The sequence below is a fragment of the Tripterygium wilfordii genome, chromosome 14 (genome assembly GCF_013401445.1).
Source record: "Tripterygium wilfordii isolate XIE 37 chromosome 14, ASM1340144v1, whole genome shotgun sequence".
Lineage (NCBI taxonomy): Eukaryota > Viridiplantae > Streptophyta > Magnoliopsida > Celastrales > Celastraceae > Tripterygium > Tripterygium wilfordii.
The window spans coordinates 4,981,489-5,117,771 of record NC_052245.1 but is presented as its reverse complement, the minus strand read 5'-3'; the positions used below and the strand labels follow the sequence as shown (position 1 = coordinate 5,117,771).

Below are 136,283 nucleotides of genomic sequence, written 5' to 3'. Positions count from 1 at the left end.
AGTAATAATTGAAAATTGATCCACAAATGTTGTCGATAATTTTTTTATATTTGTGAAAGTGGATTATCGGGCCTTTTTACAAGGACTCTATTATGACTATCAAAGGATAAGTTATGGGTCTTTAAAATACAATACTAATAATTTACAAGATTAACCTAAGCTCATTTATTGGGCTAAGTGATGGGTCTCTAAAATAGATACTAATAATTTACAATGCTAGACTATGCCCATTTATTGGGTTTAGTTATGGGTCTTTAAAATACAATACTAGGAGCATCCAAAGATGTAGCATAGACAAAATTTGTAGATGTTTTCAAGTGTTATTTTTCCCCTATTGTGTGCATGTAGTGCTTAACTTATCAAAAAAGTAACATTTCAAGTATTTGAAATACCTTCTATTGTACCCATTGTGAGCATCTAGCACCCCATTTATAGAAAAGTATTATCTCAAGTACTCCAAAACCATCTCATTGTGGATGCTCTAATAATTTACAAGACTAGACTAAAACCCATTTATTTATTGGACCCTTTAAAATTTTTTATGGGGTTATATAGCCCATTTAGCATTCAGGAAAATAGCCCAATTTTTATAAATAGGTATATGAAAAAAAAATTGTAGGGTCAATTGACCCCACTCATTTTGCCTTGGGTCCACCCCTGTCTAGATGCTAAGTTGGATACTCACTCTCCCCAAACTAAAGAGGTTATGGGTTCGAGTGGGGGATGTGAGATATTTTGCTGAAATAAATCCATGAGGGGAATGTAGGAATGCCCGTAGTGGTATCCCAGAGCGGACAATACCTAGATGCAGAAAGTGTATCCAAGCATCGTGACTTCGGCTATATAACCTATTTTTTAGGGGCAATTGCCAATAAGGACACAATTGGAAAGACATGTTCCAATAAGGACAATAAAAAAAATTTATTAATAAGGATAAGGCTCATTGAATTACCTATATGTCCCTCTTCATTTAAAAAATTATAAACTATTCATTGGACGCTTTTCATATCTATATTTCTCTATGCATGACATCATTGGTTTTGATTTTCTTTTCTTAAATGAAATTTCAAAACAATTTATCTCTCAAAATACATGACATATTTTGAAAAAAATTTATATATATTCTACATCAGTGTGAAAAACTCTTTCAAATAATATCCAAAGAGATGAAAAAATCTCGCATATAAATTTAGTGCAAATATAAAAAATATTTATTTACAAAGAATATAATTTATCTGCAATGTATATAATTTATCTGCAATACATAAAAACTATTTATCTACAGAGCATATAATTTATCTACCTAATATATAATTTATCTATAGTGCATAAAATTTATTTATCAATAATGTATAAATTTATTTGCGGTGTAAATTTAGTACAGATAAATTTCAATATATACTAATCATAACAAAACCACAACAGATAATGCAAATAAATTTAGTGCAAATAAATTCGTGTATATACGATTCACAGTCCGCGCAAACTTTGAGTCTCAATTTGACATCTAAAATATTTGAATCTTCAAAAATGTACTAGACACAATTATTTGGGATGAGCACTATATGCACTCCACGTTTTACTAAGTACACCTCAAAATCTCATGAAAATGTCAAGTCTTAAAACACCCCAATGTCCCTACCATTTTTAGCCTCAAATCTTCTCCTCCTTCCATGAAACCCTACAAACCCACTCATCAACCAGGGGAAGCCACACTTTGCGGACTTCAATCGAGGTTCAGCTCTTTGAGACTAGCGAGTGAGCCAATCGAGGAGGGAATCTTATCAGATTGAGGTTCGAAAGCGAGTCATGAATTGAACTGGAGAAGTAATTGTTGGATAAATCCAGAGTTTGTAAGAAAGGCAAGTTCAATGAAGCACGAACCGACTTGACCTGCATAACCTGCCTGGTCAAGAGCGAGTTCGATCACGCGACTTGATCTAGCCCCCACATTATTTACTTGAACCCATACATGAATCACCCAATGAAGAGATTGTCACACAGGTCTACACCGAAGCACGAGCTGGGACTCACTGAGTTGAGCTCCACCAATGTGCTCAAAAGTATGTGGAAAGTTTTGAAGAAAGAGGAGATGAAGAGGTTAGTTACAAAAGGCATGAAGAAGAAGAGAAGGAAGAGCAAGGATCAGAGAGAGAAGAGAGAAACCTAAATGGAAAAAGAAGAGGAGGCAGAGTTGTAGATTTAAGGTTTGAAAAAAGGGGTGCAGATTGAGTTTTTAGAAAACCCTGAGAATAAGGTATATTCAGTAATGTTATGTTTTTAACTGTGGTGCTTTAAGATTTTAGTGTATTTAGTAAAATTTGATGTGCATATAATGTTCACCTTATTTAGGTCTTAGAGTTTTGTTTCGAAGCTTTATAAATTGTTTCAATCAGAGCTCAAACGAGTAAATTATGACTGTTCGAACACACTACTGTTAGAAATACAACTCCAATGCGTAACTTTTGAGTCTTGATTTGACCTATAAAATGTTTGAATATTTAAAAATATATTAGACATAATTCTATGGATCTTTGAGTCTTCTTTAAAACTGAGTCTTCTTTAAAACACCATAAAAATAATCTCAATTGGAGCTCAAACAAATGAGTTATGGTTGTCCAAACACATTGACGTCGAACACACTGATGTCAAAAATATAGCTCCGATACGCAACCTTTGAGCCTCGATTTGATCTTTAAAATATTTGAACCTCCAAAAATATATTAGACACAATCTATAGGTTTTTGAATCTTCTTTTTTGAATGCCATAAATTGTCTCAATCGAAACTCAAACGAGCGAGTTATGACTCTCCAATCACATTAATGTCAAAAAAATTTTAATTGTTGAAATTTAGAAACAAAGCAAGGACTGATAGTAGTATGGTCAGTAAAAAAGATATGTTAAGTAATCTTTCATTGATGAAATAAATCTTGTCCACTTATAAACCTTATTGCTAATTAATCATATTTTTAAAAATTATAAAATTCTTTTTAGGACAAAAAAATAATTATCATCATTAATTCTTTTGAATTCTATTCATACCAAATTCGTACATGAAATTTTCATATAGTTACGTGACAAACTACTTGCTCTTTTATGCACTAGACAAGAGATATATCATTTCTGGCTGTTGGGGATACAAGTGTTTGAGTTATAGATGATGTATGTGTTCAATTGTGCCAGGACTTGATATTAGTCCAAAGATTTTGATATGGGGTTGCACCAAATCTGACCTGTCACCAAACGAGTTGTGTGCAGTATGAGAATACAAAGCTGCTGGTTTGAGGTTGCCTTCTAAGAAAATGACTTAAAATTTGATTGGTCTTAAGCAGAAAAATGAGACGATGGAATACTAAGATCGAAATGAAAGAACTTCTATTGAAATGAGATGAAAAACAACACATTACTATAATGTATCATGAATTTCATCAACTGGGAATACATCGTGGAATGTATTGAGCCGTGTTTTATAAGTTAAAATAGAAACATAGTCGCGAAGGTTACAACCACAGATGCTTGAAAAGAAAATGGCTAATCTAAGAACTAGTTGGCCTGAGCCATGCTAATTGTAAAGATAAGTGATCTGAGTCATTGCCTAAGACAGTATTGTGGTCTTCATATCATGTTTCCCTAGCACTTCCTTGACATTTTCTATCATGGGAGATCGTGGGGAACAATCTTTTTGCTGGTTACTTGAATTGCTAGGTCAAAACTCTTTATAACCACAACTTTCTCATGGTAATGGGCATCATGGTGAGAATGGTAACGCCTCCATCTCTAAGGTCACGTCCTCTTTTATTCTCCTCTGAAAGTCTTGATTATTATTCTACGCGATTGAAAAATGCAGGAGAGGTCAGCCTGGCTATATTATCAATTTAAGAAATTAAAAATGACATTTTCAAAATATACTTTTAATTCAAGAGAGTAAATTTTCAAATATCTCAAAACTTACTGTTCAAGACCGTAGAAATTTCAAGTACATAGAGTAAAGGTTAGTCATAGACTAATCCCTTACTAGGCTTAGTCGTAACTAACCTCAAGTCACATTTCATAGTATGGGTTAGTCATAACCTAAGCTCATACTAGGTCTAGCCTCAACTAGTCTTGAATCAATCAATTGTCTGAGTTGGTATAAAACCACTCATTTGGCTCAATCATCCCCTCAATCAGGCCAAGGTTGGGGGTAACTATGTGCACAAGCTAAATTATATTATTCCACGTATCCATTCTTCAAGTTCTCAACAATGCAACAACAGTACATGAATAGTTTTCAAAAACAACATTAAACCAACACAATATTCCTTTTTTAATGGAAAACAATCACTTTTCATACTTCATACACAAAATTATTTCCCAAATCATATTTCACCAAAATTTCAACCTTTCAATATCACTATTCACGAGTAAAGATATTTTCTTATCATTACTCATTTTCAACTATCAAAAATAATCCATAGATACATATCTCACAAACGATAATTTTTCTTTCGTAAACAATTCTTCATAAAATCAAATTCGCAAACATAGAATCAAAAGAATTTTTCATATAATTTTATAAGACATTTTATAAAAACTCAATAAAAAAATTTAGTATGTTATAGCACAAGGGTGTCTCACCTTATAGCGTCTACTAAATCCTTAAGCATGTGCTTTCCCTTTACGTTTATCGAATACCAAATCGAGACCTTCGTCCACTTACCCTATTTAATTAAATAAAATAAATATATCACAAACAACCTTAAGCCATTAATCAACACCAAACATAATCCATACAAATTGTACTAATCACCAAGTAACTCATCTCACCAACTCATGCTCTCACCCGAAACACCAACTTGTTTAAAAATAAGCTTACCATCTCATACCATCATCAGACTAACCGAAACAAGAAAGATAATGTAACACGTACAATCTACCTTCTCACCACCCTTAACAATTTAAAACAAGGCATATTTTATTTAGACCTACACACACTCGATCATTATTTTGTCTCTGTGAATTTCGTCCACCTATTTACTTAACTCAAACTTCATTCAATTAATTTTATATTAAAACAAACGTGTATTCAAGCTATCAAAGATTGCATGCATATATATATATATATATATATATGAAAATTCTCAAGTGAGGGATCCCTCACTTTATTTAAAATAAGGGATCCATCTAACACCATTCATTATGTGTAAGTGTGGTCCCCACACGTGATGGGATCCACGCATGAATGGTGTTAGATGGATCCCGCACTTTAAATAAAGTGTGGGATCCCGCACTTGAGAATCCCTCTATATATATATATATATATATATATATATATATATGAGTTGATTTCATGCAATTTATTAGCTCTAGTCTAAGCATATACACTATGGTCCAAAATGTATGTAAGATGGGTCATTATGAACGAAAATCAATTTCCATCACAGACACCCCACCATCAACACATATTCATTAACCTTTACTAAGAATATCATAAAGTATACCCTCTCGTGAACCAACAAGACTATACTATAGTTTGCTCATATCAACCTACGTAGAAATCACAACATGTTTACTTAGCTCCAATTATTAGAGAAGCTTACTAGAAATCAGTCCTTGAACAAAAGCTTGATCCAGGTCGATCTAATACCTCACTACTGAACAAGATAATGCCAGCAGCTCCTGAACTCAACCATTGCAAAACAAATCTTAGTTCTTGCAAAATAAATATTAAGTCACAATGTAGTACATATAGCAACTCCTATTTACACATGACACATAGCCATTGATCAACAATTTTTGGAATGTTACACCTAGTCCTTGGTATACTCTTGAGTATTGAATTCTTTATCTTCCTTTGATTACGTTGTTAGAGTTGGTTGCGAAATTTTGTGATTCTTGTACTCTTTCCTATGAATGGGTCTTTGGTGTTTCCCTTGGAATTTGTAAATCTCTCAATTGTTCATCAACTCTAATTGTTCTCTCCTTTTCTATATGGTATTGGAGCAAGTGTAATTGCTGTCATTCTTCCCTCTAGCCACCACCAAATTGACCACAAATGCCAATACCAACTAAGCAACATCCAATATTACTATTCACATCAGTAATGAACCAAATAACACACTAATCACCATCAAATATTTCTGCCCAAGTTCCACTCAAACACACTTTACCAACAACTATGTATCATGTAATTTTCAGTTTCACACCCTCTTGTTGGCTATATTGATGGATCAAAACCTTGTCCAACTTCTACTATCACTCAAAATAACACTACCACACCGAGTCCAGCTCACTTTTGATGGGTTCGACAAGACCAATTGATTTTCAATGCTCTTGTTGGTTCTCTTTTTTCCATCATTATCGCATTCATTGCTTGAGCCAAAACCTCACAAGAAGCATGAAAAATCCTAAAAAACCCCTACGCAAGCCATCTTGAGTACGCATCAAACAAGTGAAAAGCCATCTTAAAAATCTCATCATAGAATCTCAAAGTCTTATTGATTTTCTTCAAACTGTTAGAGCTCGTTCTAATGAGCTTTTCATTTTTGGAGCACCAATTGATGAAGATGATATGACGAAGAAAATCATCGATGTGCCATTCAAGCTTGAGACACCTCGATCACATTTGATGAACTTCATACACAGACTTTTGAATTTTGAAGTATCTCCTCAAGGAATGAAATGAGAGCCATCCCACTTTCTTGCTTCTACCAATCCAGTGAACCGCTTCAATACAGGTTGGTGCCCATCGCCTAACTTTGACAACAATAACATACGCTAGCAAACATCAAGTGATATAGGAAATCTACCCCCAAGCCGACCAACTCCGACTTTGGTGACATTATGATTAGAGATGGCCCGGGTCTTCCCATCACTCATACTAGTTCCACTTTTATTAAAACTTTGACCTTTACTTTTATCTTAAACAATTTTTTTGTGCAAATATCGTGTAAAAGAACTTGTTATAAATTTCTCAATTTTATACCTCAAATAATGTTTCCATTGATTTCTTATCATCTTCTTTTCTTGTGAACGAACTTTTCATGAGACAATTCTTTTGAAGAGCAAAACTAAGGATGGAGTATATTAGTGGTCAGTGTCTTCCCCTCTAATTGCTTTTTCTAGTGTCAAAACATCTTCATTCGAGTAGAATCATAGACTCAGACATCATGTCTTTTCTATTTTAAAACATATTGTTTTCAGTAATCACTTAGATTTGTCATCTGATTTTTTTTATGTAACGCATGTTACTATAATAAAAGTTATAAATAATCATTTTCAACCTCTACTCTTGTTTCTTTTTGCCCACTTGAAAGTATGAACTTCACTCGATTATTTCGCATAACTTTAAATACTATGTTATCTTTGTAAATCACTTCATCAAATATATTTGATTTTATACTCTCAAACAAAAATCTGGGGTGAAAGAGGTAGTTAAAGCCATCATAAGAAATCAAAATATCCATACATTGCACTATGATAATGACGATGAATATTTGGCTCTAGTTAATTTTTTATATATGGTCTCTTATATATCACTACTTCACCCTATACACCATGATACAATGAGTATTCTGAAAAAACATCTCCATATTGTTGAAATTGGACTCTCATGCTTCCATCCATTTAAAATTCTGGTCTCAAACTTTTGTCATTGTCATTTATTTAATCAATCATATGCTCCACTTCTACGCTCAATCTATCCTCCCCGTATAAAATATTTTTAGTTCTCCCCTAAATTATTCCAAGCTTTGGATCTTTGGTTGTCTATGTTATCTTTGGTTACGATCATATTCCTCACACAAACTTGACTCTTGATCCAAACTGATGTCTATTTTTGCTTGTGTTTTTGGTTTAAATTAATGTTTTATTTATCGAAATGAGATCATGTTATGCATAAATTCTACTTTTTGTGCTTTTCAGCTCTTTTTCGCAACTGCCCAATAGTTGCTCGACCTGTGCTCAATAGCTGTCCAATCCCAACTGCTCAACAGACGCTCAAGCATAGGAAAGTCTAGATTGGCCAACGACTGACGCTTAACAGACACTCAACAGTTGCTCAAGACATGCTCGACAAAATAAAAAATCCGAGAATTAGAAATTTGACTTATTTTAGGAGTTTCCTTTGAGGTTTACGTGCTTTTTTGGGTATACTCTTACTCAAAGGGCATATCTACGTCTTGATACCTCTACATAAAAAATCTTTGTCTTTCTTCATGTCAAGTTTAATGAATCAGTATTTTCCCTTGAGACTTTTCTCACACGACCCTCATGTCAAATATCTCATCTCTTGGACACTTGGGTTCCTCCTATCAGCACCATTTGGTCAACTTCACCTTCAGGATTGTCACTCACTCCTCCATTTGATGTGCAGCCCCATCAGAAGCCTTTGTGCAATGCTCCTACTCTGGTTGAATCTTGCCCTCCAGCCAACTCATCCTAGCTACCCAAACCTCTAGCCCTTTAATGGCTCAATCCATCTCTGAACCTCCATCTACTTCTGCACAAACCACCAACCAACCAACCTCTCGGCCCTCCCCCACTATGACCACTCGAGCCAAAAATAATATCCACAAACTTGTCCATAAATTAAATCTCTCCACCCAATTATCACAAAACTCTGCTCTTTAACCAACAACAGCAACCCAAGCCCTCAAAGATCCAAAATGGCATCGGACCATGTCTGAAGAATATGATGCTCTTGTTCAAAATGGAACATGGGAACTAGTACCATCTATTTCTAGTACTAATATTGTTGATTGTAAGTGGATTTTTCGTACTGAACGTAATTCTGATGGTTCCAATGAAAAGTTTGTCGCAACCGGGGTCACGACGCGGACCGGCGATGGAAGGATGAAAAATGTTTAGAGTCGCCACCAATTGATTTAAGTGCAATTGGACACTAAAAAAAATGGTCTACGAACCAGAGAATAGGTAAGGGGGTCTATTGAGTGTGGGGAAGGTGTTAGACACCCCACAACTCCCTAAAAGGTTACCTAGATTGATCTATGTGTTTTTTCTTGAAAAGTTGATTGTCCAATATAAATGATATTTTGATTTGAAAAGATAACATAATTAAAGCATAGGCAGGAGCTGAATGTCATCAAGTCCTCCTCCTAATGAACTTTAATTTAGGAATCTAGTAAATTAATTTATCTTTGTGTTTAGAAATACAAATGACACTTTGATTTGAAAAGATAACATAATTAAAGCCTATGCAGGAGCTGAATGTCATCAAGTCCTCCTCCTAATGAACTTTAATTTAGGTATCTAATAAATTAAATTACCATTTACATTTTGTTTAAATAAGGATAGCACAATTAAAGTTTAGGCAGGAGCTGAATGTCATCAAGTCCTCCTCCTAATGAACTTTAATTTGGGTATCTAATAAATTAATTTATCATTTGTTTTTCGTGTAAATAAAGATAACACAATTAAAGTCTAGGCAGGAGCTGAATGTCATCAAGTCCTCCTCCTAATTGACTTTAATGTAATATCCATTAATTTGTTTATGAAAAGTTGGTAAAGACGCGGTTATTGAATTGACGGATTTGTGGAAAATACTATGCATACAATTCTAATATACATTCTAAACATGCATCCTAAACTAATAACCCCTAACATGCATACTAATCAATTTAAATATGCATAAATATAAATTACACTACTCTACACTACATTTCCATTATTTTCACTACCCTATTACATATTTGCCTTTACAAAGATATATACAAATAAAAACAAGATAAAAATATATACAAGATAAAAAGATATATAAAAATACAAATACAAATATAGCCACAGAGCCTGGTCCATTACTCAAGCCCAATCCAATCTTCAAATGAACTCTCCGGCCCCAAACGAAGTCAAGTCCGGCCCAAGTGGGATCAAACCCGGTCCAAGCTCAACATCAAATACAAGGAAGAAATGATCAAAATTAGACGCTCAAATGTAATCAAGATCCAAATTAAATCAAAACCACATTATGAGATTCACATATATATATTATATACAAAAAATTTATGTCACCTATAAACATATCTGCAAATCCAATCTGGACCAAACAAAATGAAATCCACATTTTTAACCGGACATAGCTCCTGGATAGTTTCTCTTTCACGAAATCAGTTCATCAGTCATCAACATTTCAGTATAATTTCATCAAGACTAAATATCAAAGCTAGATATCACAACCAGATGTGAAAACAAAAACTAGATCTCCACACAATGAGCGAACAAGGATGTCGAAGCCAAATATTAACACAAAGAGCAAACAGATCTCCAAGCCAAGAACATAAAAACCAGATATGCTTCAAAGAAATAGAACCGGAAAGATGGACCCAAAGAGATACAGAAGTAGCAGCAAAGAAATGGAACCAAAGAAATAGAAATAAAGAATGATATAAATGTGTGTAGATTATTACTCTTGCAGAGAAGTGGAACTGAAGAGAACGAAACCCTTTTCTTCTTTGGTCTTTCGGAGCACCTTGACTTTTCTTTTTGTTCTCCTCTGGTTCTCCTCTGGTTCTCCTCTCCCTTTTCTTCTCCTTTTTCTCCACTAATCCTCGGTGGCTTCCCTTCTTCTCTATTTCCAATCACCCAAAAACCGTTGTCTTTTCTTTCCTCTTTTTGTTCAACTATTTCTCTTTTTGCTCCCTTTCTCTCCTAATTGTGCGGCTTTTTTCTTCAATTGTGTCGCCTCCTATTGCTTTTTCTCTCCCAACCTCTAAAGCCCTTTTTTGCTCCTTTTGTTATACCACTCCCCCTTTGTGCGGCGACTCTCACCTCATCTTTAACTTGGATTTTATTTTAAATGTCAACATTGCCCTTTAAACCCTATTTTCCTCTCCTTTGTTAAAAACCCTCAAGTTATCTTTTCCCTACTTTTGTGAAACCCTAATAAAGGAACCACCTTTTCCTCTTAAGGTTTTTCTTTTGTTTTATTATGTATTTAATTCTCCTATTTTTTAGATATTTTATAGGGTTTAGATCTTTTGGGTTTAGGTTTGAATTTTTATGGGCTTACGGTCCAAGAGGTGGGCTTTAGGATTTTTGTATGCCTATGGGTCCAAGAAACAAGTTTTGAATTTTTTGTAAGCATGTGGGCCTATGAAACGGGCTCTTGAATTTTGAATTTCTGCATTATTATTATTCTTCTTCTTTCTTTCTTTCTTTCTTTCTTTTTTTTTTTTTTTTTTTTTGGCCGGACGAAAACCGGGTACTACAGCTGCCCCCCTTTGTATGTCTTTTATGAAATAAAAGGCAAACAAAGGTGTAGTCAACCGAGTTTCGTACGGGAACTGAAATGCGCGGGATCACTGTGGCCATTCCCGGCTTGGCCAAATGTTTGTGCAAGAAAATAAAGGGTATGGGATCGCAAGGCCATTCCCGGCTTGGCCAAATGTTTGTGCAAGAAAAATAATGAGCACGGGATCACAAGGCCATTCTCGGCTTGGCCAAATGTTTGTTCAGAAAAATAAAGGGCACGGGATCACAAGGCCATTCCCGGCTTGGCCAAATGGTTGTGCAGAAAAATAAAGGGCACGGGATCACAAGGCCATTCCCGGCTTGGCCAGATGTTTGTGCAAGAAAATAAAGGGCACGGGATCACAAGGCCATTCCCGGCTTGGCCACATGTTTGTGCAGAAAAATAAAGGGCACGGGATCACAAGGCCATTCCCGGCTTGGCCAAATGTTGGTGCAGAAAAATAAAGGGCACGGGATCACAAGGCCATTCCCGGCTTGGCCAAATGTTTGTGCAAGAAAAAAAGGGGCACGGGATCACAAGGCCATTCCCGGCTTGGCCAACAAGAAAGGAAAGTGCATGGGATCACTACAACCATTCCCAGCTTGGCTGACAAGAAAAGAAAGTGCATGGGATCACTACAGCCATTCCCAGCTTGGCTGATGAAAAGAAAGTGCATGGGATCACTACGGCCATTCCCAGCTTGGCCAAAAACATTTGTTTGAATTTATGCAAGAAAATATCCATGAGTGTATGAATGCATGAAGAAAATTGTATTTTCTTTTATTTTTCTCATTTTGAAAATTTGATTTTGGTTAATTGTCGTAAGCACCATCACCCCTATCATCCTGCAATCATCCATCATGAGAAGACTGCATCTTTTGCCTCCATCCCATCTTGAATCTGCCATGTTACAATTATTCTTGTATCTTTCATTCTTGTTTTGTCTTGTCTGGTCTTTCCATCGATTTACTGTTCACATTTGATTTCCCCCTTTCATCCTACAATCATCCATCATGAGAAAACTGCATCTTTTGATTCCATCCTATCTTCAATCTACCATGTTAGGCTTATTCTTGTATCTTTCATTCTCTTTTTGTCCGATCTTTCCATCGATTTACTGCTCACATCTGATTTCCACCAAATCTGACATACCTTTAATGCCAAGCACAATCTCTCCGGCTCCAAAATCTCTCTGACCCCACTATGCCTTTTAACGCCAGTTAATTTCTTTTAGCTCTCTTAGAGTTAAGAACACCACAATCTCTTCGGCTCCACCATGCCTTTTAGCTCCATTTAATTTCTTTTAGCTCCTTTACAGTCATGAAGACCAAAATCTCACAGGTTCCTGCTAAGAACAATGTCCTAATGCACTTGTCATGATTCCTTTATTACTTTACTCCATTTTAAATAAATTCAACAGCATGGCGATGCTTGTACTATATAAGAATTTTACGCAAGCAATCAGAATTTTGATGAAAACAATCAATGAATTAGGAACTCAGAAATGAATGACCTCAGAGCATTTTATTTAGAATAGATAGATAATAGGAGAGACTGACCAAGTATATATATGATTCAAGAGGGTTAGAAATAAAGGAAATAGCAGAAATCTTTACAGGATATAAAATGAGATAACTTTGATTCCGCACAAAACTGCCCTAGTTTTGTGTGCACCCCCATTGCAATTATTGAATCTGACTATTTTCATATGAAGTTTCTCCCCCACAAATTCATCATGGATACCACTGATCATAACCAGTTCAACTATGCATAGTCTTGCTATCTGTATTTCCCCATATTCTTCTCGAATCCTCATAATGGCCTCTGTCAATTCTCATTAATTGCTTTCTCCACCCCTTTCTGATATCAACGTTACTTGAACCTCGTAGGAAGGGTTTTCACTATAGTAGAGACGTTTCTTTTTTCCCTAATTTTTGCCTGAAGGGCCCACGAGGGGTTTTCATTCCAGCGGGATTTTTATGGCTCTAATTTTTGCCTAGACCGCCCTTTCGGGTTTTCAATCTAGCGAGCTTTTTTACTCTAATTTTTGCCTAGATCGCCCTTGCGGGTTTTCAATCTAGCGAGTTTTTTTTTTTTTTTTTTTGCTATGGGTAATACTTTTTGATGGCGTCTGCATTCACCGGATTAGGCAATTCCTCTCCATCCATTCTTGTCAAAATTAATGCTCCTCCTTCAAAAGCTTTTTTCACCACATATGGTCCCTCATAATTCGGTGTCCACTTCCCTCGGTGATCCTTTTGAGGTGGCAAAATCATCTTCAACACTAACTCTCCCCCCTGAAACTGCGAGGCCGAACTTTCTTATTATGTGCTTTCATCAATCTTCTTTGATACAATTGCCCTTTACAAATTGCTTGTAATCTTCGTTCTTCAATCAAATTCAACTGTTCATATCGCATTCGAGTCCATTCTGATTCTTCCAATCCTGCCTCCAGAACTACTCGAAGGGATGGAATCTCCACTTCGATAGGCAAAACTGCTTCCATACCATACACCAAGGAGAAAGGAGTCTCCCCGGTAGATGTGCGTATTGATGTTCGATAACCATATAAAGCAAAAGAGAGCTTTTCATGCCAATCTTTGTAATTCTCTGTCATCTTCCCGATGATCTTCTTGATATTCTTATTCGCCGCTTCGACAGCCCCATTCATCTTTGGACGGTATGGAGTTGAATTATGGTGACTAATTTTGAACTGGTCATAAAAATCCTTCACCATTTTGCTATTGAAATTCGTGCCATTATCAGTGATAATTCTTTCTAGGACTCCATATCGACAAACAATCTCTTTTCTCAAGAACCGAACAACCACACTACTCGTCACATTAGAATACGAAGCAGCCTCCACCCATTTAGTAAAATAATCAATAGCAACCAAAATGAAACGATGCCCATTAGAAGCCTTCGGCTCAATTGGACCGATGACATCTAATCCCCACATCGAGAAAGGCCATGGTGATGTCAACACATGTAATGGATTAACGGGAACATGTGTCCTGTCTGCATAAATCTGGCATTTGTGGCATCTGTTTGCATAACTTATGCAATCCCTCTCCATGGTTAACCAATAATACCCTGCACGTATAATCTTCCGTGCCATTGCATATCCACTGGAATGAGTCCCACATATTCCTTCATGAATTTCTTCCATAATTAGTTCAGCCTCCGCCATATCAACACAACGTAGGAAAACTATCCCATCATTCCTTTTATAAAGAACATTTCCACTCAAGAAGAAAGATCCCGCCAATCTCCTGATGGTGCGCTTATCATTCTCTGATGCCCCTGATGGATATTCTTTCTTTTCCATGTACTGTTGGATATCATGATACCACGGTCTACCATCAAGCTCTCCCTCCAAATTTGAACAGTAACCTCGAACTTCTTGTTTCTCAATTTTAATTAGCTGCACTTCCCCTTTTGGGTCTACATCAAACATTGCTGCCAAAGTTGCCAAAGCATCTGCTATTTGATTTTCTTCCCTGGGGATATGATCAAACTCAACCCGATCAAAAAACTTGACTAACTTTTTGATATGTTGGTAATATGGAATGAGCTTGTCATTTTTAGTTTCCCACTCATCGTTCAATTGCCTAATCACCAACTGTGAGTCACCATAGACCTGTAGCCTCCTAATCCCCATATCAATAGCAACTTGAATTCCCATCGTACATGCTTCATACTCAGCCACATTGTTAGTACATTCGAAATACAACTTAGCTGTAAACGGGATAATATTCTCATCAGGTGATATTAACACTGCACCAATTCCGCATCCCATGATATTAGAAGCCCCATCGAACAACATAGTCCATTTTGCCAAATCCTTCTGATTCCCCTCTTCTATCGACACAGTCATGACATCAATATCTGGAAACTTCAAATCCATAGACTGAGTATCATCAATTGTTCCATCTGCCAAATAATCTGCTATTGCACCCCCTTTGATTGCCTTCTGCGTGACATACAAAATATCATATTCTGATAACATCATTTGCCATTTAGCTATCCTCCCTGAAAGAGAAGGTTTCTCAAAAATGTATTTGATAGGATCCATCCTGGAAATCAACCACGTCGTATGATAAAGCATATATTGTCTAAGCCGGTGTGCAGCCCAAACCAAAGAGCAACACGTTTTCTCTAACATCGAATAATTTGCTTCACAACTAGTAAACTTCTTGCTTAAGTAATAAATGGCATGCTCTATCCTTCCTGATGAATCATGTTGTCCAAGCACACATCCCATCGAACTATCTGAGACAGTCAAATAGAGGATAAGCGGTCTGCCAGCCACAAGAGGCATCAACACTGGAGGACTTTTCAAGTATTGCTTGATCTTTTCGAATGCTATCTGACAATCTTCGTTCCAGTCAGTAGAGTTACTCTTACGCAATAATTTAAAGATAGGTTCACAAGTAGCCGTCAACTGTGAAATGAATCTGGCAATGTAATTCAACCTTCCCAAGAAACCCCTAACTTCCTTTTCTGTCCGAGGGGGTGGCATCTCCAAGATCGCCTTCACTTTATCAGGATCTACCTCAATTCCTTTCCTGCTTACAATGAAACCTAGCAACTTCCCCGAGGTTGCCCCAAATGTGCACTTAGCTGGATTCAACTTCAATTGATGCCTCCTTAATCGATCAAACAACTTCTGGAGATTCACAATATGATCTTCACCTTCTTTGGATTTTGTTATCACATCATCGACATATACTTCAACTTCTCTATGCATCATGTCATGAAACAAAGTGACCATGGCTCGTTGATAAGTAGCACCGGCATTCTTCAGACCAAACGGCATGACTTTATAACAAAAAGTTCCCCATAATGTAATAAAAGTCGTTTTCTCACGATCCTCTGGTGCCATCTTGATCTGATTGTAACCCGAAAATTCATCCATAAAAGAGAAAGTTGAATGTCTAGCTGTATTATCCACTAGAACATCAATATGGGGAAGTGGAAAATTATCCTTCGAGCTTACACGATTGAGATCTCTATAATCGACACACATCCGCACTTTTCCATCCTTCTTGGGAACAGGTACAATATTTGCCACCCATTCAGGGTATCTAGCCACTGCTAAAAAACCAGCATCAAACTGCTTCTTCACTTCATCTCTTATCTTCAAAAGCATATCTGCTTTCAATCTCCTTAGCTTTTGTTTCACTGGGGTACATTCTGGAATCAATGGCAACTTGTGAACAACAATACTTGTATCAAGACCGGGCATGTCCTGATAACACCATGCAAAGACATCCTGGTAATTATGCAATAAATCTATCAACTTCTTCTTGTTTTCTCCTTCTAAGGCAGCTCCTACCTTAACCTCCTTTTTCTCCGTTTCAGTTCCCAAATTAACAACTTCAGTTATCTCTTGGTGCGGCTTTATTAGTTTCTCTTCTTGATTGACTTGTCTTAACATTTCAGGTAAAATCTCAATTTCTTCCTCTATTTCATAGTCAGATTCAACATTGCTAATGGGTGCATCAAAATCTGGTTCATTAAGTTCGTCATCTTCGTTATCATCATTTTCAATCCTGTGAAAGAAATGAATAAAAATGGTTTTGAGAATGGAGAACAAAAACTCAAATGGGAATGAAGAAACATGAATATGGATGACTGTCAAAAGACTTTCATTTCATGGAAAAGGGAATATGTACAAAGATTGAACATGCAATCGCCATACTATAAGATTTATTGAAAGCAAAGTAAAGCGTGCTCATTACAAAAGACCCAAACGAAGGCCGTGAGCTGGGCCCACGATGGTAGTGCACTCGGGATTACTCTTACAGGTTCTTGAGAGATACTGGGAGCTCTAGACTGGTCCAGTTGCCTAATTTGAAATTTGAAGGACGCGAGATGACAAAGCAAGGTCTAGCAGTCGCACTCTGTTCCTCTTCCACCACAGCTACTTGGAACTCTTCAAACTGAACACATATATTTGCCAAAATTGCCCCAGTTTTATCTATCGAGTTTCCAAATGGCAGTTTTCCAAAAACTGCCCCAGTATCAGCCAAATTTATCTTGTTCTGCATCCCTCCATACACAAAACTGTCATAAAGCCAAGGAATCGGTTCCTTTTCAGCTTCCAGCTCCTTTCCTTCCAGACGAGCAAACCTCTTCGCCTGCTTTTCTGCTTGTGCACGGTTCCTGTCAACCCTAGTTGGCTTATAACTCAAACCCCAACGTTCTGGATGTTTCACCATTTCTACTGGCTTCTTAATTCCTTGTCGATTCTTACCAAGTCCTTCTCCCGGGCGAAACCCCTTTTTCAACATAAATTTTGCTACATTCTTCGTAACCTTGGATACTTGTGGCTTTAAGGGAGAAAGTCCTTCCTTCACATAGCTAGCACTAGCAATTTCAAAAGATTGGAATGAACTCTCAATCCCTTCTGTTGGAGCATCAATAGGAGAATTATTAGACAAACTAGCAACCATCCATTCTGACTGGCCCTTTACTATATAAACCCTTCCATCATGAACAAACTTGAGCATCTGATGCAATGATGAGGGAACGGCTCCTGCAGTGTGAATCCAAGGTCGTCCCAACAGGCAACTGTAGGTTGGTGAGATATCCATTACCACAAATGGTACATTGAAAGTTACGCTTGCAACCTGTAAAGGTATTTCAATTTCTCCCATAATCTCTCTACGTGTTCCATCGAATGCCCTTACCACCATAGGCACTGGTCTTAAATAAGATCTGTCAATCGGTAGCTTTTCAAAAGTCTCCTTTGGTAAAATATTGAGCGATGACCCATTATCCACTAAAATACTTGCTAATTCCTTTCCACGACACATGGCTGAAATATGCAAAGCTTTGTTGTGCCCCATCCCTTCAGGCGGAATATCATCCTCAGTAAAAGACAACAAATGGGACGCCAACACATTTCCCACAATGCCATTAAAAGAGTCTGTAGGAATCTTGTCTGATACATACGCCTGATTTAACATTCTCATCAAGACTTGTCGATGCGGTTCAGAACTCATTATCAACTCCAAGATCGAAATCTTTGCAGGGGTTTTCTTCAATTGATCCACTATCATGTACTCACTCTGTCGAATAATTTTCAGGAACTCCTGGACTTCCACATCAGTTACAACTTTCTTTTTCTCCTCTGGGCGTACAAAAAGACCTTCTGCTGGAATAGAACCTGATCCTTCAACTTCAGGTATTGCTTTCCCTTTTCTTTTACGTTCAGCTTCAAGATCCACTACCGGATTCTCTTCTGGCTCATTTCTCATGTAACATCTCCCACTCCGGGTAACTCCACTAACACCAGAAATATTATCTATCATTTCTCCTTGCTTTCCTCTAACTTCAGCCTCATAATTCCATGGCACAGCCTTGTCATTCTTGTACAAAGGATCTATCGTTGGTTTGAGTGGCCCAACTGGTGGCGCATCTTCCACATAATAATGCAAGACAAATTGTGGAGCGTGATTCGGCCTAGGCCCTTGATAATATCCTCCTATGACACTGACTTCATTTAATTGGCCTTTCACCTCAAACTTTATTATCTTCAAATCCATCAACTCTTGTACCTTCTCCTGAAAGCCACAACAATTCTCAATAGCATGTCCCCTTTGTCCTCTATGGAACTCACAAGTCTTCACGTCATCAAAAAGTCCACGTTGAATGGGCGTATCCAATGCCACTTCCTCAACTAATCCTTCTTGCCTCAACACCATAAACAACTGGCCCAACGGCATTGCAATCTCTGATACCCATCTTTTTGTAGCACAAAATTCTTCAATGGCATTCACCCCCTCCTTCTCATGATTAGGCAATGGATTGTTGTTGACATTCGGTTTATTGATTGCACTAAGATCCAACCATTTCGCTTCAATCATCCCCTGGACTATCCTTTTGAATTGTAAACAACCTTCAGTTGAGTGCCCGGGTGTACCTCCATGATATAAGCATGTGGCATTAGGATCAAACCAATGGGGATATGGAGGTTGATGGACCCGTCCCGGAACAGGAGCCACTGCTCCTTGCGCTTGAAGTTTCGTGAAACATTCAGCATAGGTTATGGGCAAAGGATCGAAATGCTCAACGGGTCTTCTGGGTCTTTGGTTTTGGAAATTTGGACGAGGGTTTTGGTAAGTGTTTGGGTTTTGAAAATTTTGGTAAGTGTTTGGGTTTTGGAAGTTTTGGTAAGTGTTTGGGTTTTGCGAGTATTGATTGGGTGATGGTGCATTGAATCGGGGTGGATAAGGATTTTGGGTGTGGTTATGATTATAGTAGGCTCCTGGGCTTGACATCTTCGGGGCATTGCTTCTAGTGCGATAATCTGAAGTAGGTGCACCATAAACAACAGGATTTGAATCAAAATTCACAGAATGCACTTCAGCCTTCTTGCCTTTACTTGTTTAGCTGGGTCTGATTTATCAAGGGTGGGATAATGCAGAGTACCTCTCTTCATACATTGTTCAACTCGTTCTCCTGCCTGTATCATATCAGCTAAGTTATTATGGCCACCTCCCGCCAAATTGGAAGTATAAGGCTCCTGGAGAGCATCAATGAAAGCGTTCAACAAATCCTTTTCTGAAAGGGGTGGAATTATCTGGGCTGCCAAATCCCTCCATCGATGGGCAAATTCCCTAAAGCATTCCCCACTCTTCATTGTTGTGTTCTGCAGATCGTAAATGGTAGGGATCTTCTCTTCATTATGCTTATACTGCTTCATAAACATTTCAGCCAAATCCTCCCACGAGGCTACTGACAAAGGATTAAGGGTATTGAACCACCTTTGAGCTGCCCCAGTCAGACTATCTTGGAAATAATGCATCAACACTTTCTCATCGCTTGCATATGGCTGCATGCGCCGACAATACATCGTTAAATGATCCAAAGGGACTCCAGTGCCATCAAACAAATTGAATTTTGGTAGTACAAAGTCATGTGGAACATTCAAATTCTTCACCAAGCACAAATTGGCTGGGTTCAGCATCCCTACAGCATTGAAACCCTCCATGGCTCTTAATCTCTTCTCCAACTTCTTGATAGCATCCATTGAGCTACTTTCTTCATACTGAACTCCCTTAGTCACTACTCCGCCAATAAAAGTTCCCGCAGTATCAGCACCGATTGGGAAGGGATTGTTCTGCATATGAGGATCAACTTGATGAATGTAAGCTGGATTCTGAGTCGTTGCCTGTTGAGAAACATATTGATGCTGGTGCAAACCAGGCAAAGATTGGTTACGCGCAGGAGTGAACCCAGGTGGGTAAACTGGTACTTCTTGGTGCAAATGATTCTCAGGAACCTCTGGTGTTTCAGAATTTTCAGCTACTCCCTTTCCTTTCATTAGCAGCGCCATATTCTTCATCAATAAGGCCATCTGTTCTTTCAATTCAGCTATATCCTGATTCTGACTATGCTCACCCATTTCCTGCTCCATATTCTCAATAATTCTTGATTGTAGGCGAGTCTGATAGGGGTGTCGATGGTGCTTCTTGGACGCTATGATTATTTATGATTTTCTGTGCATTTTGAAAAAAAAATGAGATTAGTCCTCATTTATTTTATTCTAAGAACATGCATGCATGTGGTTATTATTTGTGCAAATCCTAAGTACTCCTTACAATTAACAAGATGATTTTAAAAAAAAAAAAAAAAAATTTGATCTATTATATGTGCAATAGTTATGTATATGAAAGGTATATATGTACATGTATGGATGATTAAGGAGTATGCAAGCATATATGGACATGTATGGATAATTAACAAGCATACACATGGGTACAACCTAGGTTAACATATACATGACAAGTGTATGAACATATGCGGTCTAATAAATGTGTATATACAAGTGTAATCTAATTGATGCATCAAGTACATATGAATATGTAAATAAGGGATAAAGGTAAATGGTATATAAATGTACAAGAATATAACATAATATAAGTATGTGAAATAAATAGTTAGGGATAGGAATGCCCCCTTTGTTCCTAAAATGGGTAATACCACCTAAAAATGTCTGAAGGTTTAGAACCATGGCTACGGTTTATCTTTGGTGCACAGGGTGGTTTGACTAACTAATCGCGAGGTCTCTGGATCAGGTGGCTTTTGCTCCATTGGATCACAAAAGCCCATCCCTTAATGTCATAAGAGGACGTCAATCCAGGAAGGTGTCTTCCTCCACCCATACAGGGAAGTGAATCGCATGAAAGTGGTAGGTCAACCTTCATTAATCACTAAGTAACCCGGGTATAGGGTTATGTGTGTGCAGTGATAAGTGGATGTGTGTGCGGGGGCATACAAACCAATATCCCTAACATTTAAATCTCACAAGGCCCATATCTGATGAAGAAATCTACAACATTGAACAAATTCATCAAATTCTTCAAATTTAATATACAAATACAAATAGGAACTAACATAAAAACTATACAAGAAAAGCACCAAAATCAACCATACAGGCTCAACCCCTTTGGTATAAAAACCAATGTCCCCAGCAGAGTCGCCAGTTGTCGCAACCGGGGTCACGACGCGGACCGGCGGTGGAAGGATGAAAAATGTTTAGAGTCGCCACCAATTGATTTAAGTGCAATTGGACACTAAAAAAAATGGTCTACGAACCAGAGAATAGGTAAGGGGGTCTATTGAGTGTGGGGAAGGTGTTAGGCACCCCACAACTCCCTAAAAGGTTACCTAGATTGATCTATGTGCTTTTTCTTGAAAAGTTGATTGTCCAATATAAATGATATTTTGATTTGAAAAGATAACATAATTAAAGCATAGGCAGGAGCTGAATGTCATCAAGTCCTCCTCCTAATGAACTTTAATTTAGTTACCATTATTTTTTCGAGTATAAATGATACCTTAATTTGAAGAGATAACATAATTAAAGCCTAGGCAAGAGCTGAATGTCATCAAGTCCTCCTCCTAATGAACTTTAATTTAGGTATCTAGTAAATTAATTTATCTTTGTGTTTAGAAATACAAATGACACTTTGATTTGAAAAGATAACATAATTAAAGCCTATGCAGGAGCTGAATGTCATCAAGTCCTCCTCCTAATGAACTTTAATTTAGGTATCTAATAAATCAAATTACCATTTACATTTTGTTTAAATAAGGATAGCACAATTAAAGTTTAGGCAGGAGCTGAATGTCATCAAGTCCTCCTCCTAATGAACTTTAATTTGGGTATCTAATAAATTAATTTATCATTTCTTTTTCGTGTAAATAAAGATAACACAATTAAAGTCTAGGCAGGAGCTGAATGTCATCAAGTCCTCCTCCTAATTGACTTTAATGTAATATCCATTAATTTGTTTATGAAAAGTTGGTAAAGACGCGGTTATTGAATTGACGGATTTGTGGAAAATATTATGCATACAATTCTAATATACATTCTAAACATGCATCCTAAACTAATAACCCCTAACATGCATACTAATCAATTTAAATATGCATAAATATAAATTACACTACTCTACACTACATTTCCATTATTTTCACTACCCTATTACATATTTGCCTTTACAAAGATATATACAAATAAAAACAAGATAAAAATATATACAAGATAAAAAGATATATAAAAATACAAATACAAATATAGCCACAGAGCCCGGTCCATTACTCAAGCCCAATCCAATCTTCAAATGAACTCTCCGGCCCCAAACGAAGTCAAGTCCGGCCCAAGTGGGATCAAACCCGGTCCAAGCTCAACATCAAATACAAGGAAGAAATGATCAAAATTAGACGCTCAAATGTAATCAAGATCCAAATTAAATCAAAACCACATTATGAGATTCACATATATATATTATATACAAAAAATTTATGTCACCTATAAACATATCTGCAAATCCAATCTGGACCAAACAAAATGAAATCCACATTTTTAACCGAACATAGCTCCTGGATAGTTTCTCTTTCACGAAATCAGTTCATCAGTCATCAACATTTCAGTATAATTTCATCAAGACTAAATATCAAAGCTAGATATCACAACCAGATGTGAAAACAAAAACTAGATCTCCACACAATGAGCGAACAAGGATGTCGAAGCCAAATATTAACACAAAGAGCAAACAGATCTCCAAGTCAAGAACATAAAAACCAGATATGCTTCAAAGAAATAGAACCGGAAAGATGGACCCAAAGAGATACAGAAGTAGCAGCAAAGAAATGGAACCAAAGAAATAGAAATAAAGAATGATATAAATGTGTGTAGATTATTACTCTTGTAGAGAAGTGGAACTGAAGAGAACGAAACCCTTTTCTTCTTTGGTCTTTCGGAGCACCTTGACTTTTCTTTTTGTTCTCCTCTGGTTCTCCTCTCCTTTTTCTTCTCCTTTTTCTCCACTAATCCTCGGTGGCTTCCCTTCTTCTCTATTTCCAATCACCCAAAAACCGTTGTCTTTTCTTTCCTCTTTTTGTTCAACTATTTCTCTTTTTGCTCCCTTTCTCTCCTAATTGTGCGGCTTTTTTCTTCAATTGTGTCGCCTCCTATTGCTTTTTCTCTCCCAACCTCTAAAGCCCTTTTTTGCTCCTTTTGTTATGCCACTCCCCCTTTGTGCGGCGACTCTCACCTCATCTTTAACTTGGATTTTATTTTAAATGTCAACATTGCCCTTTAAACCCTATTTTCCTCTCCTTTGTTAAAAACCCTCAAGTTATCTTTTCCCTACTTTTGTGAAACCCTAATAAAGGAACCACCTTTTCCTCTTAAGGTTTTTCTTTTGTTTTATTATTTATTTAATTCTCCTATTTTTTAGATATTTTATAGGGTTTAGATCTTTTGGGTTTAGGTTTTAATTTTTATGGGCTTACGGTCTAAGAGGTGGGCTTTAGGATTTTTGTATGCCTATGGGTCCAAGAAACAAGTTTTGAATTTTTTGTAAGCATGTGGGCCTATGAAACGGGCTCTTGAATTTTGAATTTCTGCATTATTATTCTTCTTCTTCTTTCTTTCTTTCCTTTCTCTTTTTTTTTTTTTTTCTTTTTGTTTGGCCGGACGAAAACCGGGTACTACAAAGTTTAAAACCCATTTGATTGCCAAAGGTTTTCATCAACGACCTGGTGTGGATTATCATGATACATTCAGCTCTATTTTCAAACCTACTACTGTTTGCCTTGTTCTCACTATTGTCATTAGTCGTGGATGGTTCGTACACTAACTTGATGTTAACAATGCATTCTTGCTATTTGAAGATGTATATATGAGTCAACCATCAAATTTTGTTGGTCCTAATTTTCCTCACATGTAGGTTTCAAAATATGCCCTACCTCGACTCTTTTATCTTATGAGCCAAGCTCGGGCCTGGCCTCTACTGAGCTGCCCGCGAGCGGCTCAGCACGAGCTTGGCATATTTTGAAGCCCCGACTCGTAGATGCTTGGACCTATATATAAATATATATTAAAATATAATATAACTATATAAGTTTAATAAGTCTTTTTATTTTAAGTCCATTTGTCTCAACAGTCAATCCCACTTTAAATATTGAAACTCAATTTTTATTTTAAGCCCATTTGCCCCAAGCCCACTATAACCAGCAAATTAGATTTACGAAGAGAGATATGGATAAGAGTGACATGTGGCGGCATTGGGTTTTCTTGAAACGTTTATTGTCTTGTCTTTCGGATCCCACATAAGAGTGATGGAAAAAATTAATTTATTTGTATATTCTAAGTATTAAAAATTGCTTCTTTTCTAAAAAAAAGTATTAAAAATTGTGGATCAATTACATTAGAATGCTAACTCTTTCCATAAATTGAAATTGTTCTATTTAATCATTTTTTAATGCATTGAGTGATGCATGTCAATTATTTATGATGAACATTATTTACACCTAGTTTTTTACTAAGTACATTTCATTAACCCTTTAAAAACACACTAAAATGCGGTGTACTTAGTAAAAAATAGAGTGCAATAATGTTCATCATTATTTAACTCAAAAGATCATACACTTGTCAAATTTTTACTCAGACAAAAAACACACTTAACAAAATAATAGAGAATTCTTTTTTAAAAAAAGTATACTTTAACAGTGAAAATAAATTATTGTGTATGTGTCTTGTCGCACTCCTGAAATATGAAACAGAGGCTACAGAGGAAAAAGAAGATTGAAATTTTGAAATATCACAAACAATTATGTTTGTGATTGAAATCGAATCTTAGACATACATATGTCTAACTCAGTTGATTGTCAACTTTGAGCACACATATGTCTAACTCACTCGATTACCAACCAAACCAACTTTAGTTGGTAAGAAGACCGAAGTTGAAAGGGGAGATGGAGCCGAAAGCGGAATATAAAGACAGACACAGTCCGTGTTTTCAATTTTAAAAAGTGACTTCTTTCCATTTTTCAGTTTTCTAATTATTTTTTGTTTTTATTTTCCATGTTTTCTAATTTGCCCAAACCAAACACATTCTAAGTTTTTCAATTAAGGTGCATTGGCCCAACTAGAAATCAAGAAAAATATCTTTCATATTAATCATCATTATTAGTTACTAATCAAGTTTAATATATAATTTTTCATTCTTTTCCAAATATATGCATTTCAATATTCTACTTAAGATTATAAATTCTTCTATAAATATATTTTACATTAGAATTACAAGTTCGAAGTTCTTTTTAAACGAATTTCTATTTTCCAACCCAATCATTCATATGTTTGAACATACGGATCTGTAAGAGTTATGGGCTAAAATGCGTTCTATAAAGCCCACCTCATCACATCTTGCATATTCATATATAAAATTACCTTTATTTTTTTCATGAAATTTCTTCTATAGGAGAAGGGGGATGACGTATATTACATTCCTATGTGTTGTATGTGAAATATATATATATATATATATATATATATATATGAAAATAGAATTATGAGATGCTAGTAAGACCTACTCTATAATATCATGATTTGGTGGCATTGTTTCCCATTTGAGAAACAAAAAAAAAGGCTAAAAAAAGCACACAAAAGAAGTGAAAAGGGTAGATAGGAAACGGTAACACATTTGGTGGTCTATCTAGATATATTCTAGAGAAGGAGAAAAAGGTTACTAATTTGATTGATTTATGAATTAAATTAGGGTTTAGTGGAGAAAGAGTTGTCAAATAAAAAGGTGCCATAATTAGGTTACATAAATGGGTGCAAAGGATGGGGCATTAAAAACAAACAACAATTGGGTATTAATATGTGGCCCATTACTAAGTTGCACAGGTTCAAACCCTAAACAATCCATTCACATATTATGTGGGGAAGATTGCGAATATTTTACATATATCTGATCCCACCCACTATAGTATTCTTGTAAAAAAAAGTTGTTTATGAGAAGGGATGGACAAGATCAACCATCTTTAGCAACCCTTTTATGTTTGTAATCCTAGGTGTATTCACCCCATTTTGTGAACTTAATATTTAGTTTGAGATATGGTTATTGCCCGTATGGCAAATTCATCACCATGGCTTCACCAGATTAATATATTTATATATATAATTCATATATGTGTTTAGAGAAATTCTCTATACGAACTAATTAAAGTGCAAACTTAAAATGCGCACTATTTTTGGAGGATGTGGATGAGTGAAATAACAAGTGATGACCACTGTTTTAGCTCCCACATGTTCCAAATCAATGATGAAAATAGTGGTATATATTTTAAGTGCGCGTAAAAGAATTCCTAGATATGTTTATAAGTATATTTATGAGTTTTTCTTTTTCTATAGTTAAGGACCATAACTTTCAACCATTTTAACTATTGACTCATGTGCTTATATAAGGTAGTACTTATTGTACTTAACCAAACATCTCTAAGTGTCTATAATACACCTATCATGCCACATGGTTCAAGTGATGTGACAATTTCAAAACAAAAATATGAGATAAACAACGAAACCCATCTTTCTCTCACTCTCTCTTTCTCTCAAACAAACAATGAAACCCATTGTCCGATCGTCTCAGACATCGTCATCATATATCGATCTTCCATTCACAGCGTCCGTCATGTAAACCAGATAAGCAAGGGTAGGGATGGCAATGGGACGGGGCGGGTATGCCATCCCTCATCCCTGTCCCCGAACCCCATCCCCACCCCCTTGAGATTCGTGGATCCTCGACCTCGACGGGGATGGGGAACCCCCTAAACCATTTTGGTTTTGTTATTTAGTTAAAACTTAGGGTATCGGTTTAGGGTTTAGAAAGTAGGGTTTAGGACGTATGATCCGAAATTTCGTATATGATCATAAATTTATAATGATAAAATGTTTTAACAAAAAATATTTTTGAGTTATTAAGTTCGAGTCAGGTTCGGGCCCAGGTATGACATTACCATACCCTACCCATCCCCTCAACAATTTATTCGGGTGGCACCCGAACCCGTACCCAAAATTTTGGGACCCCAACCCAAAATTTCGGGTCGGATTGTCATCCCTAAGCAAGGGAAAGAAACGGGAAACCTGATTTTCATTGATTTATTTTTCATTATAATTATTTAATTGGCAAACTAACATGTCTTGACAACTAGATTATGTACACTTACAAAAGAATATTCTAAGGAAGTTTAGCATTTTGTATGTGGGGGAATAATGAATATACAAAATTATAAATATATATGTATATAATAATTGGATGGTGGTTCGGTTGTTCCTTTCAATCTACTTGGGAATGGGCCAGAAGCACAGAAATTGCCATTTGGCCAAGAGACAAAATAGTTCTGCTAAACACCCAAAGACTTGCATGTGAATGTGATCTCTCTCTCTCTCTCTCTCTCTCCCCTTCTTAATATCCCAGTCACTGTCTTCATGACATTAATGAGTAGCCACACGTGCACCTCTGACATGCCCATTCGTGTCTGATCACCAGTATATAAATGTCACTCAGTCAATCACTCACACGTGTGCGCTTCAAATCTCGTGTTTTGTGTCAAAATAAGACCGCCCAGTTGACTTCGTTGATTTGATGTCTTTTCCTTGCAGCCGTAAAAATTGAACAAATAACTTTGTTGATATATATTTATATAATAATTCTCCTATGTGAATTAAAAGTGTGAACCAACTTTGTGAACCTACTTTTTTACCATTGATGTGATGGATCCCACAGGAAATTTATGGTCCCACTTTTGTTTTGTTTTATTACAATCATTGGTTTGAAGTTCACAAAGTTGGTTCACACTTTTGATGCACATAGGATAATTATTCTATATTTATATAGTGTATATATATAGAGGAATTCTCTTGTGAGTTCATAAAACGAGATCTTAAATTTAGGGGATCAAAATATTTTTTAAAAAATTTTAAAAAAATATATTTGTATTTTGATCGATCTTACGAATCCAACAACATATTTTTTGTTTGAAACAAAAATTAAATTCAATATGAAAAGTGCATGATAATCGTGGATCGTCGGATATAAAACAAAAGACATTTCATACACATTTCAGGTTGCATTTGATTTTTGTTTCAAATAAAAATATATTTTTGGGTTAGTAAAACCGATCAAAATACAAATATATTTTTTTCCAGTTTTTTGAAAAAGAAAAAAATTGGACTTTAAAAGTGAATCCTAAAAATTAAGACTTTATTTTAGGAACTCACTTTAGGACCTCATGAGGTAATTCCTCTATATATGTCTATATATGATCACTATAAAAATATAATAAAATTAGTATATTTATGTTTCAGCTTAATTTTACAGGCTTCTATTTATTTTTGAAGAGTAATAGGGAATAAAATAACCAAAATTAAGCACAAACTCAAATTAGCAACTCCACAATCCAATATTAACAAACACAACAGGTAAATTTTTTTTAGAAAAAAAAAGATCATTAACAAACTCAAGTGCTTAATTGTTGCCTAATATTTACATTTCATTTTACCACTTAAATTTGTTTAAAAATCAACTAATAATTAAGTGATTATATTTTTATTTACTTCTTTCTTTCTTTTTTAATTATATTTCACACTTGACTAATCTATACAATTTTTATGGTAAGATAACAACATGATTTCTTTAAAAAAGGTTCATATGATTTACAATTGCTCAAGACTTCACCATTGTGGTTTATAAGTAAAGACCAAATCTCTCAACTAAGAGGGCCTTTTTAAGGACAACATTGTGCTAACCTTGAGTTTAGAGTAGACAACTTCTTCAAATTGTTTGGATTTAATTTGTATGGTGCTCTTACTAGTATCCAATTTATAACATTATATCAGAGTGAAGACTCAATCCTCAAAAACCTCTACCAGTGTCTATTTATTGGGTCTCACGTAACTGAGCCCGCAAGTATAGGAAGTGTTAAGACTTATATCCCATATCAATGAGATGTAAATCATTGATGTGGTTTATAAATATGGATCAAATATCTATCAACCAAGAAAACCCTTTTAAAAATAAAACTTTCCGGTGTTCGGGTTAGAGGCATATTTGAATTAGATTTACTTTGTGTTCTCACGTGTATCCAATTTATACAATAGTAGGTCAATTATGTGTTGCTTAAGCCAGGAAAAGTCATGTCTGAATTTCATTATATGATTGATGGAGAGCCAAAGTTGTCCCCAATTATTGTAATTTATCCACATCTCTCTTGACAATTGATTCCGAAAGTTGATTTATAATATTATTAATTTAGATATTTCCAGATGGAATCATATATGAGAAAGATTTTGCCAAATGTAGACGTTTTAGAATGCATTATTTTGGATTGACACAAGGACAACGTTAGTTTTTGAGTGGATGGAATGAAAAGACATCTCTACACTAAAACCATTTTGGATCACTTAACATTAATTAATTTTCTAGGTAAAACACAACATCTTGAAAGTGATTTTTGTGAACTTTTTTTTTTTTTTTGGAATTTCTTAAATGTTAATCAATTGAAATATATTAATTTCTTTGGTCCCTTTACAGCATATTAATTGAGTTACAAGATTTGAGGAGATTTTGTGGTCCTTATTTTCTTCTTCTTCTTTTTTTTCCAATTTATTAAAACTAGATGGAAAATATTCACATGAAAACAAAATTTAAAAACTTAAACAAAAATTGGTACAACCACATATTTATAATCTCAATCTTACATATAAAACGAAGGTTTGGGTGGTTTAACTAATTAATGTCCAATATATTATTAGCCTTGATGAACTATTATATGTTGATTCTTTGTATCTCTTGTGGGTAGTCGATGACTCCACTAATCCATGCATATCAACCTTTTGATATCTTTGACATGTTCAACAAAAAGTCAAGATAAAAATTAAGTACATATATACATATATGTATATGTATATAGTTGTACAATCAACAGTATGCATCTACGTAGGTACACACATACACTCCTAATTAAGATCCTCAACATAGATCAATGTGTCGGCAAGCATGTAAACATGCATGATATTTGAATGGAATTCATATTGAAAATACTTATATATATATCATGAATTATTGTATATCTAGAAAGAACGAGATGGTGACAAATCGAGCAACAAATGGTAGGGCACAGGATCGGGCCATGGAGTAAATCCATCACTAGCTAGAGAGCACGGCTTGTACCAACTTGGATTTGCCAATATATTTGTGGGTCAATACTTTTTTAGAGATCAACACATATTTGGAATTATTGCTATGAACGCCACCTCTTCTTTGGTTTATAGCATTTTTTTTAACAAAGGATTTGAGCCCCATCACTTCATTCCAAAGTCGCAAACGTTACACCTAACACCACGTTAACAATCTAGAAATTTACAAACACTAGCAGAGAAAATGTAAAATCGAAGAACAAACATCAAACAAATACCGAGCAACATTGAGATATACCCGAATAACACTGTCTCAGGCTAAATTCAGACATACTAAAAAATAACATAAAGCAAAATAACACAAATGGATTGGATCAAGATTCTTGTTTTCCCCTTCATCAAGAAAGACCATCTCCACTAGATCTAGGAGCTCCATCAAGGTGCACCAAATATGTGTCACTAGAACACACCAGCAGAATCAATGTTGTGAAGAATTCAAGACAATTGGATGAGAATAACAAGATTTCATCTCCATAGAAGATGATATCGTTAAGAAACTTTGCGTATTTCTTATTGACATTCATACATGTGCAAATAATTAAGCTTCATTAAATGCTATATTAAGAAATTTGTTAATTAATTCAAAGGGAAAAAAATCCAACCATGGATTAATCTAATACTTCCATCAAAGCCCTTTAATCCTCAATGGATGATGATTGATGACAAACATCATTAGTGGAAAAAATATTAATGGGTCTTTTTCGCCAAACAACAAGAGTCATAATTAAGAATGTTGGCTAATGCACACAAAACACATGATGTGATCATACCATACTTTGAGTGATATATATCAAAGCAATTAAGAAAAGGTGGTGTTGTGGGTACATTACATCTTCTTAGGTGTCACTATTTTATAGGGGTTTCCTAGTGGGTGTGAGGGCTTAATGTCCTTCAATGGGGGAGTGGGACCATGTGATATGCATCCCACCACCCCTTATAATTGCATCATACCCCTCATGATTCATTGCCACGTGGCAACTTGATAAAGCTTGGAAGTTGGATCATTTAATTTAGTTTTAACATATTTTTTTGGAAACTTCATATGTGAGAGCCTTGTGGGTTGTGGCCATGAAAGAGAGAAAAAAAATGCTAATTAACTATTGACAATTTTTTAATAGTGACAAAAGTATTTTTTAGGAGATTATTAAAGCAAGTTCATAGCAAAAAGACACTCAATAATATTAAATTTTAAAAATTGTTCTCTCATACTTCTCTATTGGTAGGATAGCTACAATTGGAACTTAGTGGGCCAAATGAGGAGGCATAATGACATTCTATCTACTTTAAACCTTAAATTAATACTGCCACTCTTGTTTTTATATTGTCCTTACCTTAATCTCTTTTTATATATAATACATTTAAAAAAATTCATTATTATGTATTTTCATGATCTAGGTGAATTTGAAAGATGATTAAATGACAAGATTGCCCCTATTAGTTCTTCAAATTCGATGGTGTGACACAACAACACGCATGCATGCATCATTGGACAAAAGTCGCAAAAGAGGTAAGTATAGAGTTGTGTGACATGCTTTCTTTCCTTGTCCTTCCATGGAAATTCTTGGAACCTTTATGGGGCCTAACAAATTAATTAATAACGAAATAGAAAGCATGGACTATCCATAAGTAATCCCAATAAAAACATCCCAATAGTGGATGTGTCACTCTCTGATTCAATCATAAGGTTTTGTGGGCCCCTACACTTATATCAATCAAGGGACAAGATCCATTACTAGCATAACTGTTTTGTGAGATCCCTAATATTTTTTATAAACTATCAAGATTCAAGTGGGATGCAAAGAGGGCCACATGTAGTCTATGTAGCTCTCACATGTTTGATGCCTTTATCTTCTTTTTCTTTTTATAGGATTGGCATTCATTAATTAATAATATGTGGTTGTTTTTTTTGATAGAATTAATAATATGTAGTTGATCTTAAATCACACGACATGAGCACATGATGAATTAATTATATATCAATTAGATGATGGAAATTTTTTTTATCATACCAAAATTGTTACGCATCATTTTCTTTCACAATATTGTAAGAAACTTTCATTGATATATAATCCAATTATGGTATGAAATACAAATGAATTTTTTTCCCAAACTTCATCATCATTGTAAGATACAGTCTACTTTCCCAAGTCCAAACCCAATCCATCACAGGACCTTGTAGGACTCACGGCTTTAAAAACACGTCTTACTAAGTTAAAAAAACTCATGAGCTTATAATCCGTTAATTAGATGTTTATTTTAACGATGTGAAATTTTTTCCAACAAATCTCCCACTCACATGTGGGCTCGGATCAAGCACACTAAATGAAAATAAGAGACATATATATACAACCCATATTCAAGCTTAACAACCTCTCTATGATACTACTGTTATAAAATTTCAATGGACTCTTTTGCCCAAATTTGACTATTATTGTAAGATATTATCCGTTTTCCTAAGTTCAAGTCCAAACCCAACTTATTATAGGACTTCCATAACTTTCAAGACTCATATTTTTTAACGTCTTACTAAATCATTGAAACCTATGTGCTTATAATATATTCATTAAATTAATTTTTATTTTAGCAATGTGATATTTTTCTCAACAAATTAAATGTATTCTAATATAATCTACCAATTAATGTGTAGTTGGAAAGAAATTGACGGGGCCTTGAAATGGAGATATTTTAAATCCAACCTAAGGTATATAAATATATGACTCATTGTAAAATAGAGGAACACTATAAATACGAATATTTGTTTCCTAACTATTAACTATATGTAAGGCAAGTACATCCACCATTCTACCTACACCTAGTTTACATGTACAAACTTATAAAAGCAAAAATAAAATTTTTTTAGTGACGAAAATTATCATTAAAATTAGTAAAAAAAATTATTATTATTTCTCTCATTTTATGGATCAAAATTTAGGTGAGAAACAAAAGAAAGGCAGAAAGAAAGAAAAGAAAAATAAAAGAAATTGTCAGAAAATCGAAAACATTAAATCCCTTATATTTCTTTTCACAGAGAGATTGATAACCCCTCGTGCGCCTCCTTCTCTCCTCCATTAAATGCTCCCTTCCTTTCTCCTTCTCCACTCTCCACCTATACATACACCACCACAATATAGCGACACACGCATATTCAATATATACATACACACACAAACCAATTTTACTTGCCAGTAGTCTCTCTCCCATGGCGTTTCCTGTTTTTCTCCTCCTCTGTTTTTTCCTATCGATCGTCTCCGTATTCATCGTCATCCGAGCCTCCCGGCTTCGCCGCCTCCGTCTGCCGCCGGGGAATCTTGGACTACCTTTCGTCGGCGAGACCTTGCAACTCATCTCCGCTTACAAGACGGAGAATCCGGAGCCGTTCATCGACGAGCGGGTTAGGCGGTTCGGACCGCTGTTCACCACTCATGTTTTCGGCGAACCGACCGTATTCTCGGCCGACCCGGAGGTGAACCGGTTCATATTGCAAAATGAAGGGAAGCTGTTCGATTGTAGCTATCCCGGTTCGATATCGAATCTATTAGGGAAGCACTCGTTGTTGCTTATGAAGGGGAGTTTGCACAAGCGAATGCATTCTCTGACAATGAGTTTCGGGAACTCGTCGATTATTAAAAACCATCTTTTGGTTGATATAGACCGGTTGATCCGGTTCAATTTGGATTCCTGGTCCGACCGGATCTTGCTCATGGAGGAAGCCAAGACGGTACCGATTTTATTTTTTGTTATTTATTATTCTATTTTAAAAAAAAAGAAATTAAGTGCTCTGGGTCCTAATTTCTTGAGTAGTGATAGGATCCAGCCGTTAATATCTCAATTGTTTAAGATGTTGTGTTGAGTTCTACACATAAAATATGTAAGTCATGTGATACATGTGGAGCACAAATTTATTTTTCGAGCGTTCAATTAAGAAGGTGGGATAATTGTAATATCAAACTATTGGAATCTTTATATTTTTGTAAACTCACGGTTGTATAATTACGATTTTGACACTGACGGTTACATGGATATCCGGCGCAGATCACGTTTAATCTAACAGTGAAGCAGCTGATGAGTTACGATCCGTGTGAATGGACGGAGAGGCTGAGGAAGCAGTACGTGCTTGTGATCGAAGGCTTTTTCACTCTTCCTAGTCGGCTCTTCTCCCCGACTTACAGCCGAGCCATCACTGTAATCTATTTTTAATTAATTGAAATTTCTTTTGTTTTTGTTATTTATTTTTATCTTTAAATGATTGTCTGGAATTTTGAATTAGGCGAGGACGAAGGTGGCGGAGGCGTTGAATCTGGTGGTGAGACGGAGGAGGAAGGAGGCGGCGACAATTAGTGAAGGAGGAGGAGAGACGAAGAATGACATGTTGGCGGCGCTGTTGGCGGACGAGGAGGGGTTTTCCGATGAACAGATCGTGGATTTCTTGGTGGCTTTACTGGTCGCCGGTTACGAGACCACATCGACGATCATGACTTTGGCGGTCAAGTTCTTAACTGAAACTCCTCTCGCTTTGGCTCAACTCAAGGTGTGTTTGCATGCTCACTCTCTCTCTCTCTTAAGAATTCTCATTTTGATATTATTAATAATTAATTATTAAAGAGAACTAGAGAAGGAAAAGAAAAAAACAAAATGATTAATAATTAGTAATTAGTGTATGTCTGTCTGGTAACGCCCACACGTGTGTGTGGTAATCATTACATTATATTATTATGTCTTTTATGCTTTCATACTAGTTTCTTCATTCTTGTCAACTTAGGAGACAACTAGTGTCATAAGGATCATGGTTAAGAATTCAGCATAGTATGTCATTTGTGATGAACGGTTGTCACAAATATTTTTAAATTTAAAATATAAATTTAATAGAGTTTTGCATATTCCAAATCACATTTAAGTCATATATTCAATATAAGGCACTGGATATCATTTCTCTTATAATACAAATATGGAGTATTGATAATGGGTATCCTATGAACAGTTATTAAGAATTGATTAGAGCATATCACATTATGTCATATTTGATGAACATTCTCTCAATTTGTAGACTTTTTGTTAACAGAATTATCTAAGGACACTCATTATTATTTTTCATAAAGATAATATGAGTACGTGAATCATTATCATGTTGTGGTAAAGTTGTTTCCTTTTACCACAACCTGTCAAAACATTTTTCCCAATGTCGGCTTATAGATATACACACGTTAAAGTGTGTGTGTATGTGAACTCATTATGGCTAGACTCTAGTGTATGATAGTTAGGTTGGTCACTTGGTCTGGTTGCGCAAATAGTCTCTTTAGATGAGAAGAGGTATGTAGGGTTGATATTAGGTTTGGGTTTTTTTTTTTAAGATGAGTAGGGTGGAATTCGAGATCTCTATAAGATATCATATACATGAATATTATTTGTGAGCTACTCGCGACTCTCAATTATATTTGGGGTTGGACCCATCACATTTAGGTGAAAAAAATGTATGTATATAAATTAGAAGAAAGCAATAAATATGTAACAAATAATGGCATTATCTCTCATGTTCTAATAAGGGTTATTCATAACTTGTGTGAAAAGACAGCATTACCCCTGTAATACTATGTTTGGAGGGAGTTTGTTATTTAGTATGAGGTGAGGTGAGTCAAAAGTAAAGTTGTAGGGAAACGTACAGAACGTAAAAAAAATAAAAAAGGTCAAAGTAGAAGCAAACATTCGTGTAAGCGGACAAAATCATAGCTTCTCCTAACTCCACGCCTAAATACGTGCGGCTAAAAAAGATCTGACTACGTGCAGTGTCAGACTGTTCCACACACTCTCTTTCTTTTGACCATGGGTGTCATCATAGAATGACAAATAAACCCCTATTCGAGAAGTTACTTTTTGGGGGTATTATTGTCATTCAGCTACTTTAGTACTCTACGTTCAACCCACGGTTCTAGGGTGGGTCATGGAAAACCGTGCGGCTCTGATTTCAAGGATAAAGGACCATCAGAAGCACTAAAGGTTAGGCTGCAGGGCGTGCCCGGTTAGGGTGTGTAGTTTGGGTTGGTGGTACACCAAAACGTTTTAGAAAACTCGGAAAAAATTATAAATGTGCATTATTTTGTATAACGAATTCAATAATATAATTTTTATTCGAAACAAAAAAAAATAATCGGGCATGAAAATTCTAGATCGTTGGATTTGAACTCAAATACTTGATGTTTCGAATAAAAAAAATATCATTGAATTCGTTATACTAAATACTACACATTTATGATTTTTTAAATTTTTTCAAAAATATTTAGTGCATCGCGGGTCTATGTAGTTTAGGGTTTACAATCCATAATAGGGAAATGCTATCTAGTGCCAATAGATAAATGACATAAAAGTGTTTTGGAATCTGAAAATGATATGTATTATAAATTTTAAAAAATTAAGTGAGAGAGTGTCATCATACGTTACATATTGTGGTGAATCCTTAACCATTGTCCTTTGGGCACTCGTGATCAAGACCCTCATATTATCATTTCAATCCTCATCCTTGGATCCAGTTTGGTAAAAATGCTACTCAATTAAGATAGGGTTCACGTGGTTATAACATGTTCCTTTGGTCCCCTAGGCTATTAGTTAGCTTTTTGATGTTTCTGACATGGCCCATGGGCTTTTCCATGTGCCCATCACATGATTTATTGGTCCATCCCACCCACCCTTTCATGCTATTTAAATATGTTTTTCATAGGCCCACAGGAGGAGGGTCCATTTTCTTTTCAATTATGATAAAAATTAAAATAGTTTTTTTTTTGGGTTTTTTTTTTTTGCAGGAGGAGCATGAAGGGATTAGGGCAAAGAAGAGTAATAATAAAGAAGCTCTTGAATGGAGTGATTATAAATCAATGCCATTCACTCAATGTGTAAGTCTTAACGTTTTTTTCGCAAATGGCATAGACATTCACTGATACATAAATAATTCTTCTTTTTTTAAACATACATACATCATTGGTTATGAATATTTGATTACATATGTTAATTGCAGGTTATTAACGAGACCTTGCGAGTAGCAAACATAATCGGTGGGATCTTTAGGAGGGCGATCACTGATGTCCCCGTAAAAGGTTTGTATAAAATCCGAACCATCACTTGGTTAGAATATGATTGGAATGAGTGGTGGATGCATATTCATTTTATGGTAATGAGGGATGTTCATATATTAATTTCTTTTCACTTACAATGTCAATGTAAACCAGGCTACACTATCCCTAAAGGATGGCAGGTTTTTGCATCGTTTCGAGCTGTGCATTTGGACCTTCATCACTACAAGGATGCTCGGTCTTTCAATCCATGGAGATGGCAGGTACATATATACTCTGTTAGGAAACCAAACATTTTGCACTATTAATGATCACTAATTACTAATCAAATTAAAACCCTTGAATAGAACCAACCGGTATCGACAATTTCCGGGAATGTGTTCATGCCATTTGGAGGAGGCCCACGGCTCTGCCCTGGTTACGAGATTGCTAGGGTCATCCTCTCCGTATTCCTTCACCGGATGGTCACCCGTTTCAGGTACTATATATCATGTAGTAATTCTCACGTTCTAATTTATTTCCCATTGTTTTGATGTACAATCCATAATGTTTTTTCTTCTATTGAATGTAAATCCAGTTGGGTCCCTGCTGAAGAAGATAAGTTGGTGTTCTTTCCGACCACCCGGACGCAGAAGAGGTATCCGATAAAAGTGCAGCATCGAAATTGTGAGTAAGCCATGTAAATTAGGCCGGAGAAAGGAGAGGATAGAGATAGTCAGTCAAGTTGTAATTACTTTCAATGTGTCAGCCTTTATATAATCGAGTTCATAAAGTAGTTAGTTATTGTTTAATTAAGTAGTTTTTCTTTTGGGTAAGCTCCTCTAATTTAGTGATTATGAGGGTCGAAGGCCATATTTTCCCCATTATCTGTTGAAGCAGCCGCAACAATGATTTCTCCTCATGATGTAATATATGATGGCCAAGGTTGGGAGATCTTTTTAATTAATTAGGGGTACTTGATAATTTTTTTTCTCTCTCTCTTACATCACTTGCGCAAGCAATGTTGATTTTATGGCTGTCTGGATTGCATTGTCTTGCAAAGTGGCCGCCATGACCTAGAAGGGGCATGTCTTCTCATCCATGGAACTGTTAAAAGTACAAATCAATCACTAGAGACACAATTTTCCAAGGGTAGGAGCAAATTTAAAAATGAAGGCTTTCATTTTTCGCCTTTCCCAAAATGAACACATTCAGAAGAAAGAGATTTATACAATTCTTTGATTATCATCTTGCAAACCAGCCATCCATGGCCACCTTTTCCTAAATATTGTTCTTTACGCCAGTAAAGGAAAGGCAAACCACCTTGTTGTAGCCATGTTTTATACGCCTAAGATACATGCAGCAAGTTTTTTTTGTCACGATTAATGTGCCAAAAATGATCCAAGAGCCGTAATCAGATTGCTGGGACACCTCATTTGGCCTGACCTTTGCAATGGAGGCAATGCGAACTTCGTCATGGGAAATTATGCAAGTCTCCTGATCTCATCATACTCAACACTTGAGATGCTAGCATTGAAAAAGCATATTCATCATCTGCTGCTTTCCTGGCTTCTTAATGCAGATTCAACAAGCTTAACCTTCTTCGAGTTCTCACTATTGACAAGTGCAAGTTTTTCAATTGCAGATTTCAGCTGTGACATTTGTGCATCTTGGACATGTTTCTTAGCATTCATTTGTCTTTGCTGATTCAGTGAATTGCGCGTTGAAATTTGTGCCCGTCTTCTTATTCTTGCCCTTAAAGCTTCGATGGAAGAATGCAAAGCATCCAATTCAACTCCTGTAAATTGGTCTGCACAATAACCAAATGAATACTTGAGGGTGGGATGAGGAGATGATCCAAAGTAGAAACTAACAAAAACCATGAAAATGAATTACAAACATGGAAGGCAGGAATGTTATTCAAGAAAAACCCTAGAACTATACGAGAAAGATCTCTCTGGCAAAATTAGGGAGTTGCCCAAGATAATCACACATTAACCACAAACAATTGAAGGATGTTAGCAAAATAAGAAGTCAGGTAAATAAAAATATTTCACAAAAACTGATAAAATTCACCAAAATATGAGTAATGAGAAAAATGGTAATTACCAAGCTCAGACTTAAATTCGCGCTCTGCTCTTGACAAAGGTCTCCTGTGAGACCCAGGCAAATTCCTCAACCGTTGTAACCGCTGTTCCAGAACATTATGTTGTTGAACTGCACCATTGATTCTGTCTTTTAATCCCGACTGTTTCTCCTCTACTTTCAGAAGTTTCTCTTGTGCCCCAACCAGGCGACCATCGAGGTCATCAATGATTTTCTTCAGGTGAGGCGCATGATGCTTGAGCTCAAAGTACACCTGATAAGGCGGATCAAAATGTTTTATAAGATACCATTCCTCAGCTCATGTAACCGTAGGATATTTGTCAATTGAATCCCTTAAATCTACTTTCAGCTAAGCATAATTAAATCAAACCATCTACCAAACTAGAAGATTTAGCCTAATTCTCAAATCAAAATTGTGATGGTAATGGACAGTGCCTTGGATGCAAATTTTAAAAGTACGCAGTACATAGCATCAATAGGCCTCCACTACCTCACAGGCTCACACAGCTCTCTCTTGAATCAACTGTATATTATAACAAATAAACAACGCTTTCGTATTGGAGCTGTCATACTCCAGAAAATCTAGCTTATCATAAACTATTTGGGATGATGGTTTTGATGATGATCATCCTCATCATCACATTAGGCCATGCTTTGGCCAAACTATGTGGGATGCAGAATCACTTCGGTCCCCGTAAAAAACTTGGGGCTTTCCATCAGGAGATAAATACAAAGAAAAGAGAGTTGGGAAAAGGAACCCAATTGGAGAAAGATCTGAAAAGCAGTTGGTTGGGAGGAGAAGTTCTTGCCTTTGTAGAGGAGAAAGATTCTCACGATTGGCTTTCAAGTTACCTGTTTACTACATGCTCTTTTTCATATATAAGGAAGCTTTCTTGGGGAAGTTGTCTATAAAAATGAAAAAGAAAGCATCCTTTGGTTAAGTGGGATAGTCAATGGCCCAAAGGAAAATGAAAATTTGGGAGCAAGGCTCTCTATCTTTTGATCAAGCTATTCTGAGACTGGAGAGCCACTGTGTATAATAGCGGCATCTCGAAAAATAATGCTAAGTCTCGTACTTGGTGTAATGGCTGGGTTAGTGGGTTTCCAAGGGAAATATAAATTCTCGTGGCTGGGACAAATGGGCAGCATCTATTCATTTTGCGCAACAGGAATAGTCTTCTATTGACATGGCATATCATATGGTTTCAGATCCTTCAAAACTCAATTTGCATAAATCTACAGGCTACAACCAGAAACGCATAAGCAGCAACAGTTACGGATTATTATCAAATAGTCGAGCATGGAATATCACTTTCGCAAGGGATGCTCTGAACTGGGAGGGGAAGAAATTTGACATTTTCCTTGAGTCTATCAACAAATGCCTTCCAAGAGGCAAGAACTTAAATGGAGAACCAAATAATATGGCAAAGTCACAGTAAAGGCAGGATTCCAGTCAAATCCTATTATGACACTCTTATTCATAAGGTTGAAAGACAAACACAGGACTTCCCTTCAAAGGAAAATTGGCAAACAAGAGTTCCCACCTAAATTTCTTTGTTATGTGGGAAGTTACTTTGAGAAATCATTTCTGTAAAAAGTTTTCAAAGGAGAGAACTTGTTCAAAGTGCTTCAAACTAGTAGATGTTCCCTTTGCAATATTGAAGGAGTATCAGTGAATCACATTCTTCTACGTTGAGTTTGTCAAAGTAAAATTTGGGAATGTATCTTCAAGTTATGAACCTTAGTTGGGCAGCGACTAGAACCATTGAGGAGGAGTTAAAGGTTTGTGACGCAGGACGGAAGTACAGATTGATTGGCTAGTTCACGACTATGCCAACATAACTTGGAATCCACCAAGGAAGCTTGGAATCCACCAAGAACAATTGAGAAAACCTCAAGGAATTTTATTAATAAAACTGAATGTATCAATTACAAACGTTTATGAGACTATTTATAGACTGACAAAATAATCAAACCCTAATTGAACTCCTAATTAAACTAGAATTGAAAAATTGGAAACATAAAACGTACAGGAAACTTAATTAACTCCGTTGGACTACAAAACGACATCTTTTTGATCTCCTTCCAATTCTAAACTTTATGCCTTCAAAATCAGTCCTCGGAAACATATTATAATATAGAAACACACGAGGGAATCAAAAGTTATGGACGGTCAAAGTTGGAAACTGAAACTTTAATTTCTAAAAACAGCAACTTCAATTCCGATTTCGATTTGGATTCCTTCAAACACGTTCCAACTTCTCAAGGAACTCTCCCGTGGACTGTTCTACGTCAATACTAAAGAAATCTATTAAACTTGTCCTACATCAGTCTCCTCCACTTGAAAAATAACTCGCCCTCGAGTTATGATTTGGATGAAAATAATCTTCTCAAAAGAGTAACTCATGCAGAACCAATCCTCCAAAGTCTTCGAGCCTATAGATTGAAACTGTATTCTTCCACCCCAAAGAAATAGATATTTCGAATAAAGTAGATGACACTTTGACATGCTCACAAGATAGAGCTTAATGGATTGCAAAGTCCCAAATTTTCCCTCGAACACTTTCACAATCTTCAATATTGAGGAGTTAATATTGGAATTAGAATCCTCAACCCCAATAAAATCAATATGTTGCATCTCACACTTTGTTGCCAAAGTTTTAGAATTTTGAGACTGGTGAATAATATGATCTTCAATTGAATCTGTATCTTTAATCACAACAATTTTGTCATTATGGTGCATAAGTTCTTCTCTAACTTCTTCTTCGATCAGAACTTGACTTGTTAATTCTTCTTTACTCTCCATAACCTCAACCTGCAATACATTCTTTGAACAATTCTCAAACTCTTTCTCCGTAAAATCACTAGAACATGTATGCTCCTCGGCCTCTTGTGAGATTTGATCAATTTTAATTCCTTTGGCTAGTTGAGAATTTTCTGAATTTTCTTCATACAATATTCCACCTTTAACAAACTTTGCGCAATATATTGGTGACTCATTAGAATAATCATGGCAAGAACTTTGAACATATAAATCCATTCGTCGATTTAATTCCCATAAAATTTCTTGCCAATCATAAGGAAAAAATTCAATCGTAAGCATCTTTTTCATTCTAGGCCAAGACCGAATTTTATCCTTGTGTTGTCGCTTTCTCTTAAATTGTATGTCATCCCACCAACTTGCTGCATATTCACTAAGTTTATGTGATGCAAGTTTGACTTTCTTCTCTTCCAAGATTTCCATATAATAAAAATATTTTTCCAATTCAAACAACCAATTCGAGTAATTTTTGATTTTGAGCCTTTTCAAGTAGGGAATATCGTTGTACCTTTTTTTCTTCAAAACATATGGATCAACATATTGGTTTCGTGCAACATCACGAACGCCATACCCGTTGATTGATTGATTCTGGTAGACTTTGAGTTGATTCAGCATTGCTTAATCTCCTTCGTCACCTCCCGAAAATCATTCACCCCTCGTCCAGCGACTATAGGGCTTCTTCCTCCTTCGTTGTTGGACATCTTCAGAGGCGAAACCCTCGCTCCGATACCACTTGACGCAGGTGATAAATGTATAAAAGTCTATATATAAACAGTGTTATAGGTAGATATATACATATATAAGTCTATATATATAGTTGTATATATATATGTGTGTGTGTGGTACGAAAGTCAAAGTAATAGTTATATATATAGATATATATATGTATGTGTGTATATATATATGCAAAAGTCCAACGTAATAGTTATACATATAGATATATATGTATATGTATATAAGTGTCTGACATTAATAAATGATCTTTGTATTGATATTTCATGTATGCAGCCCAACTTTCCTCTAAAGTCTTCAAAATACGGCATTCGTGAAGCTTATCAGTAACTTTTCACTTCTATAAAAGGACTAGACACTGAGACAAAAAGGGAGGAGTCTCTCTGGAGAAAGCAAAGAGAAAGAGAAGAAAAAAATAGCAGAGAGTGAGCTAGAATCATAGAGAGAGTTCTGGAGTTTCATTTTCTCTTTTACAGCAATTCTATCACATATTCTTTCTAGAATTTTGTGAAATAAATTGTTGGTTGTGTAACCTAGTATGAGGAACTAATCCTCTTACTAGGGTGATGATGGATCCACTCTATTATGTTTAAATAAATTTGGTTTGATTAATTGTTAGTTTATTCATGCTATGTCAAGTGTTAATTAGCTATTTTTTATTGATAATTAAATCCTGATGCTTAGCTATCATCTAGGGTTGATTACCATGATGCAACTTGAGACATATGCCCATGTCCAATTTGAGACCAGCTTCTTGCAGTTGACACCGGAGTTACTTAGACATAAATGCCATATGCAAGGATCTCTGTGATCGCTACATAGGTTACCATAGGTCCTAATGCATTTTTTTATTGTCCTAGCCAATCCATATGCCCATGGATGGTTGCAGTTGAGAATGGACGTGGTAAGTCAGATGCCCATGACTATTACATAAATTAGGGGACTTGATCTTTGACATGCATGAATGAAATGAGAATTATTGGCTAAATAATTTACTCTTTATTCATTTTGTTTCTACTGATAATTACGAAGAGTTGGAATTGCATATATTTAATATTCAGTCCTTGTGGGTACGACACTCGTATTTACCACTTCTATACTACAATTGATTCGTGCACTTGCGAGTATAATTTGGGTTTGAAATCGCTATATTTTTAGTAGGTCTTAAATTTCATATCAAGTTTTTGGCGCCGTTGCCGGGGACTGATTTAATATATTGTTATCTAACTTTTGTGTACACATATATATATATATATATATATATATATATATATATATTAATATTAGTATCCTACAACTCCTTAATGGAAGGTTTTTCAGTTTTTTTTTGTGGATGGCTTAACCGCCCCATCTAACTATATATTATTGACTGGTTCTACTGCTACCGCCTATATCTGTTTATAATAACTGTCACTAACACTTACTAACTTACTAACATTTAAATTTCTGCCACTAACAGTAACGTTTATTTATTTATTTCTTTTACAGTATTATTTATATTTATGATTGGCTTTACACTGCCCCACCTTTATATATATATATGCTTATGTGGTCGCCTGAGTCGCCTAATATAACTTTTTATTTCTGTTAATACTTATGGTTGGCCTTTATGCCCCATTTTATTGTTTTTTATATTAATTTCTTATTTTGTGTATATTCACTCTTTTTATTTTGTTAAAAAAAAAAAAAGAAGGATTATTATTGCTTACATTTTCTTTTATGTAAGGACGTCGATCTCAAAGTTCAAATCTTCTTAAATACAATCCAGAGATTGAACAAACTCTTGCACAATTAAGAAGAGAAGTAAGAGGAAAAATGGCAGAAGAGAATCCTGAGAATGCTCTTGCTGGAATTGCAAATCCACCAATCAATGAACCTGCTCGGAGGCCAATGAAGAATTCATTTGTACCTCAGAATATGGAGCAACCATCCAGCATAGCATTTCAACCCAATGTTCAAGGCAATGTCACATTCTCTCCAGTTCTACTCAATACAGTCCCACAATTTCGAGGCACAACATTTGATGACCCTTACCTACACATCAGAGAATTCTTTGAACTCTGTAAGACACAATCTGTTCAAGGTTTGACGTCGGAAGAAGTACGACTCATATTGTTTCCATTTTCTCTCAAAGACAATGCAAAACTGTGGTTCAATTCTTTGACCCCAGGATCAATCACTACATGGGAGGAAATGGCATCAAAATTTTTGAAGAAGTTTTTCCCAACCCAGAAGACGAAGCAATTAAGAAGGGAAATTCAAACATGGCAGCAAAAAGATGGGGACTTATTTTATGAAGCTTGGGATAACTTTAAACAGCTACTGCTCAAGTGTCCACACCACAACTTGTCCCAAGATGATCAAGTTCAAGCTTTTTATGAAGGACTCGACGCAACAAACACAAGCATTGTAGATTTAGCTTGTGGAGGCATATTAATGGAGAAAAGCAGTGAAGAAGCTTTTGAACTATTTGAAACTTTAAATGAAAATTCTCAACAATTTTCATCTAGAGTAAAGCAAGGGGTAAAGCTTCCAAAAGGTGTGTATGAAGTTCACACCAGAGCAGAAAATCAACCTCAGTTGCAAGCCATGGAGAAGAAGATTGACATGATAATGAATGCAATTTCATTTTCCCAACAAGCAGGCCAAGTTGAGATGTGTGCCATTTGTTCTCAACCTAACCACACCATGGAAACATGTCCTATGTCTTCCAACTCTGAACAAGAACATACCAATTATGTGGGGCAAGGTGGTTTCCAACCTAACAACAATCCATTTTCAAATACATACAATCCAGGATGGAGAAATCACCCAAATTTCAGTTGGGGAGGACAAGGCCAGAGTAAGCAATACAATCAGAAGATGACGCAACAAGTCCCTGCCGAACCAAAGAAGTTTTCTTTGGAGGAGCAAATGGCTTTTCTAGCTTTCAACACCAACAATTTTATTCAGAAAACGACGGAGCAAAATAGCAGGTACGACCAACAATTTAGCAACATACATGGATCTATTCAGAAACTCGAAGTTCAAGTTGGTCAAATTGCTGAGTGAATAAGTGAAAGAGAGCTGGGCAGATTGCCGAGTCAACCAGAAGTCAATCCAAAAGGCAAGGAACAAATCAACGCCATTACCACCAGACGCGGAACAACTGTGGGATTTTTAGAGAATGATGGTGAAGAGGCCAAGAAGAAAACAAAAACTGATGAACAAAAGCCTGATGATGCAACTCAGCCCAAGCCGACTGACTTATCAAAGCATAAAATGAATGAATCTCATGTGCCCTTCCCTAGCCGGTTGGTGAATGAGAAGAAGATTGACCAGATGCGGTGAATAATGGATATATTCAGAAAGGTGGAGATCAACATTCCTCTCCTTGACGCAGTTCAACAAATTCCTTCCTATGCAAAATTTCTCAAAGACGTCTGCACCAGAAAGAAGAAACTGGCACCATACGAGAAGGTTATGCTGTCTGAACAATGCAGTGCTGTTTTAAATAAGAAGCTACCACCAAAGCTGAAGGATCCAGGGAGTTTCACTATCCCTTGTGCTGTTGGGCAAGTTTCTTTTGAGAAAGCTTTTCTAGACCTGGGTGCTAGCATCAACCTGATGCCATATTCAGTTTTTGTGCAACTTGGTCTCGAAAAGGAATTACAACCAACTTCGATCACTTTGCAATTGGCGGATCGTCAATAAAATTTCCACAAGGTATCATAGAAGATGTTCTTGTCAAAGTTGACACATTTCTCCTTCCAGCAGATTTTATTATCCTTGATATGGAGGAAGACAGAAACATACCAATCATTTTGGGGAGGCCTTTCTTGGCCACTGCGGGAACTATTGTGGATGTACAAAAGGGTTGTTTGTCCATGACTGTGCAAGGACAAACGGTGGAATTTAATCTGTTCGAAGCTACTCGACATCCTTCAGATATAGGGGAGTGTTTTAGCATTGAAGTTTTTGATGGCTCAATTAATGAATCATTTTTGGAGCATCAATCTACTGACCATTTGGCAACTTGCCTTGCGTTTCCTGAACTGCAAGTTGAAGAAGATGGTGAAGTTGCAGAATTTTATGTATATTTGCAAGCACACCAACCAGTGAATCATAGGTGGATCCGTACATTTGAAGCTCTCGGTCCTCCACTTCCGAAAGTGGTTCCTTCAATTGCAAATCCACCAAAGTTAGATTTGAAGCAACTTCCGGAGCATTTGAAGTATGTTTATCTTGGTGCTGAAGAAGCGTTACCTGTCATTGTAGCCGCTAATCTTACCAATTCGGAGGAAGAAAGTCTCTTGCTGGTGCTACGGCAATACAAAAGTGTTATTGGCTGGTCCATTGCTGACATCAAAGGCATCAGCCCTACTATGTGCATGCACCGAATTTTACTGGGAGATGATTCAAAATCCTCACGTGAAGCACAAAGATGCCTCAATCCAGCGATGAATGAGGTAGTTCGATCTGAAATATTGAAGTTGTTGGATGTAGGAGTCATCTATCCTATTTCCAACAGTCAATGGGTCAGTCCTGTTCAAGTGGTTCCCAAGAAATCGGGAATCACGGTGATTACTAATGACAACAATGAGCTCATTCCAACAAGAAAACAGACAGGGTGGCGTGTTTGTATTGATTATCGGAAGCTGAATTCTGCCACAAGAAAGGATCACTTCCCTTTACCATTTCTTGATCAGGTGCTGGAAAGACTAGCAGGTCATTCCCATTATTGCTTTCTTGATGGCTACTCTGGCTATAATCAAATTGTGATCGCACCGGAGGATCAAGAGAAAACAACTTTTACATGTCCTTTTGGGACATTTGCGTACAGAAGAATGCCATTTGGGCTTTGCAATGCACCAGCTACTTTTCAACGTTGCATGACAAGTATATTTTCTGACATGGTGGGCCACATTATTGAAGTATTTATGGATGATTTCTCCGTGTTCGGATCATCTTTTAATACTTGCTTGTGCAATCTTGCCTTGGTTCTGGAGAGATGACAGAAGACTAATTTGGTGCTTAATTGGGAGAAATGCCATTTTATGGTTCACGAAGGTATTGTTCTTGGTCATCTTATTTCTGAGAAGGGGATTGCCGTTTACAAAGCAAAAATTGAAGTTATTTCTAGATTGCCACCTCCGACTTCTGTAAGAGGTGTGCGATCTTTTCTCGGACATGCGGGGTTCTATCGTCGTTTCATCAAAGACTTCTCGAAGATTTCCAGGCCATTGTGCAATTTGCTATCCAAGGATGCCACTTTCCACTTTGATGATGAGTGTTTGCAAGCATTCCGCAAATTGAAGCAATTACTTACATCTGCACCTATCATGATGGCACCAGATTGGAGTTTACCATTCGAGCTCATGTGTGATGCCAGTGACTATGCAATTGGAACAGTATTGGGGCAAAGAGTCAACAAGCTACCACATGTCATTTATTATGCAAGTCGTACTCTCAATGATGCCCAACTCAATTACTCAACAACAGAAAAAGAATTGTTGGCGGTAGTTTTTGCATTGGAGAAATTCCGATCGTACTTGATTGGATCCAAGGTGATTGTTTATAGTGATCATGCGGCTCTCAAATATTTGCTGTCTACACTTCTTGCCAAGTACAATATCACGCATAAGATTGCCACTGCTTATCATCCTCAAACCAGTGGACAAGCAGAGATTTCTAACCGAGAAATTAAACGAATTTTGGAGAAGACTGTGAATATCAAAAGAACTGATTGGAGTATAAAATTGAATGATGCTCTTTGGGCATATCGCACTGCATATAAAACTCCAATTGGCATGTCTCCGTATCGTTTGATTTTCGGCAAGGCTTGTCATCTTCCTGTAGAGCTCGAGCATAAGGCATTATGGGCAATAAAAAGGTTGAATTTTGATTACGATGCAGCTGGTGAGAAGAGGAAACTGCAGCTCAATGAACTTGCCGAGCTACGTGACGAGGCATATGAAAATGCGAGGATTTATAAGGAAAAGACAAAAAGATATCATGATCAGCGCATCACAATGAAAGAATTTTTTCCTGGTCAAAAGGTACTTTTGTTTAACTCTCGTCTAAAACTTTTTCCAGGGAAGTTATGTTCAAGATGGTATGGCCCATTTCAAGTTGTTCGAGCATATCCCCATGGAGCTGTTGACATTAAAAACTTGGAGACGGGAAATGAATTCAAGGTTAACGGTCATCGCCTCAAACCTTATTTGAAAGTTAATTATGACACAACAGTGTCCAACATTACTCTCCAAGACCCAGGTAATTGAGTGTTGGGAACACTTCGTCTTGTCCAGACGATAAATACAGTGCTTATGGGAGGCAACCCATATTTCTGTCTTTTTTTTTTTTAAATATTATTTTTTTTTATTTGAAAAACAAAAGTATTTTGGTCTTCATCGAGCGTTGAACTGAACAGCGGAGCGTGATGGTAAATAGACTGGTGATGTGACAGGCACCCCAAATTTCTTCCATACTTGTAGTACGTTTTTCTTTATTATTCTCGATTCATCGAAATCTCAAATCAATTTTTTTTTTTTGGAGTGTGTTTTTTTCTCTCTCTAGCAAAGATCAGAAAATATACCGAGACGCCCACGCACCATCTTATCAAAATCCCAGTCCAGGTTTGCATTATTCAACGAAGCTGAAATCATTCCTGAGTGTAGAATTGATGAAAAGATACAGCGAGACGTCATCAACAGATGGGCGATGCACTACCTGAGGGAGCATTCCTTGTTGTTTCTCGTAGATCCAGATCCAGAAGATAATTTACTAGTGTATCCTCAAATCATTCGTTCTTTCTATCACACTCTCATCGAGCTACCACGAAGTGAGTGGACTGGGAATCAACCTGTTTACCAGGTTGTTATAGCTGGTGTGACTGTTCAATTCATAACAACAGATCTGTGTTGCTGCTTAGGGTATCCACCAGCATATGATAAGACCATTGGATTTCGACAACCGATCTTTGCATCAAAGCAAGAAATGATTGATGATATGTGTAGCGGAAAGAGGAATAAACACACCAATGCTACACGCCGAGCCTACTTGCCACCAAAGATGTGGTTGTTGGATGATGCTATCAGGGAAAATCTGTGTCCTATTGGCCATGAGCAAGAACGACGGGAAAAATTCTTGTCAGTTTTATACTCTATGTATAAAGGGTATTGGTTTGACATTGGGAAGATCTATCTGGTCATAATTTTCACAGCCAAATCTTTTGTCGAGAAGAAGCCAACAAAGGCAGGAAAGTTATTTTTCCCACGGCTTATCACAAGGTTGCTTTCGTACAAAAGCATTGCCTCAGGCATCTTCGGGATATCAAGTCACCATGCTGGAAAAAAAGACATGGCGTCAAAGCATTAACCATTTGAAAACATCTTCTTCTAGAAAGAAGCAGCCCCAGGAAGAACCCTTAACATCACCACCTGAAGAGTCCTCCTCAGCAGTTGCAGTGTCTCAACAACCAGATCGCGTGAGTGTAGCCATAGCCCGGCTCGAGATGGGGCTACAAACATTAGAGGCTGGACAACAAAGGCTGGAGCACATGTTAACCGTGCTCATGGATATGATACGGCATTGAAAACATAGCAATCCAATGGTCCAAATTTTTTGCATCAGGTTGTATTTCTCTGAACCACAGTTTAGCATATTTAATTTTCATATTTAGTTTTTTTTTGTCTTTTCCCATTGAGGACAATGCGAAATTTTAAGTGGGGGAGGAAATGATTGTTAGATATAAAAAAAAAAAAATGTAGCTAGAGGAGGCAAGTGCTGTGCTACCTTAGGTGCAAGCTTGTTGTAGTTGATCTCTTGGAAGGATGCCAACTCAACCAGCTAAGTAATTAGTAGTTTGTCCAGGAAACAACCACCGATAAGGTATTTGGGAGTCCTAAGCATGGACTGGACGAAATGTCCATAATTGTAAAGCCCCAAAGTGGAGATACAAAGGACTGTTGACCTTGGCTTCGGTTCCATTGAGCCGACCAGAAACTCTTAGAGAATGACAACCTATTGTAAGGCCTTGTTAGCCTTTTACCCTTTGCTACGGGGTACATCTCTTTAGTTAGGTTGATAGTAACCTAGCATCCAGTCTCAAGGATCCTGGTGTTGAGACAAATTCCGTTTGTTTGCGGTGCTTTGAGAATATTGAGTCTTAGAACCGTTTGTTGTTAAATGTTTATTCCGTTTAGTTATTTGAAATATATATATATATTGTTTGTGATTTGGAAGTTATGATTTTACCGTATTTCTGAATTGGTCTAAATATCTCTGAAGTATGGATAATAATTTGAGTTGAAAACCCATAATCACTTGTAGATTATTCTGACTTTAGTTTTGTCTCACCTATTCTATTTAATAATTGGATCAATTGCACAGAATTACGTATTTGTGGGGTATGATATCATATACATTATATGATTACTGAATAAGAGAATGATTTTGGTGCAGCCACATCAGCTTTTAGCTAAATTCTACAATTGCCATGTGGATTAATGAAAATGATTAAAATGCATATTAATTATTTTATTACAACACACAAATAACATGTATTAATTATTTTTCCAAATTTGTAATCAATTTAATGTGATTAATTAATTCTGTTACCTTTTATAAACAATAAAAGCGTGTGTCTTTAATTAGAAGAAATCATGCCGTTGACACATATAATTTATCAATTGATTTTCTTTCCTTTCTCACTTTATTGTTTAACGTCTATCATATAATTTAATCCATTAATTGAGTCATTATTCCATATACATTCACACTCATTTATAACACTAAACGACCATATTTGATAGAACAACCTCATCTGTAACTGTTATTTCTCAAAAGTAGTGCCATGTTTAATTCTTTGAGGTTGGTAATTTCTGTTTATTTGAATTTATGATGTCTAATAGAAAATATTTATTAATTTTTATGATTGCTTAACCTATATAAATTAGAAAATCTCTGTGTTCTCTTCAACTTTCTCAATGCCTAAACTAATTCTTTCTCATACAACGTATCATTATGTCTGATACCCTAAAAAAATTGATGGTTCAAGGATGAATTGGGAGGTGATTGCCCGCATCAGTCGGCTATGGGATTCTAAGAACGTCCGAAATAACAATGACCTCCTGAGTTTGGATATGCTTCTCTTGGATGCAGAGGTGATGATAGACTCTTCTATTTTACCGTAAAATTCATACCACATCATCATGATTTTGGTTTTATTTTATTAAATCTAAAACCCTTTTTTTGATGCATCAATTTTTAACTTTGACTATGCGGGGAACACAAATCCATGGAAAAATTCGAAAGCATCAGGTCGAAATGTTTCGCAATAAAATCAAAGAGGGACATATTTACGTGATTAGAAATTTCAGGGTTGTTGATAGTGATAATGCGTACAAGCTTGTAGCGGGAGACGTATCAATTAATTTTTTGCCCATTTCTTCCTTCAAAGAGCTATCTGGATATGATGGTCCTCCCATTGAACACTACAAATTTCATTTTCAAAATCAAGATGAGATAATCAAACGGCTAAACAACCACACATATTTGATAGGTTCTCATTTTCCCTACTCTATTATCTATGTCATTTGTCTTTGTTTCGCTATTGTCTATGACTATCTATCACAAATGTTAATGCAGATGTTATTGGGTTGTTCACTGGAATGGGTAAAATTGACAAAATAATTTTAAAAACGAAGAAAATAAATATTGGTGCAAAAGCCATGCAAAATATTCACAACAAATAAAAAAATACTCCTCAAAATATGCCTCTAATATAGACACAAAATTCATGCATACCGTTTATTCACAATGAGAACCAGAGCTGGAAAACCGCCACCAAAATAAAAAAACCAAAACAATCAATAGAACCATATTTCTTGGTAAGAAAAATGAAATTTGAAATTTCTAACAAAGTAATCTAACTACAATATAAATGTTTTAATGGTTAAAATTACTAAAAAAGAAAACAATTTCCTTAAAAAAAAAAACAATCACGATTGCATATGCTTCCATCCACAATTTAAAAATGCACAAATAAAAAAACGAAAATTAAAAATAAACACTATATTTACGCAACAATATAATTACAAAAAAAAATTTTCATCAATAACCTAAATTTCATAAAATTTGCAACCACATATTGAAAAACAAACACAACAATTATGCTATATTATAATTAAAAAATAAAATTACATACCGCGCAAAGCGCGGGCATGCCACCTAGTTTGAGATTAATTATGAATATTGTGATTTTCTAGAGTTGATTTGGAATTCTTTGAATATTTATATCTTGGGATATATATATATATATATATATATATATATAAAAGTAATTATAAATAACAGGCGTGTCTATGAGTTTCTCTGCTGAGTAACCGGGCCTCTTGCCTCAGTAAGCAGTGAGTGTTCGCGTAAAAAGGTAGAAAAATCAAGACATCAATCTATGTGACAAGCGAAGTTTTGTAGCCTTTTTGACTCGAGTTATTAAACCCGTTGGGGTGTCTTTACACCTAATGCCCTGAGCCAACTGGATTGGGAGTCATTGGTTGAACGCTTGTTACAAGGGTCAATTAGAAAGCTTAATAAAACTGAGCATTGCACAAGTCACATAAAAAATATATATATTATTGAAAAAAAAATCCCTTGATATTAACGGTTCATTGAGTCTGATGATTCTTGTGATATTGCAGTGTTTGTGTTAAGCTTAAATTAAAGCCACATATTTATGTTAAATTCGCTACGCACTACACCTCACGCTAAGAAAGAATGGGTGGTATGAAATTTAGTCAGAATGATTTGTTCTAGTGATAGTGGTTGATGGATTCTTGAATATATTCATATTATCGAGATACTTGGATTATTTACAGTTTTTGCATGAATTTTCCGAACGCTTGAATTACTAGGGACTAGCAATAAACTGGTTGGGGGTTGTGATAAATGTATAAAAGTCTATATATAAACAGTGTTATAGGTAGATATATACATATATAAGTCTATATATATAGTTGTATATATATGTGTGTGTGTGTCTGGTACGAAAGTCAAAGTAATAGTTATATATATAGATATATATATGTACAGAAATTCTCCTATGTGGACCAAAAGTGTGGACCAAGTTTGTGGACTTGTTTTTCAACCATAGATGTGGTGGGTCCCATAATAAATGTGTGGCCCCCACTTATGTTGTGATTGATTACAACCATTGGATTTTGGTCCACAAACTTGGTCCACACTTTTTGGTCCACATAGGAGAATTCCTGTATATATGTATGTGTGTATATATATATGCAAAAGTCCAACGTAATAGTTATACGTATAGATATATATGTATATGTATATAAGTGTCTGACATTAATAAATGATCTTTGTATTGATATTTCATGTATGCAGCCCAACTTTCCTCTAAAGTCTTCAAAATACGGCATTCGTGAAGCTTATCAATAACTTTTCACTTCTATAAAAGGACCAGACACTGAGACAAAAAGGGAGGAGTCTCTCTGGAGAAAGCAAAGAGAGAAAGAGAAGAAAAAAATATAGAGAGTGAGCTAGAATCATAGAGAGAGTTCTGGAGTTTCATTTTCTCTTTTACAGCAATTCTATCACATATTCTTTCTAGAATTTTGTGAGATAAATTGCTGGTTGTGTAACCTAGTATGAGGAACTAATCCTCTTACTAGGGTGATGATGGATCCACTCTATTATGTTTAAATAAATTTGGTTTGATTAATTGTTAGTTTATTTATGCTATGTCAAGTGTTAATTAGCTATTCTTTATTGATAATTAAATCCTGATGCTTAGCTATCATCTAGGGTTGATTACCATGATGCAACTTGAGACATATGCCCATGTCCAATTTGAGACCAGCTTCTTGCAGTTGACACCGGAGTTACTTAGACATAAATGCCATATGCTAGGATCTCTGTGATCGCTACATAAGTTACCATAGGTCCTAATGCATTTTTTTATTGTCCTAGCCAATCCATATGCCCATGGATGGTTGCAGTTGAGAATAGACGTGGTAAGTCAGATGTCCATGACTATTACATAAATTAGGGGACTTGATCTTTGACATGCATGAATGAAATGAGAATTATTGGCTAAATAATTTAAATACAATAGAGTTGGTGAAATCGGATCCCTAGTGTTTGTCTAATTGTGTTAATCTTTATTCATTTTGTTTCTACTGATAATTACGAAGAGTTGGAATTGCATATATTTAATATTTAGTCCTTGTGGGTACGACACTCGTATTTACCACTTCTATACTACAATTGATTCGTGCACTTGCGAGTATAATTTGGGTTTGAAATCGCTATATTTTTAGTAGGTCTTAAATTTCATATCAGCAGGACAGAAGTACAGATTGATTGGCTAGTTCACGACTAAGCCAACATAACTTGGAATCCACCAAGAACAATTGAGAAAACCTCAAGGAATTTTATTAATAAAACTGAATGTATCAATTACAAACGTTTATGAGACTATTTATAGACTGACAAAATAATCAAACCCTAATTGAACTCCTAATTAAACTAGAATTGGAAAATTGGAAACATAAAACGTACAGGAAACTTAATTAACTCCGTTGGACTACAAAACGACATCTTTTTTATCTCCTTCCAATTCTAAACTTTATGTCTTCAAAATCAGTCCTCGGAAACATATTATAATATGAAAACTCACGAGAGAATCAAAAGTTATGGACGGTCAAAGTTGGAAACTGAAACTTTAATTTCTAAAAACAGCAACTTCAATTCCGATTTCGATTTGGATTCCTTCAAACACGTTCCAACTTCTCAAGGAACTCTCCCGTGGACTGTTCTACGTCAATACTAAAGAAATCTATTAAACTTGTCCTACATCAGTTTGTAAATTCCGTCTTGATTCAAAATAGGAACTAAAAATGATGGACTAAATCCCACTTTATGTTTGCTGGCTTATATGGGAAGAAGGGAAGGAAATTAGTTTCAGTGTGGCTCCAAATAGGTGGTTACATACCCTTTGCTTTGCTGCTCAGAAAAAGAAAAGAAAAGAAAGAGACATATATACTAGTTTCTTTTGGCTCCATGAAGAGTTTGTTGTAGATGAACTATATACTGCTTGATGTAGTAAATATATAGCAGCACCCCTTGGTGCACTTTCTTACTTTCATCTGTTCATTCATCATTTACAAGAGGACAAAACTCTCAAGGATTACTTCCAGCAATATTCTTTTTTTTGGTAACCGGGAAGGCCCTAGCCCAACGGCCACTTTGTGACCCCTCGGCTAGTTTTAAACCCGGGCCTGACTGTCACAGCTCGCACCATAACGACATGAGCTTTAGTTCGGGCTGAAGCCCGTGTGGGTAAGTGGGCTGAAGCCCCCCTCGGAAGTGGGCTGCAAGGCCCATGAAACCAGGGAACCCCTGAGAAATATCCCACAAGTTTTGAACTCCCCACCACAGGTATCTTTAATCCTTAAGTATGGAGAAGTAACCAACCAAGCTATCGCCCATTTCTTTCCAGCAATATTCTTGCTAACATGAAGATTGCTACAAATCAACAACCATTAAAACTCTTCCTAAAGCTGCTTAGACTTGGCTCTTCAATTCAACCTAAATTTGATCATCACAACTTTTGTCTAATCTGAATAGCCCAAAGTCATTGACATCCTAGAGGAATATTTAAACACATAATGAGAAAGAGATTTATTTCTAGAATTCATAGTAAACACCTAAGTTCAAAAATTGTAAACTATAACATAGTTTTTCATATTGGCAAAAGTCCTTGGACCTTTATCAATCAAGATGCACTTCTTTCACATATTAAACAAGAAGAGAGTCCAACGAGAGGGAAGAAGCTGTATTCGGGGAAGGCATAAGTTACGGAACATAAGAAAGATACACCTTATGCGCATATTCCACATAATTTTCATGAAAAAGCTTGTAATACTGGTGAAGAGTTGAGCGGCCTTCAATAGAATCCGCCACAACAGAACGTAAATTTGGTGAGGCCTGAGGAACGAGAACCACCTTAGGGCCACTGAGAAGTTCTTTACTTAAGATAGCTGGAGTATCTCTCTCTTTCCATTCTTCTGAGCCAATCAATTTTTTCTCCACATCAAGTTGTATAGGAAGCAATAAATTCCAAGTTTTCATCTCTAACACTATACATTCTAAAGTGGAAGTGACTCCCAAAACCCATGAGTACCCAAATGAATCTGACATTGACATAAATCCACAAAGAGGAGGTAGTGAGGAGGTTTCCCCTTGGCAGGTACTTAGAACAGGATGCGCAGAAGGAATTCTGATAGGATCATCTTTCCCACTGGATGGGTTACTAAATGGGAGAAAATGCAATACTATTGAATCCACCCCTCCATCGTGGACAGAAAATATTCTTTCAGGCATAATAGGATTGACAAGCATTGAAATAAGCGAACCGCTTTCTCTTTTTCTCGGCAATGCCAAATCTACAATAGCAAGTCTCAACAAAGGGGGAGGATGCCCAAGCCAAACAGTATGATCAAGTGGTTCATCCAGCTTCACAACACGGCACTCATCTGAGATTGAGTCACAAATCATAGCAACACCAAGAATGTGGTCATGGTGATCAACACGAAGAAGAGTTGGGCTACCAACAGCCCAGACAGGCTGGATTTCATCAGCTAGGGCATCTATTTGCAACTGCCCACCACTCCATGCAGTCACCAGAACTGAGTCTTTGCTGAGTAAATATGGAGCAAACTGACAGCACGACCTTCACATTCTTTACCATGAATAGCTAATTTGGTATCTTCTTCACCACAGCATACTTTATGTAGAGGCCCCTGAAATGAAAAAGATAAATGTTATACAGTCCACCATGATTGTTTTTCCTTTTTGAATGAGGGTTCAACAAGATTTTGTTTATCGAAGTTGTTAATCCTAAGATTCAAAGTCCATCCTGCCAAATGCGCTCCTGGACTGGAAGTGATCCGAAAGTAACTTAGTTTAAATGACTGAATCATCAATACCCCATTCTCTCCCTACGATAACATCCATAAGGACTAAGAATAACAATAATTAAAGGATTGCAAGAATGCTTGTCTGATGCTTGGCTCGTATATGCTTACTTGTCATCTTTAGAACCAAAGTTACTTCCCAGGTCAACCGGAAAAAGCTTACCAAATTGAAGAACTTCATAAAATCTTAAAATATGCACAGCAGTTTCACGCAATAAAACTAAAATATTATTTTAACAAGTGGACTACTCAGTGACTTCTTGCACACGAAGACATAAATGAACGTAATGGAGCTGCCAGATTCTGTAGTCCCTATGAAATGTATTTGTGCAGTCACAAGGATCACCTCATTGCAATTCTCTGATTCCAAGTTACAGATCTTTCAGAACCACATATGCACCATCCAATGGCTACTCTAAGATCTCTTTTAAAATTGTTTTCCATCTCATCAGACAAAGGATGAAGCAATTGTCTAATTGAAAGCATTTCTAAAATTAGTAATCCTAATCTCTATCTAAAACATAAACTTATCCAGAGAATATTCAAAAAAACATCAAACGAAATAGCAGCATAGGACCTTTTTGAAAACACTATTCATGACATGCCAAGAGGCATGTCAAACAAGTCAAATCTTCCACCATAACCATGCCATTCCCAGTTTACAATAAGTAGTTCACACATTCTGAAACACGAATGGAAAATAAGTAATGGGAGACTATGCATAGGTGCAATTACAAATATCTACCTGCAAAGAAAGTGATGCATCAAACAAAGCATAAGGATGAGCTTTTAGTGCAGGCACATGTTCCCCTTCTGCTGCCTGGTCTCCTACAAGGTTGGGAAATGTTGCTTCCAACCATGAAATTGCCAGTTCAGAATTAATGACAGCTATTGAATTGGTTGATTTAAGCCCAAAGGCCTGAGCATCACTATATATCTCCAGTATTAACTCCCATTTGTAGACACTGTTAAAATTGAAGCACACAATTTAGTCAGGAGAAAAAGGTTTCAATTAAATTAAGAATTAAAGCATTCAATTTTAGTTAGCATCAAAACAAAGAATCAGCAACATGCAAAGCAATTCAACACACACTCTTCTGTCCATCATCGAGGTATGTTGTCAGTGTATCACAACAAATCAACAATATAATGGTGCACATGCATGGGTAAATCATAATCTGTCAAACTTTCCAGTTTACAACAATATTGGAATTAAATAGTGAAACGATGGCCAGTATAGGGTAGAGCCAGTAGGTGGACCATATGATGGCCTATATAGCTCCATCTTTCATGGCCTATGTCCCACCGTGGCAGTAGACATGAAGTAAAATTTTCCTATAGTACATTTTCCGAGCATCAATGACCTCTTTAGAGTGTGAGACACCATACAGCAAGAGCATTAAAAATCATTGATAAGAAAAAAGAAGAAAAAATGATAAGAGGCAACCCACCTTCCAAACGGTACAATGGGACAAAGAAGGTAGATTGAACCATCAGTGAATAATACAAAAGCCTGCAAAATAACCAACATTAAAGAATGATAATAATAATTAAAAAAAAAAAACACACTTGCAAGATAAAACAGTGAAATTTTGGAATTAATAGAAAACCAAAGAAAGATTTGTAGAAAACCAGTAAGATTTAGAATTACTAGTCTTATTAACCAAACAGAACTATAGTGTAGCCTTGCTTGAGCACTGCATGAAAATGTTCAGCAAAGAAGCATAATAAAAAATAACTCTAAGCATGCGCACCGCTTATGGTACACAGACTTAGAGAACATAATTCCAAATATATATATATATATATGAAACATTAGGTATGCCCAAGTTGTGATGAATAAAATCAAAGAAAGGAATCTGAAGCCTCAACAAGAAAACATCAAAACTAGGCTAATGTAAAAAATAACAATTGCAACTGGACTAACACTGAACCTGTCCCACAAGTGGTCTCCACCAAAAGAAAAATCAACAGGGTGTATTGATGCAGCAGTTCTAGATCTACCCAGTGCAACAGGCTGTAGATAATACTCTTGCTCCGGTTGCACAACATCCGTAGACAAATCAAAAAGCCTTCACAAATAATAAAAAAAAAGAAGAAGGAAGTTAGCATCAATAATTCAATATAGTCTTACTCAAGAAACAAAGATGCCCGCTAACATTGAAATGATTTAGAACAAAATTCATCCACAAAATTTGACAGGTTCAATTCCTGAAAACAACCTCCTCTCCACATATTACATCGAGGTAAGGTCATGTACACGTAAATATGTCTATCCTTGACCTCACCCACCGCGAGAGCCTTGTCATGGGAGTTGTTTATCTTTTTTTTTTTTTTTTACATATGTGTGAAAACAACATACAATAAATTGACACAAAGATTGGAAAGCAGGAAATAGAAATGATTATTTTATTTTTAATGGGAAAGAAATAACTTCTTTCAACATGTAAAAGAAACTGCGAGAAATGGCAGGGATATGGATAGCCACTACCTCTATGAGACAAGCCAAACCAACTAAGATGCAACTAAATACATTTGAAATAAACAATTAGGCATATTTACTTTCACATACAAATACAAGGGCGCATGCAAACTCACACTCAGAAACAGAAAGTGGGGCAGAGAAGAATTAATATGTTGCAGATGGAGGTGATAATGGCACGTAATTCCCAGGAATTTTATCATAGTAATCAGGCTTAAATATGATCACTTTTGGATATCGTTTTTGCTTATTCCAGTCTTTAAGCATTTTTACAGGTTTATTATATATATTTCACTGAAACGCAACTCAAAAACAATATGATAGTTATACATGAGTTGAATTTTCAATTTACAGGAACATACCACCAAACCAGCATGACGCTACCCAGAAGTGTTAATGAAAATTCTTATACCTGTGTACTGATTCAGAAGAATACCTGAAAACCGAATCAGAAGAAAGGATACCCAAATGGGTATCACTGTTAGGGTGCCAAGTAACTCGTAGTGCACGTATTACATCGCTACCACATGCATATATTTCCGAACCAATTGAAACCGTCCTGGAAAAAAAGTAAAAAACAAACACACGGGTATTGAGTGCAAGCGTTTCATTTATCAGATAGGAAACTCTGATTCAAGAATAAAAATTTGGAATCAAATGTCACTCTTTTGAGAGGTAATATAGGAGTTCAACACAGAAACACCAAAATGAATTGGTTCAACTTACGGTATACAAATCAAATACAACATTCCTAGAAAATTATTCTACATTTCAAAGAAAAGACTTCATAGACTCTAGAGATACTCTTGAAAACTAAATGGGCTCAAAAATGGTACACAATATGCTATAAATCAATTAGTCACCGTGATTAATAATCTTTTGCTAAAGATGCTTCCAGATGCACCCTATTCTGACAGGCAATATGCTATACATCAGATGTAGTATGTTCCCTAATCCTTAGATAAATCTGATGCAAGCATGGAGACAAAATGCCAGTTACAACCAGCACCTGCAAAGAATCGTGTTATCTTCAGAAGAAGAACGTCCATAGAGGTACATGACACATAGACCCCCAGAACCAGTAAGGAATAATGCTGAGCCATTTCTGATTTTCTGTTGATGGAGATTTCATTCACCTCAAACTCTGGCTGCACATTTGCTTGCAGGACGTATTAAAATGATAGATTATCAATTATTTCACCTCTATATGAAAAAAAAAAAAAAGGTGAAGCAATGAACCATGTTGTCTGCCGAACATGCATTTGGAAGTATAAAGTTTCAAGAATATCTGCTAATTACATGTCCATTTCTTAGTAATGCAAAATTTATTCTACTCAATTAGCCACTTTAAAGGAAGCACACACAATAGTAGCATCTATTTACTGAAGTCCTGCTCCACTTGTCCTCATTAATGTCACTCCTACTACTCAACAAGAATTTGTTTTTCATTATCTTTTCCTCCCCAATAACTCTTCCGTCTTAAAATCGGATTTTTTTATTGCAGTAATTCTTTTCTCTTTTTTTTTTGACAAAAGACTACCATCATTCATATGACCCTTAACCCTTGACTTCTAAAAATTTAGCATCACCATGCTTGCTTATGTGTACAACTATGAACCATCTTTGAAATACTTGAACATGGTTAAAGAATATAGTGATTTTCCTCAATTGATTAGAAGATCATGCAAAAGTGGTGCGGAGTTTACTTTCTGATAGGATTAGATATTGCAGTCTTCCATCCTTTTAACTTCCTTGTGGATAGATGAAAATCTTACTATACTGTCCAAGAGTAATTCTCAAACCACTTTTCATGTAGTGCTTCCATCACTTGTTCATGTTTACGTCACTTCAAATAACCCCCACTCATCTTTCCTTTTGCTTATCTGAACTCTTCATCTTTACAAATACATTTTCCGAACTATCTATTTCAATTTCCAAACATAGTTCTCCTAATTTCCAGAGTATCATGTAAACAACAATCAAACCACAAGGATACAATCATTTTAAAAGCATCTTCTGAGTATGTCCTCTGAGTTTAAATTTTCTAGCCATGTCCTCTTATTTTACTGATAATTAAGTCCAAAGGAGAAATGTAGCCTCTCTTAGTGCTTAATTATTCTAAGACACAACTGTTCCTTCCATATACCATCTATTGGTCTCCGTTGAATTATACTAAATTCTATACAACCACATCAGACATACTGACCCAGTCAAGCTTTTCAACAATTTTACCTCCTTCATGAGTATTTCTTCACAAGTTTACCTTACTTATGTGTTTCTTCAGTCCTTCATGACACATACTCTCACATTTAATTGGATACCCATCAACATGCTAATTAGCTAGAGCTCAACAACAGAAAAGGCAACCAAGCAAAGAGACCATACCTTGGAGGGACAAGCAGCGAGAACGGAGGCAGGATCCGGGTCGCCGAGGCGAATGGAGATCCGATGAAGGCATTGCTTGATAGGGTCCCAGAAGTACAGCCTTGAAGCTCCGTCCCACGCCAACAGATTCCTCAGTGTTCGGGGCTCTCCTCCGTCGCCGGCGGTGGAGGAGGAAAAGAGGGGATGACTCTGTAGGGGGCCCACTGGACTTCGTTCTTGGGAGTGAGGGACCCGCGAGGCTTCGATAATTCAAAATTGAACCTCATTTCCTTCGCTCTTTTTTTTTTTTGGGTTTGTTTCGTTCTCTGAACCCGCGAGTTGAACTTCGGTTGAGGTTTTGCGGTGAAAGCGCGAAACGGAGAGCAGACCGCAGGCGGTAGACAAGAAACAAAACGTTGCGGTTTCGAGAAGACGGGATGCCAAACGACGTCGTTCCCCTTGTGTAAATTCTAATCGCTAGTTATAGGTGGCCCAACTTTTGATACCCAATTTAGCCCAAGTTTATGTGACAATGTTGACTCTATCACGTGACAAGCAATTTATTGTTGCGGGCATTCTAGAATGCACGAGACGTATATCAAGCAATGATGCGGGAAACAAGAGAACGTTAAAAATTAATGAGAAATGGCATTTTTGATAAAAAAAAAATTTACGGTTTATGAGAGAGGAGAGTGTGTCTTTTTTGATTAATGCCATGTAGGATGATAATTTACTATGCCACATATATGCCACATAGAGTTGGGTTGGTGTTGGGCTATCCATAGAGAGCAAAACAAAGAGATTCACCATGATCCAGTCCTTAAATTGACATAAATAGTGGATATGATGGAGCTCAATCAAGCTCAAACTCTCGATCTAAAATCAAAATTAGAAAAAGTAAAGAACTGATGGAGGCGTGGATGTGGAAGAGATGAGAGACCAGAAAGGCTGAAAGAGTGAGAGCATCACAGAAGGTGGAGTTAGGAGGAAGAAAATGCGAAGAGAGGACAAACCAGAGACGAGAGAACGAGATCAAGTGCAGAGAGCGGACCTGGAGGTGGTGAGTTGCGTTGATGGGAGAGGCAAGAGAGGTGTTTGTGAGAAAGAGAAACTGAACTGAAATGAAACCCTAAGAATCATCAAGGGTCTAGATTAGAGTTGACAATCCAAGGGTCGGTAATCGAGAAATTAACCGATTTTGAACTTTGCTTACCTTTATCGGTACTGAATTCAGCGGTAAATTTATCATATCGCAGTATTGGTAACAGTATACCAATATTTTGTAATTTTCGATAACAAATGTGTCGGTAACAATATATCAATGGATAATTTACTGTTACCATAACAGCCCTATTCAATAGGTCGTTGGGTTACGAAATACTTGGGTCCTATATCATTTTCGATAAAAAATTTGTAGGGTTTATGAGAGAGGAGAGGGTGTTTTTTTTTATTAATGCCATGTAGGATGATAATTTACTATGCCACATATACGCCACATAGAGTTGGGTTGGTGTGACTCGTGTGAGGCTATCAAAGGCTTGGGCTTTATATCATTTTCGAATTCTAATTTCTTTGAACACAATGCCATACCAAACTGAGCGAGGCCCATGTGCCTTGACCTGCCTAATGGGAACGAGCAAGCTTACCCTCCAAGATTTCCTTTGAAAATGTACAACCCTACAACCAAGTTTTTTTTTTTTTGAAAAATAATAACATCAACATTTCATTCTATGATAAAAAACGTTCAACTTAGCGTCACAAAAGTAGTTTTGGAATTTATAAACATCGGACAACACTAGACTACTCAAGAAAATTACAAATACCGAACTACACCGGACTCTATCGGACTAAACCAAACTACTCCGGAATATACCTGAGCAAACTAAACAAAAAAAAAGTAATGATTCTGAATCAAGAATCTTGACTTCCCCTTTATTGAGAGATCGATCTCCACTAAATTTAGGAATCACATCATTGTACACCAAATATTTGTCGTCGAAAAACACCAAAAATCACCGATGATCAAGAAGTCTCGACATATGAATGAGATCTAGATTTTGAGCAAATGAAACTTGAAGCAAAACCTATTTTATTATAAAAAAGAGGCGGCTTGTTTTTTTTTAAGAGAAAAAGAGTCTCTGTATGATCTCTAATTTGGGTATAAAAGATTTTTTTTTTTTAATTTCTTACAACTAAATAAATTTGGGTAATATATACAACATAAAACAAAGAGTATACTACATTCAATAATTACTTCACCTTTTAACTGTATAAAATAGTAATTACTGAACAAGTCATGATAAAACATTAACAAAGAATGCCAAATGTATCCCAAGTATCAGAAGCTCTTTTGCCTGTCTATAAATATACACATTTAAGTTGCTGTATTAATTAGCTTTTCCTTCTTCAATAATTTTTCGAGTTGCAGGTGACTCCTTTGGATACACCAGTGTCCAAGAAAATTCCAAAATCACAGCTTTCTTTTTGGCAATCGAGAATGATACCATATAAATTTGTTTTTTGAACATTCGATATGAGCATAAACTTGAGCTGTCATATCTGCGCACACAAAACTTTCCCATCTGATGACAGTGTAAGTTGGGTCAAAGTCTAACGCATGGCCACAAGGGTATTGCTTCAAGTGGGATCGCTTCGAACTCAAGACCTTCCAAAATCGAAGACTTTGGTTAGCCAACAATATATCATATATTTATCCCTCTCTCATTGTTAATGTGTTCAGTTACTTCACTCTTTCTTCTTGGAGAATCTTTTGATATCCGGAGAACACATTTTTGCAAGCTGAAACCTGCAGAACATGACCACAAAAATTTCATTAATAGAGAAGTGGAAAATTCTTTATCTACAAACTAATGTTGATGTGCAAGGAATGAGATTCAAATAATACACAACTTCACAGGAATGAATCTATGTAGCAAATATCAATGACGTACCTGAGTCTCCGCGGGTCTTGGACGAACTCTAAAAAAGATGCTTTTTTAAAAAAAATTAAATGGCGTATTTTACTTAAATGAGTTTGGGTGTATTATAACACTAATAGTTTTTCAAAAATATAGGATCCTAAGAATTCGAGGGCCGTGGGCGGTGGTCCATGTTACCTGCCCCTTGGGACCCCCTCGCAGACATATCGGAAGAAGTCAAAATACAGCATCTTCCCACCAATCACAAAAGTCAAAATACAGCATCTTCCCACCAATCACAAAAAAAGGCCCATGAATGGGATTCTCGGAACCCAAAAGAAAATAAGAAACAAGAAAATCAAAGAAATGAATCTTCCAAGTCAACTCCAAAGTGGCTTTCAACATTAACACATGAAGGTTTGGTAGAATTTGAACTCAGGACTCACTGTACGTCCTCATAAGCCATCAAATTAGGCGTAATTTTAGTGCAAACATGCATGTGGCGTTCCTCAGAGTTGAAGGAGGGGAGGGTTCAAGACTGTTCTAATAGAGTTAATGTCAAATTTTTAGACCTTGCATACTCGCAAACGTAATTTACAGATGTAAGAAAATCTAGCAGAAACCAACTTGTAGAGGTATTGTCGGAACTCAAGACTCACACGGTTTTGTCTTTACAATGGTCATCTAATTGAGAAGTATTGGATCTTTTAACTTACAAAACATTTTCATTTCCCTCAATTTTCTGATGTAGGACATTTCATCTCGACAAAAGAAAGAGAGACACTAATTAGAAAAAAGGAAAAATAACCCTAATGAGAAAGTTTCCTGGTGAAGCTTATAGTGTGTTTCATTACGTATAGATATAGAAAGGGACAACTATATATGTAATCGCCATACAATTACAGATAAAAAAATGTATTAAGCAATCTATTTCGCACGTCATCATAAAATTTAAAAACCTGGAATTCATGCTTTAACTAAATTATTTATTAAGAGATTTATAGAGAGAGAGAGAGAAAGAGGACTTACAGCTTCAATGTCAATCTTGTAAACAAGAAGCTTTCTTCTCTCCTTGCAACTAGTTCTATATGCAACAACCATATGAGCAATTGCAAGAACCAGAGAACACAAAAACAGAGCAATCTCCATAGCTTTAACACACCCATCTCCATTTCTTTCAATATTACCGATGCTAAACACATATGAAGCCTTGACTGAAACAAATATCAAAGAAACCACACTACATATCATTGTGATCCCCAAATATGGCCCTCTTGAAAGCCTTGGCCCATCACAAAAGCTGTACACACCTACAGAACAAAAGACAGAGTCATTTTTAGCCCCAAAGTTTAAAAAAGGAAAAAGGTAATTTTGATGTTGATATGTGACTTACAGATTATGATGGCTGATCTGAGTATGGAGATTAGGGGAATGTCGATGAGGGAGTATCTGAAATGATAGTTATTGAGATGGGAAGAGATTATTTGTGGTGATGAAGAAGAAGAAGAAAGAGAGGCAGATAGAAGAGCAGAGGGGAGAAGAGTGTCTGCTATGACAACAAGAACTGGTGCTGTGAATACAAGGAAAGAGATCACCATAGTTATCAAGAAGAAAACAGTCTTCAATCCTCTTAAAAATCTCTTTGATTTCCCTTCTTTTGCAAAACCCATCTTTGATTTTCTGCTGTGGGTTTCCGGGTGTGTGGGGTTGATTTTGGGGATTCTTGATGATTTATATACAGAGAGAAATGTGCTCGAGACTTTTTTTGATAGGCAAAATTGACCTGTGTTTATAAGAAAGTTTGATTTTTTGGTAATATTTAAGAAAGGAAGAAGACAGAATGAATTTTATTGGAAGGTGCAATGCGGGCTGAGGTTCAATGGTCTGACTCGACTTCGGAGAGAGAGGGAGACAATTGGACAACGAGTTGGAAGTTTATTAGACGCGCATGATACTGGTCAAATGAATATTTTAATATTAATGACAATACTTAATTTTTTATTTTTTATTTTTACAGAGAGGAATGCTCGAACTCGAAACTTTTATGAGATGTCACACACACGAATGTCATCTAAAGTTTCGTGCTTCTCAATACCTAATTCTCTTGAGAGATTTCTTATGATAGTTTTTTTTTTCCCCTTTTGAACACTTGACCTATATACCATACAAGATGCCCCCTAGTCCTAGATGTTTAAGAAATTTAAGGAATTTTTTTTTTTCTATCGGTGTGTTTTAAGTTTTAGGTCAACTTATGAGCTTTTTTAACTGTAAGAATAAAGATATTACTCATATGAAAATTCTCAAGTGAGGGATCACTCACTTTATTTAAAATAAGGGATTCATCTAACACCATTCATTATGTGCAAGTGTGGTCCCCACACGTGATGGGACCCACGCGTGAATGGTGTTAGATGGATCCCGCACTTTAAATAAAGTGTGGGATCCCGCACTTGAGAATCCCTCATTACTCATATATAATAAACATGGTACAATAAATGAAATGAGAAAATATTCAGTGGTTATGGTTTGTCATGTCACATGCGTGTATCCGAATTCATAAATGACAACAATTCTTTGGTAACTGTGATGCCAAATCATGAGTAGTTGGAGATAAAAATAGTTAGTTCATAATTCAAATTTTAAATCATTCACAACAACCCATAAATTGATATCAACATTTTATGAAATATCGACAATCATGAGTAGTTCAGATGACATTCATGTGTGTAGTATTTCATAGAGGTCTTTAGTTCAAGCTTTCCCATCCACTTCCCTTTACTACAAAAAAATCATGTTATGAAATATCACAATACTATTAATAATGATACACTACATTAGCACGTGACATGGCATAGCAGATCTTAATGCGACAAAGTCAGACTTAAGCCCTTCAGTTTTTTCAAATAAATGTCCCTTACAAAACAAAATTATTCTTAATTGAAGGTTTTCTCTTTTTAATCATAGAGTTAAAGAAAAATTGTTAGCTCAATTTTTACTCCTGAGTGGTTTATGGCGTCAATTAATAAAAATACGTCCCACGATTAACTCCTAATTAGATTATTATTACCAATTAATGTTAATTATATTATTTTAATCACAAAAAGAAATACATATATACATCAATTAAAAATATTATCTCATCAATCAAGCGGGTATGGTGGAACCCACGGGTTGGGATCCATGTCATCACATCAAGAATTTGTTTAACACTCGCAATAGAGTTTCTTAGAGTGTATTTGGATTGAGGGATTTGAAGGAAAGAGAAATGAAGTTTCCTTCTAATTCTCATATTTGGATAGTTTATAAAAAATTAAGAAGATGGATTTGAAGAGAATTGGAGGGAAGATTTCATTAAATTTTGACCAAAATACTTCGTCCCAAAATGGGGTCATTTGGAGGGAATATATGACTAATTAAATTATTTATTTATTTTTACCTTTATGCATAATACTTAGACATAAAAGATAGGGATAAATTAGTAAATTAAATTAATTTTCTTTCCTTTCTTTTTTTTATCTATCCAAACATGAGAAAGAGAAAATGATTTTCCCTTCCATTCTCTTTCCTCCTCTTTCATTCCCTTCCATTCTCTTCCATTTCCTACAAATCCCTCAATCCAAACACACTATTAAGAGATTCTATATTTTACCTACTCATATATCACATTTTGATAATTTACACAACATCTCTATTCCATAACAAGTGCATGAGTATGTCTATCATAAATCTCTATAATATTAAATATTATTTATTTGTATTACAATTTTATAGAATGGTATGTCCACCACCTTTTTGGAGAGAGGTGAGAGGAGGGAAGAGAGAGGAGAAAATATTATTCTTTAAATTTAGATATTGCAATAGTGGATCTCTAGATCACTAGCTGTAGAGACTCACTTGAGAGAAGCTGTATTTTACAGATTCTTAACATATTCTGATGCATCATCATTTTTGCTCAAATCTGTATTTTTAGATCTCCATTTTAGCTACTTGTATCAATTTACAAATAGATGCAAGTGTTCTACGAAGTTTTTTCAATTTCTTTTTTGGTTTTTCTTTTGATTAATTTTTCTGTTATTTATGTAACAAAAAAAATTATGACTATTGACCTAAATTAACACATGTAGTCTGGGTGTTCACAAAAATAAAACACACATATATATAGTCTGACTGCACCAAAGATATTCTAATTTTAATTTTTGTAATGATCTGTGAATGATTTGAGTGCCATTGCCTTGTAATTGAGAGTGAGTGTCTAAATCATAACCCAATAGGTTGTATTTTTTTTTTATATGTATTACTCTTTAAGGATTCATTTGGAGCACTGTATAAAACATGAGAAAGTATAAATTTATAGGTTAATGATGTTATATTATATTATCCCCACCTTATTTTATGCAAAGCAATCTCGGGTAAAAATATATTTGAAGAAAAATAGGCTATATATATATATAATTACCATTAATAGCTTATAAAAAATATTACATATTAATGAAGTTTCTAACGCAAACAGGGTATGAAAGCACATATATTTTAATTAAAGAATATTTGACTACCTTGGTGGAGCAGCCAAGCAGACTCGTCACATTTTTTTGTCAACGCCCAATAGCCTGAGGCTGGTTTAATATTACTCCACTTTATTTTCTTGAAAAACTTATTATTATTGGAGATATTTTACTTCCAGGACAAGTATTTATTTATTTATTTTTGTCTAATTGGAATTATTGGGGCAAATAATTCCCTTAAAATGACACATCGACATATATGGGCATTTGGAGCCGCCTTTCTCCAACCTAGCTAGAAGAAGAAGTCAATATAAAGTAAAAGAACACCACCAATGTGAGTATGACTGGTTCAAGAATTTTACAACCCCACATGAAATTATTTATTTATGAATTTAGACTTTTCATCGATTGGAGGAAAACATCTCGTAGCAACTCTACAATTAAGCGTGTTTTTGTGAAAGGACTATTGGAATGGGTGACCTCCTGCGAAGGCAAAGCCGTGTGGGCCGATCGAACAACTCTAAACGGACAATATAGTTGGTTATATAATATGGGTGTGGATTTATAACATGGTATCAGAGCCAGCTCCACTCGTTTGGATTACCTGTTGGGCCTTTTGGATGTCTTTATGGATGAACCACCCACAGGTGAGGGGTACTTGTAGGGCCTTTTGGATGTCCGATAGACGGACCACCCACAAGTAATCATAACCCGTATAGTCCACTAGTTGGGTCCGGTATACCCAACCCACAAATTGGGTCCGGTATACCCAACCCACAAATGCGGAGGAGTGTTAACATATATAGATAAATTCAATTCCTTACCATTAACAACACGTTTTCCTGGAGGTAAACATCCCGTAGTAACTAGTAACTCTACAATTAAGTATGTTTTTACGAGAGCACTATAGGGATGCGTGACATCATGGGAAGGCAAAGCTGTGCGGACCCGATGTATTCACGGAAACCGGACAACTTAACATGAACAATATTATTGATGTGTATTAGGCTAAAAATTCTAATAATATCTTTGAGTAACATAAACATCCAAAAACTCTAAGAGCATTGTACTCTGGAGGCTTATCATGTAGAATGTGATATGGGCTTTTGTTATCTAAAGTTCTTGTAGGAAGTCTATTTATAAGATGTACTGCAATAAGCACACAGTGTTCAGAATTTTTCTGGAATTCCAGATTGTAACTTAATAGCCCTACTGGTATTTAAGATATGCTGGTGTTTTCTCTCAACTATGCCATTTTGTTGAGGTGTGTAAGGACATGTCCTTTGATGGATTATACCTTGTGTATTATAGAAATCTATCATGGTGAATTCTAAACCATTATCAGACCTTATTACCTTTATTCCTTTGTTAAACTGATTTTTGACATAATTGTGAAAATATTGTATGTGATCCTTAACTTCTGATTTAGATCTCATTAGGAAAATCCAAGTAGCTCTAGAGAAGTCATCAACAATAGTTAGAAAATACTTATATCCATTAACAGAAATTACAGGATTGGGTCCCCAAATGTCTACATGTAAAAGATCAAAAGTAGCTAAGCTTTTGCTAGTACTAAGAGTAAACTGATTTCTTTCCATCTTAGCTAGGGGACAAACATCACAACCTTAGGAGATGGATGTCCCAATCTCTTATGCCATACAAAATCTGTCAGAGTTGCATTAACCAATCCATCAATTTTCTTCTCAGGTTTCAACTCTTCCAAAAGTTGATATAGTCCCTCATGCATGACTCCCATCCCAATTTTCTTCAAAGTGATTAAATCATGCATCTGACATAAATTTGGGGTGAAAGTCAACTCACAATTTCTATCTCTAAGTAACTTATTCACTGAAATCATATTGAAGTTGAAATCTGTCACACATAAAACAACCTTCAGTAATAGATTATTTCTTAGTCTAACCTGTCCTATATGGCTGACTTTATGTTTTGTTCCATTTGGCAATGTAACAAACGAATTTATATGATGCTTGCAAATAATCAACCATGCACACTATATGAGCAGAGGCACCCGTATCAATATTCCAGTTTGAGTTCAAATTTATATTACCTCCTACTGCAGAGACTGAAGTTGTGTGATTTGTATCTCTAGCTCCCATTTGCCTTCAAATAGGTTATAAGCTGTTGACACTGATCATTAGACAATTGATTAGAGTTGCTTTGCTGGCTTTGTATGCTTGCATCCACTTGATTTGCAGTGTATGCTCCTCTTTTCTCATTAAAGTTTGAACCTCCTTGCTTCTGCCTTTTGTTTGTAAATTCATAATCCGCAGGGTATCCTACTAATTTGAAACACTTATCCACTGTGTGGTTTGTCTTCTTGCAATACTTGCAGAAGAGCTTCTCATTGTTGTTCCTTTTTGAATTTCTTGCTCCATTGAAACGATTTTTTCCTACAGGTTGAGAAGTGACTTGCATCACCATCTGCTCTTGAACCTCAGAATCCTTCTGAATGAGATTCTTCTTGGTGCTTTGATTGACAATTTGTTTTCTTTCCACTTGACCAATCTGTGCAAAAGCCTTATTCACATCTGGCAGTGGATCCATAAGAAGAATTTGGTTTGTGACATGTTCATAATGATCATCCAGACCCATGAGAAATTGTAACGGCTTCTCCTTGTTTTGTTGAGCCATAGAAATTTTATCAACACCACATTTGCAGCTTCCACATCTACATACGGGTAGTTGTTTGTACTGATATAACTCATCCCAGAGTGATTTGATCCTTGCATAATACTCAGTTACAGGTGAGTCTGCCTGCTTAATTGTTGAAATAGCATGTGTTAGCTCAAAATCTCTGGTTGGGTTAGCAGCGGAATACCTGTTTTTGAGGTATGTCCACAGCTCATGCGACTTCCTTGCAGTGGAGACACTCACCATAATGTCTGGTGAGACACAATTGGTGATCCAGGTCTTCACCAAGCTATCAACTTGTATCCAATCTTGATAACTTGGATCAGCTTCATCTGGAGTTTTGAGAGTCCCATCCACAAAGCCGATTTTTTTCCTCGCTTTAAGAGCTGTTTCAAGTTGATTTTATCCAAAGATGAAAGTTGCTCCCAGTAAGTGTTAATGCTATCAAGCTCGAGGCGAAATCAGAGTGAGTAAGGTAATAGGGATTTCGAAATGGATTTGGAGTTTGATTCATCATCTGGGGCATAGAGAATTGTAAATTCTCAAATTGATTTTGATTTTGAGAAACAGGGATATTTGAGGTTGAAGGAAAAGCTGAAGATTTGCACTTTCCGTGAGCCATTTGTTTTGAAGAATTTCTAACCTGTCTTCGATACCATGAAATGGATTCAAGAACATATCAAAAACAGAGAGAGAAGATGAAGTTTGTATATTCAAAATAGACAAGTTACCTTGGAACGGTAACCATAAAAGGTTTAAATGCATACAAGGCAATATGACCAACGGTCATATTTGCAGAGAAAGGAATAAACAAATAAGAAAAAGTACAAGAAGCAGTGAAACAGCTGTGTTCCAATAAGATAATAAAGAAGAAAATAAAACGATGTCGTTGAAGAGAATAGGCTGAGAAACTTGACAAGAAACGATGACGTTTAACTACAATCTTCAACACGCATAATTACAAAATAACAATAAACACCCAAATAAATCATGATTAGGAGTATACCATGTATTTAATAACATGTTATTATACGTGTGAGAGAAAATGCAACATCTTGCAAACAAAAGATTTATCAAAACATGAAAATAAAGAAGAAAGATAAGTACACATCATCCTAAAAAAGACACGAATAATTAATTTTATGTGGTTCTTTCTTGTCCAATTGTTCACGTAGCATAGGAGGTTCCACTTTCATAGAGAAAATTAATGTGAATAGAACAAAAAGGAAGGCATGTCTTCCTTCTATCTGGATGCGGAGAAGTCAGAGATTGAGATTATGAGAGGATGTCCTTATCATATTACACTTTCTAGAAGCCCTGACGACTAATACATCAATATCATATGTAATATATGTAGTTATGTACCATCAATCTTGCCTTCCAACATTTTGGTTTTTTAATTTGTTGTCATACATCACCCTTGAGCAAGGAGAACGCATGAGTTTATTTTAGGGGGGCAAAGCCATGCGGGTTTCAGGAGCTTTGCTCCCAGAAAATTATTTTTGGGTTATTTATTAATTATGTCTTTAAAAGGATGAAAAACAACACTGAAAGTCAAAATCTTATAGAATAACAATAAATAATGATTGAAAGTCGATTTATAAATGTCATTGACTTCATAATATGAAAAATCGTTTCATGATAACCTCATTTGGGATACCATCAAAAATATATTTCTCAATATATACAACCAAACTCTCATTTAACCATTGGCTGCCTATTCCATTCCGAATCGATTCTTGACAATCTTCATGACACAAAATATTCTCTCTACCGTAGCAATTGCGATTGGTAGAATCAATTTCAAACTCATAAGTCCATAAATCAGTGTATATATAGTATGTCTTCAAGGCTCTGTTTGGTAGAGCGGTTGGATTTATTTTCAATAATAGCTTAAAAGCTCTAGGAAAAAAAGTTATAATAAAAGTTGTGTAATATGCTATGAGGTGTAAGGTGTTTGACGAACTAAAGTTGACGCTAGGCTATAAGCTGCTGAATAAAAATATTATCTTAAACTTTATAATATTATATTTTATGATTTTTATAATAAGTTTTATTATACAATTTAATTTTAATTTAGTCTAATAAATATAATCTATTATTAAAATTAATTTTAAGTATAAGTTATATATATTCTTAAAATGATTATATGAATAGTTAATAATATTATATTTTGTGTTTTTTTACTTTACTTATTTTCTTATAAATATTTTTATTATATTATAGTGGAAAATAGTGGGTCCCACTTTACTTTACTTATTTAAATATTTTGTGTTTTACTTATTTTATTATAAATATTTTTAATAATTATTATACCTTGATATCTACTCCAAAATATTACAAACTGTTGGGCCCACAACAATATTATAATGTCATATCAACAATATTGTCGGCCCCACTTTTATTTAAAAAAACTTAGGGCAGTTCCTCTTTCAGAGGCTCCATTTCGAAACTTTGGAATTGCCAGTTAAATCGTTGGCATAAGCCATCCGTTTGGTGGAGCGATTCTAGTGGCATTGAAAACTAGACTTCTCAAGCTTTGTACAGACACCAAGTTTGCTGAATTTAGACCTCGGATGAGGAAGTTACAGATGTTTCAAGGAGTTGCAAAATAATTGTTTAACTCCAAAATTTTAGGGCTCCGTTTGGCTAAACGTATTGAAAGTAACAGATATGTTAACAGAAATGATGGTAACAGAAATGCTGGGTAATTTTAGTAGTAGATATGCTGCATGAATGGTTTGTACTGTTTGGTTCAACTTTTGTTGGTAACATTTATGTTGTGTAGCATTTTGTGACAAATTACGTGTAGGGGTATTATGCATTTAAGTTGCAATATATGCATATAAATGTAAAAATAAATAAAAATTAATTTATAAAATGATGATAATTATTTAACATAAAACAAAGATAATTAATTAATTTATAAAATAAAGATAATTAATTAATTTATAAAATAAAGATAAGTAATTAATTTATAAAATAAAGATAATTAATTTATAAACAAAGATAAATAATTAATTTATAAAAATAAAGATTATTTATTTATTTATAAAATAAAAATAATGTATTATTTAATTTATAAAATACAGATAATTTATTAATTAATAGGGTGAGGGGTAGAATGAGAATAACAATGAAATATTAAGGACATAAAAAGAATATAATGAAAATGCTAGTAAAATTGTTCCAATTGGTAGCATTTTGAAAGTAGCATGATATGCTACAAAAATTGCCTTGGATTTTGTGCTGTGAAATTGTCGTTTGGTGCATCTTAGCATTTATACTAAAGACGAGCCTAAATGCTGCCAAAAATGCTTAGCCAAACAAGGGCCTAGCTTTCTAATATATTCAGCCCATCTAGTTGCTGATGTGGCTATATTGAGATATGTGTTTTGTTGATGTAGTTGTATTGAAATACGTGTTTGGCTTGACATTTTGTGTAATAGAGGTAAGATTTTTGTTGGCCCAACAAAAATGTCTCAGTGCGTTTGCTCTTAGATTGTTCCAGCCCATTTTAGGGGCTTTTTTGTCATATGACAGCCTAGTTCTTAACCTAAAAGAGAAGACAAGGCTAGAAAAAGAGGGGAGCACGCAGCAGTGAAAAAGAAGGAAAAAGACACAAGAAGAGAAAGGAAATAAGGAGACCAATTGAAAGGAAATAAAGAAAATAAGAATTGAAGGAAGCTTTTTGGTCGGCTATTATTTAAGAGTGCATGCACGGCGAATTGGGAGAGGCTCCAATTTTTTAGCGATAATTGTAGTTATAATTTTTTCTTAAAATTATGTTAAATCATTGTTTTGTTTGTTTAAAAATGACATTTTAGGATTTAGGAGTTAGTAATTAGTGTTTGTGGTTTAAACTTTAGGGTTTAAGGGTTTAAAATTTAAGGTTTAGAATATAGAATTTTGATTTTTTTTAAATATACTATATTCCAATATTATAAACACCAAAATACTCAAAATAAAATTTAATTCATTTAAGATAGTTTTGGGGAAGAATCGTAGTAAAAAATTAGAGCTCTCCCTATCCCATGCACAACAACTTAGAGCTATTTTTGTTTGCTAAGTTTTTGGAGCTAGTAGGTGTTAATCTTTTTTGCTATGTTTCTAGAGCTATTTTTTGGAGCATATTAGGTATTTTTGAAGTTAATTTTCACTGTTTCAAATAAGGGACTCATTTGTCCCATTTATGCAAATTACATCTACTTAATTGACCCACTAATTAAAATATAAAGATTTTTTTGCTCTTAAAATTGTAAGTTTATGTCAAAATATAAATTTTAAAATCATATATAAAATGATGACAAGTGTTTAATTTTATTAGTCCATGCCACATGTCTGTTACATCAATAATCAAAGAAAATAAGAAATACATGTCATAGATTTGACGATCATGTCAATGCGATTATAATTATAATTTATAACGGAATAGAGTACAAGAGACTTGTTTAGACCAATATTCAAACTAGAGAGACATGTTTAGCCCGAAACGAAATAGAGGGGCTTGTTAGGATTTTTTTTTCTGAATACTTATTCCGCAAGTTCTCGAGGCCCAATCTTTCTTCTCTGAGACGGTTTCGAGCGCCTCACGAGGGAACACTGAGTCTCTTCTTGGTGAGAGTTTAGTTGCTTTTGTTCAGATATATTGTTCATGCTTCTTTGGAGTATTCTACCGATCCTTTTGGTGAGGCACGATGGACGACCTTACGGTAAAATGTGGCTAAATCTCTTTAACGACTGAGGAGGGTGAAGCTTTATGTCTCCCAGATCTGGATCCGACAGCTAATGGATTAACATCGAATTGCAATATTGTTGGTAAGATCCTTATGGATCGACCCATCAACAAAGCTACTTTGGCTACTACAATGAGCAACATATGGAAGATCTCAGGGAACCCCTCTTTCATGGAGGTATGGCACAACACTTTTATCATTACATTCTGTAATATTCATGATGCAAAGTGGATCTTGGTGGGTCATCCATGGTCTTTCGACCGCCACCTCTTTGTCTTGAATGAAATCGATACTACCATTTCAATCGGTGAAATTCCTTTTGACACTGAAGTGTTCTGGGTGCAGATCCATAATCTGTCACCAATAGCCATGACATCGTGGGTAAGAAGATTGGCTCTTCTCTAGGGGAGGTGCTTGAGGTTGATGTGAATAAAGAAGGAGTTGGTTGGGTCTTGTATCTCCGCATTCGAGTAAGAATCCAGTTAACGAACCCTTTAATGCGGGGTAAGTTTTAAAACTACCCCATAAAAGATTTATACTCATATTTTAGTATGAGAATCTGCCCTAATTCTGCTTTAAATGTGGTCGAATCTTTCATCAGAAGAGACTTTGTCCTATTGGGCATGAGAGTCATCTCCACCAAACTAGAAGTGATGATGAATATGGCCCTTGGTTGAGGGCTAGTGGGATTAACAGAAAACAGGGGAATCCAGAGCGGCCATAGCATTCCACTATTGATTCTACCGATGACCAAAGCAGAGGAAAGGTTGGGTCTGAAGAAGCACCCGGTGGTGATGAACATGAGGGTGGAGAAGTTGGGGTTGGTAGTGAGGAGAAACAACTATTTAATCCTGAGGAAGGAGAGCATTCTAGAAATAATAAGGCTTTTATTATTGCGATGCAAGTGCAGTAAGCATATGAAGAGTCCATAACGGAGGGAGATTCTGAGATTTTGGCCATCACGGGTGAGGCTCCAATGGCTACGAAGAAGTGGAAAAGGCGTAGTAGAGGACCTGGGGTGTCTTGTCCTATAAAACTCACTACAAGCGGAAGTTGAAGATGCTACAGATCATGATGAAGTGGTAGTAGTTCTAAAGAAATGAAGATCTTCCCAAGCAAATGATATCTTGTCTATTGATATTGAGGAGGAGGCTGGTGGCCAGGCTCACCCGATATTATGAAAATACTAATCTGGAATTGTAGGAGACTTAGGAATCAACCTATAATTTGCAAGCTCCAACAGTTGGAGAAGGAGAAAGTGCTCAGTCTTTGTTTTCTAATTGAAACAAAGATGTACTCAGTTCAGGCTCAAACATTTCGTATCAAATTTGGTTTTCAGGATGTTTTTGTGGTGGATCCTATTGACCAGAACGGGGGAAAGATCTTTGTGTCCCTTAATAGCTACTCTAGGCATCGTATTAGTGTCTCAATATCAAAGCCAGGAATGGCTGTACCTTAGGTTTTTACTGGTTTCTATAGTGACCCCTCCTCAACTTAGAGAGCATTCTTGGCAATTGCTTCACAAGCTGCAGCTGTCTAATCAAGCATGGATTTGCGCCGGTGATTTTAACGCTATATCAAATTTATAGGAAAAAGTTGGAGGCAGTTCAAAGGTGGAAGACAAATACATAATTTCAATCAAGCTATTCAATATGTAGAGTTATATGATATTGGTTTTAGTGTTTTACTAGTCCGAAGTTCACATGGAGTAATAGAAGATGACTCCCAACAACTTTCATTAAAGAACGTCTCGACAGAGTCATAGCTAATTCAGATTGGTTGAATTTGTTTCAGTTTTTTGAGGTTTGAAATGTTGGTACTTCTTCTTTAGATCACTGCTGTTTGGTTATTTCTTTGGAATTGTCGGCCTCTAGTTCTGGTCCCTACACTTCTCACTTCGATATGTGAATTGGTGAGGCTCTCATTCTGAGTGTAAGAGAACTATTTAGTCCCATTGGTTTCAAGGACGTTCTGGTATGCACAGTTATTCTAAAATGCATAGGCTTCACAAAAATCTATACTGGTGTCGCAAGGGAATCCAAAAGTGGGTAGTGAAACACAAGAAAGATCAAAAGCTTCTGTCTAACTAGCTGCAAAATCATCTTTCCCAGCACCTCCAAGAGGAATCAACTGCGAATCAAGAAGTCTTATCCAAGATCAGGTCTTCTATCGATAATCTCCGAGAGAATGAGGAAGCTCTTTATAGGCAACAATCAAATATTTTGTGGTAAAAAGAAGGGGATCGTAACACTAAATACTTCCATCACGATGTTTATCAAAGGAAAAAGTGTAATATAATTGGGAGCATCCTTGATTCTTAGGGAACTTTGATATCTTCAGAGGGCTTGATAAGAGACACTTTCCACCGATATTTTTCTTCTCTTTTTCAATGCTCTTCAGCTCCCGGGTCTTCTAGTGATTTTTTGCTTGACTTGCCTTGTAAGGTTACCAACCATATGAATTCCCTTCTATGTAAGACTTGTTCCAAGGACGAGGTATTTTTGACAGTGTCCCAAATTGACCTAACAAGTCTTCTAGTCCTGATGGATTCTCATCGGGTTTCCCTAAGCAGAATTGGGAGACTAGAGATGATATTTTTGTTGTAATCACTGATGGATTCTCATCGGATTCCTTCTTTCATATATCAATAACACTCTTATTGTCTTGATTCCCAGAGTCCAAAAGGCCTTGAAAGTGACGGACTTTCGTCCAATTAGTTTGTGCAATGTCCTTTATAAAATTATTGCCAAACTGCTTACAAATCGATCGAAGACAATCTTACCAGTGATCGTAGGAGGTAACCAATATGCCTTTGTTCAATGGCAACCAAGCATCACAACAACAAAGATTATATGGCGGTCAAGTTAGACATGAGCAAGGCTTATGATAGAGTAGAATGAGACTTTCTCGAGTAGGTGATGGCCAAATTGGGATTTTGCTCTACTTGGATTAGGTGGATTTCTCAGTGTATTAGACCAGCCTCTTATTCCATCTTGGTGAATGGTACGCCTAGTGATCCGGTGATTCCCTTTCGCGGGCTGAGGCAAGAAGATCCTCTCTCACCTCTCTTGTTCATTATCTGTATCGAGGTTTTGAGCCATAGATTTACCCAACTTGAGTTGTTGGGTCAAATGGAGAGGGTTCCCTTTGGAGGTGGTAGAATCCGACTATCGCACCTATTTTTTGTTGATGACTATTTACTTACTGTTCTGTCGTGCCACTATTGAAGCTTGGGATCATGTTTGGTCAGTCTTTGAGAATTATGAAACTGCTTCAGGTTAGAAGTTAAATGTTGAAAAAACTTCTCTATTTTTTAGCAAGCATACTGATAATGCGGTGAAAGATTTATTGAAACTTTCAATTTGGGTGCAAGAAATTAAATCCTATGAGAATTATCTTGGGCTCCCTGCTATGATCGGAAGATCGAAGTCAGACTCTCTGCGTTTTGTGGTGGACAAGGTTTGGCAAAAAACACAAAACTGGAAAAATCACTTTCTTTCTTTTGCAGGTCGGGAAGTTCTTATTAAATCGGTCCTTCAGGTGATACCCACTTATAGTATGTAGGTTTTTTGCTTCCCCAAAGGCTTATGTAAGGAGCTTAACAGTATTATTCACCAATTTTGGTGGCCGGGAGCTAAGGATGGTAAAGGCATGTCTTGGCTGCCTTGGGACCTACTCTGTAAGTCTAAACAGGTGGGCGGTTTGGGTTTTCACGATTTTGGGGCATTCAATGAATCATTACTTGCAAAGCAGGGATGGAGAATTATAAAGTATTCAGATTCACTTGTGGCTAGGGTGCTAAAAGCCAAATATTTCAGGCAGAGCTGTTTTCTTGATGTTGATACTCTTTCAACCTCCTCATTTGTTTGGAAGAGTATATGCTTGGCGAGGTGGGTTCTTAAGAAGGGTTTGCACTTGAGAATTGGGAGTGGAAATATGTCACGTATTTGGAATGATAAATGGGTGGCAAGGCCACTTCATTTTTCTGAGGCAGCTCTTGCGAGGGGACTGACTATGAACTCTACTATTAGTGTTTTGATAGACCAAAGCTCCTGCTGGTGGAACACTCACATTATCAGGTCCTTATTCTCTATAGAGGAAGCCAATAACATACTAGAATTACCGATCAATTCTCACATGGGTGTGGACCATCTTTATTGAAAGGGTACGACGAATTGTATTTTTTCTATACGGAGTGCGTATCATTAGATTATGGAGATCATGGCCAGGCTTGAGCCAAGTACATCAATAGGAAGAGTGTCAACTGATTTATGGACTTCTATATGGTCTCCTCAAGTACATTCCTCCTCTAAAGTTTTTTGTGGCCGGCCATTCATAATATCCTACCAACTTACTCGAATTTGCATAAAAGGAAGATGGTTTTGCAAGATATTTTCCTGGTTTGCAAATCTGGTGCTGAGACTATAGTACATGCATTATTTGTCTGCCCTCTAGCTTCTGAGGCTATTTGTTCTAGTACCAATCAGTTTCAGAAGCTCTGTTGTTGGTGTCATCTTTTAAGGAGGTGTGGTCTTTCTTCGCAGACAGACTTAACAATGCTAGCTTGGCCACTTTAGCAATGATGCTTCAAATGATTTGGCATAGAAGGAATTCTCTTATTCACGGAGGTAAGCTATCTCTACCTCAGGAAGTTTACAAGCAGACTTCAGATTCTTTTAGCCATCCGATTCAAGCAAATCTGCCTCATGATGTTAGGAGTGCCTCTCACGAAAGTCTCTAGTCTTCAATTTGGTGTCCTTCGAGGTCAGGCTTTGTAAAGATTAATTTTGACGATGCGGTGAGTACTAACCTGAATACAACAACCTTGGTTGTATTATACGGGATAATTGTGGGTTTCCTATGACGACCTGCTCTGACATCAGGCACATCCACTAATGGCTGAAGCATCCTCTGCCCTCGCAGCATTGCAATTTGCTAAAGATTTGGGGTTCTATAACGTTCATTTAGAAGGTGATTCTCTAATTATCATCAACACAATTAACGAGCATAGCCCCCAAATTAATTTATCTGATTGGGGCTCTCTTGTTCATGAGATAGTTTTGGTTTTGGGCAGTTTTTCTAGTTGGTTAGCGACTCATACTTGGAGAGAGTCCAATGAAATGACCCATCTCCTAGCCAAGAGAGGGTTAGTGGTCCCTAGTTTTCAAACTTGGATTGAAGAAACCCCCTGGTACTGAGGCATTGGTGTTGAAAGATAGTTCTAGAGTGTGTTAGTTTCGTTGGAAGGTCTAATATGCTCAAATTTTCTTTTGTTTGGCTGCTGTAATTTGGGAGGACAACATCTTTTGTGAGCTTGCTCCCTTTGTTTTGATATGACCACTATAAGTGATATTGTATTGGGGTTATGCTATTCACACTCCATTTTTTACTTTATAAACTTCCCCGATCAAATCACTTGTCATTCATCTCTCACTTATTAAAAATATCAAAGGAGCGTGCATTATTTTTATACGTACGTGTCAAATTGTAATGAAAGTTCATTTCAGAGATTTGTCAAATTACTATTACTTCATTGTACTTTTGCATTATTATTGTCTGTCTTTCCCTGTTATCTACTCCATATTAATATTATGCGAGTCTATGTGACGTCCTTTTTTGGCATGGGCCATGCAAGAATGATTAGTCTTTTTTAATATTAAAAAAAAACAAAACAACATGAAATAAACATAAGATTTTGATTTTCAAAATTTAGGGTTTTTTATTTTAATTATTTGATTGCATTTTATGATTCTGATTTTTCTCAAATATCATTATCTTAATTTTTGCAATTTTTCCCCTTTTATCATCAATCAATGTAATTAAATATTTTCTTGTCTACATAGTTAGTAAATAATATTTAATTTTACACAATAGTTATTTTTTATTTTACACAGTAGTTATTTTTTACACAGTAACACTTCGACTTTGATTCCCTAATCGTCTCAACTTCACCTTAACCTCAGCCAATATGTTGAAACGCCTCTCTCGATAAGATTTCATTGCCAAAAGCGAGTATTTCGTCCCTCACCCACATTCAACAAACTCCCTCATCATACAAATTTTGAATCAATCTCGAGCCGCGCTCGTCTCATAAATTTCCTTGAAACACATGTCTATCTCGTCAATATTAATAAACCACAATGTTAGTTTTCCTCTTGACAACAAAAAATTTTAAGAATAGCTTTACACACACGTCTGGTGCAAACCTTCCTGTAATGTGAGCTTAATTAAAGGGAACAATAAACTTAATTTAAAGGGAAAATTGAAAGAAATTTTGTTTATCTAGCTATAGATGTTTGAAAAATGAGTTATCAAGTTGACCTGTGTCAAATTATTTAATTATTTTATTTTTGGGTAATAATTTTAGAAGAATCTAATCATATTATATGATTTTTCATGATGTGTAAATGTTTCTCTGTCACAAATATTACAATTCAATCTAATTGTTTCGGGATAATCGAGTTAATTGGGGATAAATATTTCGAATTAGAAAATCCATCCGGAATTACAAAAGTATTCAAAGAAAATAGGATGATCCATTTGCATAGTACTGTTGTTGCCCTAAAAAGAAGAAATTTTAAAGCAATTAAGAAAATTTAAATAGTTTCAATAATATCAGCATTTAATTTATATTATTAAAAATATTTGAGAATTAAAGTATCAATGCATACACACACTGGAAACCTAAAAGCAATGCATACAGTAGACATGAAATGACAGCACAACAGACATGACATACTAGAAACCTAAAACGGCGTTCCTATTTGCAAGTGTGAATAACATAACCTAACCTAAAAGCAATGCATACACTTGACATGAAAGGATAGCACAACAGACATGAAAGGCTGTTATGTCTGACAAGGGGGTGAGAAAAGTAAAAATAGTAGTGCAAATAGGAACGTCGATTGTATTGGTGTCCTTTTAATACAAGTAGGTCTATGACCTTTTTTTTTTAAGAAAAAAGGTTCTCGAGACTGTATTTGCATTGAAAATAGTTTTATTAAAGGTCTTGTTGTTCAAATAAATTTAGTTTTAGTATCAAAGTGCTAAAGTTTCGAGTACTTGAACGGTTGGGCCTGAATTTTCTCTTTGGTCGGTTAGGTTTCGCAATATTGAGCAGACAGTGCACAGGCCCAAATATTCACTGCGTAGACGGGATTATAAGTTTTTTCGGTCGCTTGCCCGATCGGTGTCGCCTTGATCCGGAATCTCATGGCTGCGAAATTCCTGTGGCGCGCTCAGGGGAAGTTACTGGTGGCAGCCACAGCCGCATGCGCCGGCGCTGGTGCAGCCACAGTAGCCGCCTCCGACGATCCCGCGATGGCGCTGAAGCTCTGCACCGCCGTCCCTGTCCGCCTTTACCGCGACTGCGTCACGGCAGCTACAGTCGCATTTGGTACGCAAAATCCTCCAATTCTAATTCTCCAGTTGACTGTCTACACACATTTGCGCCTTGTGATTTGCTTTTGTGCTAACTATTTGTTTAATTATGCTTTTAACGTGATTGGACTTACGAAAGTGGTGCATTTTCAATTTTTATGAATTCCGTTTATCATTCGTGAAGTTGGTTGGGAACATATATATGTAGTATGAGTTTGGCAGTGTGTTGCAACACACCTCACAGCACCACAGTTTTTTGTGACACCCCAAACAGCTTTTGCGTTCCAACTCACCTCACAGCACCACAGCTTTTTACCTCACAACACCTCACCACACCTCACAGCACTCCCAAACGCTTACAATATATGTTGAATTGTCCTACGTAATCAAATTAGGTAAATTATTTTATTTTAGATTAATGTACAATGTAAACCTTAAGTGATTTTATATTAATATTATTAGTCATTTAATATAACCGTAATTTATATACGCCAAACGCACCTCACAGCACCGCACCGCACCGCACCACAGTTTTAAAAGTGATGCGCCAAACAGCTTTTTGCGTTTCAACTCACCTCACAGCACCACAGTTTTATAACTCACAGCACCACACCGCACCTCACAGCATTCCCAAACAAGCCCTAGAGAGAGATTCGAAGTTCCATTAGCGATGCTTGGTTCCTGGATCAGAGGAGGTAGTAATTTTTTTCTTTTGTTATTCTTTCATTTTGGAGAACCCATTTGATAGGAATGAACGACAATGAAGATGTAAATGCTTGTAGCCCATCCTAACACTTTTTGGGATAAAAGCTTTGATGGTGATGATAATGATTTGACACTTCCAAACTTTTGATACTCTTGTAGAGAAAAATGCTGAGTTGTTTTTGATGATTGTATTGTGTCGTTGCTTAATGGCGATAAAAATGTGGTGCCCATATGTTGATCCACATGGATAATGAAGGCTGAACTTGGAAGTTTTATGTTTCTGAAGCAAGTTGTATGATCTTACAGTGAGATTTATCTGCTTTGACAAGTAGTTGCTCAGGATCTAGTGCTCGGAGCTCTGACTTGTTTGTAAAATGGTTTTTTCCCAACAACAAACTTTGGCAGTTGTGAGCTGTGGTTTTAGGGGCGTTTGGCTCATAATGGGGATGAAAAGGGAAATGAGAATGAGAATGGAGTTCAGGGAACTAGTAATGGCCATGATACCATTTATATATTGTTGTATATTGAAATATATAAACCTTGAATTTAGTTTAAATCTATTGTATCTTTTCCTGAATGCAAAACAAAAATTTATATCTATTATGTCATATAGATATGACCTTAAAATGGAGTTTTAACCTCCATTCATAACTTTTGTGAGAGTAGAATGGGTATTGGCCTACCTTGAAGGTGGGAATAGAGGTGAAATGTGAATGAGGAGTCAAACCTTTTAATCGTCTCCAAAAATGATAAAGGAATCAATGGTGGAATGACCATTCGTTCCCCCTTTCGGTGGTCCTTACGAAAGGCATATATGAATTTCGTTGGTATTTTCATGTGTGATGCCATCAATCACGAGAAAGGGAAATAGGGTGGGTTTTACCTTCCTATTCCACCTATTGGTCTTTATGAAAAAGTAGATATGAATTACATTTGTATTTTCTTTCATATGCACGTGTTTTATTCAGGGTAGACAATATATATTGCTAAACGGTGTTTTTTGGCGCGAGGGCTTGATTTACTTTGCATATTGCTGTCATGGAAACAATAATAATTTGTTTATGCAACTGTGTTTTGAGGTAATATAATTTATTTTTCGGCGAAAGGGTATTTTTCATCCCTCAACTATTGGTAGGGTTTCATTTTCGTTCCTTAACTTTTTTTTCCTCCCTTTTTCGTCCCCCAACTATGGGAAAGTACCCCGTTTGTCCCTCGAATAAATCCGGCGACGGAAAAATCCAACGTGGCATCCTATTGTTCGTTAGATCAGATTTCTCCGGCGTGCCACATAGGTGCCACGCAAGCATTTTTCGACCCTAATCTCACTTGGAGGACGAAAATGATACTTTCCAATAGTTGAGGGACGAAAATGGGAGAGAACAAAGTTTAAGGACGAAAATGAAACTTGACTCATAATTGAGGGACGAAAAGTATCTTTTTGCCTTTATTTTTCACAAGAGTTACCATTTGAGTTTCCTTCTTTGATTAATTACTTGATTCTGTGTATAGAAAGCGGAACTTTGGGATTTATTTTAGCCATTTTAATGCTTTTTTGTCCTCTTAGGTGCTTTATTGAGCTAGCTGCTTTCATCATTTCCTGACTTTGCTTTTTGATAATTGAAACTATGGACTTATCATCGGAGCTTTATATAAGTGAACACTTGTTCATGTGTTAAAATCATCAGATTACGAATATTCATTGTGGGGACTGCCAGAAGGAAGTATTGAGAGGGCAAGAGTCAAACACGAAGTTCACCATAGGTCAGCGCTTAAGCTTCAAGAACTATGTTTCAAAAATGGAGGAATTTATATCAAGCTTGGTCAACACATTGGGCAGCTAGTATGCTTTCAATCTCCTTCACTCTATATGAAAATAACTGAACACTACGTCTATCTCTCATTTTTGAACTCTGTGATAAGTTTTTCATCTCATTAAAGTAATTTCTTGATCAAATTAACATTTCATGGTTGCAAGCTTTCAGTACCATTTTGTTTGGTTACAGGAATACTTAGTACCTGAAGAGTATGTTAAAGTTATGAGGGAGTCTATGTTGAATAAGTGCCCAGTTTCTTCGTATGATCAAGTCTGTGAAGTTTTTGAGAAAGAGCTTGGAGAGACGCCTGATAAAGTATGTCTTTGATTATTTTTTTGGAAGTCACTTTTATGCAAATAACGTAAAGATAAAAGGGTGTCTTTTGTTCAATTTTCATGCCACATCAGTTTGTATGACTGAATGTCATGGCAATGCTTGTCTCTTGCCCACATGGTATCTCATCATCGATTTATCTCTTTTTCTTTTTATTTATTCACAGTTATTGCCTACTTAATGAGAATTCATCTGCAGATATTTAGTGAGTTTGATCCTGTTCCGATAGCCAGTGCTTCCCTTGCACAAGTTCACGTTGCTCGCACTCATGATGGCCAAAAAGTTGCTGTGAAGGTTTATATCATTATAACCTTTGGATGATTTAGGTTTATATACGTATGACTGGTGGAATCAAGTTTTCTACTGGTTTTACAGATTTGATCCATGAATGTCTCTTCTGATGATTCCTTTCCTTGGACTCATAATCTTCTTGACATTTTCAGGTTCAACACACTCACATGACAGATACTGCAGCTGCTGATCATGCCACTGTTGAGTTGATTGTGAACACTCTGCATCGGTTCTTCCCTGCTTTTGATTACAGGTACTAAAATGGATTGTCTTGTGGGTGCTGATTATCCTTTCTAAGAGTCTAGACTATTTCTGTTAATATGAAGTTTTAACTGCTGGTCCTAAAATTAGTGACATTCTTATGCAGATGGTTAGTTGATGAAATACGTGAAAGTTTACCTAAGGTAAGTTGCTTTAGGTCTTTCAAAATTTCGATTTCCCTGTATTCAATATAAATCACATTTAGGGTGTGCTTGGATGGGGTTGGGGGGGGGGGTAGTGTTGGGACTTGGGAGGAGTTGCGTTTATGGGTTTGATAAGGCATTGTCATTGCAAGTTCTGTTATTTCAATTTGTTTCTTTACGTGGCCTTCAGGAACTAGATTTTGTGGTTGAGGCCAAGAACAGTGTGACGTGTTTGGATAATTTTCGGAAGCTATCCCCTCATATTGCAGACTATGTATATGCTCCGAAGGTGCATTGGACTTTAAGTACCTCCAAGTTGTTAACTATGGAATTCATGGATGGTGCATATGTGAATGATGTGAAAGCAATCCGAAGACTTGGAATTCAACCAAATGAAGTTTCTAAATTGGTAAGTTCCTGGGCTTGATGTTACTGGAAGATTTTTTCAGTGCATTACATTAACAGTGAGTCAGTAACTGGCATAGTGGCATGTAACATGTAAAATTAGTTCCTAGATAAAATGTAGAACTACTTTCTCGGCTCTTCTGGAGGTTACTTCCCCAAAAATCTGAATGTAGTTTCATTTGATAATATTCAGACATGAAACAAATATCAACCGAATGCTATTATTAGTCTATCAATTTGAGGAAATATTTTTAACTTGGATATAAGTGACTGTTAGTCAGGTACTGTCTAGCACTCCTTTTGCTCATGGTTCATATGACTTCAAGAGCAAATGAAAATAACTGACTTTCAGTTGGAAAAAAAGATTTCGCATTTTGAGTTCTGTTTTGAGAATATGATGTCCACGATTGTGGGAAGGAGAAAAGAATATTTGGTGATAGTTCTATTCATTTTATGTAGGTCAGTCAAGCTTTCGCTGAGATGATATTCAAGCATGGGTTTGTGCATTGTGACCCACATGCTGCCAATTTGCTTGTTCGACCTTTGCCTTCTGGTGGAAAGAACATTTTTGGTGAGGGTTTCCTTTTATCTTTTTTTTTTTATTTTTTATGATTGAACAATCTTTCGCATGTCTTCCTTGAAATATTAATGGCTGCACTTGTTATATTAACTAAAAGATAGTTCTGAAACTCAGTGTGTGTATATATATATATATATATATATGCATGTAAGGGGGTGTTACTTTCTTCTTCATTATTTGCCCATGCTTCTTTAGTTAATTGTAGTTCTAGTTTCTCATCTTGATTGTTTAAGTTAGTGAAAATTCCAGGGTAAAAACCACCAAGACATAAAGCTAGCAGCGATGCTGGCTGCTTTTCATAATTACAGGCTTGTGCTCTAATGCTATAAGAAAGCATGTCAAGGATTCATCATCTCCGTCTCCCCCTCTCTGTCGCTTTCTTGGATTTCATCTCTTATGACAGTAAATAAGTATAGACCCTCTTTTATGTAACAAAAAGGGTGTTTATTTGGCCTGCTTTGCTTTTGAAGGTTTTCATATTCGTGTATACGTGAGGTTGTTGTTTCCTGAGAATCATTTAATTGTGTTTATTAATCTAATATTTTATTTATCTTGTTTTATTTAGGCAAGAAAAAACCTCAGTTGGTACTTCTTGACCATGGTCTCTATAAAGAGCTTGACTTGCCCACTAAATTTAATTATGCTTCACTTTGGAAGGTACTCTGGTGCTTTCTTTGAAGTTCTTATTGCTGTTGAAGTTGAATTTACGTTTTAATATTTTATTAACTTACTGCTGTCTTTTCATTTTGTGACTTTTGTATAGGCTTTGATTTTTTCTGATGCCAACTCGATTAAAGAGAATAGTGCGAAGTTGGGTGCTGGTGAGGATCTCTATGCACTCTTTGCGGGAATTCTTACCATGAGGCCCTGGGATAGGGTAATTGACCCAGCTGTTGATCATTTGGCGATAAATGGCACTGACAGTGAACGTTCAGAACTACAGGTGTTGTAGTCAATTGCTCGATTTCATTTCTACTGGTTATCAATTAGTTAGTTTCTGTTAGCAAAAATTTTGTGCTTGTGCAGAATTTATTGTTTGGATAGATCAATGGTTTATAATATTGGTTCAAACTGTTAGGGTGCTTAAATAGACACAAAGTATATATATAACAGTAGCACTTACCTCTCGTTCTACTATGTCTATTTCCCTATGACAGATGTATGCATCTCAGTATTTCTCTGAAATCTCAGAGCTTCTTAGGAGACTGCCACGGGTGATTTTACTAATGCTGAAGACTAATGACTGTCTACGGGCAGTTAATAATTCTCTGGTAATGCATATTTTTCGAACGCTATTGCTATCTAGTTTTTTGTGTTCAGCAAGTCTTTAGATTGTGCCTTACAGTTTTTTTAGTAGCACATTCAGAGTTGAGTTGAGACGGGAGCCAAATTTCCCGAGTTTTTATTGTTTGGTTTGCAACGGAAGTCCCTTGCAGTTTATGCTATCCAGGGATCATGGAAGAAATAGTACTTGTTTGCCTAGTGTTCTTCAAACTTTGTTGTTCTGGATACAGTGCCCTTGTTATATACTCCCTCCGTCCCATTTTAATTGTCCTCTATTCCTTTTTGGGATGTCCCAAAATGAATTGCCCATTTCCATTAATTAAAACTAATTTCATCCATTTTTCCCATCTTACCCTTAATTATCCTTAAATTGAAAAGCTAGAAGAGCTCAACAACCAATTCAATAAATGAGGGTATAAATGTCAAATTGAAGAGGAGTAATGCACTTTCTTAAACTGTGTGTAAAATTGAAGGGGACAATTAAAATGGGACGGAGGGAGTATGTGTTAGTAAATTACTGTTGGGATTGCATCATCCCAAAACAGATAAATGTAGTTGAAATGAACTTCCTCTTGTACTAAGTATTGGGGAACTATCTAAGAGTTACATGAAATGCATGCTAGACTGCTTGTAGAGTGTAATTTGTAGGGGAAAATGACAAAGTGAATCTGAAGGAAGAGCATACTTTCCAAGATTAGGCTCTGCCTCTATAGCATTAAGGAACAATGCAAATACGTAACCGGAGATAAGTAAACTTTTGGCAGTAAGGTGTTTTATATATAATAGGTATTGTTATTTGTAAATCAAGTTATATCTTTCATGGTCTCCTCTCTTATAGATGGGTGGTGATTTTGTTTGTCATGCTGAGGAAAATTTTCATATTTAAACTAATGTTGGTTTTACTGAGACTAAATCTTGAAGCTTTCAATTAATTCTCACTGCTTCTTTGGACAGTTGAAGGGATCTTCTTTGGAGTCATTCTTGATCATTGGAAGAGTCTCCTCCAAAGCAGTTCTCGAGGCAAAAATGTCACAGAGTAAATCTTTCTTACAGAGGTTAAGCATATGGTTGGAGGGATTCATATTGGAAGCTCGACTTCTTGCGATGCAGATGACCTTATTTCTTCTACAACTGAGGAAATCTCTGACATTGTGAAATATAAAATAACCAAAAGAAAAAATAAATCAGTCGCAGAAACCCTTCTATTTTCTTCCTTTTAATTTGTTATTGCATGAATAGGGTCTCATATTCTTTGTCTCCGTAGCTCAAATATTGCATTCTTGGGCATGGATCGACAGATTCTTTCAGCATGAGAAGGAAATTACAGACCGATCATAAATAATGGGTTTTCTTTCATTTATAAAACAACTGTGTGTATTCACATGATTCTCCTTTTTTTTGTCATTGATGTACATCAGTGTAAAAGCAGTAGATACATTTTGTATGAACAACAAATGAGGTGGTAAACAACCATTGTTGATTATAGACATTATAGTTTATACAGTTCATATATTTAGTGTTGATGTCTATGCCCAACCATCTTCTTAAGTTGGCTTCGGATTTATTGCTTCTAATGGCCAGAATTTGTACAGGTGAAGGACCTTTATTGAATGATGCTTTGGTTCTCATTTCATTGGGCAAATGGGTACTACGTGTCCGTAAAATCATTGCTCCCCTGAACTTTTTCTGTGAATGGTTTGGATAGATTGTCATGTGTTGAGTTGATTTGGATTTGGATTTATTGTACCTCAATATAGTGTACACTGGCAGAGAGCGATGGTGGCTTGTCGGTTGTTGTTTGAAAGGGAGGTCACTTAATTTCGGCTTATTTATTAGACGGAAAAAATAGGTGTTCTTGAGTCAATTGGGTTTGTGGGGTTTATTGAATATTTGGGATTTTGTTTTTTACAAAGAAATGGTGTCATTTTATTCAAGATAAATTCGAATGTGGATCCTGATCTTACGCATCGGCTGTGAAATATTTTCTCCTGTATAAGTGATGGTTTGCAATATCTTGAGGTCAAATCAAAGCTCAAAGTTACGCGTTGGAGTTGTGAATCATACATAAACAAGTTTGCACTAGACTAATATGTATTAAATTTATTTGTATTCTCTATTATACAGCATCTATTGTGATTTTGTTATGCTTAATATATCTTGAAATTTATCTTCAATAAATTTATGTCTATTGTGGTTTTGTTGTGCTTAATATATATCAAAATTTATTTGCACTAAATTTATTTGAATTAGTTTATCTACAATAGTTTATTTGTATATTATATTGTGATTTTATTATGATTAATATGTATTAAAATTTATCTGCACTAAATTTATATGCGAATTTTTTGCATCTAATATTACATCGACGATGGATATTGCTTGAAATTTTCACGCTGATTTAGAATATATATTTGTTTTAAAATTCATCATGTATTTTTGAGAGATAAATCGTTCAGTAAAAAAAAAAGTCAAAACTGATTATGTCATACATTACGAAAATGTGAGAGAACTAAAATGAAAAGACATCTATTGGCATAAATTATAATTTTATGAAATGAGTCTTTACTAATAATTTATTTTTAAGTTTATTTATCTTATATACATTTTCAATTCTGTCCTTATTATTAGTAATCTCTCATTTGAATAATACACAAATTGAGATAATATTTACACGTAATTTTTGAAATTACGAGTCATTCCAACTCCATGCTTTAGGGATTTGATGATGTGACATAGCTGTCATGGCGGTTTCCGAAAAGGCAAAGAGCTTTCTCTTTTTGTGGATCCCTCCATTTATATTTGCTTTGTTTGCAAAATAATCCAATTGAGACCAAAAGACGAAGACGACGAACAACAATCAAAAAATGGTGGGACAAGGCAGACCTCGGTTCGTTCTATTCGGATCCTCCATCGTTCAGCTAAGCTTCAGCAATGGCGGTTGGGGCGCCATTCTCGCCGACGTCTACGCACGCAAAGTACATCCTCCCCCTCTCATTTCTTTGTATATCTTCGACTTTTCTGTATACAATACTATGATGATCTTGTTTTGGGTCTTTAATTGCGATGGAATTAGTTCGTCAATCGTACCCGATAAATGAAATGGGGCTAGATTTCCGATGATTTTGTGTTGTGGATGGTGAGTTAAAGGAGTTTCTTATGCGTTTTGGATGAAATTTGTAGCTGATCTTGTGTCATTGTGACCATGTTGTTTTAGGCAGACATAATCTTACGCGGTTACTACGGATGGAACTCGCACCGGGCTGTCCAGGTCCTCGATCAAGTCTTTCCGAAGGTACTCATTTGTATGTTGTGCGCCTGTGCTTGTCAGTGAGAATGAGAGAGAGAGACGGGGAGAGAGGGAGAGAGAGAGAGAGATTTAAATATGGGTTATTTCATTTTTAATATTAAATTTGACACCAGAGTTCGGTGGAAGTGTTTCTGTGTAGGCTTGTCTGATTGGAATCCAAAATTAATTTTTTTTGTGATGTGTGAAAATCATTGCGTAGGATGCTACTGAGCAGCCTGCTTTGGTAATAGTTTATTTGGGTGGCAATGATTCTATGGGACCTCACTCATCAGGTCTCGGTCCCCATGTGCCTCTCCCTGAATATGTGGAAAATATGAGAAAGATTGCAGTTCATCTGAAGGTACCCTCTGATTTCTTATATTTTTCTCATGTAATATGTTTGCGTCTTTGTGATAAGTTACATGTAGCAATTTTCTCTTTAGAAAGGGTTCTTGAAGGATCCTCGACATGGTTTGCTATATGTTTTATTTTTGAAAAAATTGCATTGCGGGATAGTGATCTATGTATGTTTCATATTTTTTATGGTGTCACAAAGTGGATGCATGTTTGGTATGGTTGAATTTGAATGGAATCATTCCACCCTATATCCCTTCTCCATGTATGGTGATCGATGGTTAGGAGGGTGTAATCCTCGTTTTCACATTCCAGTCTTATTCTGATCCCTATTACCATTCCTACTATGAACTCAATGCCACCTAAAATTTCTTCTTGGGAAGAGAAGAGAGTTTCCCCTTAACTTTTAATTTGGTTTATTGGGATCATAACATGGGATGGGGCGAGGAAGTTTGATGGAGAAATTTCATTCTAAGCAATTCATATGTGTGGAAAGTTCTTTTGAAAAATTGTTGGAACTAAAAGAAGTCCCCTGAGTGCTTTGATATGCTGAAGTTAGTGTAGCAGCTTTTTGTGTATGTCTTACTATTTTATTTTGCTCAAATTCAGTTGAAGATATTAGGTGCTTATGCTGACCATGGTATTTTGTGAAATCAGAGCCTTTCAGATTCTACACGCATCATTTTTCTTACTTGCCCACCTGTTGACGAGGAAAGAGTTCGTTTGACAAATACAAGGTACTGTCATGCAAATATATATATATTTTTTAACGTTTCTCTTATTCTTGAAAACTAACACAGTGAGTTCTTTAAAATCAGTGGAATTTTCAGTGAGCTTGTACGTACAAATGAGTTATGCCAAATGTATTCAGAAGCTTGTGTAGAACTTTGTCAAGAGATGGGTGTCAAGGTTGTTGATCTTTTTACTGCGCTTCAGAAAAGAAGCGACTGGACGTCTGCTTGCTTTACGTAAGTTTTCTTGGCCGCATTCTTTCTGCCCTTCCATTTCAATACCAATAGTATTAAGATCCAGAAGTATGTAGCATTGGAACTGAATTGTTCTTCGTCATGCTCTATTTCTTATGTCTAATTACATAATTGTGTGTCTGTTTTCCCTACCTGAATCTGCGGCATGGTAGGGGCAGAGATACTTAAAACAAACTTTGCATGGGGAAGGACTGTTTTTTCTAATTATCCAATGGCTGTTTCAGTGGTTCACATGTTTGACAATGACGACATCTGTGGTTATCTTGGTTTACATATTACCATATGGACTTTGAAGTTCCAAATATATGGGGAGGGATCTATATGCCAATGTTCCAGAATCGCATAACAAATAGAGTATTTGGTTAAGCACTTCGTAAAATAATTCAAACAAACCCATTTTTCCTAGAACATTTTGGAGATTATATGTTATGTTTTTCCTTACAATAAATTCGTGTACACCTAATTTTGTCTAAGGCTGAATATACCTGTTTTTCTGGTCATCTTGGGTATGGTGATCTCAAATTAGTATATATTCTTTGAATATGTAAATGCAGAAGCAGGAATATTCCATGCCCTAAGAATCAGGTTTGCTTTATGGAGTACATATACCTTCTTTTGTTATATAATCATTTTAGATAAGCTTCAAAAGTCAAAACACACATCTTCTGTGCGTTTCCATCTCATTTTAGCACAAAATTTGTAATTACCTTGAAAACTGGGAATTGGGATGCTATGTCCTTGTCATTCTAGCTTGTGAATGTAGACACAATCTCTTCCTTTACTCATAGAACTATAGAAGAGCCTTATTCATGATGGTACTCAAACTCTTCTATGTCGCTCAATCGTTTCCATTTTTTTTATGCGACTGGTTATTGGCAAGTCTTAATACTGACATAAACTTCATTTCATTGGTTTCATTAGAGGTTTCAAGGATAATGTGATTATTTGTACAACATTCATTTATCTTCTTTCACACGTTTCCTCCTCTAATAAGGAACCTATTATTGTTTATGACCTGTTGAATGTCGAAAATTAATACACGGCTCTTATTTCTTTAACTTTATTCTTTCAATAGGGATGGGATTCATCTATCTGCTGAAGGGAGTAAGATAGTTGTGGGGGAGATCCTGAAGGTGCTCAAAGAGGCCGACTGGAAACCATCTCTACATTGGAAATCCATGCCAACTGAATTTTCAGAGGATTCACCATATGATCTTGTCGCGGCAGATGGGAAATCTACATTGAATCCTTCTGAATGGACATTCCATAGAGCGATCAAGTGGGACTAGATTGGAGAAATGGAGAGCGATTCAGTGGGACTAAATAGGAGAAATTGCTTTGGACTTGTAGTGACTGCTTAATTTTTGAGTCAGTGCCCATAAATAATCTATATACTGCACTTTTGAGGACAAGATACACAATCTCAGTAAAGAATTATGGAAGCAGAAGTAATTTTTCTTTACAATGTGTTTGCATTTGAATTTTTGTTCATCGGTTGGGGATAATATTGTTTTTTGGTCGGGGTATCGTGTTCCTGCCGAGCAAAGAAACACAAAGAAAGAAGATTATGAATTGGTCATTTCCATCAACCATGTTGCGATTGGAGAAACTTAAGATGAAATCTCACTCCAAGTAATTCGAATGCACGCTAGCCACAGATGAAGATTGAGGGTATGCCACCATCGACGATCTCTGGAAGCAAACTTGGGGACGGGAGTTGATTGAAGGCCAATCATTTTGATCCACCAAACTGGGGGCAAGTTCATGTCAAAGCAGGGTGAACGGCACATTGCCTGGTCTCTCCAAAAATGTTGACAAAAAAGATGATTTTTGAATTGGACCCATCAAAGACAAAATCATTGAAGCATTTCTGCACTTGAAAAAAGTTGGATACTCCACGCCCATACTAGTATAAATAACTGCTTTTAAGTTTTTAGAACCATCGATGAGGAGATGCTATCGAAGAGGAGTTGTCGTCGGGTAGGATCTGTTGTCAAGTAGGAGCACCAAAAGGAGTGTATAAAGAAGAAAATCTATGAGTAGTTTTTTTTTTCTACAAGAATTCTCTGCAACCTCTTAAATCAAGTTTATGACAGCCTTCTAAGTTAAAGGGATGTCAAAATTCAAAATCAAGTCAAATCAATTATTTCCCAACTGTTAATCAGAGGATGGTGCACGAGAAAAGCGAGTGTTGAACCAATTTCAATTAAAATTCAAATTGTTACTATCTAGTTTGCAAAATCTATTGTCAGTAGTGTTGAAGTCATATTATATTGGTTGTGTGATAAGTTGTGAGAATAAATTTTGTCAACAACAAATGTTCACGGATTCAACTCTCATGCCTACTATAAAAGATTGAGAATTTATATACTAATTTATTATTTTAAATTTTAAAGAATAAAAAAATGAAAAAGGCTTTTTCCTTTTATATGTAAGCTGGACAGGGGCAGATAGGAATTGAACCCAGCCGTAGGCGTGGGTGTGTTGCAAAGTGATATTATCGTTATGGTATGAATCATCCATCTCACAGACCATGCATTTCAGGCCAATTGAGTAGTTATGGAGTTGGGTACTTTTGACGTCATTCTCAGAATGAACTAGTTGTTTGAGGTTCAAGCAGTATTGAAGTGCTACGAGAGGAAAGTCACTTCAATGACACCTTAGATACTGATTGTTCTAATTAGAATATCGAGGGGCGAAACGTTTTGGGATTTGTCGAAGATACGGAAGAACTATCGACTTATTCGACATTTGAGGTTCATTTTAAACTTTGAGGACAAAATTTTAATTAAGGGAGTAGAATGTTAAAATCTTTACTAGGAGATAATGGAATTTCAACAAAACAATAAGGGCAAACTAAGAATTTTGTGGGCTTAAAACGAGATTTTAATAATTATCAAAATACCTAATATACGGGTATTAATACCCTTTCTTTTTCACTCACTCAAAATACTAAGAGTGTGTTTGGATTGAGGGATTTGGAAGTAAGGTAAGGGAAGGAAAAAAGAGATTACTTCCAATTATCTTATTTGAATAGTTTATAAAAAAATTAAAAGGAGAGATTAGGAGGGAATTGGACGAAAGATTTCATTAAATTTTTATCAAAATTCTTCCTCCCCAGAATGAAATCATTTGGAGGGAAGAGATTACTAATTAAGTCATTTTTAAGTTAAATACCTATTTTACCCTTGTACATAATATTTTAACATAAAAATAATAATAACTTAGTAAATTAAACAAATTTTATTTCCTTCCTCTTTTATCTATCCAAACATGGGAGATGAAAAATATTCCCCTTCTCCTCTCTTCCCTTCTCTCCCCCGATTCATTGAAGAAACATATTATCCTATCGATAAAACCACCAAAAGAATACCTTTAGGCTGCTAAGAAGGTTAAGGAAAAGGATCCCAAAAAGGGGAAGGCTAGAGGCGATGAACCAGCTTGGGTAACAGAAGTGCCTAGCATTTAAGGTGGTACTTCAGTTGAAGACAAGGTGTGCAATGATATCAGTTATGATGATTTGAAGCACCAAGTGTGTAATGTTTTGCTTGCTGTCGCTGACTTATCGCCACCACTTCCAAAATATAAACGTTTAATAGCAATTCATGCTGGGAAGCCTAAAGGCAGGCTAGAAGAATGTTTTAAGGTGGATCCAGATAAAGTTTGACATCTTAGTGTAAGTGAGCAACAACTTGAAAAGGCTTATAAAACTTATCGAAGACATTGTCATGTATATTATTATTAGTAAACTTTGGCATGAATTCTTATTTTAGGAAGTTTTTTTTACTCTCTGTGAAATATATCATTTGTTTTTCGAGAAATGATACTTTTGGTCCCTCACAAATGGGTTGTGTAACAACTGAGTCCCTCACGTTTCAAACGTAACAATTAGGTCATTGGTCTTGTGTACTGTAAGTCGATCAGATTTGGGGGAAATCCGATCAGTCAATTTGCTGACCCGTCACAAAAAGTCAAAACTAACTATTTTTTAAACTAAAATTACCCATGTGGAATTAATGTGAATTTGTTGGTTAGCTCATTCCCTTGTGGCATATCCTGATATCAGGATATAAAAGTTGTCGATATCAGGATATGTCACGTGGGAATGAGCTAACCAACAAATTGACATTAATCCCACGTGGGTAATTTCAGTTAAAAAACGGTTAGTTTTGACTTTTTTGTAACAGGTCAACAAATTGATTGATCAGATTTCTCTCAAATCTGACCGAGTTACAGTCCACAAAGACCAATGACCTAATTGTTATATTTGGAACTTGAGGGACTCAGTTGTTACACAATTCATCTGTGAGGGACTAAAAGTATCATTTCCCCTTTGTTTTTCTAGTATTATAATGCAATGCGGTTAGTGGAAATATGATCATGTCTTTAAGTTATCTGCATTTCTTAGCTCAAGAATCGATTTTCGTATTTCTTTTCTCCTGTACTGGTGTTACATGTGTGATTTTGCCTTGCTTGACATCATATGCCATAGGATATGCGCTTCTTGACTTCTGATGGAAAAAAAAATTCCATATTGGTTCTTGTCTAGGTTTATTCAGCGAAATATACTGAGGGTGTATCCAAAGGGTATACATGTTGACTCCTCCAATTACAAGCCACTAATAGGGTGGATGCATGGAGCTTAGATGGTTGCCTGTAATATACAGGTTTGTTCCAATCTTTCTTCATATGTAGATGTCTTCAAACAATATTGCAATTTCCCTTCTCTTTCTTTGCGTGCCTTTGGAAGAAGGGAGAGTATGTATCTGTGATGCCTCTGTGGGCATATGCTTTTGTAATAAAACATAATATAATGTTGCAATGTAGGGGAGAAAATTGGTTCAAATACCTTAGCAAACAATTTGAGTTGGTGTGATTTTATTTGCACACCAAGATTTGTTACCTTTACACCATTTTTATTAATTTTTTTATTTATATATATATCCCTATATGAAATACCTAATATGTCCTTAAATGGAAAATAAATAACTAAATGTATAAACATGTTGAATGAGAAAATTATAAGTTTACACGTAACCTAGAAACCGCTTCGATTCAACTGTGAGGAAAATCATTGGGATACTGCAAAATAATAGTCACAGCATAGAGGTACTTTGTTTTAGGGATTTCAATACAATAGTTCTTTGAGTGAGTAAAATACTGTCACTTTGAGAATTCATATTCTCCTTTCCCTTTTTTTTTTGGTGCTGGGATTGGTCGCTACAATATACGATCAACCATTGTCGACTTTGAGTTTTGCTAGCCAACTTCCGAACTCCCTTATCTGTGACATAGATTAGAAGCTGATTTACAAAGTGCATTTGATAGCTTCCTGTTGGCTCGTGCTACTATCTGTAAAGCTCAAACGAGATGGACTAAAATCTCCAGTATATTGAAGTGGTTCTCAATAATTGGTTAAGAGTCAATAGCGGGATGTGGCTATGTGAGAAAACAAGATTTTATGTTGAAGTCTGGCCCACATAATATGATATCTTACATGTTATAATCCACATCGGGGTTATGTGGTTAGCAGTTACCTTGTTATTCCACCAAGCAAAATGTAAAGGTCCTGAAAAGTTCAATCATTACCTTCTGAGGAAGTTTTGATATGTGAACAGTATAGGTTAGAGTTAAAAAGAATAACAAGTGGGGTTTTCTTGATCTGTGCAGGTAGGCATTGCTGGAGTTCCTGCTAATACTATTAATGAGGAGAACAATCATTAGAGGACAATTGGACAACTGCTTGGAATAAATAATTTGAGTTCCCATTAATAGTTCCAGAACTAACTCTCCTTCGAATTGAAGCTCACGAGTATGACATGTCTGAGAATGATGATTTCAGAGGCCAAACATGCATACCCGTATGGGAGTTAAGGGAAGGAATTCGAGCAATCCCACTCCACAGTCAGAAGGGAGATAAGTACATATCGGCAAAACTAGTCATGCGCTTTGATTTTGTTTGATGTTCTACCAGCATCTCCATGTAGCAGAAATGAGTATCTGTAAATTTGTAAAAGCTATTTGATTTGTTTGTCATTGATGCTATCGTGAGCTTGTATTGGAAGGAAGGAATAAGATTAATTCGTCTTTGGCTTTTGAATGTGATCTATAAGTTTGTTAATGCCTGGTGTATGGTGAGGACTGAAAATCTATAATGAGTTGTTATACTGAAATCCTTATATATGTATGTAATTCTCAAACTTGCTTTAATCTGAATCACACATATAATTTATGTCCAAACTTAGTTTAATCCGGATCGAACAAATTCAATCATCTGAAACGGACAGAGTTTTGCCACACTTACATGTATGCGAGACGACAGAGGATAGGATAATAACCGGAGGATATGAGAGGGGATTGTCGCCAACCATCAATTTCCATTTTATTGTTAAACTGCATTTCTAAATACATTATTATAAAGACAATGTTTGACTGACATGCTTCTTTAGTTGTAACATCAACACCAAAAAACAGGAATGTCTGACTGCCACTGAGAGTCGATCAATAACATGCATTACAAAATGGATTATGCTAAATCCCCATTTTGTGACCCCAAAAGACCCTCAAATCTATGTGACATTAAAATAGATATTGATTAAAAACACACATGTAGGGCCCACTTCTTATCCAACACTCCATATTAAATAGAGGTCTTTTGGGGGTTTCAAGTATTATCCTTACAAAATATTACGTTTTCCTGTCATATCAAATAGTTATAAGAGTGTTTATCAGTAAAAATTATTGTAAGAGGAATGGTTATTAAATTTGGACAGCTACAATTTGAGATTCTATTGATAAGAGGAATGGTTATTAAATTTTTGTGATAATTCTTTTAAGTTGATTTGAACTGCAATAAGTGAATATTATATCTGGTGATTTGTCAAATCAAATGCTTGTTTAAGATAATCATGACGGTAATTTCATATACTTATACTTTAAATATTAGGTATCTTTCTTTTTTTGAAATACCGTTAGAACATATGTTTTTCATTAGAATCAAACATTAGACACACATATGCTTAACTCAATTGATTACCAATCGAATCACCTCTCGTTGGTACAAAAGTGGGTATCTACTAAATCATATTCGATTTGGATATTAATTTTTTAACTTTTAAGAACCAATTTGCAACATGTTTTATTTATATTACTCTATCCAATTAGACAAATTGATGTATTTTACAAATATGAATTTCTAGTAATTTAAATATCAAGAAATGAGAAAAAAACGACAAGAAAATGTCACCGGCCACAAAATTTAATTTCACTAAATGCACCCTTTAATATTAATATTGTAGGAATAACAATTATTACTAAAACCATCTATTTAATGCTATTATTAAAGTTAGAGGCACCGCCTACTTAATATAGAAAATTTAAATTGATTACAAGGACAATAAAGTCTATTATCTGAGGGGAGATACTATATGTATATGTATAGGTGTCTATTAAATGAAAACCCTAACATGTCATACTCAATTTTCAAAGTCAAATTCACATCTAACCCAAACATCTAAAACCAAGTGTGGAAGGAAAAAAAGAAGGAAAAAGACCACTTCTCCATATGTGACCATATTCAGAAATTCTATTGTTCTCTCTTGTGGGCTCAAGTACACCACATTTGCCAACAACTCTCTTAGAAATTAAGTGCTCAATTTTGAGCTTTTCTTCCTTTATGACCAGGAACCATGAACAAAGACCATGTCCAACTCAGGAAATTATGATATTATTCCCAGTTGGGCCAATTCGACCAATAAACTATAATTAGGACTTTATGATAAACAATAATCTACAAAAATATGCATCTTCATGTGAATACATAAACAAAACTTCTTCTCACATGCACATCAACTTTACGCACTTGTTTTTTTCAATCGCAGATGTAACGAGTCTCATAATAAATTTGTGGTCTCCATTTTTATTGTACCGTCATTAGATTTTGAGTACGTAAAGTTGGTGCGCATAATTGATGTGCATGTTCAGATAAACAATGTGCAAATATGCAAAAAAAACTCTCTCGGGGAAAGTAAAATGGATAATAACTTGCTATCAAGAATTGATGTTAGTTATCATAAAATGTCAAAGCCCTGCACTACAAACTCAAAATGTTGGGTGAAGAATCTCCTAATCTCTTTACATTCACCAAGAAAAAAGGTATATATGCATATATACCCAGATAAAAATCATCCCCAAAAAGAAAGAATAAAAATTGGACTAAGCATTTAATTTTTCTTTTTTTTTTTCAGTCTGAAACAATTGAAATTGTACCACTAGAGATGCTGCCATGGCTATGATCACAGAGTGCCAATGCTCTCTCCAAATTAGCAACAATGTCAGTCATGGTTGGCCTATCTTTCCCTTCCAAATTCACACAATGCATTGCAGTGTATGCCACCAGCTCCACGGCCTCCGCCTCGTTCAGCTCCGGTGGCCCAACCCTGTCATCCAATATCTTGACCAGCTCTCCGGCCATTATTGCCGGGACCGCAAAGTCCACGAGACTAATGGGTGGGCCTCCATTTTCACCACTCTTGAATATAGCTCTCTTGCCTGTCAAAAGTTCTAGCAATACAACTCCAAGACCATACACATCACTCTTTGCTGTTAACACATTGAGTCCATAGTACTCAGGATCAATGTATCCAACAGTTCCTGCTGCCTTCGTTGGCCTGTAATCGCGGTCTGGTTCCGGTCCCATTAACGATAAGCCAAAATCGGACACTCTTGCTATCCAATTCGAATCAAGCAATATGTTGGAGGACTTGATATCTCTATGAATTATTGGAGGGACTGCATAGTTGTGCAAGTATTCAATCCCTCTTGCAGCATCTAAAGCAACTTTGATCCTCATTCTCCATGAATTTATAACACTCGAACTCTTTTCGACATTGTCCTTGGCATGTAAATGATCATAGAGAGCTCCATTTTTCATGTAGTCGTAGACTAAGAGTCTCTCATCCCTCTCTTCACAATACCCAACAAGCCTCACCAAATGTTTGTGGTGAAGCCTTGACAGAAATGCCAATTCTGAATCAAATGCAGTCTCTTTCTCCTGGAATTTCTTCATTTTCTGACCTGTTTCGCCTCTTTTAATGGCTACTTCACGACCATCAGGCAACTTGCCTCTGTAAACAATGCCAAAGCTGCCTGCACCAATTTTGTTCTCCAAGGAGAAGTCGTTGGTGGCAGCTGCAAGCTCTCCCAATGTGAATTCCTCAGCTCTATCAGCATGCTTTGATGAAGTTCCACTTCTTTGACGCCTCATCGCTCTTGAACCCTGGCGTCTTATAGTAGAAGATCTTGAAATGGGGCTATTATTCGAGTTTGCTCCACCATTGGAACCTGCTCTGGTAATTGTAGGTTGTACTGAATTATAAACCTTTTTGTTCCCAAAACAAACCCCAGTATATAAGCAATAGATTATGGTACAAATACCCGAAAATGCACCTATGGATCCAACAATAGCAAATGCCAACAAGCCTTTCCTCAACCCCTCTGATGGTGGCGAAGGAGGCCGAGCTGTTGGAGGTGGTGGAAAAAATGGTGGCGGCACTGGTTGCATTGAAACATTGAAAGGACAAACGCTGCAGATGTTACCAGAACCAGAACAGAGTTGCTCAGATTGGGGAAACGGACCACAATCATCACACGAAGATCGAACACAAGGCCCTGGAAGAGTTGAAGGCAATGGAAGCTCCGATACATCAGGCCAACCTGGTCCCCAACACAATACTGACAAATTAGCAGTTGTTAGCCCACAAGTGAAATCAGACCCAGAAACAATTTTCTCGAAAGAAACCCCATTTGTTAAATTCACACTGTAATCTCCATTTCCGCCCCAACAAACCACTGACCCGTTTACGTTCCTGATTGCACAAGTGTGGTTAGCTCCGAGTGCTAATTCTCTATACTCTAATTGAGCTTCGACCGGAATATCCAATTGGCCGGAGCTATTGTCGCCTTTACAGACCAAAAACCCGGTTGAGTTCACACCGCAGACATGGGAACCGCCAGCTTGAACACTCAACATTGACATGGTTCCGAATTCGGACTCAATCCGACTCGCAATCGGGTTACTGCCCCAACAACGAATTGTGTCATTACCGGCGAGAATCCCACAAGAGAAACCAAACCCAGATGAAATTGACCCGAATTGAGTGACGCCAAAAGGTCTAGTGTAACCGTTTCCGTCTCCCCCTCTCCAGCACGAGACAACGCCGGTGGTGGTCGTAGCGCAAACCTGATTGTCGCCGACGGAGAGATTGTTTAAGAAGATGGAATCGTTGTAGTAAATACGCTGGCGTTCAAAGGTAGAATTGGAGGGGTTCCAGCAGAGAAGGCTATATCCACCGGTCCTGAGGCCGCAAAAGAAGGAGGCACCGCCGGAGATGGTGGAGAATGAGACGTTCGGTTGGATTTGGACAGAGACATTAAGTCCACGGCTGTAACATTGGATGTTGTGGGTAGACTGGAAGGCGACGACCCCGCAGACGGTGGCGGAGGCGTAACTGACGGCGAGGGTGGAGCCAGAGCCCAAGGCATGGGCTAACTGGATTTGTACGTTGAGAAAATGGAGGGTCGCGAAGATGACGGCGACGGTGATTGGAAATGGTGAGGGTAATTTCGTCATCTAATTGGATTGTGATTGAAGAAAGCGGCGGCTCCCCAGTCGCTCAGCCTCATTGGGAGGACCGAATAGACTTCTCACAGAAAGAGAGAGAGAGAGAGAGAGAGAGAGTCCCAAAAGAGACCGGAAGTGTTGAGATTTTAGTTATAAAAATTTTTTCTGTTCAAATGAATCAAAAAGCAGGGAGACAGAGAGCGACAGGGTTTAGTTTTGTAGTTTTCAGAATTTTCTAAGGCTGCGTTTGCATGTAACTTTTAATTTTTTACCATAGATGGGGGAAATGTATTTATGATTTTCTTTGTGGTTTGACATATAATTGTTTTGTGAGATTTGCATATTTTTATAATTAGTATGATTAAATGAGTTAGTATAAAAGAAAGCTATGAAAATCAATTTCCATATTCAGTTTTTTAAGGCATGAAATTCATTAAATCTCCTATGTATGAGATAAAGGCTCCAATTTTTTGTTACAATTATAGCTATAATACCCTCCAAAAAATTATGTTAAATCATGAATTAAAATGTGTTTTTCAAGGATGGTGTTTGATTGGAGGTCCATTACCATGTTTCGAATTTCAAGCTTCAAGTTCAAGTATCAATAGGCATGAAACTGGATCTGGATCTATTTTCAGATCTAATTGGAGGATTGTTCAAAATGCTAGATCTACTTTGCTCAAGTTGTTTTTTTGTTTTTTATTTAGTCTATTCGGGTATATCCTAGTGTAGTTTGTAATTTGATTTATTGCCAGTGTAGTCGTGTTTCTGTTTGAAGTTCTCATATGTAATCCATCTTTATGTTGCCTCGAGTTCCTATGGGCATCAAATTCTCTTACCTAAATTATTAGGTATATGAATACAATTTAGTCTTTCACCTTTAAAAAAATGATAATTTAAGGTACTTATAATAATTTTTGTTTTTTATTGATAAATATTTGCGAGCAATGAACCAACCAACTAGTAACAAGTCAATTTAATATGGGAACTTAATTTGTTGAGAGAAGAAAATCGATTTTGGTTACAATAAGAAATATAGTTTAAATGGGAATATTTGTTTTAGAAACTCTCTCAACTTTTTTAGAAACTCTCTTAACTTCTCCAAAACTTTCTTCACTATAAGTATGATTAGAGGAGGTGGAGATCATTCTTCTCCACCTCCTCCCATTAATTTTCTTTCTTTCTAGTTGGACAACCTTAGTATGCTTGTCGAAAAATTTGAGTTCTCTACGTTTTCTACTTGTGGATTTGTCGATTGATAACATCAGTGCGACAATGAAATAGATAATGATGATGACTTCTGTTTTCATATCTATTTTGATATTGTCTCAAATCGCCAGATATGTCTTGGATGTAGTTTCAAACTAATAGATCTGGGCTATGCGTATGCAAGTTTGTTGTTTTCAATCCTTCCTCAGTGTGAAGACAAGAGTTTCATGTTAATTTTGTATTGTGCTTTTGTTTTTTTCAGAGTCGGGTGTTCTACTTAGAAATTAGGTTTTGTTTTTTTTTTTAATAAAAATGACTTGAAAATTATTCTAATTAAAAAATGATGTAGATAAGTCAACGTGGCACTCCAGTTGCCATATAAGCAATTTTCGATAAAAACGGATCGTAACAGTGAAATCAGAACATAAGCCACTTGTTTTTGATACTTTTTGATACATTAAGAATATTTGGGATAAATTTTAAATTTCAAGGATAAAAATAAAAAAAGCGTGAAATTTCAAAGATATATAGTATGGTATAGCCTTTTACCTTTAGCTACAAATTAAATTTTATATAACTTTTAGGTTTCAAGGGCTAAAAAAGGTGTTTAGCGGGTTGACTACTGTGGTTGAGACGCTTTTTATGGCCCACAATATTTTCCTTTATTTGACGGGTTTGAAGAGGTGGCAATTGTTGACTCGGGAACGGCTGCGCAGAAGGATTTTTTTTTTTTTTTTTTACAAGATGGATTTTTTTAAAAAAATCTAAGAAAAAACCGCAACTTTAAATTGAATGTGAAGACTGAAAAAATATGCAATATTATCTAATATTTATTTCATAATTAATTTTCTACATAATTTAAATTCAAATTAGTAATAAATTGTGGTCAAATAAAGATGGATTTTATTTATAAGCTAGGCGGGGGCGAGATGGGGATGGTCTTTGTGATACTTGGTCTATTGTTTGAATTTGTAGAGACTTTTCAATATTTTTCTTTATAGTCATCATAATGATTAATGATGGATTTATTTCGATTTTCATATTTGATTCCGTCAATTTAATCCCATTAAGGATAACTGATTTTTCTATCAGCCCAACACAAAAAAAAAAATACAATAAGGCCATGTTTGCTTTCAATGTAGTGCAATTGTAAAAAAAAAATTTGATTAGTATTGTGATTAAAAAATTTATAAAATATGTCAAAGTATTGATAATGTGATTATTAAAAATAAAAAGTTAAAATTAAACCAAACATTGTCATGTAATGTGAATACAATTACCATTGTAATACAAGCATAACCAATCAGGCCAAAGAATATGGTTTAATCTAGCATATTTTTCATAATTTTAACCACTCAGATAATACATATTTTTCATAATTTGGGAATATGTTGGGCCACCAATAAAAATTAAAAAAAAAAAAACATAAAAGAGAGAACGTGAAAAGAATGGTAGCATTGAGGACCCTATTTTAGAATTCTTTTCTTCTTGCATAAGAAGGAACAAAATATGGGTTGTACCATGAGATGAGATGAGGTCCATGACAAATATATTTTGGCATATATGTTTGAAGATTTGGAGAAGCAAGAAAGGAAAGTAGGGGCTAAGTAAGGCTACTTGACACGAAATTCCTTGGCACATTCTTTGGGTTGTTCCTCAAATTGCATCTATACATATATAGTTTATCATATTAAGTAGTAACTAGTATTTGTATGAGGGAGACATTACGTGTGTTTTCTTTTTTCTTTTTAATTTTTTTGACATTTTCAAATTGATTACATGATATAAAAAAGTATAATAATTCAACATTCCTAAATATGTCATAGCTTCTTTTGAATATCAATTTCCCATTCAATATGTGGTCTTTAAATATATATATATATAATCATCCATATGGGCACATTTTCTTTTTATGTTAGCCATATATCCAATTCATGATCCTTTTTTTAGGCAATATTTACATTATTATTACTGTAATCTAAATTATTTTTACATACCCAATTGGTATAAATGTTAAATAATATTAAATTTGGTATTGCAATTAGACCTTTAAAAGTTAATTACTTTTTCTTATTAGAGAGAAGTAGGGGTATCCATGGTCGGTTTCGATCGATTTTTTGACATAAATTTAACTAACCGTTTGGTCAGTTTTTTTCGATTTTTTGATCAATCTTCACTAACATACATTTGCCAATGAGCAATCGGTTTGACGATCAATTCAGTTTGACACGATTTTTTTGGATAGCACTAAAAAGAACTGCATATTATTAAGAATTATTTGACAAAGAATATGTCAGTACAGCCTCCTCAAGCCAAGAAGGCTCATATTATATATGTGTATATATATATATATATGCTGTATATATATATTGTAGGATATATAGATATAGTATTAGGGTGTGGGGGTTGGGGGGACTACCGCCTAGTGTAGTCCCCCCTCCCTCCGCCCCTGCTCATATGACAACATGATTGCGTAAAAAAGTTAATTACTTGTATTATAAGAGTTCGTGAATATAAGACTTGAATTATAGGCCGCTTTAACGACGACGTATTGGACCGTTCTATTATAATTAAATAATCCGTCTTTGTTTGAACATTACAACAATTGTGTGATGAATCGATAGCTACAACGTACGTAATAAATTTGTTTAAATAATCCATAAATCCAGGTGTGTATCATAGACAATCATGACTCATGAAAACAAAAATTAAAAAAATCCAAAAACCTTTCTTTCTATCTTCTTTGGACAATGGATGTATCACATGTGTGATAATTTATAATTAATTTTTGTTCATTTTGTGGTTAGGTATTTCAATTGTCAATTCGTGCAACGTGTGACATAATTATTTCATACCATTGTGATAAGGCGTCGGAGATATACCCAATCCTAAAATGAATATTTATGTGCACTCGAGTTTGACGGTCTGAGTTTAAAACTCATATTAAATTTTTAAATGATAAATTTGTATTTTAATAATTATTTTTATATAAAATATGTACTTTTATAAGTTTATGTATATTTTAATGAATTATATCTAGTATTTTTATGACTTTTGTGATATATTGACAATTATCGACTATGGTAATTAATGGAAGTGGTCAAAAAGTAGATAGGGCTTTGAACATCTAGATAATTTGAATCCACAATTATCTTGTTTTGATTTTATTATTAATATTACAGTACACGTTTCCATGAAAGTATTTGACTCACATGTCACTGTCTGTTCATACTTGCAAAGAAAATTCGTTGTGGAAGGCTGACCATCTCTTTAATAAAACATGAATGTTATGTTTTGATACATATGATGAAAATTATTGAGGAGATTTGGTCACGCCTACCAATTATTACCCCTCAACAGGTTTTTTCCCATTTTTTTTTGAATACTACTAATCCAATTGATTGTCAATCGTAGCACTTCTCCTTGATTACCCCTCAAAAATCAGTTTAACTAATATATAAATCACATTTATTTATTTTCGAATTTCAGAAAATGACTTATGAGGAGAAGTGATACGATTGTCAATCGTGTCACCTCTCTTTGGTTACCCCTCAATAGTCCGTTTGACAAATCACATTTATTTATTTCCGAATTTCAGAAAATAACTTATGAAGAGAATGGTTTACAATCACATGAGCAACTAAAACAGAAATACGAGTATGAAAATTCTTCTAACCAACATCGGTCAGCCATCAAAATTCTTGAAGATTTGTACAGTGAAGTTAGGAATTAATTTGGTTTCATCTGTTTCTATATAATTATAAAAGGCTGCTGACATTCCACAAAAAAGAGAAGCTGCTGAAATTGACCTGTTCCCCATAAAAAAAGGGCACATGAATGAACACCTACCTTATCTTCCTCCACACATCACAAATTGCAGAAAAGTAAAGCACAAAATGTTTGGACAATCAAATTAATTGTGGGGTCCTAGCATATGAGTGTAATTATACTTGTTCCATGACATTAAGACATTTGAGTATTATATACACACTCTTTATGATGACCATTCACCAATAAACTTAAAGTTTGCCTTTCTATACAAAGAATTGATATACTGCAAAACCCTAACCGGACATATACATATATGTATGTATATCAGCTACAGAGGCAGAATAAAATCATGAAACTAAAGCCAGAAAGATATGTCACTAAAAAGGAATGGGAGAGTAAGCAAGCACCTGTCTATGTTTCCTTTTTGTCAACTAAAAGCATTCTATATATCAGCCTCAAGAGGCAGACATGGCTGGAAAAGGACTTGTTTGATAGCTTATAGTACCTAACATTTTTGTTTGACTGCTAACTAATACTAAGCTTAACCATTAACGACTTGACAAAGCTATCACTGACCATGTGACCATGGAAAGACATTCTTCACTCCTCCTTTGGCAGGAACCTGGCAGACAATTTCCATTCCAGCTATATATTATTCACAGTTTCACACAACTTTCTTCAAATTTACTCCCCAAAAAAGTTCAATAAAGCTGTGGAAAAAGGAAGGAAACCATACCTTGTAATTTGCAACCCCACAGCTGGAAAGGCAGCCAGCCAGCTTTCAGGTTGGTTCATTTGTTTGCATGTGTGCCTGAAGTTAGGCAAATGGCAACATCTGATCCATAAACATCAGGTATAGATATAGTTGATAGGATCAAAGGAGCTGATGATCTGAAACTTAAGGAACTCAATAAAGAATGTTTTGGATTGCAGATAATTATTGAACTAGTATACAATTACGGCACAAACATAAACGCAACAACGGCCAGAATATAAACAATGTTACAATAAGATTCTGGGACCTGACAAATTTACATGCACAAAGTCTACCCATCCATAAACATAAGCAGAATAAAAATCCTTTTCTTCCAGAGATTGGCATTTCGATAATCATCTGTGTCACGCAAATGAATGTTATACACAAAGTAATGATTCCTGTAACAGGTGCGGCTTCTGAATGGAATTGTTCTTTGACAATTATAAAGAGAATGCCTGCTATCGCTGCATAGGGTTCTTTAATCCTATGGTGGTCAACTGGAAGCAGGGATTCCCTGCTTTTGAAACCATTCGGGCATGTGGAACCTTTCATAGAGCAAAGGTCTGACATCGTTTTGTTGAGATAGGTGCTTGAGAAGTGGAAGAAGTACATCCAGCAGCTGTCAAAACATGTAAAAGAGAGGAGGGTAAACGATGACCAAACACAATACCAGAGTAGATATACAAGCTTGAATAAGCTAGATGTTGGTACCTGTGTATCATGTGGTTGCCCTGCAGTGAAAGGTATACAAGGAATGCCATTAATTGGTTGCAGCAAGAAACTGAATGGATTGTTGTCAACAATGACAGTCCGGCATAGGTTTTTTGATAAGCAAGAGAGATCCTTCACATGCTCCCGATACTCCCTGTATTCATGCCACCAGAGTATAACAAACTTTATGACACATTATCTCGGACCACAAGGAAGGGTCATGAACTTCATGCTTAAATCATTGTTAATAATTGGTTAAACATGTAATGAACTACAATACTCAAAATCATAAGCCAAACACCAAAACAAACAGCAAACTATGATGAGCACTTAGGAACCTTTACGACAAGTCATCAACACCCATCCCCATACTCATCCAAAAGCATATCTACGTGCTACGTTTCCTATCCAACTTGAGCTAGCTTTTCTGCAATAGCCATAGTTTCATCAACAGTGAAGTAAAAAATTACTGGATTTTCTTTTAGAGCTCGAAGGCTTATCAAGCCTTTATTTATGAGTTTAGAGTAGTCATTGGCACAAATTTGACGGCAGGCACAATCTCTACAAAGCTATAACATTATCCTCAAACAAGTTTGGCGAACAAAAGTGCCGAAGACATTTAACTCATCAAATCCATGCAGACTACAACAGAGGTTCTTTTTTTTTCCTTTTTTTGAATGGGACAACAAAAGAATTATTCAACCTCCACAATAGTGAAATTTGAATTCGGAATAGATGCGAGAAGGCAAAGAATAATAAGCAATTTTAGCCAGAAGTAGAGATTAATATGGCGAAACGAAAGAGACAGCACAGAAATCTTCAAGAATTTGCATTACCATGCACCAAACTCTAACCACAGACAGATATGGCAGATGATTACATTTCTGGCATGGAGATGGCAGGCTTTATTTGCAAATATTATATATAGCAAATATAGTGCAATTATATGTGTGACCTGCAAAAAATAATATTTTTTATCATTAGGTTCATTGCATTCCATAAGACCACCTTCCATGCCCAGAATAATGACAAGCCGCTGCCCACATTAGACTAAGAGCAAAATTGGGTCTCTGCAACAAGACATGTTGAAATTACTTTAGATAAAATTAATACTATTATCTCTGAATAAATCTGCTTTGATAATTTTGTAATGGGAATCCCAAGAATATGCCAAAGACACTTTGCTCACTCCAAAAGAAAAGGTATTAAAATGCTTCCACTTCTTCAGAATTGCTTGTTACCCATGAGAGACATGAACAAAATAAAATGAAGAAACTGTATTTGTATATGCTTCCCTACTGCAATGGGGGTCATTTCCCTGAAATAAGGCTCGTCAATCCTTGAATTAACAAAAAACTTATTAGCTTGCTGAACACCATGATATCATCTAGAAATCAGATATCCGTAACCAAACCATCAAGCAAAACACATAGAAACTTGATTCTAATCACCACCTAAGAGGAGAAACAAAAAATGGACAAACCAGAGGGCTGATATTAGACAAGCCTCCTCAGTCGAGCCAGCTCAAGGAATTAAAGTACAGAAGCAACGATATTCAAAAAATGTGCCCAAAGCCAACAACATGACCTATATGCTTATGTGTTAAATTTGAATAGGGTATGGAGACATAACATATATAAGTAATAAAAAAAATAACACCATATTAGAAAAGAAGGATCCAGGAAATAGTACTGACGTGCTACTCGTTGAAGGCCGGTAAAGACGAAGCATAAATAGATTTTCCACATCTATTCTGTCGACAAGGGGTCTAGCATAACCTGTCAGCACAAACAGGAGTAACTTTCACGCCAATGATCAAGAAAATAAATGGAAAATCACCAAGAAATAACAAACCTAGAAAAATGGTGAAGTAATAAGCAAACCTTCGAGGCCAGCAGTAAACAGAACAAGATCTGCAAATTTACTAAGTTCCTTTAAAAATTCTCGCAATCCTGGACGCTCAAATACCGTAATGTAATTTATCTTAGGCTTTCCTTCACATTCCTTGAAATCCCAAAATACACAAATTAAAAGAGTTTCTTTATATGAATACTAAATGATCTATTAACAACAAATTGATTAATATTATAAGTTTATAACAAACCTTGTCCGAAGATACACATTCCAGCTCGAACCACTTCAATCCAGCCCCGGTGGCTTGATTACGCAGAGCAGCAGGCAAACTTGATGTCTCGTACGCACATACTAAAGTTTCATCCAAATCAAGCACAACCTGCAGTTGCATGTAACTCAAAAATTAGCTTATGCAGTAAGCAATCATTGCAGACACATTGCACAAAGCTTCCGCCACCAGTACAAGGTCGAAAGGGGAAACTGACATAGCCCTTGCTCTGTGTCTGTTGTTGAAACTATGCGGGCTAATTTTCTTTTGTTATTTTTCAATGGGCTGTCAAGGGTATAAACAGAATGAAAACATGAAATAGACCAGGAAGAACTTGATGAAAAGCAATCATTGCACAAAGCTTCTGCCACCAGTACAAGGTCGAAAGGGGAAACTGACATAGCCCTTGCTCTGTGTCTGTTGTTGAAACTGTGCGGGCTAATTTTCTTTTGTTATTTTTCAATGGGCCATCAAGGGTATAAAGTATAAACAAAATGAAAACATGAAATAGACCAGGAAGAACTTGATAAAACCATTTGAACCATGATCTTACGTATTCACTTCATGAAGTAACTCAAAATAACTAAGATTTAAATGATTTTGCCTCATGGTCTTAAACTCTTTTAACAAATAGCAATATTCAGTGATGGACCATAAGCCATTCTGAGGTTGATGTACATATCCATACACCTATATGTGTATATATCTACGTTCGATACAGTGTTTTCATCAAAGGATGCTACAAGGAAATTAATTCATTTCATAGAAACAAAAACATAGAGTGAAATATAAATTTTCAAAATTTTCCTGAAATTGAAGCATATAATCTAATTAAAAGCTAAAATTCATCCCAATGAAATTGAAATTCCAGCAACAAACCAAAGATTAATGTATACAAATACATGCCAGCGACCGTACCGTTAGTCTCTCAAGACGGTCGACGGCGTCCGAGGGAGGAACGGCGGGGGCGACGTCAACGGTGGTTGGAGAATCGGTCTCGGGCAACTCGACTACGGGCAAGGGTTTGAATGGAAGAGATGAGGAGAGGAGAGTGTGGTGGCCGAGAGCTCTGATGATACGGAGGAAGATCTGGAAGAAGAATCCAAGCCAGTTCAACAGAGTCCTCAGGAGTTGCAGAGAGGACCGAGTAGGATAAACCTCGGCCTGAGTCAACTCGGCCATGAACCAGACAAAACGAAGCCGTTTCGTTAGTTGTAGATAGAGAGAGAAAGATAGGGAGACGATGACGCACCCTGAAGCTACGAAGAAAATATACAAAAGGAACAATCAGTGATGAAGAAACGTGGTGATGGCGGTGGTGGGGGAAATGATAGATTCGACCAAGTCAAGCCCCCCGAGAGAGAAGAGAGATTGAAGGAGAGATCGTAATACCACACGCGCTGATTGGGTGAGTAGATTTGTTTTCCTTTTAATCAAATGGAAAAAAGAAATTGCTTAGAAAAAAAAATTAAAAAAATCAGATATTTAAAATTCTTTTTATTATTGTATCATGATTTGAGTAAAATTTTGAATTTGTTTTTCTTCAATTCTCTTATATAATTTATCAAAGACCATTCATCATTTGTATGAGTTGCTTAAGAGTCCGTTTGGATTGGTGGATTTGGGGGAGGGGAAAAAGAATGTAAATGAGATTTCCTTTCATTATTATTGTATCTTTTATTTTATAGTATCTTTTATTTTATAGTTAGTTTGAACAACTTTGAAATTTAAAATTTGGAATATGATTCTTTCTCTGGGTTTTTTTTTTTTAATGTCAGTATGCATCAATGTATCTTAGAAAATAACAAAATTGAGAACAGATAAACATTATATGATGGTTATTGTAGATTCCTTCCTCTACATTATTTTTGAAGAATCAAGCTCTCGTTGATTATTCACCATCATTTCAATGATTTGTCGTAGTATGAATGGGATAATAGTGAGTGACTTGTTAGATTTTGTACTTACTATATATATATATATTTTACAATAAACAAATGAGAATACATTTTAACAAAGCATATATATGACTAAATGTTTTCTATGCATTATGCATGTACAAAGATAATGCATAAAAAAATATAAAATTTTCAAGGAAAAATCCTTTAATTGTAATAATAATGCATAGAAAGAATAAATTTTTATGCATTATGCATGTACATAGATAATGTATAGAAAGAATATATTCATTTTTTAAGGCATGTTTCATTAATTGTAATAATATATTCATTTGCATTAAAAAAAAGGGAAATAACATCCATACTAAATACTAACACATGCATAGAAATTAAATTAAATTGTGCACCATGTATTGAATTTTTACAATACAATGAATTCATTTTTTAAATTTTATTTTGTTACAAACAAAAATATCACATGTCAATTTATAATAATTTAAAAATGATGATATGGATCTATGAGAATCCTCAAAAATTTCTGTAAGCTTCAACTTTTCTATATTTGTTTAAACAAAAATGCCACATGTCAATTTATAATAACTTGAAAATGATGACGTGGATGTATGAGAATCCTCTAAAATTTCTCTAAGCTTCAACTTTTCTATATTGTATAGATAGATAGATAGATTTCTTGGAGCTTCATTTTTTTTTCTAGTTTGTTTCATTGGTAGGTTTGTTAAAGTCTATTGAAATAATAAACTGTTAAGAGAAAGAAAAAAATAAAGTAAAAAATTAAAAATAATTTTTAAAATCAAATATTTTAACTTGGCCTTGGGCATCTCAAATGAAATAATTCAATCCAAACAATTTATTATTTATCTACCATGAATGGTTGTATCTTCTCTTGTTAAACAATTTATCATTTATTTAATCCATCATTTCGTTAATTTAGTGGCTCATTTAATACCACTAAAATTACTAGTGTCAATCAAATGCTGAAAATTCAAAATTTTCAGCATTTGAGACAAAAAATGATTAATTAGGGGTAAGGTTAGGAACGCGCCCGGCATAAAAGAGTGGGGGGAGCGTGTAGGACCAAACCAACAGAGAGAAATGGACAAAAATAGAAAGCGAAAGCTGGCGTCTTTATTTGACGCGAATCTGCCAATCAGAATGAGACAATATCTTTCTCTCTTTTTTTCCAATTATTATTACCAGATAAAGATTAAAGAGTTGCCGTGTTTTGACGGACTTACCCCTGCCCTGGTCCCACTTTTTCAAAAACTAAGATTTTCTTTTTTTGAACAAAAAAAATATCCTAAGAAGTTAAGAACAGATCATATCCCTAATTGTGCCACATCAGCCGAGGACAACAAGGCCTAGCATAGTTGCATATGAGGGTCCAAGGGCGGATCTAGAAATTTGATCGATGAGGGATTTGGTTAGTGGTGTAGTTTGGAATTAATAAGTGAACAGTTAAAATTTTATTGGGGTTCGGGGGTAGTGTCTCGGAAATTTTTTTTGGGCTATTTCCTGAAAAGTTACTAGAAATACACAAATATTTATATAGTTATTAAATTAAATAAATATCTGTATAGTCTTTAAATTACAAATCGCAAATAAAAAATGTACTCAAGATAACAAAAACAGTCATTTAAGTTGTGCTAAATGATTTTTCATCAAGTAGGAATCATTGAACATTATGTATGAGTGTGTTGTATGTATATGTATCAATCAATAATTATAATTTTTATATACATTATATACATGTATTTATAAAAAATGTGTAATTTCTATTTACTATAAATACTATACGTATATAATTTTTTTTTTCCAAAAATTCAGGGTGAGTGTACACTAGATCCGCCCCTGTGAGGGTCCGTTTGAAACATAGGCTCCATTTAGTTTAAAATTATTATTAATGATCTTATATGGTTGGTTGTTTGGATGGTTTTTAAAAAATTAAGAATTATGCAAGCAAAAGAGGTTCTTATACGATGGAAACCATATAATATAAAAGTACCTACAATTCATTTTTATTTTATGTGGAGCGTTTAGATAAGAGGTGGCATGTACAAAAAAAGATCATCACCCTCACTTTATATAGGGAGAGAAAATATAAACCCTATAACAATATCTAGCAACGACAGCAAAAGAGATCCCTCCCACTATCCCTCTTTTATTATATTCCATTTGTTTTGGATTTTTTAAAAATATTTGGCTATACCATAGAGAATATGCCAATTTTAATTTGTGATGCTATTCTGTTGTGATGTAGGCGGATTTCATCTATTTTGGATATTACATGATAGATATTGATGAGTATGTATTAGGTTACTTATATGATATTATCTAAGAAGAGAATCATGAAGAGATCAAATGGCACTTATGTGTCAGGATGGCAACGGGTCGGGTACCCTTCCATTTATAAAATATCAAAACCGTTTCCATTTAATTTACTCTATACCAAAACCGTTCCAAAACCATTTAAAAAACCATTTAAATTTCCAAAACCGGAACCGTTCCATAACCGTTTATCATCGGGTACCCATTTACCATTTAATTTTTAATTTTTAATTTTTTTATTTGAAGATTATATTAATATAAATTAATATTGAGTATGATTTATATGAATTATGATTTTATAATTCAAATTAGTCTAATTTATAGTTTTATTAGTATGCTTCTATAAATATATACGTTTTAATATGCTTTATCATGTTATAATTTAATATCCTAGTAGTATATCTTTATAAATGATTTATAATATTATTACTATAATGAATCTTTTTATTAAACGGTTCAGGTACCCTAAACCTGACACCAAAAACCAAACCCGACCCTAAAACATGACGGGTTTGAAAACAAAAACCAAAACCGTTTCCAAAACCTATAGGATCGGTTTTCGGGTTTTAAACGGACTGGGTACCCTGTGGATAGTGCTCAGATCGGTTTTTTTTGCCATCCCTACTTATGTGTATGATATCTTATAGAGGTATCGAGTTCGAGCCTCCCCATCCCTTCCACTATATTCAAAAAAATGATATTACCTACGAAAAGATTTGATGATTTTTATCATTAGATTACTATAAAAACGTATAAAAATAAAATAATTAAAATATATATATTTTTTAACTTGGGAGTAATTCATACATAACTTATGCTATCATTTTTTTTTACAAAAACTCTAAATGGCCAAACTTTTTTTAACCCGACAAATCCCAAGTCTAGGTGGCATGCTTAGTAAGCATGCCAACATGGAATGAATTGTTAACATGACACATATTTTTGAAAATCAAATTTTCCTCCTCTCTCTCACTCCTATGATGTTTAAAATTTGAAAATCAAATACTCCCTCTTTTATCTCCCACTTTCCTTTGCTTTGTCACGTTCATGATTTAATCATCTCTCATTTAAGTACAAATAGACAAGTAAATCATTCATATTCACAGATTACATTGAAAAGGAATGTGATTACATTGTTTTTTGTCATATAAACCTGCGATTACATTGTTTTTTTGCCACAAACATGTGATTACATTGTTTTTTTGTCAAATTTTCAAAACAATGTAAAGTGTCAAATTTATCAAAACAATGTAATTTTCAGTTTTTGCCATATAAAAGCTGGAGAAAAGTCAAGAATAACAAGGTAAAATAAATTGTCTCAAAAGCATATTTCATTCAAATGGTTGTCAAACACTGTGTTACACTGTTTTCGATACAGTATAACTTCCAAAATATGGAAAAAAAGAAAGAAAGAAGAGCAATAGCAAATTACATTGTTGCTGGAGATGGCCGGAGAGTTGCTAGAGCTGGAGGTGGCCGGAGACATTGCTGGAGGTGGTTGGATGCACGGATCGACGAATTACATTGTTTTTAAACAATGTAATTTGCAATAGGTTGTCAGATTCCGATAGTTATCTGGTCGGAAAATGGGTGGGTAGGGTGCACCTCGAGGTGTAAAGTCCAAATAAAGGGTCGATCGTCGGAGATGGCCTGATCAACTCGATTTGTGTCACGGTTATCTCCTCCTTTAGGTGCTTTTTTTCGACGATATGAGCGACAACGGGTGGTGTGGAGGGTCGAAAAATGAACATAGTGGTTGACTGCTCCGATCGGTGGCTGGACGGGGGAGCTCCGGTTGGTAGTGGCAGTTCTCGTGAGAGTGGGAGGGAGAAAAGGAGAGAGGAGAGAGGAGAGAGAGAGAGAGAGAGAGAGAAAATGGATGTTATGTAGAGGCAAAAATGTTGATGTGACTGTTAATGTGGAATGCTATGTAGGATTGGGGGGATTTGAGAGGAATTTTATTGGATCATTTAGCACTACCGATTTTGTCTAACAACAAACGAAACACGATATTGTATAAGAAATATATTATACAAGTTTAATATTAGATTATTTCCAAACACTGAATAGAATTATATTATACATCAACCTATACAATTGATCCTATTTTCATACCCATAATTTCTTTGAAAAGAATTAATAATGTGTGTATATTTGCCCTGCAATAGTCCACCAAGGAGGATTCCTAGTTTTCTCCACGGTAGGAAGTATTGTCAACTTGGTATACAGGATTCTGCTTCGACATTATTAAAACTTAAAAAAAAAAAACAACCTTGACTGATGACAAATCATAGTACAACTTGTCAAAAGAAAGAATCTGAAGCAGACCCCAAAGATAAATTGAAGAAAATAATGAAGCTTTATTATGTGGTGACATGAAGTTCCAAAATCATATTTCTAAGGAAGGACGCATGATGTCTTTCCCTTGAACATGAATCAAGCCAATGCTATACAAATCGTAAAACCGATGTGGTCACTACAGACGAAATCAAAACTGAAAATTGGAAATGGATTCCAATCTTGATACTCAAATCACAAAGAGGTATGTATATCTACACACAGATACAATCCACAGCGGTATAATTACGTGTTACTTCTCAGTACCTTCAGTGAGGTTTGAATTACTATGTACGCGAAAGCCAAGGGTGCTCGAGTGCCTCGCTTGCAGTTGGCCGCCTCTGTGGGTTGATCTCAAGCAAGGTTCTGAGAAAGTTGATTAATTCATCGTCGGTAACTTGCAGATGATGCTCCAGTGAGGACTCCTCTGGGATTATGTATTCTAACTGCTTTGTTTCCTGGACACGAGAATTAGACGGCTCATAAGAGTTTATCGGCAGAGATATGGAGAACTAAAGTAACTCAAGAAGTGCTGACAATTCCATAGAGTTTGATCATGCATATTGACATGATCATGTGATCAAATAGACGATAAAAGAAAGCGTGGCAACTATTTAAGCTGTTAATGAAGGGAAGGGAAATAAACCTCATTCATGTGGTAGAGATCATATTCATTGGTGAAGTACTTGTGAGTCTCCTGGCCCATCACCAGCATCTCTGAGTCGATAGGACCCAACATCCCAATCATCCGTGCAAGGATCATTACTATCACATCATTCGGAAACAGCACCTGATAAAGAGATGATGTCACTCAATTACGAGAGGCAATTTTTTACAAATGGTAACAACAAACAAAATATAGTGATTAAGGAATAGGCTTGGAATCAGAATGACAAGCGATATGGGAAAATTGACTTTAACAAACACGTTGTTGCCTATGTGCGACATGTACCTCTCCAGAGCAAAGCTCAGCCAGGATACAACCAAGAGACCATAAGTCAATTTTCTGGTCATATGGGAGGCCTAAAATGACTTCCGGAGCTCTGTAGGAACGGGACTGTACATAAAGGCACAAATTGTCCGACTCAAAGCAACTGCTTCCAAGGTCAATAACCTTTATCTGACATCTTCTGTAACTTTTCATAAGAATATTCTCAGGCTTTAAATCACAATGAATAACTCCCAAGTCATGCAAGTACTGCAATGCCTCCAAGCATTGACGGGTTATGACCTGTGAGCGAAGGAACACAACATTTCATTCAAGGATAAAACAAAGGGCAAAAAATTTGGTAAATGAATTAGAACTAAATTCTATTGAAAGTTGACGAGAGTATCAAACAAACCTGTAATCTTCTCGTTGAAAAATAAGCTTCCCCACCAGATTCTTGATTAAATTTCTGAAATTCGTACAAGTTAGCCCGAAGGAGTTCACAAACAATGATGAGATGCTCCTGAGTGTTTCAGAAAAACGAATATTAGCAACAGCATATGAATAGGTTCTCCATGCCAAGAGAATGATAAAGGCTTTTAAGATTTCAACTCGAACTACTCCTCCGCATATACCTGATAGTAAAAGTAGTCATAAAGACGCAAAATATGCCGTTCATCAGCTGGGTCATGCTTGTTCACAAGCTTCAAAAGCTTGATTTCATCTAAACTTTGATCGAAAAAATCCTTGTCGTTTTTAATAATCTTCAGGCAGACATCCATTCCAGTGTGAAGATCGTGTGCCTGAACAACCTTACTGAAGGCTGCTGAACCAAGATACTCCGTAACATAATATCTCCCCCCAACCACAGTATTTAACACAATTGGTAGATCTTTGTGCTCTTCAAATCCAGTCCTGCCAATGGCATAACACATAAGTACATAGGTAAACAACGCCCGTGCACAAGGCTCCCGTAGTGGACGGGGTTGGGGCATGCAAGATGTACTCAGATCTTACCCCCACATAATATGTGGAGAGGTTTTCAGGAATTAAACCTGCGACCTCTAGATTGCACCCCAACAACTCTACTACCACTAGGCCACATGTTCCCTATATGACACATAAGTACATAGATTACTAAAAATCTATGGACTGCATGAACTCCAAATCTCAAACTAAAACAGAAAACTATTGATATGAATATTTGGCAACTACAAAAGAAGTCAAATTCCAAGGAAAGTCAAGTTTGCTTCTTCAAGTAATAGTAAAGGGTTATAAGGCCAGGAATCTAAATGACATTAAATGGCACTATTTACATTTGGATCAATTTGCTAAGTCATTTGTACATGATGAAGAAAAAACTTTAGCAGGTAGACTTTGCCACGAACCTGTTTTTCCGGTGTATTATTCGCAGATTGAACACTTCATACTCATCCTCATTGGTAGCAGGCATATTAAGCTCATCGTCATTAACATTCTCAGCATCTGCAGGAGCTGCAAGCTCATGGGGTTTCCCATTTACTTCACCATTTCCATAGTCGTCAGTTTCATTTAGTATTAAATCTTTCATGTCTGAGTTGCAGTCATTAGGAATATTCCCCACAACCTTCAATTCAGAATCATTCAATCCCATATCTTTCAAGCTGTGACAGTTGCAACCCAAAGGATCACTGCCATAAAAAGCTCCTGCTCCTGCACAGAATTTGCAAAGGGGGACTGAAAAGTGGTAAGGATCAGAATTCACAAGCTCACATTTTCTATCGGAATGGTGACAACCAGCCACTTGAGTTTCATCTTTATTATCCATGGAGGGCATTATAGAAACCCATGGTTTGTCCAAGCAATCAATGCTTGCTTCAGTTTCAAATCCATCAGATTTGTCATATACACCAACGCAATCCTCAAATTGCTTCTCCTTTGCAGTCCCTGAAGTCATGATAAACTTATCCTCACTTGGACAACCAAAGTGGTCAGACCCTCCAAAGGAAGGACTCATAAAGTAGCCTTCGCCTTTCTCATCATACCAACAAATGTGATTCTGCATATCTGAGTAATCCCGTGCTGTACCAAATTGAGATAATCTATCTGATGAGGCTTCAGAATCAACCTGAGATGGAGAACGTAGTCCATAGGGATTGATGAATTCTGCAGAAATGCAAACAGGTCAGTGGTCAACATGTCATCAACATTGCTCAGAATGGAAAGTTGGAAACCTGGGGAAGCAAAAAAGAATGGCAGGATGTCATAGACAATCATTGAAGTTGAATAATCAAGATTATATCATCTTTATATTTAAATCAATCAATTCAGATTCACTTATTCTTGTCCCTTTTGAAAGCCAGTGAATAAGAAAAGCACAATATGCAAAATCAAACTAAAGTTTTGATTTCTTAATTATTCTGAATCATTTCAAAGCATTCAAATCAAGAAAAACCACATATGGCCAAATGAGATAGTATGATTAAAAATAAATCCTTTCGCTAAGAAGTATATTATGAAGACCCAACCAAGATTTCAATACAAAGAGAAATAATAAAGAATTATAGAAAAAACAACACTTGATCTCGAAATGAATCATGTGAAACAGTACAGAACTTGACCCAATCAAATCATGGATTTTCCTTTTAGCAACTTTATCTGGAATCATTAATTGCTTAGCTATGGAACTGATTGATTACAAACTTTATGGTATCGAATAAATTCATATGAAATCTAAAAAACAAGAGATGGATTTAAAAGAAGGATCACTTAAAATTCCTTCAATAAAATCACATAGGTGCTCACTTAATACAAGCAAGCATTCGTTCTTTGGTGTATAGAGCTCATGTAAATCAGGGACTACTACCATGTACCATGCAGGAGAAAAAAAAGAGTATCAAACTTAATTGGCATTTTTTACCAGAATCAGATACCACAATGAGTACCTGAAGAGCACAAACCACTAGTGGATGACTCCACACTCACAAACTCGTCGTCCGAGGAAAACTCAGAATTCGATTCCGATCGAGAAGTCGCCAGTTGCAGGGTAATCGCCGGGATTCTCACCGGCGGAGGAGGCGGAACCATCGGGAACATAAATTTCTCATAATCGAAAGAACCCAATTCTGTTTTCTCAACCAAATCCTCTTTAAGAGCCATCTCTGCCTCGGTCAAACCGTTCTGGCGCAGGAATTGCAGGACTGCATCCATGTCCGAGTTTGACACCGGAGCAGCCATGGAAGTGATGAGAAGTCAAAGCAGGAGCAATACTGTACACAGAGTGACGTGAGTTAAGGAAATTGAGCGGGTCAAAAGTGGAAAATAAAGCATGATTCGAGGTTCGCATGCTCTCTCTCTCTCTCTCTCTGCTATACTGTGTGATTTTTGCTGTAAAATTGAAGCTAAAGAGGGTGGCCGAAGCGTCTTCTTACCGAGAAAATATTCAGTGGTTGCCGCACACCACGTCATTATGCTGACGTGGTGCGCATGCACCACTGAATAATTGACATGTGGAGGGATGAATCCTAGTCAATTATTTTTTCACTTTTTTTCCCTTGTCTTTTCTCTTACTTTCATCCTTATCTTCCTGTCAAGGGAAACAAAGCCTTCTTTTACTTTCATCCTTCTACGAAATGAATTTAAAAGTGACAAGAGGGTTCTATTGACTTGTTTGCTATGGTTCTTTTTCTTAGATTTTGCTCATGGCGACTAATTAATCTCGAATAAACAATAATTAATTAACCGGATAGAAATATTATAGTTGAGAGGCGGTGGTGTGAAATCTAGCGTTCTCTTGCTCTCGTTACTTCAATTTTTCACCAAATGGGTTTGGAAGAGGTTTTGGATTTGGATCTAGATCTAGATCTGGTAATGGCTCAGGATATGGTTAGAAGAGAGAGAACTGGGTTTGGATTTGGAACTCGAAATACTTCATAAGTTGAAAGCCGGAAAAAAAAAAGTGTAAAGGGTGCATGAATTCAACCATGGACTTGAAAATTGAGACTGGAAAAATGGATCTGAGGTTGAGTTGATAAGAGAGAGAGGAAAGAGATGGAGAGAGGAAAGAGAGGGAGAGGAGAGGTGTTGTGGATATGAGATTGAAGTGATAAGAGAGAGAGGAAAAAGGGGAGAGAAATCGTGCAGAGTAAAATTAGATTTTAAGTCATGTACATGTGTCAATCATTCAGTGGTGCATGCGCACCACGTCAGCATAATGACGTGGTGTGCGGCAACCACTGAATATTTTCTCCTTCTTACCAACTTCGAAAAGCAGAGACCGAGTTTTGCCGGGTCTCCAGTCGCTGTCTGTGTGGGTCCACGACACGTGGGCCCCTGAGAAACGTACACGTAGGGTTTGTCATGATTTGGGTGCTTTTATTTATTTCCTTCTTTTTTTTTCAGAATTTTTGGTGGCAAGTCATGTTTGTCGTTTGTTTTTGGTACACCAAAACATAATTTATTTCTTTTAAAAAGGAAAAATTAGTGGTCGTTTGGAGGACCATTTTATATTCCTTTTTACTTTCTATATTCGATAATGAGTTTTTCTCTCATTTTTTTACTTTCTATATTTTGGCTCTTTTGTTTTTAATTTAAAGTAAATAAAGGATTCGTTTTTATTATAGTAAAATTATCCAATCATTGTCACCAAAACATCTATTAGAACTGGAAACAAATTTTGGAATGTTTTGTTTGGTTTTAGAAGGGCAATTCCACTAAATTTTATGTTAATCGATAACGATACTAATAAAAGTTTGCTTCTTAAATATTTGATATGAGCTTAAATTCGGACCATCAAGACTACGCTCACATAAGTTTCCACCTAAAGACGTAAGATTACCTACATGTATCTTCATGTTAAATCACTCTTATAAATTTAGGAATTTAAATGCTAAAAATGGGGTAATTTGGTTCCAAGAGATGGCTATTACTCCAAAGATCAAAGATTCTCTTCCCACCAATTTTTATCGTTGTATCCCAAAACAAAAGTGAATGGTATCCCAGTCATCCCAGTGACTGACATGTTACTCTCTGATTCAATCACAAACTTTCATGGGATAAGATGAATTGTTGAAATGAGTGAGATTTCAAAAATGTTTATCCCAAAAAGGAAAAAATAAATTAAATTAGTGTTGAACTGGATTCTAGCTACCAAGTTTAATAATGGAAGCGGATTACCTTAAGAAACTAATGAAGATTAAGGGGGGCATATTCTTGGGATTATACCCTAAAATATGCTAATAATATAAAATCAATCCATTATGCATTTTTCAATTACTTTCCTTTCTTTTTTCTTTGGCTTTTGTTTTTTGTCCATGAGGAAAGAATGATGATATACATTTCTACATTGTGGGCCCCGTTTTGTTTGATTAATTTTACTGGTAGAACCTACTTTTCCATGTGGGTCATAATTTGAGTAATCCCACCTCACCGCATAATGTTGCGTTTTTTTGTGTTTGTGACCTCCAGCTTTTCACTTTCTATCTTATTTCCATGTGACAATATTAATGTTCACTTTATTTCTTTCCATTTCTCTGTCTATTTTTAAAAAGAAAAAAAAAAACTAAACTGTTATCATATAGGGCCTGTTTGGGAGTGCTGTCAACTGCTGTGAGGTAAAAAACTGTGGTGTTGTGAGGTGAGTTGGAACGCAAAAAGTTGTTTGACGTATCATTTTTAAAACTGTGGTGCGGTGCTGTGAGGTGCGTTTGGCGTATCTAAATTACGATTATATTAGATGACTAATAATATTAATATAAAATCACTTAACGTTTACCTTGTACATTAATCTAAAATAAAATAATTGACCTAATTTGATTACCTAGGACAATTCAACATATATTGTAAGTGTTTGGGAGTGCTGTGAGGTGTGGTGAGGTGCTGTGAGGTAAAAAACTGTGGTGCTGTGAGGTGAGTTGGAACGCAAAAGTTGTTTGGCGTGTCACAAAAAACTGTGGTGCTGTGAGGTGTGGTGCAACTGAACGCAGTTGAAACACACTGCCAAACATGTTCATAATTTTTTTCAAAACGAAATCTGTTGACTTAAAAAAATGTATAAAAAAATAATTTGGAAGGTTATCAATATAAAACATATAAATACAATGAAGAAACAAAGATATCAATAAAATAATGGCACATCACCCCAAATAACTTAGCTATCTGCGTATAAATATATATTTTTTTTGTAGATATATGCATTACGTGGTACATGGATACTCGAGATCTCTAACTAAAGAGGTTATGAGTTCAAATGAAGATGCATAATTATTTCTTGAAATAAAACCGTGAGGGTTGGGGATAGAAATGCGCATAAAAAATACCCCTTTGAATAGAAAAATGTATCTACACTTCAAGTTCAGTTTTAAAATTCCTCAGGCTTGGCTTCGGTCTAAAGAGCAAAACTCATGATATCTCATTCACATGTCATTTAGGGTTTAGTTATTCTCAACTAGGGTTGTGACTTATGAAAGTTCAATTGAGCTTACTTTGGTTTATTGGGTCGAGGCCCACCACTCCGTCTATAGGCCTCCATTCGGGCTTACTATAATTCTTCGGCCCATTTGTGTCATAAACCCTCAAACGGTATTAGGATTTACTTTAATTTCCTTCCTTCGCAGAACTTGAGCTTTCAAAACTCACTTTCCTGATTAGTGTAGGCTCGGTCTCACTAGGGTTTTTATGTCTTGTAGGCATGCCTTGCTTCTTAAATGTATTCATGATATTTTAGATCGTTAACCAATTCATATGGTGATTGGTTAAGGCTTGGTTTAGGTTATTTTGACATTTTTTTGATAATGTGGAAGCTACCCAGCTGCCCATTGAAGAACTAGATGGTGAACTCGAGGTCACATGGAAGACCCTACAAATTGAACGAAAATGACATGTAGCGCATCAGTTTGGTAGTCTAACAGGTTTATTCCATTCATTTAATCAATTGAATAGTTTTATTTCCACTCTTTTATGTCAGAATTCATTGTCTAAAATTTATTGTTTTAATATAAATTCTATTGTTTTTTAAAAGCACAGTCTAGAATTCATTCAATGTTACGAAGCATCCAATTGAACAAGATCAAAGGAACTAATAGAAACAATGTTCACCATTCCCGAAACCAACAAAATCTCCAAAAAAATTTTTTTACCAAGTTTAATAGTCACAAGCCACTGAAAATTAGAGACTCACATCAAATAATCTCCCATTCTACTTTTTCAATAGTTATTGTTAACTGTTTTGCAGTAACGAGAGAAAACGTCGGCCGAACAAGAGATTGTCTAATATACAAACTCCAGACGATTAACAATAGACTATGATGAACGACGAAACTTTCTCTCTTTTGCGAAACAAAAAAGAACTAAAAAGCATAGTGTAGTCTTGTCGACCTAGGTCAGTCTCGCAAAAGCCTAGAATCTAGAGAGGAAATTTTTTTATAAAGAAATCATATCCATATTGGCATGATGACATGTTACTCTCTCATAGACTTGGGATAATTATTTTTCAAATTGAGAAATTCTACCGAATTTTCAAAATGAAACAAATTTCAACTTTGGTCGAACAAGAGAATGTCTAACAAACAAAATTCAAACCATTAACAAAACTTCGTCTCTCTCACAAAACGAAAAAAGAGCTTAAAAGCGTAGTGTAGTCTTGCTGAGGGCACCATTTGATCCACGGGCCAAGGTCGGCTCGGGCCTGCTTGCCAAAGCTCGTCCCTGCCAAAAATCACATCGGGTCTAGGCAACCCGACACCTCTGGCCAACTTTAGGCCGGTCTGAGCCCAAAGCCCGGTCAATGTTCTACATGTATTTGTGTATATGTGTCTGTTCGTGTGTGTATATATATGTTCTGCATGTATATACATATCACACATACATATCTACATATCTCACAGACATATCTTTTCTCCCTGTAATTGGAAATGGTCTAACTTATGCGTGCAACTCTGAAATTTAGCAGTACCATTAAACATCAAATACAATTTTCGGTCCGGCTCTTGAATGTGCCATTTGACATCTTTATATATCTACATATATATACATATAGTTCATGGCATCTTTAATACATTAACAATATATTTAAAACAATTAAAAAAAAGTGAAAGAGCACATCCAAAAAAAAAAGAAAAATAGTCAAGTCCCGGGCCCGATCCTAAGGCCTTCCCAATCAGGCCCGACCCGAAGCCTGATGATCAATATCAAACTTGGGCCCGGGCCGGCCTGGGTTTGAAAAAGTCTGGCTGGTCCGATGTCAAGCCCTACCTAGAACACAAAGAGAGGGAATTTTTAAGAAAAGGATTTATGTTGACATGATGACATGTTACTGCCACATAGACTTGGGATGAGTTGAAATACCTAAACTTGGGACACATAATTTTTCGAAATGAGAAATTCTACCGAATTATCAAAATGAAATAAATTCGACTTTAAATTAGTGACTTAAAACAAACATTTGTAATTGACTGATTAATAATATTCAACATGATTTTGATTGGAATTTGCCTAGATTGACCTTAATTTTGAAACTAGAAACATTAATTGATCCAATTTGAAATAATTTTCTTCTTGTGACCTAATTTTCGACACCAAATTAATTGGAATTTGACTAGAGTGACCTTAATTTTGAGACTAAAAACATTAACTCATCCAATTTGAAGTGATTTTGTTCTTGTGACCTAATTGTAGATGCCTCTATATTTCATATTTGAACTTATCATGTTTGTAAATTGTAATATTAGATCACATAATTTTTTTTTGAAATATCATTAAGAAGTAATGTCTTTCATTAAAATAAAACTTTGAGCACATGTGTCTCGTTGGTTTGGACCACGTAATTGGATACGACCAAATACCAATCAACCTTTTATTTCAAGTTTTCAACTAGTAAAAATATATTTTTTCTTAATCAAATTAATTAAACACGACCGGCTAACCCTCTCCGGACTCTTATCTGGCTTTTCACGCTACCTTCAAGGCCACCATCGCTTCTTCTTCAACTAGCTGCGCCGGCCGCCGTAGCTTGCCTTCGGTTTAACTTCACTGTAGCTCAACGGTTTCCCTCAAGCATCAAAACCCCTTTTGTAAGTCTCCCTTCCCTTGGCACCACTTGATTCAAACTCTCTGTTAAATCTAGCCTTAAGCCCTCTATTTCATTGGATTTCTTTCAGGTTCAATCATGACTAGATGTGGCTAACATTCTAAGGTACTAGACCTTGGTATGATTTGCTTGAATATTCCGTAGCAGGAACGCAAAGCGCTTTTTTTTTTTTGAATGGATTGTTTGTCATCGTATTAATCTTATTGTAATGTAAAGGGCTTTATTATAAAATTTTCAGTGATAGTTAACCGAAAATTTATTCTCAGGTCTCGTTATCCAGATTTTTTTTGTTTGATGCCTTTATGATTTCGGCTCTGTCTCTTTTAAGGATTTATTTATCTTCTGCTTTTGGATATTTTTAAATTTTTTAGCCAATTTGTTATTGGCTTATGGCTTCAGGGACGCATTCTTGTTCTTGTAACATCTTATTGGTGAAATGGATTTGCTGCATGGCAAATTAATGGTTTCACCATTCGAAGAGGTGCCTTTCATGGTTGCAAGCCAGAGAATATCAGAGTTCCTTAAACCCAACTTGTATCCAGGTCTTAGTTCCCGTGATCAGTTAAAGGTATTCATCATCTACTTCTGCATCCTACTTCTGCATGTGCACTAGATTTTCCATAAATTGATAGTGAAGTGGTCAGCTGATGTCTTTTTATCTGCGTTTGTGGAGTGCAGAATAGAATAGTGCTTATGAGAAATCTTTGCTAAGTGGCATTTCATCCGGATCTTTCTTACATTTAAAGCGTATCCTGTTTTACATTTGAAGCATACTTTATCTGGAAGATAAATTGAGATAAAAGATGTTCAGGACAATAAGTAGCACGATGATATTTTTGTTGAAACTGATTGGGAACTTGAGTATTTTCAAGTGGTTGATGGTGTCATGAACTTTGACGTTAATAATATGAGGGTGCTGCAGAAGTGCCTAGAGTTGAAGCTTGAAAGTTTTACCTGATGAAAAAAATTCGTATGATGCCCTTTTGTCGTTTTCCATGTTTGTGTCATTGGCTCTTATTTGGAATGGTCTGATTGCATTTGACTGCACTGGAAAGATTTCAGGTCAAAGAAATTAGGCTGTAGCTTGACAATGCAAAGATCAAATTAGGTATTGAATTCAGGTTTGAGCAGCATGCTCAAATCCCTTGCTTGTTGGAATAGATGGTTATTTTATATCTATGGGTTCTGATTTTTAATAATATGGTGTACATGACCATGAGACTGATATCTCTGGTTCCCACTTCCTAAAAAATCTCTATTTTCATCATGTGTGACTGAACTTTGGATCCAATGATCCTTATATTGTTGAAAAAGCCTTGGCTATTTGGGCACTACTTGGAGAATGGTTATTGGTCTACTATTAATGTCTATTGACTCATTCTTTGCTCCAATGATGTCTTTGTTGAGTACTTTCGAGTCCTATTGAGTTCTTGTTCCTTGCCATGACTGATAAACGGTTTCTAATTGCTATGTAGTGACCATAATCATGTCAACATCAACAAATGCAGGTACTTTTGTCTCCAAATGGCAAATAGAAAATCATGTTGTAGGAACTATCTAAATGTATTTATTAGAGGTCTGTAGAAGACTAGAAGCATGGACTGATTGGTCTGTGAATGAATTAGAACTAATATCTTTCTTGGTTAAAATGGTAATTTATGATTTTTGATGTCCTTTAAGTGGGTAACGAACTCTTCTTTTTTTTTTTTTCGGTATAATTTTTTTTAATTCTTATTGTTTCCACTTCTGTTGATCACATTTTGTTTAATGCAGTTGTGTGCTTTTAAAAGGATTTGTACTGATCATCCTTCAGATAAATGGGCTCAACTGAGATTTTCAAATCATTGTAAGTAAATACCTTCTTAGAACATTAGTACACTTCATATTCGCTTCATGCTCAATCACATGGTAATAAATGTCTTGCATTATAATTTAGTAAAATACCCGGACAATATTTTCTATTATATTTACTTTTTTTTTATATCTATGATAAGTTCATTACGAGCACTATATTCAGAAGTTTGAAGAAGTGAGGAAAATGATTTATTTTTGTGTCTTTTCCATTTATTACTTTGCTGCATGTGATAATACTTCAGTTCATCTTTTCTAACATTGTGATACTATCAGAAGTGAGTTGATACTATGTTACAGGAACAATGAGGTGTGATTTTCTTGTCTGTTATGGATGTATTGGAACTAATTAGAGATAACTACTGAGTTGTATTGTCTTATTGTTCCCCTTTTGCATTACCATACATTGAAAGAAGATATTACATGCAGTTTGACCAGTTTCACCATCATATTGACATGGCGTCGCCCTGTGAACTGCATGATCACTGTTAGTGGGGATAAACAATGCTTGGTTAAACAAGGAGCTCTTGGCCTAGTGGTAGCAACTCCTTAGGATTTCAAACAATTTGAAGGTTCGAATCCTACCACAAGCTAAAAATAACTAGTGGTTAAAATCAGTATTTGTTCATAAAAGAAAGAGAGCAAAGTTTGGTTGAACCTTTCCATAAAATTTTCAAACATAAAATGTCTTTTTATTTGGCATTTTTTTATGCAAAAAAATAATGGATATCTGAAGACTCATGTCATAGTTAGAAGATGACTCATATTTAATGTCTCATTACTCCACAAAGAGTGCACAAGTCTCTCTGACTTACTTGCATCAATGCGTGGTTCCTGTCTAAAGGATTAAATGCTTTATTATTTCTAGAATAGCTTCCATTCCACTCAGGCAGCCTGATGTTCGACCACTTTTGCAATCCTCATTTTTAAGGGGTTCTTGCTAGGGATTTAAGCAATTAGGATTACATCAAGGTTGTCAGATGATTAGGGTATGAAACAACTTATTTAGGGCTTACAATGGTGAGAACAAATCTTATATTGCAGGGAAATTCAAAAACAAAGAAAAGAAAGTCAAACAACCTTAGCATCTCACCTAGGGTTCCTCGGCATCACCTAAGGATGATTGCATCACACAATTGACAAAAATCATATTCTTGAAAATCATCTTAATATTATTCATTCATCATTGTCATTCTTTAGAGTTTACATCCGTATATATAGATTGTTAGTAATCCTAATTTTATAAGGATCAGCTCTTTAAGATACTGAAATCCTAAAAAAGTAAAGTAGTACGACACCAATTCTGAATAGGACTTGACTGAACAAAATAACTTAAAAAAAGACTAACAAAAATGCTTTTCAGTAATGAAAACAAATGAATTTGAAAATCCAACATACTTTGGATTTCGACAATTCCCTACAATGAAAAGTGAAAACTAAAGGGAACTTAATTAAAACGAACCCAACAATAAATTAACTTAAGAAAACATAAAATTAGACTAAATATTAGCTACAGAAGTGTCGAAGACCCTTTAAGTTTCCATGGATCTACTTTGCGTAGATCTTTGAATATACTCTTTTGAGACCTCTTTAGCTCCTGCGTCACAGCTGCCAATCCAAAACCCTCTAACCATCACATAAGCATTGAATCAGTTCCTTTGTGTGTCATCTTCTAGCTTGGATGATAACCTTATTGGATTCTAGAGGACCAGTGAATTTAAGAGCTATGCAGCACATTACATGCTGAGATCTTTTTATCAACACTCAAGTAATGAAGGAGGAAGTGGAGAAGCTTCAATTTTGGTGGCTTCTTCAGAAATCTCTTATTGATTTTGGATCTGGGCATCATTTATATTTTTGATATTTGCTTTAATGTTACTTCGGGGAATATGTTGATGAAAAACTGTGGTGGGGTTAAACTGTTCATATCTAAGGCAGTGGTTCGGGGAGGTAAGGCAGTGTTAGTTTCAACTAAATCAAGCCGTGTTGGTGTTGGACCAGACTCAAGTTCTTACGAGCATCAGTAGATAAACTAAGGACAAACATTGGCATGGTGACAAAGCTGTTCTATTGCAATGCCAGGTGCCATTTATTGAAATCATGGAAACAACCTCTTTCTGTGTTGTGGGGTGGGTGGGGTTCAGGCGTGTGCATCTACTTTTCTCTCACGAGTGCACTTGGTCATTGTTTTTTGTCGCACAAAGAACAATGTTGAGTCACCTGTACTAATATTAGAAGGTTGGATTGGGAACATATATTTTAGTATGTGGAAAGGGATAAAGCAATCATGCTTTGTGGCATGGCTCAAATAGCGACGGATGGCCACACGGTGAGGCCTCCATTAGTGGGAAGAACCCAGGCTAAAGTCTGGCCTATAAGCATGATGATTATAAATCACATCCCATGATGAGATTCTCTCTCATTATCCAATCTTTGCTTGTTTCTCAAATTGGACTTCAAACACGGAGGGTTTCCTTTGCTGCATCATATCATATTCCTTAATCCAATGATAGAAGTAATCCTCTATGTTTCAGTATTCCATAGCATTGACATAACAGTTTAAAGATGGGAAAGACATGTAAGCATGACATATAAATGAGGTGATATATACTTTGAACTCTCTACTTTGAGATGGATAGAGTTCACAACGAGAGAATATGCAGACCTTGTTAGCAGCAGTACATCATCAGGAAGAGAAGTAAAAAAGGATTCTAATGCCTCCTGGATATACT

The 136,283-nt window shown here is 35.8% G+C and overlaps 9 protein-coding genes and 1 pseudogene across 15 annotated transcripts in view; 4 read left to right on the top strand and 6 right to left on the bottom strand.

Annotated features, from left to right (window-relative positions):
- The first annotated feature begins 33,819 nt into the window (after nt 1–33,819).
- Nucleotides 33,820–38,789, top strand: LOC120014341 (cytochrome P450 90A1-like). Its single transcript, XM_038866261.1, has 8 exons — nt 33,820–34,507; nt 34,822–34,971; nt 35,057–35,317; nt 37,581–37,670; nt 37,793–37,871; nt 38,004–38,110; nt 38,195–38,325; nt 38,425–38,789. The coding sequence occupies exons 1-8, from the start codon at nt 33,989–33,991 to the stop codon at nt 38,519–38,521; spliced, it is 1,434 nt and encodes a 477-aa protein (XP_038722189.1). The 5' UTR covers nt 33,820–33,988; the 3' UTR covers nt 38,522–38,789.
- A 218-nt stretch (nt 38,790–39,007) lies between these two features.
- LOC120014342 lies at nt 39,008–63,746 on the bottom strand (annotated as a pseudogene).
- Nucleotides 63,747–65,548: 1,802 nt separating this feature from the next.
- LOC120015490 lies at nt 65,549–68,095 on the bottom strand. The gene is made up of 3 exons (XM_038867946.1): nt 67,618–68,095; nt 67,254–67,534; nt 65,549–66,112 (listed from the first exon to the last, which is right to left on the bottom strand). Exons 1-3 carry the CDS (start codon nt 67,892–67,894, stop codon nt 66,047–66,049), a joined length of 624 nt encoding a protein of 207 aa, XP_038723874.1. The 5' UTR covers nt 67,895–68,095; the 3' UTR covers nt 65,549–66,046.
- Nucleotides 68,096–72,329: 4,234 nt separating this feature from the next.
- On the bottom strand, nt 72,330–74,037 carry LOC120014146. The gene is made up of 4 exons (XM_038866068.1): nt 74,022–74,037; nt 72,848–73,764; nt 72,648–72,737; nt 72,330–72,515 (listed from the first exon to the last, which is right to left on the bottom strand). The coding sequence occupies exons 1-4, from the start codon at nt 74,035–74,037 to the stop codon at nt 72,330–72,332; spliced, it is 1,209 nt and encodes a 402-aa protein (XP_038721996.1).
- Nucleotides 74,038–85,161: 11,124 nt separating this feature from the next.
- On the top strand, nt 85,162–92,833 carry LOC120014432 (putative ABC1 protein At2g40090). Its single transcript, XM_038866386.1, has 12 exons — nt 85,162–85,510; nt 87,885–88,039; nt 88,203–88,328; nt 88,545–88,640; nt 88,790–88,890; nt 89,005–89,041; nt 89,232–89,450; nt 89,906–90,017; nt 90,592–90,683; nt 90,790–90,969; nt 91,184–91,297; nt 92,265–92,833. Exons 1-12 carry the CDS (start codon nt 85,327–85,329, stop codon nt 92,463–92,465), a joined length of 1,617 nt encoding a protein of 538 aa, XP_038722314.1. The 5' UTR covers nt 85,162–85,326; the 3' UTR covers nt 92,466–92,833.
- A 1,208-nt stretch (nt 92,834–94,041) lies between these two features.
- LOC120014712 (GDSL esterase/lipase CPRD49) lies at nt 94,042–97,397 on the top strand. The gene is made up of 6 exons (XM_038866745.1): nt 94,042–94,285; nt 94,525–94,602; nt 94,817–94,957; nt 95,608–95,687; nt 95,769–95,918; nt 97,012–97,397. The coding sequence occupies exons 1-6, from the start codon at nt 94,175–94,177 to the stop codon at nt 97,223–97,225; spliced, it is 774 nt and encodes a 257-aa protein (XP_038722673.1). The 5' UTR covers nt 94,042–94,174; the 3' UTR covers nt 97,226–97,397.
- Nucleotides 97,398–103,959: 6,562 nt separating this feature from the next.
- On the bottom strand, nt 103,960–106,708 carry LOC120014769 (putative serine/threonine-protein kinase-like protein CCR3). Its single transcript, XM_038866824.1, has one exon. It carries the CDS (start codon nt 106,564–106,566, stop codon nt 104,179–104,181), a length of 2,388 nt encoding a protein of 795 aa, XP_038722752.1. The 5' UTR covers nt 106,567–106,708; the 3' UTR covers nt 103,960–104,178.
- A 5,727-nt stretch (nt 106,709–112,435) lies between these two features.
- On the bottom strand, nt 112,436–116,509 carry LOC120014770 (CTD nuclear envelope phosphatase 1 homolog). Its single transcript, XM_038866825.1, has 6 exons — nt 116,046–116,509; nt 115,110–115,238; nt 114,889–115,009; nt 114,702–114,783; nt 113,006–113,159; nt 112,436–112,913 (listed from the first exon to the last, which is right to left on the bottom strand). Exons 1-6 carry the CDS (start codon nt 116,307–116,309, stop codon nt 112,788–112,790), a joined length of 876 nt encoding a protein of 291 aa, XP_038722753.1. The 5' UTR covers nt 116,310–116,509; the 3' UTR covers nt 112,436–112,787.
- A 5,200-nt stretch (nt 116,510–121,709) lies between these two features.
- On the bottom strand, nt 121,710–126,028 carry LOC120015381 (serine/threonine-protein kinase ppk15). 2 transcript variants are annotated; one of them, XM_038867783.1, is made up of 7 exons: nt 125,561–126,028; nt 124,025–124,781; nt 123,272–123,551; nt 123,052–123,159; nt 122,661–122,939; nt 122,355–122,498; nt 121,710–122,166 (listed from the first exon to the last, which is right to left on the bottom strand). In XM_038867783.1, the coding sequence occupies exons 1-7, from the start codon at nt 125,850–125,852 to the stop codon at nt 121,996–121,998; spliced, it is 2,031 nt and encodes a 676-aa protein (XP_038723711.1). In that variant the 5' UTR covers nt 125,853–126,028; the 3' UTR covers nt 121,710–121,995. The 2 variants fall into 2 exon arrangements, with proteins under 2 accessions (XP_038723711.1, XP_038723712.1); XM_038867784.1 differs by having other exon boundaries at nt 124,025–124,849; nt 125,561–125,697.
- A 5,481-nt stretch (nt 126,029–131,509) lies between these two features.
- Nucleotides 131,510–136,283, top strand: part of LOC120015177 (1-acyl-sn-glycerol-3-phosphate acyltransferase BAT2, chloroplastic) — an 8,080-nt gene continuing 3,306 nt past the window's right edge. For 3 of the 6 annotated variants that reach the window (XM_038867422.1, XM_038867419.1, XM_038867417.1), the window contains exons 1-4: nt 131,511–131,683; nt 131,771–131,805; nt 132,100–132,268; nt 133,474–133,546. In XM_038867422.1, coding sequence (XP_038723350.1) covers nt 132,137–132,268; nt 133,474–133,546 — 205 coding nt within the window. In that variant the 5' untranslated portion in view covers nt 131,511–131,683; nt 131,771–131,805; nt 132,100–132,136. Of the gene's footprint in view, nt 131,684–131,770; nt 131,806–132,099; nt 132,269–133,175; nt 133,209–133,473; nt 133,547–136,283 lie in introns of those variants that run through there. The other 3 variants (XM_038867423.1, XM_038867418.1, XM_038867421.1) reach the window with 3 other exon arrangements.

Excerpts from the sequence above, each read along its gene's own strand:
- LOC120014341 (XM_038866261.1), top strand. The coding sequence starts at position 33,989 with ATGGCGTTTCCTGTTTTTCTCCTCCTCTGTTTTTTCCTATCGATCGTC. Across the intron at positions 34,508-34,821 it reads TCATGGAGGAAGCCAAGACG|ATCACGTTTAATCTAACAGT; the intron begins GTACCGATTTTA and ends TATCCGGCGCAG. Across the intron at positions 38,326-38,424 it reads CGGATGGTCACCCGTTTCAG|TTGGGTCCCTGCTGAAGAAG; the intron begins GTACTATATATC and ends ATGTAAATCCAG.
- LOC120015490 (XM_038867946.1), bottom strand. The coding sequence starts at position 67,894 with ATGGGTTTTGCAAAAGAAGGGAAATCAAAGAGATTTTTAAGAGGATTG. Across the intron at positions 67,535-67,617 it reads CAGATCAGCCATCATAATCT|GTGTGTACAGCTTTTGTGAT; the intron begins GTAAGTCACATA and ends TTTGTTCTGTAG. Across the intron at positions 66,113-67,253 it reads ACAAGATTGACATTGAAGCT|GTTTCAGCTTGCAAAAATGT; the intron begins GTAAGTCCTCTT and ends CATGTTCTGCAG.
- LOC120014146 (XM_038866068.1), bottom strand. Across the intron at positions 72,738-72,847 it reads AGCTTATAACCTATTTGAAG|TGTGCATGGTTGATTATTTG; the intron begins GCAAATGGGAGC and ends CTGCTCATATAG. Across the intron at positions 72,516-72,647 it reads AAGTCAGCCATATAGGACAG|ATGCATGATTTAATCACTTT; the intron begins GTTAGACTAAGA and ends AATTTATGTCAG.
- LOC120014432 (XM_038866386.1), top strand. The coding sequence starts at position 85,327 with ATGGCTGCGAAATTCCTGTGGCGCGCTCAGGGGAAGTTACTGGTGGCA. Across the intron at positions 90,018-90,591 it reads TGGTGGAAAGAACATTTTTG|GCAAGAAAAAACCTCAGTTG; the intron begins GTGAGGGTTTCC and ends TGTTTTATTTAG. Across the intron at positions 91,298-92,264 it reads GGGCAGTTAATAATTCTCTG|TTGAAGGGATCTTCTTTGGA; the intron begins GTAATGCATATT and ends TTCTTTGGACAG.
- LOC120014712 (XM_038866745.1), top strand. The coding sequence starts at position 94,175 with ATGGTGGGACAAGGCAGACCTCGGTTCGTTCTATTCGGATCCTCCATC. Across the intron at positions 94,958-95,607 it reads AGATTGCAGTTCATCTGAAG|AGCCTTTCAGATTCTACACG; the intron begins GTACCCTCTGAT and ends TTGTGAAATCAG. Across the intron at positions 95,919-97,011 it reads TGGACGTCTGCTTGCTTTAC|GGATGGGATTCATCTATCTG; the intron begins GTAAGTTTTCTT and ends TTCTTTCAATAG.
- LOC120014769 (XM_038866824.1), bottom strand. The coding sequence starts at position 106,566 with ATGACGAAATTACCCTCACCATTTCCAATCACCGTCGCCGTCATCTTC.
- LOC120014770 (XM_038866825.1), bottom strand. The coding sequence starts at position 116,309 with ATGGCCGAGTTGACTCAGGCCGAGGTTTATCCTACTCGGTCCTCTCTG. Across the intron at positions 115,239-116,045 it reads ACCGTCTTGAGAGACTAACG|GTTGTGCTTGATTTGGATGA; the intron begins GTACGGTCGCTG and ends ATGCAACTGCAG. Across the intron at positions 112,914-113,005 it reads GGCAACCACATGATACACAG|CTGCTGGATGTACTTCTTCC; the intron begins GTACCAACATCT and ends ATGTTTTGACAG.
- LOC120015381 (XM_038867783.1), bottom strand. The coding sequence starts at position 125,852 with ATGGCTGCTCCGGTGTCAAACTCGGACATGGATGCAGTCCTGCAATTC. Across the intron at positions 123,552-124,024 it reads ATAATACACCGGAAAAACAG|GACTGGATTTGAAGAGCACA; the intron begins GTTCGTGGCAAA and ends TGCCATTGGCAG. Across the intron at positions 122,167-122,354 it reads ATCTCTACCACATGAATGAG|GAAACAAAGCAGTTAGAATA; the intron begins GTTTATTTCCCT and ends TCTCGTGTCCAG.